Source organism: Rhinopithecus roxellana, chromosome 15, assembly GCF_007565055.1.
Source record: "Rhinopithecus roxellana isolate Shanxi Qingling chromosome 15, ASM756505v1, whole genome shotgun sequence".
Lineage (NCBI taxonomy): Eukaryota > Metazoa > Chordata > Mammalia > Primates > Cercopithecidae > Rhinopithecus > Rhinopithecus roxellana.
This window is the reverse complement of record NC_044563.1, coordinates 123942658-124086836: the sequence shown is the minus strand read 5'-3', so window position 1 is coordinate 124086836 and position 144179 is coordinate 123942658. Positions and strand designations below refer to the sequence as shown.

At 40.1% G+C, this 144179-nt stretch overlaps 2 protein-coding genes and 2 pseudogenes across 4 annotated transcripts in view; 3 read left to right on the top strand and 1 right to left on the bottom strand.

Annotated features, from left to right (window-relative positions):
- Positions 1–342, top strand: part of SLN (sarcolipin) — a 5039-nt gene extending 4697 nt beyond the window's left edge. Inside the window, exon 2 of the mRNA XM_010360855.2 lies at positions 1–342. This exon is cut by the window's left edge and continues 285 nt beyond it. The gene's annotated coding sequence lies outside the window, so the exon portion shown is untranslated.
- Positions 343–42837: 42495 nt separating this feature from the next.
- Positions 42838–120297, bottom strand: ELMOD1 (ELMO domain containing 1). 3 transcript variants are annotated; one of them, XM_010360857.2, is made up of 13 exons: positions 119980–120297; positions 92217–92318; positions 84918–85053; positions 79742–79887; positions 79576–79604; positions 78635–78732; positions 74521–74650; positions 62852–62985; positions 59772–59840; positions 59226–59249; positions 55491–55541; positions 53990–54123; positions 42842–44579 (listed from the first exon to the last, which is right to left on the bottom strand). In XM_010360857.2, exons 4-13 carry the CDS (start codon positions 79884–79886, stop codon positions 44407–44409), a joined length of 987 nt encoding a protein of 328 aa, XP_010359159.1. In that variant the 5' UTR covers position 79887; positions 84918–85053; positions 92217–92318; positions 119980–120297; the 3' UTR covers positions 42842–44406. The 3 variants fall into 3 exon arrangements, with proteins under 3 accessions (XP_010359158.1, XP_010359160.1, XP_010359159.1); XM_010360856.2 differs by lacking the exon at positions 84918–85053 and having other exon boundaries at positions 42838–44579; positions 119980–120242; XM_010360858.2 differs by lacking the exons at positions 59226–59249; positions 84918–85053 and having other exon boundaries at positions 42838–44579.
- On the top strand, positions 66270–67248 carry LOC104660493 (annotated as a pseudogene).
- LOC115893645 lies at positions 103995–110114 on the top strand (annotated as a pseudogene).
- Positions 120298–144179: the final 23882 nt, after the last annotated feature.

The window sequence follows — 144179 nt, the reverse complement described above, 5'->3', positions numbered from 1 at the left end:
TGTGACCTGCACTCACAATGTCTGCTATGGCGTAGTGCTAGGATTGATTATGTGTTCTCTAAAGATGCTGCTCCCAAGGGCTGCCAAGTGTTTGCCCGTGAATGTTAGATTTATTCCCCAGCTCTTAACTGAAAATGTGTTAGACAAGCCACAAGTTAAAATTAAACTGTATTCATGATGATGTAGGATTGTTACAAGCCTCTGATCTGTCTCACCACACATCCCTTCAACCCACATGGTCTGCAACCAAACTCTAATTCAACCTGCCAGAAGGAATGTTAGAGCAAGTCTTTGTCAGCCCTTACAGCTATCATGTGAATAAAGTTAAGTCAACTTCAAAAACAACTTCTAGAATTTATTTTAGCTTCCATGTGTGATAGAGCATTTGACCCTTGGCTGGGATTGGAATGACAAGTGCTACCGTATTTCTAGCATTTGAGGTAAGCCAAGATGCTCCAACTGCTGAAGATTTGAAACCAAGTCAACACACTGTGTCATATTTCAAGTAATTCCATTGGTTCAGCGCTCCTCAAACTTTTCCCCTAAACTAGTCTCAAGGGCAGAGGCAGAATAAATCCATTCCACTACAGGGTCTGAAGCATAGCCTGAATTGCCAGCTAAAAGTGCAACATTTCTTTGAAGTCTTGTGTTTTATCTTTAGAATCCACAAGAAATGTATTTTCTACCTTATAATATCTTCATGTTTGTTTTCATATAAATATTTAAAATTATTTACACTAAGTAACACAAGAACATGAGTCATGTACCTAAGAGTAGCATATTCTATTTTGGTTATTGTTATTACACAAATGGAGCTAGTCTTTAATCAGCTACAGTTCTAAAAGGAGGAAAATAGAGAATGCAAACTTATATGTTTATAAAAGACATATAAAATAGACGTTTCTTAAACATGTTGCCAGAACACCCCATGTTAGACAGACCAAATCCGCTATTTGTGCCAATGCTGAGGTAACCACGGAGAAAGGGAATGTTGTTAAACCTCATCTTACAAAGCTGCCTTCGTGAAGGCATTTCTTGCCAAGAATTTGACCTGTCATTGAGGCATTGCCTACATCGCATTATAGTTCTTAACCCTGGCTACATTCAAAGAAAGTCAATTATCCCAGGGGCGATTTTTCAAAATACTGAGGCTGGGTCCTTCTCAGACCAATTAAATAAAAATCCCAGGGGATAGAGTCCAATTAATCTCTAAAAATATTTTCTAGATGATTACATTGTGTAGCCAGAGTTGAGAATCTACTGATACCAACCCTTGCTTCTCAAAATTCAATGTGATTGTGAATTACTGGGAAGTCTCATTTAAATGCAGATTCTAATTCCATTCTGATTCTGATACTGATTCAGTCTGGAGTGGGGCCTGAGAGCCTACATTTTGGACAAGATCCTAAGTGATGCCCGTGCTGCCCTTCCAGACTGCCACCCTTGGATTAACATATTAGAATCGCTTGGAGGACCTTTAGCAAAACCACGCAAGCTTGAGCCCAATTCCTAGTTGTTTCTAATTTTTCAGCCTTGGGTGAACCTGAGTGTTATTCTTTTTTAGAAGAACTCCAGGTGACTCTAATGTGCAGTCAGGATTAAGAATCTTCAAATAGCAAAAGAAAAAAATGTTATATTTTGAGAGGTTCCTCTCCAAATTGGGAAATAGCAGTGTATAGTCCTCAGTGCCTTGTTCCTAATTTCAGTTAGATTCCACATATGGATGTGCAACTGCTAATGATTTAGTAGGCAGCACATGTACTCATAGACTGGTGGCTCTAGGGCCCTTAGTAGATGGTTAGCGGTCTTTCCCCTATTTGCAGAAAACCTGCTGTTTGTGTATGTGTTTGAGAAAGTGTGTGTGTGTGTTGGGGAGAGCCACAACATTCCCTTCAGATGTTGGACCATCTGGCCTCTCACTGAAGTCTGAGTGATGGTGCCAACACTGACAACAGGTACCATTTATTGAGTCTACCATATATGAAACCCTGTTCTGGGCACTTTTCATAACTCATGCCATTTAGCAGATTTGGGAACTGAGGATCAGAGACTTCACTAAATAGATGTAAGTGGGGAAGCCGCAATGAGAAAAAGATCGTGTTAACCTCTATGCGGAACTGTGTACACATGCTTTGTTATAGATCTCCAAACCATTGGATTATGGTTTAGGTTTTACCCTCACATTCTTTAGCATTCTAAAATATCAGCCTGTTTAGATCAAGGTAACAATTGCAGTTCTCTGTGTCATTTCTTTTTGCTTGTTAATCCTCACTCCTTTCTTTCTCTAACTTCCTGTGACTGAATCTACTGAGAAGGCCCATTTTTAGACCACACTGTGAGCAACCTTTGCAGGGATAGGACATCTATTAACAACTTCAGTGGTGGGGCTAGGAGTTATGTAATGTCTTTCACATTCAGGAGTCCTAGTTATGGCTAAATCCCAGTCTGACTCATAAATCTCCTTTATGTACAACCTTCCCTATGACCTCAAGTACCCTGACTCATCACAGAACTCTGCGTCCCTCAATGTTGGCCCCATTCACTGAAATGCTGCCTGATTATCCCAAACAAGATGCTACTTCTCCTCTAGAACCAGAGCACTGAATCCTAGTTAATAACTGAAGTTCCAGCTCATAGACTTGATCCTACTCTGGCTTTTTTCTCTTGTGTTCATTCATTCATTCAACAAGTACTTATTATGCAACTAAGTGTTGGACGTTTACTAGACATTGGAGATAAAATGGCGAGACAGCCAAGCCCCATTCTCATGGAGCATACCATTTAGTGGGGGAGACAGATACGTAAATAGGTAGTTACAATGGTGTGAAAAGTTCTTTGACGAGATAAGGATAAGGTGCTGTTGGAGGAGATTCCAGGCAGAAGGAATAGCATGAATGAAAAATCAAAGGCTAGAGAGGATGACGAATTTAGGTGTAGCTGAAGCACACAGTATCTCTCCAGCCACTGGCAGTAGTCATGCCACATAAGAGCAGATTTCACAATTCTCACCACGTTGCTCTGACTTCCAAGTTGAATCCCTTCTGCGATTCTTGCTGGCATGCCTCATGCACTGGAGGGGGACCTTTGCCACCAACAATTGTTTGAGTCGTGTCTGTGCTTACATATAACTTAGACATTGGTCTAGGGCCATCCTATCACTTGTATCCACAGCAGCCAGACTGGCTCTTCCCATTTACCATCTCACCCCATTGAGCAGTTCTCTGTTGGGTGATGTTCTCCTCTTCTTGCCATAAGTCCTGGGATGCCAAGATCCCAGCATGTATTGGTATTGAGCTGCCTACCTTACCATACCAACCAACCAACCATCTGAATTTTTAAAAAAATATATCCTTCAGTGCTGACTTAAACTTCCAGTCTTCTCTAAACTCACTACTAAGGTGTACATCCTTTGGAACTTCTCGTTTTTATCTAACTATTCTCCTACATTGAAATACACACACTTTTGCTTCATTTCTGGCAGTCTCAACACCATATCTGGTCCCTAACTCCTCTTCCTGGGGCTGCCACATAGTTGGCTCTGTAAGGCGTAAGAAATTATCCAGGTAATTCATGTCCCAAGCCATGGCTCTAAGAAAAGAGACTCAAGATACTCCAACCTGATCAGCATCCATAATCACATTTCCATCTTTGCTTCATGGACCCACATGGGGTGTGTGAAATGGTCACAAAATGGTAGTGCTTCCATTGTTCTCTAATTTAATTTAAGGCATCTCAAGGGGACGGCACTTCCTTTACTTTTACTATTCCTTTATCATTTTGCTGTCCCTTTTGTTTCACTGGAACACAGTCTACCATTCTTGCCTGCCCCACAGGCATTTTGGTGCATAATCAATGCCACTTCTAGATGGCATCCCTGGACCTTTCCTTAGCAGGGTGGGCATGTCTGTTACCACCTTGAAATCTCATTACCCAGAATCCTGTCCTGAATGTCTAGAGTACCCCCAGAAAGTAGTTAGTGACAAATTAAACTGGTTCTGTTCCCTTTTCCTCTGAATATGTGATCTATCATTCTTTCAGTAGATCTATTTTATCATTTCCTGGTTTCAGAATGTTTTTTAAAACTTTGGCACAGAAGACCCTTCTTAGCGGACCCAGGTCTACCTGTGGCCTCTCTTCTGTTTACCTGTGCCCCACGCCCCACCTCCACTCTCATTTCCAACCATTTCCTACTATTTGTCGTTTTCAGTCATGCTATGCTGTCTTCTACTGCGGTGTTCTTGCATAGCTATTCTCTTTGCCATTAAGTGTTATTACTTCTTGAAAGTTATCCTCAGATAATTTCCTTCTCTGGGCCTCATGCCTAAAAACTCATGGCATTTATCACATTGTATTGGTTTGTTTGTGTGTCTCTCCCATGTGAAATTCTTGTTTATGGGGACTGTCTTCAATGTTTAATTTTAGTTTCTAGCTGGTGCATCATAATCACTAGATAAGTATCTGTTGAACACGTCAGTGATTACTTGGCTAGATGTAAAAACTTTTGGAATAGACATGTACCTATTTCTATGACTAGGTGCATGATCTGTGTTCACCACAGTATAATAAAAAGGAGGCATAAAAAGTTCTAGTTCTAAAAGTTCTATGAGGTTAATGAGCAAAGCAAACTTCTTTTTAAACTTCAGGCAGTTGAAACAGGTTTTCCAAAGGCAGTTTGTTTCTTTGTGAAATATTCATGATGCTTGCTTCTTTTGATCTGTCTCTATCACCGCCCTGAACAAGTTGACAATGTTTATGAATTACTCATCAAAGCCCGATGTGTCGAGCATGTTTTTAAGTTCATCTACAAACAGGGTGAAACCAGAGAAATTTCCACTTTTCAAACTGTAGAAAGTTAAAGTCAAACTTCATGTACACACAGCATATTTAAACTAACTTTACTGCATGCCTCCTATATGTGAGGAACTTTTATGTGTTCTATTTTACTCAATTCCCTTTTATATTGTGAAGTATTTATCTTCATTTGTACCTTAAAAGTGAGAAGCCTGAGGCTCAGAAGGGACAAGTGGCCAGGCTTAAAACACAGAGCTGAGAAGCAAACCCAGTTCTCTCCAATTCTGAGAGCTGGCTCTTCCCAGTCACCACGGTTGCCCTTCTGGGCTCTTCCTGGTCACCACGGTTGCCCTTCTGCATCACTCTAGGGCACAAGCATGTTTCCTTATTCTGGGCTGAAAGAGCCAAAAGCATGTGTATGTCAGAAGCCTCCGGGTAAATGCCTCATTCACTGCAGCTCCATCATACAGGGTTTGCAATTTACACAATTCTGTGTTTCCTAGGACTTTGTAACAAGCCCTGAAATCACCTTGTCTTTGTCAGTCAACTGAGCAGCAGATAATAAGAGAGGAGAGTAATTGATGGTTGATTAGCTGTTTTCAGTGTGTCAGTTTTATACGTGGGGATTAAGTGGAAATGACAGCTCCATCTACAGCATTAGCTGATTACACACACTTGCAGGAATGTGTCACATGGTAATTTTCATCTCCCACCCATTAGATCATTTTAAAATAAAGTACTGGAAAAAAGCATGGTCTTTGGATTCACTGGCTATATTTTGCTTACTAATACGTGATCCCAGATAAGTTACTGAACTTTTGTGAACCTCAATTTCCCTAGCTATAAAAGTAGAAGATAACAGTAAGTATGAACAACTATGTATCAATTTAAAAAATAGAGAATAATACCGTTTTTGCAGGATCACTGTGTTAAGTTAGGTGATATTTTTCAAAGTGCTTAACACAATGCCTAGCATTAGTAAATGCTCAATAAATGATATTTAATCTTGTTATAACATAAGTAAAGCACGATATTTGATACACAGCCTCACTTTTTAAAAAGAAGTGTTAGATTTTAGTACTTTTTTTTTTTTGAGACACAGTCTCACTCTGTCGCCCAGGCTAGAGTGCACTGGCACGATCTCAGCTCACTGCAACCTCTGCCTCCTGTGTTAAAGCGATTCTCCTACTTCAGCCTCCTGAGTAGCTGGGATTACAGGCATTTCCATGACACTGGCTAATTTTTGTATTTTTAGTAGGGACGGGGTTTTACCATGTTGGTCTTGAACTCCTGACCTCAAGGGATCCTCCTGCCTTGGCCTCCCAAAGTGCTGGGATTACAGGTGTGAGCCACCGTGCCCAGCCAAAGATTTTAGTACACTTTTAAAGAAAGCATCAAGGATTGGTGGTGGGATGGTGGTTGCTGCTGCTGCTATTTCAACACTATTTCTTTTAAGAGGGCAACAAAACACTTTAAGAAAATTGTGGCTTCTTTTTTTTTTCTTCAGCAGGGGAAAGGGATAGGGATACTGAATTGTAGACTCCCTTTGCTCATGAAGAATACAGTGTATTTCTCAAAACGAAAGAACTGCTTGAATTACAATACTCAAAATACTTTTTCAATTGCAGATTCCTGCACCAACCCCAGAACAACTGAAAGGGAACTTCTGAGAGTGGGATCTGGCTTGCTATGTTCTTAAGCCATCTCCCCAGACGATTGTTATAGTCACTAAAGTTTGAGAATCCCAGATCTACAACATCCTACCACACCAGCACCCAAGATTTGCATTTCTGCTTTTTTTTTTTTTTTTTTTTTCCCCACACAGGAGTCTTACTTTGTTTCCCAGGCTGGAGTGCAGTGGTGAGATCATGGCCCATTGCTGCCTTCACCTCCTGGGCCCAGGCGATCTTCCCACTTCAGCCTCCCCAGTAGCTGGGACCACAGACGTGCACCACCACACCTGGCTAATTTTTTTTTTTTTTTTTGTAGAGATGGGGTCTCCCTGTGTTTTCCAGGCTGGTCTCAAATTCCTGGGCCCAAGTGATTCTCCTGCCTCAGCCTCCCAAAGTGCTGGGATCATAGGAGCAAGCCGTAGTTTCCAGCCCTGCATTTCTACTGTTTTCAAGAACTTGGGCTGTGGTTGGACGGAGAAGTTCACACAATTCCACTTTTCCAGAGAGGTCACAAAATTCTTACCCCCATCCCTTTGAACTGCAAAGGTACATTCTGTATCTTCCCATCTCTCCAGGAAAAGCTTTCCTTGCACCCTTTACCCCCATTCCTAGTCTGTTCCCACACCGGGTCTATATTCTCTCCCAAACAAGTTTGCCCTGTTGTACTTGGAGATTCAAACCCTGTCTACAACGCCACTTAATAAAAGGTATTTTTTAAACCTGAAGTTATATAGTGTGTTAACTTGTATGCAAGAGTTCTATTTTGACATATTTTCAATGAAGATGCTGGAACTGTCACTCCAATTTCAACGACTTTAGAGACTCTAAACATCAACAAGTGTTTCCAAATTAAGTCTCCTTTTGACTTTCATTTTTCCGGGCAGTCAGACTACACCCAAGGATTAAAAATCAGCATAAAACAGTCTTTACTTAGACCTCAGATTTAAAAATTTCAGAACTTTGTTGCTTTCTCTCTGGGGAAGTAAATAAAAAATGAGTTTTCTCAGCAGCAGCAGTTCCAGCCAGGGTCTGCATGAAGAGATATCAGTCTCAGGGCAGTGTTCTCAGGTTCCAGCCAATACTGCCTGACCCAGACCCAACTGTGAGCTGCCTCTCTTCCAACAACATACTCATTTTATATTCCTCTGACACTGCTTCGAAAGGACATGGAGAAAGAACTCTATTTTCAACACACGCTGTGTCTACAATGATGACGTGCATGGTGATACCCACCACCCACATCACAAACACCCTGCCAAGTCCTAAGCTAATTTGACTTCACAATGGCAAGCTTTTCAGATGCCCAGAGGTTGTATGGTGATTATTTGATGATTCAACATGAAAGCAGCTCCCGTTGTTTGCCACATCCACACTGAGCTTTCCATTCATTCAGAATGACAAGGTATTCATAGTGTCTTGCAATCGATTTTGAGATGTCTCTGCCAAAGAGCTCCATTGGCAACATTGCAAGGCCCTTTTTGTAAGTCACCATTTCCATCCCCACTCCATCCTGTCAGAAGGACTGGGGTCACATTCATACTGCAGACCAACAGAATCAGCGGGAAGCTGAACTTGGAAGATTGGATTTGATCACATGCATCATACCATCTTAATTTTGGAAATGAGAGACAGCCATATGCAGTTTGAGAGATGCCAACCTGAGATACATTTTGCATTATACCATATGTCACTGACTTTAAAGACGGGTTTAGACCAGTTCATTTTGAACAACACTTATGAAACATCACAGGCCAGGTATGGGGGTTCACGCCTGTAATCCTAGCACTTTGGAAGGCCCAGCTGGGAGGATTGCTTGAGCTCAGGAGTTCAAGACCAGCCTGGGTAACATAGTGAGACCTCATCTCTATTTTTTTTAATTAAAAAAATTCTTAAAAAAGAAAGGGCACATCTCAGACATGTAATATGACTGATGATTAGTCTCTGAGTCATACAACATTCTGCTCCTGAGAAAGATGTATATAGTAAAATAAATATATTTCCCTTGAAGACCTCTGTATGTGGTTTCATCTTGTCTTTTTCATCTTTTCCTGGTATTTTCAGTGTCATAGATATGTTTATTCTGATGCCACAATGATTGATGTGAACTTTCAGCTGAGGTTGTATTTAATCTGCAATTAATTCTCTGAAATAAAAGGACATCCTTTTTATCTGCAGTGAAAAGGTAAAGCAAGCCCAATTCTTCAGACCTAGCTGTACAAACCACATGGCCACTTATCTGTGGAGATAAGAATGAAGGTATATCTCTGCCAGAAGAAAATGACGTATTATTACCTGAGAGCAGGACATATATTTGGATAAACATCATTTTTGATTTGCACTTCAAAGCTGGCAAGTGTTCTTTTGAATATTATTTATGATGATTTGAAAAAGAGATACCAAAAGGTTTTTTGTTGTTGTTGTTGTTAATCTGAGTGTCAATCAAAAAGGAACTCAGACAGCCAGGCGCGGTGGCTCATGCGTGTAATCCCAGCACTTTGGGAGGCCGAGGTGGGCGGATCACGAGGTCAGGAGATCAAGACCATCCTGTCCAACATGGTGAAACCCTGTCTCTACTAAAATACAAAAAAATTCAGCCAGGCATGGTGGTGCGCATCTGTAGTTCTAGTTACTCGGGAGGCTGAAGCAAGGGAATTGCTTGAACCCGTGGGAGGCGGAGGTTGCAGTGAGCTGAGATTGCGCCACTGCACTCCAGCTTGGCGACAGAGCGAGGCTTCGTCTCTAAAACCAAACCAAACAAAACAAAACAAAAAACAAAAAAAGCTCAGCCTTGAAATATGAGTTGTTCTAAGTTACACACTATTTAATTGTAAATTATTATAACCGTTTGTTATAATGTCTTATATTTTCTGGGAAGAGACAAATTTATTCAGATTTTGTTTGGCTGGAGTTTCCTTGAAGCTATCAGGCCTCTTTGGCTAAGTGATATTAGATTCTAGCCATGTTTATGAAATCAATCTTTCATCATCAACACCGACCTCTTTCATTAACTAAAACTTCTTGGTCATAGTTCATAACTTTTTAGTTTTAAGATACTGGTTTTGCTATGTTAGCTAGGCTGGATTCAAACTCCTGGGCTCGAGCTACTTCTCCTGTCTCAGCCTCCTGAGTAGCTGGGACTATAGGTGCACACCACCACACCTAGCTATTTCATAGCTTTTAGTGTTTTTTTTTTTTTTTTTTTTTTTTTTTTTTAGACAGGGTCACTTTGTCACCCAGGTTGGAGTGCGGTGGCATGATCATGGCTCACTGCAACCTTGACCTCCTGGGCTCAAGCGGTCCTTCCACCTCAGCCTGCAGAGTAGCTGGGACAACAAACATGTGCCCCCAGACTCAGATAATTTTTGTAATTTTTGTAGAGATGGGGTTTTGCCATGTTTCCCAGGCTGATCTCATATTCCTGAACTCAAGTGATCTGCCCTCCTTGGCATTCCAAAGTGCTGGGATTACAGGCATGAGCCACAGTGCCCAGCCTAATCTTACTGGTTCTATGACTATAAAATACTTGAGATCAAGGTCTCTGCAGCCATATTTGTGTTACTGAGGTTGATGAAGAAATCAAGGGGAAAAGAAGAGAAAGAGTGAGGTCTATTGTTGCCTCTTTTAATGTGGTAGAACTTTTTGACTTACAGAAAGCGTGGAGCCCTTTTAAATGAATGCTTCTTCACATTGGACATCACCCAGTGGTACTTAAACTAGACTACATGATGTAGGCACAAGTTTCAATACAGAGTAGGAGAGATACCCCCACAATATGTGGGCTTAATTTCAAGCACAGGGAGTAACTGTCTCCTACCAGACCTCCAATAAGGTTTCCAGACTGTTCCAGCTAGAGGAGATTTCAAAGATACTAGGTTCAACAGTGAGATTTTATAGAGAGGGGGGACAGGCTTAGAGAAGTTACACAAGTACCCATGTTTTGTTCGTGGCAATGCTGGGGTGACAAGCCAGATCCCCTGATGTTTAGACTAATATTTTTCCAAGTGGCAACTCTATTAAATTGGATTTCTTTATGGAATCTGTCTTCACAGCTCTCAGGTGGGGGAAAAAAACAGCAAAATATGGTTCCTTTTGTCTGTGGCCCAAAGAGTGTATCCCATTCCACACATATATAACTGAAAGTGTTTCATTGTGTGGCTACCCATGACCAGGTTTCTCTTTTATGGGCTGGAAAATATATTGACACTTGTCCTGGCTGGATATCCAGGTATTTCTACTGAATATTCAGCTTCTAGTAGTGTGTTACTTGAAAAAGGGTGGGCTCAGGGGTGCTGGAATCAGAAGCCTCCTGAATCTCTCAGAATCTTTCTAATGCCTATTTAGTGATAGACACTTTAGCCATCATTAAGGCTGGAAGTGGAAAGGAAGTATCAGCAAGGGTTGAAATTTTAGCTGTGGAGAGGAATAAGTGCTTCTATGACCTCTAAGATTCCCTACAATGTAATATCATTGGATGGTTTTCTTAAGAACTTTATTTACAGCTCTCAGATGCTAAAACCAGCTGCTTACAGATATCTTTCCTATCCTTCCCTACTCTCAAGGAACATGATCTAAACATGAGTCATCACAGGCACCAAGATCTTGGCTAGAAAATCTTCCTAGTGACACCGTATCCTATTCCCTGAGAGCTGCCAAAGGAATTCTTTCCATAGCTTTTTCCTCAGAACAGAGGCAATTAGGCATAGTGGAAAGAGATGGACTTTGGCAACAATTAGTTAATCCTGAGTAAGCCACGTATTAATGTTTGACTTAAGACTAGTAAATTAAAGTCCATGAGCCCCACTTTTCTCATCTAAATATAGAAATAATGCTACCTATCTCAGAAAGTAATAGAAGAAGTAGAAATAGTGAATATAAAAATACATAAAAAGTACAAAACATAGTAGAATCTAGGTAAATAACTTTTAAACATAATTTTTAGGTTATATTGGGCTAATACTATGGAACCCCAACTTCTGTATAAGATAAGCTTTTGAGAGTTTATTGCCCCACCAAGTCCTACACACTGACCAGCACATGTGTGTGTGTGTTGGGAGTAGAGGGTTGGATGAGAGAAGACAAAACAAGACAATGATTCTCATTTTGTAACTAAAATTTTAGTATTCTTTTTCATCTTTCTCTTTCTCATTCATTGCTTTCTCATCTCATTTTAAAAAAATACTTTTAAAACAAAAAATATATATCAAGACATTCTTGTTAAAAAATGTGAACAGAAGCATCTTTGTCATTCCTTTTTTCTGACTAGGGGAGAGTCAAAATAGCTGCTGCTATAGAGATGAAATGCTAGCAAGTAAACAAGGCTGGCTCTTCCTGTTAGAAGTCAAAATTGTCTTAAGTACTCTTGCATATTAACTTTTACAAATGAAGTTTAGAATAAGTTTTTCAAATTTTGTAAAAAGCCCTTTGGGATTTTGATTTGAATTACATTGAATTTTAAGTTAGTTTTAAGAGAATTATCACCATTAAAAGATCAAATATTTCCAGTAAGGAATGTGAAGTATTTTTCTAAATTTTCTAGTCTATTAAAAAAAATGTGCTTCAGCAAAATGTTTAGTTTTATTTAAAAAGTCTTTGATATCTCTTATTAAATTTATTCCTATAGATTTTATAGCTTCTTGCCATTATAAATGAAATGTTTTTCTATTAATTTAAAATAGATATCTAAAAATAACTAAAAACTAACATTACTATTAATTTAATAACAATAATATGTTTATAATAATGTATTTATTTTATATCCAGCCACATTGCTAAACTTTTTGTCAGTTCCAGTAGTTTGGCAGTTGTTGCTTTGGAATTTTCAGGTGGACAATCACATATTAGGCAAAGACAGTTTCCCCACTAGGTATGATATTTGACATAAATTTCTGGTGGATAGTTTTTATTGGGTAAAGAAAGTTTTCCTTCTATTCTGAATTCATTAATTTAAAAAATTAGGGTATGGTTTTCTTTTTCTTTATCAAACACTTTCCAAGCATCTATTGAGATCCTCACAAAGTTTTTTTCTCATTTGACCTGGTAATTAATTAAACTATGTATATTCCTGGAGTATAACCTACTTGATCACAACATATTCTTTCATTCTAGTATCAGAGTCAGTTTACTATCTTATTTAGAATGTTTGTATCTATATTCATAAGTGGAATTGTTTTTTAATTTTCTATTTTTGTGCTGTCCTTGTTCAGTCTAGATTTTGTAATAGGATCATGCATCATGCTGGTCTTGTGAATTGGATTGTGTAGCTTTCAATTTTCCCTTATAGTTTATAATATTTATGTAACATTATATCATATTTTATGTAATATTGGAATTATCTTTTCTTGAGGATTTGGTAGAACTCATTGGTAAAATTGTCTTCGTGGACTACAGTGATTAGGGATAGATCTTAGATAATTCAGTTTCTTACATGGTTGATAAATTATTTAGATTTTCTACTCACGAATCAATTTGAATAATTTATATTTTCTCTTAAAATCTTTCATTTCTTCTAGGATTTTAAATGTATAGAAAGTGGATAACCCAGCCAACCTTGATTCTGAAAAAAGCAAAAAAAAAAAAAACTGGACAAAAGATTTTTTAAAAATCTGTTTGAAGGCTTCAGGAGCTAAGAAGGGAGTAAATAATTACAGAGATAGAATCATGGAGAAAAAGGAATCATAAGAAGTCAACTCAGCATTTGGGACTGTTTTTTCCCATTAGACTCTAGATTCTGAAGAAGTCACTCAGAGGGTGAGCAGTGGTTTAGATCACCGTTAGGAACTAAGGGAATAAATATTTGAATTCAGAGTCCCCTACGAAGGGAAATCATGGCAAGCTCCATAGCCTTTGGGATCCTCAAAAGTTTACCCTAAGAAAAAAGGTAAGCCAGAAGTAAACCAGACTTCATCCAATCTTTTATTCATGTTGACAATCTCTCTTTAGACCATTTATATTTAATTTAACTATTAATATGGCTATATTTAGTATTATCATTTTATTATTTGTTTTCTGTTGTTCCTTCTGGGTGTTTTTGTTTGTTTGTTTCCACTCTCTTGTGTATTCCCTATAAATTTGTGTAGTTTTTGGCTATATATCTTTGAATAATTGTTTTAGTAGTTGCTCTGGGAATTGCAATATGCACTTTTCACAATCTACTTAGAGTTAATATTTTACCACTTTGAGTTAAATGTAAAGGGAATCCCTTTACTTTCCTATCTTTACATTAAAGTTGTCATATGTTTACATCTATATAAACTGAACCCCCCCCCCCAGAAAACATAATGTTATAATTTTACGTTCAATAGTCAGTTATATTTTAAGGAACTTAGGAGAAAAATCGTCCATTTATTCAGATATTTACCATTTCTGTTGCTTTTTCTTCATTCCAATTATTCCTCTGGTATCTTTCCTCTTCCACCTGAAGAACTTCCTTTATCTTCCCTTTTAGGGTAGGTCTGCTGCCAACAAATTCCCTTAGCTTTCCTTCATCTCAAAATGTCTTTATTTGATCTCGTCCTTGAAGAATATTTTCACTAAATATAGAATTGTGGTTGGCCATTATTCTCTCTCAGCACTTTAAAAATGTTCCACTGTCTTCTGACCATCATAGTTTATTTTTATTTTTTAAATTTATTATTATTATTTTTTGAGACAGAGTCTTGCCATCACCCAGGCTAGAGTGCAGTGGCTCGATCTTGGCTCACTGCAACCTCTTCCTCCCAGGTTCAAGTGATTCTCCTACAGCCTCCTGAGTAGCTGGGACTACAGGTGCATGCCACTACACCTGGCTAATTTTTGTATTTTTGTAGAGATGGGGTTTTACCATGTTGGCCAGGATAGTCTCGATCACCTGACCTCGTGATTCGTCTGCTTTGGCCTCCCAAAGTGCTGGGATTACAGGCGTGAGCCACTGCGCCCAGCCATCATGGTTTCTTAAAAGAGATCTACAACCATTCATTTTGCCGTGTCCTATATGTAGTGTTTTATTTGTCTCTAGATGCTTGCAAGATTTTTCTTTTATTTTTGGTTTTCAGCAGTTTTAAGTCATGATGTGTCTGACTGCGGTTTTCTTTCTTCCTCACACGCCCTGCCCCCACAACCCATCTGACTGTGGTTTTCTTTGAGTTACTGTTTGAGGTCCACTGAGCTTTTAAATCTGCAAATCCATGTCCTTCAACAAATTTGGGATATTTTGGGCCATTACTTTTTCAACTTTTTTTCTGCATTAATTTATTTCTCCTCTTCTTTCTGGACCTTAGTGATATGGACTATTAGACCTTTGATGTTGTCCTGCAGTTTCCCAAGACTCTGTTCAGTTTTTAATAAATGGTTTTTGTCTTTGTTTTTCAGATTTAGTGATTTCTACTGATCTGTCTTTAAGTTCACCCACTCTTTTCTCTGCCATCTCCTTTCTGCTATTGAGCCCACTAGTGAATATTTTCATTTTATGTTTCAGTTCTAAATTTTAGGTTTGATTCTTTTTTTAGCCTCTATTTCTTTGCTGAGAGCTTCTCTCTTTATTCATTTCAAGAGTATTGCTTTTACTTCATGGAACATAATTAGAATGGATGCTTTAAAGTTTTTGTCTGATAATTTTAACTTCTGGTCATCTCTGAGCTAAATGTTGATTTTCTTTTCTATTGAGAATTGTTAAGAATGTCCTTATTCTTTACATGTCAAGGAATTTTGAATGGTTTCCTGGACATTTTGAATATTATGTTATGAGACTCTGGGTTCTGTTAAGATCCTCTGGATACTTTGATCTTTAGTTTTAGCAGGTAATCAGTCTTTGTAGTTTAAGATTACAAATCCCAATCTACCTTCTCTGTTCTATGGTTCCAAAGTCAGTTTAGTTTTGAAAACCTTTGCAGTGCTATTTTGGTTCACTTTATTTATGTCCCACCCAAAGTCTAGGCTGGCTCATGGGCAGTGGCCTACACTATGGTTTGGTTCTCAAAACCTTTGCGGTGCTGCTTAATATCAGTTCCACCCACAAGTAGCTCAGAAGTGACTTCATACAAAGATTTAAGGAATCCATTTCCCCAGCTCTCTCTTCTCCATGACTTCCCCAACACTTTCTAGTTCTCAAGGGCTTCTTTTCATGGTCTTCTGGCTAAAAAGCTGGGGTTTCAGCCTCTCCATGTTGTTGTATACTTCTCACAAGGGGGTCTGCCTCAGGAGCAGAAAGTAGAGAGAAAAAGGAGGAAAACAATTAATAGAGAGTCCCCCAACATTCTCCATATCACAGGGACATCTTTTTCCAGTTCCTCTGGTAATAAAAAAGGATTTTCTTTGAGTTCAAGGTGCTTGCAAGCCAACCACTGCTGCTGCTGTTGCAAAAGGGCAGCTTCATGACTTGCCACAGGGCAGGGCCAGGAGATTACTAAGAGAAAGAAAATGAGGATTCCCTTCACACTCACAATCCTACAGGGCCCCCATACTTTGTCCACTGACTAGACAAAGAGGATTTGTCTTAGTCCTTTTCTGCTCACCTTTGCTGTGTAGTTCCAAGATTTGGGCTGCTGTAGAGTGTAAGTTAGGATATATGGGTGGGAAAAAAAAAACAAAAACAAAAGAAATAAGAAACTTACTGTTGTAATGGCTGTTCTATGAGTTTTGAGAAAGATATAGAGTGGAACCAGTTTACTCATTTTAACTAACACCAGAAGTCTCTGACATCTAGCCATGAATCATCTAAATCTTTGAGTAGACAATAGTGATACAAGATTGCTAGTGCCACAGCAGCCTGCCAAAGCAAATGAAAACTCCCTCAGGAGAGATAGCATAATCCTAGGCATCAACTTATCTTTACCATTTTTCATATACAATGTCTGGTACTCAATAAAAAAGAACCAGGCACAGTGCCAGTGTCTACGGAGTGCTGTAATGTAAGTTATTCAGAGCAACTTTCTTTGAATATGTTTTCTTTAAAGTAAAAATAGAAACCTCTTTACAGAAATGAAAAGTCATCACCCCACTTACATCTCCCTTCTCACCACGGTGCACAACAGTGTCTGCTAATATATAAATTAGATGTGTATTTTCAGGCAAATATATTATTTTAAGTACTTTGTCACAAGATTAATTGCAATTTTAAAAATCTCTCCTGTTTAAATATTTTCTTTACGATAACATGATTAAGTCATCATGGCATATGATCTGGCATTTACTCTGTGAGTTGAGATACATTTGGATGCCGTCAGCTAGAATCTCAAGTGATGGATATGTCCCCTGTGTGTAGTTGCTTCTTCTCTCTCTTCTCAAAAGGATTCCAAATGTGGCAGGGAACAGAGTAGGGTGATCAAAAAAAATTTTTTTTCTTTTTTTTTTTTTGGTCACACAGGCTGGACTGCAGTGGTGCAATCTCGCTCACTGCAACCTCCGCCTCCCCAGTTCAAGCGATTCTCCTGCTTCAGCCTCTTGAGTAGCTGAGACTACAGGTGCGTGCCACCACATGCGGCTAATTTTTGCATTTTTTTTTTTTAGTAGAAGTGGTGTTTCACCATATTGGCCAGGCTGGTCTTGCACTCCTGACCTCACGATCCACCCGCCTCGGCCTCCCAAAGTGCCGGGATTACACATGTGAGCCACCACAGCCGGCCTCTAAATATTTTTTTAAAAAATTAACTGGGTGTGGTGGCATGCACCTGTAGTACCAGCTACTCAGAAATCTGAGGCAAGAGGATCACTTGAGCCCAGGAGTTCAAAGCCACAGTGAACTGTGACTGGGTCACTGCACTCCAGCCTGGGCGACAGCAAGACCCTGAAAAAAGAAAAGAAAAGAAAGAAAACAAAGACAAAGAAAACCCCGTAAATAACATAGGTGGTTTCAGCAATAAAATAAACTGACCCCAGGTGTAGAACTGGGGCAAGGGGTAGTACCCCTCGAGTTGAGAAACCTTTGCTCAGAATGAGCCTTTCTGGACACTTTCCCGTGGGCTTCCTTAAAAATTTCACTTTATACCCAACACACACACAGCAGAGGGCGCCCCAGTATAATCCAAGAGCCCCAGGGCCACTTAACAGCTCTGCGATTATTGGGCCTTTGCTCAATTCTTACACTTCTGGTGATGTTTGCTCAACAAACATCTAATGAGTGTTTATTATGTGCCAGGCACATATTCTCTTTAGGTACTTCAGACACAAAGCCGAATTTGAGTCATTTCCTGTTCTCAAGAAGCTTATATGCAGTCAGGCAGGGGAGATGAACGTGTGTGTTAACTAACTAAAAATATCAACAGCTAACATTTATTTTCCACTTACTGTGTTTCCGGCAGCATGCTAAAGGCTGTGCCTCTATAATCTCATCTACTCTCCATAAGAGCTTTCCAAGTTAGTTATTGTTATTATGGCTGGCATCGCGCTGTGAGAAGTGCTATAATCGAGGAATGAAAGTGCGTGGAGGCCGGGCACGGTGGCTCAAGCCTGTAATCCCAGCACTTTGGGAGGCCGAGACGGGCGGATCACGAGGTCAGGAGATCGAGACCATCCTGGCTAACACGGTGAAACCCGGTCTCTACTAAAAACTACAAAATCTAGCCGGGCGACGTGGCGGCGCCTGTAGTCCCAGCTACCCGGGAGGCTGAGACAGGAGAATGGCGTAAACCCGGGAGCGGAGCTGGCAGTGAGCTGAGATCCGGCCACAGCACTCCAGCCTGGGTGACAAAGCGAGACTCCGTCTCAAAAAAAAAAAAAAAAAAAAGAAAAAGAAAAAGAAAGTGCGTGGGAAGGAATAAGAAAGACTTAAGTCTACCTAAAGGAGTTAGAGAAAGAAAGAAGTGACATTGACTATTTACTCGTTTACCTCTTCCTCAACTGTGAGCTGGCTAAGTGCACAGGCTGTTTTGCTCAGTTGTGAGACCTCAGTGCCTTGTCTCAATACGTATCTGATGAATGAATGAATGATGTTTCAGTTGGATATTGAATGACAAGCAGATTTTCACAAGAAAGGAAAGAGAAAAGGGCCTCCTAGGCAGAGGATGCAGCACAATAAAGTCATTGAGATACCATTGTGAGATATTCAGGGAATACCAAGTGATTTGGGGTAAGAATCAGAGTACAAAGTGGGAAGTGGGAGGAGAAGCTGGAAGGTCGGTTGGTGTCTTATTTAGCTACTACTGTGTGACAAATCACCCTAAATCAAGCGGAGTAAACAATAAGTATGTATTACTGTTTATACAAGCCCTCTGGGGGTTTCTGCCGGACTTGGTTGAAACTATCTGGGCTTGGTCATAAATAAGCAGAGACCTGGGGGATAGGCTAGGGGCTGGCTTGCCTAGGATGGCCTCACCCACACATGTGGTGATTGGCTGGCTGTTGTCTGAGACATGAGTCTCTGATCATTTAGCAGTCTAGCATGGGCTTGTTTACGTGGCAGTGGCAGAGTTCCACAAACGTGAGTGGACATGGACAAGGCCTTTTTAGAACTAGGTTTGGAATTGGTACTCTATCATTTCTACCATATTCTATTGACCAAAGAAAGTCACAAGAACAGCCTAAATTCAAAGATTGGGGAAATAGACTCTACCCCTTAATGGGAGGAGCTACAAAGTAAAATTACAAAGGGTGGAGATACAGAGAGGGGCCATGAACTACAGACATGTTTGCACTCCAGCTATTTCCACTGAGACTAGATACCAAGGGGTTTTCACCATCTGAATGCCAAGTAGGGACTTTGTTTTGCAAGAATGGGAAGCTCTCAAAGGCATGACGTAAGTTTAGGCCTGAGAAATATATCTGTGGTAGTGTGACATGATACAAAGTTTGAAGGGAGGAGAGATTGAAAGCAAAGTACCTTTGAGGAAGCAAATGCAGCAGTACAAGATGATGTGGGTTTGAACAAAACCTATGATGTTAGTCTAGTCTATCTAGTCTCTCGAGTTAAATCAAGACCACCTCCTCTATTCTCTGTCCCCACCAATTCATTCTGCATAGAGCTTTAAAAATGTGAGTTTAAACATGTGGGTAAGAAATCAATCTAGATGACCTCTAAATTTCTTCTGTGTGTTAAGTTTCCCTCATTCTAAGAAGAGCCTTGTCTACAGTTGTTTCAAATGCCTTAAGGATGAAATACCATCTAAAGGCGATTTTTCTTACATAAAGCTTGTGGGGAATCAAGGAGGGTTTTTCAGCCAAAAAAGAAAATGTGATCAGAGCTGCTTATGGGAAGCTAAATTTCACAAATAAGAGTAGAACAGATTAATGGGGGAAGTTGTAGTGGGAGAACTATTTGGAGTCCATAAACATAGTTCATATACAAATTTATGAAGACGCAGATGAGCCAGGGAGTGGGCAGTTGGGGGTGAGCCATGGACCCTGGGGGTGGGAGAGGAGGAATGGATCTGCAAGGTGGTTCTATTAAGATTAGAAAGAGGCTGGGCGTGGTGGCTCACACCTGTAATCCCAGCACTTTGGAAGGCTGAGGTGGTTGGATCACCTGAGGTCAGGAGTTTGAGACCAGCCTGGCCAACATGGCGAAACCCTGTCTCTACTAAAAATACAGAAATTAGCCAGACATGGTGGTGGGCATCTGTAATCCCAGCTACTCAGGTGGCTGAGGCAGAAGAGTCTCTTGAACCCGGAGGGCAGAGGTTGCAGTGAACCGAGATCATGCCACTGCACTGCAACCTGGGTGATAGAGTTGAAACTCTGTCTCTCTGTTTGTTGTTTGTTTAGAAGCATTTTGATGACTAAATAAACATACATTTATTTTTATTTGAGGACTAAATAAACATGCTTTTCTCACATGAATTATAGTGTAAGTATTTTTTTTTCCCATATTAGTACCTATTATTTATTACTGTCTCTTCTTGGCTATATGAACCCAGGCAACATCTGTGCCTCAATTTCCTCATCATAAAAAAGGTATAATGGGGCTGGGCACAGTGGCTCACATTTGTAATCCCAGCACTTTGGGATACCAGGGTGGGAGGATCACTTGAGCTCAGGAATTCGAGACCAGTCTGGGCAACATGCAGAAACCCTGTCTCTACTAAAAATACAAAAAATTAGCTGGATGTGGTGGTGCAGGCCTGTAGTCTAAGCTACCAAGGAGGCTGAAGAGGGAGAATCACCTGAGACTGGAACACGGAGGCTGCAGTGAGCCGAGATCGTGCCATTGCACTCCAGCCTGAGCAAGAGCGAGACCCTGTCTCAGAGGAGGTAGGGCAGGATAATGGTAGTATTTTTCTTACAGCACTGTTTTGAGGGTTGAGTTAATACATTTAAAGTGCCTTGAATACTGTACATTGTAGTGTAAGCATGCAATAAATTTAGCTTTGAACCCTATCATTTTTTATTATTAATATTATGAAACAACATTATTTACCACTATGCTATTGTTTTTACTTTTTTTTTGAGATGGAGTTTCGCTCGTTGCCTAGGCTAGAGTGCAGTGGTGCAATCTCGGCTCACTGCAACCTCCGCCTCCCGGGTTCTGACGATTCTTCTGCCTCAGCCTCCTAAGTAACTGGGATTACAGGCTTGCGCCACCATGCCCGGCTAATTTTTTGTATTTTTAGTAGACATGGGGTTTCGCCATGTTGGCCAGGCTGGTCTTGAACTTCTGACCTCAAGTGATCCACCAGCCTCGGCCTCCCAAAGTGCTGGGATTACAGGTGTGAGCCACCATGCCCGACATGAGCATCTCTTTATATAAAATCTTTTTTCCTCTATCTCAGATTACATCCCAGGGACTGAATCCCACGAGGTGAATTACATGGTTAAAAAAATCACACTCTTTTGGGCTCCATGGCCTTGTGATTTGACTTTTAAGTCTCTGTATTACTCTGTGTGGTTGGAATCAGGGAGATTCAGGCCTAGCTCCAGGCAAAACAGAGGTGAAGGTGAATGTTACCTAGGTTCCTCCATCCTCCCCTTTCATGCCCTCCTTTTCATTCATTCCTCAATTATTCCGCAGAGAACTTGCTGTGTAGCAGGTGTTGTGCTGCGCAGTGCTTGAGCAAAGAAAGCCCAGTCCCTGACTTGAAGGAGCTTCAAGTCCAGAGGCACGATTACAATTTGACATTGCTGTTTTGCCGGGAGAGGACTTGAGCTGAGCTTAGGGAGCAGCAGAGAGCTTCCCCAACTAAAATTCTAACACTTAGGGGTTCAGGGCTTTCTGGGGGAGATAAAACTTGAGATAAGTCAGGCAGTAGAAGATAGCAAGATACCAACATGAATTTGACTCTGCCATTGTTATTTCCTAGATATGGGGCCTAAGGCAGGTTTTAAACTTCTCTGGGCCTCAGTTTTCTTATACATACAATGGGGATGATTGTGCCTACTCCAAAAATTGTTGTGAAAAACAGAGAGTTGTTTGTAAAGCACTTGGTATACAATAGCCAGTAATGATGCAGCACTTTCCAGGTGCCAAGTATTATACTCATTCAATATATTAGCGAATTTTACTCTCAGGCAATGTAACTCATTGAGTCCTCATAACAACCCTATGATGTGGATGCTTCTATTATCCTCATTTTACAAATGAAGAAACTTAAGCCAAAGGTGTTGTGTTAGTGTGTTCTCACACTGCTATAAAGAACTACCTGAGACTGGGTAATTTATAAAGAGAAGAGGCTTAATCCACTCACAGGCTGTACAGCAGGCATGGCTGGCGAAGCTTCAGAGAACTTACGATCATGGCGAAGGGCAAAGCGGAAGCAAGCACCTTCTTCACATGGCAGAGCAGGAGGAGAGAGCAAAGGCGGAAGTGCTGCACACTTTTAAACAACAAGATCTCGTGAGAACTCACTCACTATCACGAGAACAGCAAGGGGGGAAATCCACTCCTATGATCCAGTCACCTCCCACCAGGCCCTTCCTTCAACAATGATCATAATTCAACAAGAGATTTGGGTGGGGACACAGAGTCAAAACAACTAACTTGTTACATCATTCCTAAGTGGATAAACTGGGACTTTAACCCATGCTTTTAACTGCTACACTACAGAATCGCCATAAAACGTACCCCCAAATTGTAAATTATTTATTTATTTTTTAAGAGTGTATTTTTAATTTTCTGTTAAATTTCAACGTTTATTTTAGATACAGGAGGTACATGTGCAGATTTGTTACATGGGAATATCACATGATGCTAGGGGTTGAAGTACGGATCCTGTCACCCTAGTAGTGAGCATAATACCCAACAGGTAGTATTTTTTTTTTATTTTTTGAGAAGGAGTCTCGCTCTGTCGCCCAGGCTGGAGTGCAGTGGTGCAATCTCGGCTCACTGCAAGCTCCGCCTCCTGGGTTCATGCCATTCTGCTGCCTCAGCCTCCCAAGTAGCTAGAACTACAGGTGCCCACCACCATGCCTGGCTAATTTTTTTGTATTTTTAGTAGAGACGGGGTTCCAAAGTGCTAGGATTACAGGTGTGAGCCACTGCGCCTGGCCCCCAATAGCTAGTTTTTAAAAACCCGCTCCCTTCCCTTTACCCTCTAGTACTCCACAGTGTCTATTGTCCCCATATTTATGTCCATGTGCACTGCTCCCACTTGTAAGTGAGAACATGTGGCATTTGGTTTTCTGTTCCTGCATTAATTTGCTTAGGATTATGGCTTCCAGCTCCCTCCATGTTGCTGCAAAGGACACAATTTCATTCTTTGCCTTTTTTTTTTTTTTTTTTTTTTTTTTGAGATAGAGTCTCACTTTGTCACCTAGGCTAAAGTGCAGTGGTGTCATCTAGGCTCACTGTAAACTCCGCCTCCCGGGTTCAAGAGATTCTCCTGCCTCAGCCTCCTGAGTAGCTGGGATTACAGGCAACTGCCACCATGCCCAGCTAATTTTTCTATTTTTAGTAGAGACAGGGTTTCACCATGTTGGCCAGGCTGGTCTCGAACTCCTGACCTCGTGATCCACCCACCTTGGCCTCCCAAAGTGCTGGGATTACAGGCATGAGCCACCGTGCCCAGCCTCATTCTTTTTTATGGCTATGTGTATTCTATGGTGTATGGGTACCACATCTCTCTATCCAGTCTACCGTTGATGAGCACCTGAGTGGATCCCATGTCTTTGCCATTGTGAATCATTATTCAAAGAGGAAGAGCACACAATGTAGAGGAATCAGCATGTTAGGGTCTGGGACATAAGAGACAGTATAGTACTGTGAACTTAGGCACATGACTGGTTCTGGTGGAATATCATGAATCAGGCAGGATTTTTAACTACTAGAAATGAATTCAAAATAGTGTAAGCTAACGGGAATTTGTTGATAACATCACGGGGCCCGCACAATAAACATAAGCCTGAAGGTCCAGGCTTCAGAAACATGTAGAAGTCCTTGGAAATCTCAACAGGCATTGTGGGGAAAAAAATCATCTGGTGAGCAACACCTAGAAAGAATGACATCCAATCCTAGCCCCAGCTGGCTCACATTCCAAGTCCTCATAGGAAGTGTCCTATTGGCCAACCTTAGTATTGCATGCTAAGACCAGAGGAAAGAAGATCCTAATTCTTCATCTTCTAGTGTGAGAAATGTTTTTCAAGAATTATCCTCTCTCCATGACTACCTAGAGGAGGATAATTATTCCCCTGCCAGCAAATTGAGATGCTAATAGAATGGGGATGGATGTTGAAAGCTCAGTAACGACCTAGGCGACTGTATGTATTGAGAGTAATGACAGTTAATGTTGAAGTACCATTCCCTAAGTCATTAAACAGGTATTTAGTTGAACTCTGAGACTTTGTGTTCCAAGGAGAGAGAGAGATGTTTGATCATTTTTCACACTGTCAAAAAATGTAGACATAGGCCTCATTACTCTTGGGAGATTTGAAAGGTTTTTGGAAAAAGATAATAGCTGAAAGATTATTCTTTTTCATCATGCATTCGAAGTCTAACGTGGATAGCTCCCTCATCCTTGGCTTTGAAATGACAGTTTGCCGCCTTTTTCTCTCTCCTTACAGCTCCTTGATGAAGAGCTGATTCTTGCACCAAAATTAAGGTAGACAACATATCCCCCAAATTACATTTTCTGTTTTATGGCTGGCTTCTTCTTTCATATAGAGAGTCGGAGAATTTCAGAAGTGGAGAAACATTAAAGATTACCTCATGTCTTCCTTTTCTCAATGAGGAAACTAAGATCAAAAGACATTCTGCGGCCAGCCCAAGGTCAGCCAGAAGTAAAACTCAGATCTGATCTTAACTCTGTTTTTTCCATCCTGTCACATAGCCAATGAAATAATTTTTTTTCAGATTTTTTTTTTTTTTTTTTTTTTTTTTTAGAGTTTACAGCACGATTCAGATACTTCAGGAAACTGAGCTTCCAAATTTCTAGGGACTATATTCTCCCCATTCCATAGGAAAATGTGAGTTAGTTTCTCTCCTTCAGTTTTCCTGTACCCCAGTGCTGTTCCCCTTCTCAAGTTTCTGTGGCACTCAGCCCCCGTATCTTGCCAGTGTGCATTCGACCATAGTACAAGGATTGTTATGCTCTGCTCATTTCATGAATATTGTCTGCTCTTCTTGGCTCCTTTAGCTTTGCCTAGATACATTGTACCACCTAACAGTATTTCAATCAATGTATGAATGAGAACTTGCAGGTCGATTAGTTTGTCAATTGTCTTTGTTTTGCAACTTAACTTCTGCTTTCAGCACTTCTTGATCCTGCTCTCCATGGCCTCGGGCTGCCTGCCTGTCCACTGTAGCAACCTGCTTAGGCTAGAGTCAGGTGTCATTCTCCTTCCAGCTATCTTCCCAACCATCAGAGTTAGTTCATTATTAGTCTCTTAGGCTTAGTTGCTTTGTAAACTTTGATGATCATATTATTAGATATACATGGAGAGTGTCTGTTTCAGACACTTATTGCTGCATTATGAATCACCACAAAACGCAGTGACTTAAAACCACAGGCTTTTATTGTTTCTCGTGAGTCTGTGACTGAGTGGCCCTTCTGATCTGGGCTGAGCATGGTTCATCTTGGCTGGGCTTGCTCATGCATCTGTAGTTAGCTGGCAGATCAGCTGCAGACTCGTTGGTCTAGGATAACTTTGCCAAAGACAGCTTGACTTGCCTCCACATGGTCTTTGGTTCTCCAGCAAGCTAGCCCGAGCTTGTTCCCATGATGATGAACACGCTCAAATAGAGGAACAGGAAACTCAAAGGTTCTTTTTCTTTCTTTCTTTCTTTCTTTTTTTTTTTTTTAGATGGAATCTCACTCTGTCACCCACGCTAGAGTGCAGTGGTGCAATCTCGACTCACTGCAACCTCCGCCTCCTGGGTTCAAGCGATTCTCCTGCCTCAGCCTCCAGAATAGCTGGGACTAGAGGCACGTGCCACCACGCCCAACTAATTTTTGTATTTTTAGTAGAGACAGGGTTTCACCACGTTGGGCAGGATAGTCTCAATCTCTTGACCTTGTGATCCTCTTGCCTTGCCTCTCAAAGCAAAGGTTCTTTTTCTAGCCTCTGCCTGCATCAAGTGTGATACTGTCTATTGGTGAAAAGCAAGGCAGAAGCCCACAATCAGTGGAGAGAGTGGAGAAATCAGATTCAGGGAGGTGTGAAAATTGAGGCTTCTAGTGCAGTCAATCTAGTACAACATCCATATTAAAATAATTTAAAACTATCCAAGGCCAGGCACAGTGGCTCACTGTGGGGAAAAGAAAGAGAGATCAGCCTGTTACTGTGTCTATATAGAAAGAAGTAGACGTAAGAGACTCCATTTGAGATGCTGTTAATCTGTGACCCTACCCCCAACCTTGTCCTTGCAAGAGACATGTGCTGTGGTGACTCAAGGTTTAATGGATATTGGGCTGTGCAGGATGTGCTTTGTTAAACAAGTGCCTAAAGGCTGCTTGCTGGTTAAAAGTCATCACCATTCTCTTAATCTCAAGTAAGAGAAAAGCATTTGTCTCCTGCCCGTCCCTGGGCAATGGAACATCTCCGTGTAAAACCCGATTGCATACTTTGTTTACTGAGCAAGGAGAAAACCGCCTTTAGGAATAAGGTGGGACTTGCTGGAGCAATGCTGCTAAAAGGTTTATGGAGAGTTTGCATATGCATCTCAAGGCACAGCATTTTCCTTTAAACTTATTCATGTCACAGGGATTTTTGTTCATATGTCTTATTGCTAATTTTCTACCTACAATGATCCTATTATCCTGCTACTTCCTTTTCTTTAAGATGGTAAAGATAATTATCAATAAATACTAAGGGAACTCAAGAGACCGGTGCCGGCGTGGGTCCTCTGTAAGCTGAGTGCCGGTCCCCTGGGCCCCGCTTTTCTTTCTCTATACTTTGTCTCTGTGTCTTATTTCTTTTCTCAAGTCTCTCATTCCACCTAATGAGAAACACCCACAGGTGTGGAGGGGCAGGCCACCCCTTCAGCTCACACTTGTAATCCTAGCACTTTGGGAGGCTGAGGTGAGTGGATCACCTGAAGTCAAGAGTTCGAGACCAGCCTGACCAACATGGTGAAACCCTGTCTCTACTCAAAATACAAAAATTAGCCAGGTGTGCTGGTGGGTGCCTGTAGTTCCAGCTAATCAGGAGGTCGAGACATGAGATTGCTTGAACCCTGGAGGCAGAGGTTGCAGTGAGCTGAGATCACGCCACTGCACTCCAGCCTGGGCAATGGATCGAGACTCTGTCTCAAAAACAAACGAATAAAAAACAAAACAACTATCCAAACTGGTTGGTTGTCATATATATGCATATATGTAAGAATGCATCTGTAGATAAATAGATGATAGAGAATGTCTATGTGTGTGCAATTTTAATCCAAGATAAAAATAATAACCAATGGAGTACTAATCAACAGAGTAGACATTAGTTGTTTTTTATCGCCCTTCTCCAGTATTCATTTGTCCCACTTCTTCTAAAAGTACCTGATTTATTTAGAGGTGAGTGACTCCTCCTTCTCTCTTCATGTCTGTAGTTTTGGTGGAGTGACACATGACCACAATTAGTCAAAGCACCGCTTTCCTCTAGCAACTGTCATTGTTCAAGAGATGAGTGCATGTCTCAAATTAGGCTACTAAGAGACTCAATTCCAGGTCTTTATTTAACACAGGCTGCCCTTCCAAACTTCTTGCAAGGACCTGAACTTAAAAGTAAATAGCACGGGAGCGGCTTCAGTCACTTTGCCACTGTGGAGCCAAGAGATGGAGACAAACTCAATTCTGGGGACATTTTTTGAGCTGCTAGATTCATCTATGTCTGAAGCCAGATGTATGATTCATTTATTGATATTTATTGATGATAATCAGTAAGTCTTTTTATTTTATTTAAATGTTAAAAGATTAATACATATAAAGTACTTAGATCCATTTCTATCAATAATAAGCACTCAATATGTGCTATCACTTGTTTATAGCAATTTGAGTTGGATTTTCTGTTATTTGCAATCAAAGGAATTCTAACTTATGTAACCAATGAGAGAACAAGACATTAAAAACAGCCCATTTGTTGGGATCTAATTAAACTAAGGAGCTTCTGCACAGCAAAAGAAACTACCATCAGAGTGAACAGGCAACCTACAGAATGGGAGAACATTTTTGCAATCTACTTATCTGACAAAGGGCTAATATCCAGAATCTACAAAGAACTCAAACAAATTTACAAGAAAAAAACAAACAACCCCATCAAAAAGTGGGCAAAGGATATGAACAGACATTTCTCAAAAGAAGACATTCATACAGCCAACAGACACATGAAAAAATGCTCATCATCACTCGCCATCAGAGAAATGCAAATCAAAACCACAATGAGATACCATCTCACACCAGTTAGAATGGCAATCATTAAAAAGTCAGGAAACAACAGGTGCTGGAGAGGATGTGGAGAAATAGGAACTCTTTTACACTGTTGGTGGGATTGTAAACTAGTTCAACCATTATGGAAAACAGTATGGCAATTCCTCAAGGATCTAGAACTAGATGTACCATATGACCCAGCCATCCCACTACTGGGTATATACCCAAAGGATTATAAATCATGCTGCTATAAAGACACATGCACACGTATGTTTATTGCAGCACTATTCACAATAGCAAAGACTTGGAATCAACCCAAATGTCCATCTGTGATAGACTGGATTAAGAAAATGTGGCACATATACACCATGGAATACTATGCAGCCATAAAAAAGGATGAGTTTGCGTCCTTTGTAGGGACATGGATGCAGCTGGAAACCATCATTCTTAGCAAACTATCACAAGAACAGAAAACCAAACACCACATGTTCTCACTCATAGGTGGGAACTGAACAATGAGATCACTTGGACTCGGGAAGGGGAACATCACACACCGGGGCCTGTTGTGGGGGGGGGAGGGATTGCATTGGGAGTTATACCTGATATAAATGATGAATTGAGGGGTGCTGACGAGTTGATGGGTGCAGCACACCAACATGGCACAAGTATACATATGTAACAAACCTGCATGTTATGCACATGTACCCTAGAACTTAAAGTATAATAATAAAAAAAAATTATAAAAAAAACACAGCCCATTTGTAATAGTAATGGGGAAATTACAAAAAAAAAAAAAAAAAAAAAAAACCCACTAAATCCATAGGCATTAACCTAGCAAGAAATAAGGCCTATATAAGAAAGTGACAAAGCTTTATTGAGAGACCAGAAGAAGATCTGAATATTTGAAAGGAAATAATAACCTAGATGGGAAGATCCCATATTTTAAATGGGTCAAATATCCATAAGAAAATCTATAACTTTGTCTACTGATTGGTTCCTTTTTCTCCATGTTCCACACTATGATACACCTACCCCACTCTTTCAGATGCACACTTTTCTTTCTCCTGTAATCGTGTATTCCTGATTTAACCTTCTCAATATTCTCCGAATCTGTTTCTTCATCTATATACTCACTTCCACAATTCCAGTTTGGGCCCCTATAATGTGCCACCTGGACTGCACTACCAGTCTCCCAACAAGCTTGCTGTTTCTTTCTGATGCTTCAAATTCAGCCTCAAGTTCCAGCTTTTTTTTTTTTTTTGAGACAGTGTCTAGCTCTGTTGCTTAGGCTGGAGTGTGGTGATGCAATCAATAGCTCACTGTAGCTTCAAACTCCTGGGGCTCAAGCAATCCTCATGCCTCAGCCTCCCTAGTAGCTAGGTCTACAGGTGTGTACCACCATGCCTGGCTGATTTTCTTTTTTTGTGGAGACAGGGTCTTGCTTTGTTGCCCAGGCTGGCCTCGAACTCCTGAACTTAAGGGATCCTCCTGCCTTGGCCTCCCAAAGTGTTGAGATTACAGGCATAAGCCGCCATGCTTAGCCAAGTTCCAGCTCTTTAAGCCATCATCCAAGATTTAGTTGCCATGATATATGATAATGATTTGTGATCCTAATGTCTGAAAATGGAGTCACTCACATCAAGTGACATTGAGCCCACAGTGAAGTTGTTTACATCTCAAAGTGATAAACATATATGTAATGGACTGAGAGTAAGATAATACCTGCTGTGGTCTAGAACCACTGAGACATGAAACGAACCAATAAAAAGTGAATTCAGAATGGTGGCTGAGATACTGAGAATGGACACACCTCTGGAGGACCATAAGTGTAGCAAGAACCTGACCTTGGACAGGACACCTTTTGACCCTCTGACACTGAGGCCTCCTCCCAACTTGGCTTTTGCCCCTTCCCCACCCACTCCCAAGGCTCTGCCTAAGAGAAGTGGTGACTTCATGGCTGATTGAAGTCAAGGACTTCGGACCCACTCAACCATGTGTTGGTCTCCCAACCCATTGCTGTGGTTTGTTACCTCCAATTACTGCTTCTGTGGATGTTATACAGGATATTATTGCCTCATTAATCGTATGTGACTCTCTTGCAACAAACTGTGAATTTGAGCACATTTAATAGGTTATTGAGTCATTGTGAAAGTCAGAGTTAGCACACCTAGACTGCACGAACCTAAGTAACACAACACCATTTTTATCCTATGCTCCCTGCTCTCTGACAACACTGAAGAGCTTGTAATGTTCTGTGCTTTTTCTCACCTTAGTGCCTTTATTCATGTTGTTTCCATGCGTGGCCTCTCCCATAACACCTAGGACTTGGTACCAACCATTGCCCTCAGCTCACTCTAGCATAATGAACTGTTTATATGTCTGTCTCTCAACTCCTGGACCTGCAAGTGAGGAGTGGGTCTTATTAATCTTGTATCCAGGTACCTAGCAGAATGCCTGGCATGTAATAGGCCTTTGACGAAGATTCGTCGAAGCCTGGAAAAAAGAATGCAGGGTTCCCCAGCCCTCTGATTATGCCAGGACAGGAAAAATGAACATGTCTTTGAGGGATATTCCTCGCATGTAACAGGACCATAAGCAAGTCGGCCCCAGAGTGCGTGAAGCTGATGAGCAGGAAAAAATGAAGACACAATATTCACGGGTGAGCAGTGAGATGGAAAATGAATATGGTCACTTGTGCTAAAACTGTCATTCCTTGCAGCAGTGATAATAGCAAGACATAAATATTCATGATGTCATTATTTAGAGAGTTATGAAGTGTCAGCAGAGGATGTACTGTCTGGAATTTTTTTTTTTCAGTGCCTAAATTTATTAACGGTAAAATTAAGCAAAACAAAACAAAACATAAATAAAAGCCAGTGGTCTCTGAGAGCCAGCGAGACGATGACAAACTCTCAAGGTCATGGCTAAGCAAAAGAAGGACCCTGGTCGGTGCCAGCCCAGGGGGTTCCTCTCTGATGAGGCTTTTATCAGGAATATTGCTAGGGTTGTCTATCATTGCTAATGGCAACCTGGCCTGAATACTTAAGAGGGTGTCCTCTTCCCTGCCAAAGAACATGCATAAATTCACTCTCCTGAAGCTATTCTTTCTTTCTCAGAAGGTTATTTGTGTTATTTAAATAAAAACATTTATTATTTTCTCCAAATTACAGATAGCATACATATGGAAGAAAATGTGGTAAACATAAATTATATGTATAAAATAAAAATAACTTCTAATCCTATCACCCAAAGATAACCATTTTAGTATATTTTCTTTCAGTTCCATTTCTAACAGAATTTAAGTGCTGAACTGGTAGGATATAGCATATGTTGTGTAATAAAGAACCAAGCTGAGCCAGAAAAGCTGGGTTTGCAGCACATCTGTGCTAGTTTCTTAAAGCTGGGAAGCTGTAAGCGTGGCACTCAGTTTTCTTATTTGTAAAGAATGGATAATGACAATATACCATAGAATTAGTTTGAGGGTTAAAAGAGAAAATGGGCTGAGCTCAGTGGCTCATACTTATAATCCCAGCACTTTGGGAGGCCAAGGCAGGTGGATCACCTGAGGTCAGGAGTTCAAGACCAGCCTGGCCAACATAGTGAAACCCCGTCTCTACTAAAAATACAAAAATCAGCTGGGTATGGTGGCACGTGCCTATAATCCCAGCTACTCAGGAGACTGAGGCAAGAGAATGGCTTGAACCCGGGAGGTGGAGGTTGCAGTGAGCCGAGATCACATCACTGCACTCCATCCTGGGCGACAGAGTGAGACTCTGTCTCAAAAATAAAGAGAAAATGAATTGGTCCTAGTATAATAGGACCATAGCAAGTCTGCCCCATGGGGTGTGAAGCTGAAGCTGATGAGTGGGAGAAAACAAAGCCAGAATACACTTGACTCAATGAATAGCATGCACTAGATGGTCAGTCATTGGGGGCTATCGCTATTATTATTATTACTTTTTTTTTTTTTTTTTGAGACGGAGCCTCGCTCTGTCACCCAGGCCACAGTGCAGGGGCGTGATCTTGGCTCACTGCAAGCTCCACCTCCCAGGTTCACGCTATCCTCCTGCCTCAGCCTCCCAAGTAGCGGGGACTACAGGTGCCAGCCACCACGCCCAGCTAATTTTTTGTATTTTTTTTGTAGAGACGGGGTTTCCCCATGTTAGCCAGGATGGTCTCGATCTCCTGACCTCGTGATCTGCCCACCTCGGCTTCCCAAAGTGCTGAGATTACAGGCATGAGCCACTGCACCTGGCCACTATTATTATTATTAATAACTTACGTCATCTAGTCTCAGAAATCATCTTATACCTCCTCTCTATACCTCACCCCTACATCTCGCCAGTTACCAAATCCTGCTGATTTTACTTATTTTGTGCTACGCAAATATCTCTGAGGGGATGGGATACTCAAATATATCCCCTCAGTCTCTGCTTCGGTTCAGGCCCTCGGAATTTCTTCCCTGGGCAACCGCAGTTCTCTTTGTTTCTTTTTCTGCTGCCTTCCAACCATTCTTCAAGAGGCAGGCAGACAGAATTTCTTAGATGCAAATGTGACCATATCAAGCCTCTGTGATAGTCACAGGGCTGCCTTATATACGCGTGTATATATGCGTATTTGCGTGAATATATATGTGTGTGCGTGCATGTGTGTGCGTGTGTGTGTGTGTTTGTGTGTGTGTGTGTATGTGTGTGTTTGGGAATTCTGAAGCTGAAGGAAGGAGTTTTGTACTTCGGCCCCAGGAGAAGGATGGAGGGTGTGGAATTGTGTCTAAAATCCCATCTGGGCTTGGGTTCCCCCTAATGGAGGAGCGGAGTTTCTGTGAGCCTGAAGACACTGTTTTTTAGACATCTTTGGTGAGGTTATTGCTGCAGGGACCTAGGGACCAAGGGGGCTTGGAATGATTTGTCATAACATCTGCATGACCCACAGCTGCAGTGTCAGCTGCTGCAGCAGCAAGGAAGCCAGGAGGCGGCAGGCCTACTGAGGGCTCTGGCATAGCACAAAAGCCAAGGCCAATGCTCGCTCTCGTGCTCAGCTCTCATGCTCTCTCTCTCTCTCTCTCTCAATCATTTGTAGAAGAGCACATCTGGATGTATGGGTATTCCCGAATCTTCCTCCAGGAAAGATTTCGAAGAGAGGATCTGTGTTCCTGAATACAAGGAGACCTGGTATACCACACCCTTCACGACCTGGCTTCTGCCTTTGTCTCTGGCTCCTGCCTCATTGCTAATTAGGTACCAGCAACACCCGTGCTCCAGCCATTCTGCGCTAACGTTGTTCTCTGGATGTGTATGTATATCTTCACGTGTTTGCACCTGGTCTGTTAGTCAACATCAGGTCAGGCTGTAAATAACAGAGATGTAAATAAAAGCTAGCAGCTTAAACAAGATGGCTTATTTCACTTTCACATTCAAGTCTAGAGGAGGACAGACCAAAGCTGGTAGATCTGCTGAGGTTCTCAGGGATCTAGGCTATGTCCAACTCACCACTCTGACATCCCTAGGATGTGGCTCTTGTATTTATGGTCCAAGAAGGCAAATATCGTGTCCAGTTTATAGCAGCAAGAAGAACCTAGAAACAAAGGAGCAGAGAGTAAGTTCCACATATCTTTTAAAAAATTTATTTTTATTTATTTTTTATTATTTTGTTTTTTTAATGAGACAGGGTCTCACTCTGTTGCCCAGGTTGGAGTGCAGTGGCATGATCTCGGCTCACTGCAGACCTCCACTTCCTGGCTCAAGTGATCTTTCGGCAGCCTCCCAAGTAGCTGGGACCACAGGTGTGTGCCACCGTGCCCGGCTAATTTTTGTATCTTTTTTTTTTTTTTTTTAATAGAGATGGGGTTTCACCATGTTGCCCAGGCTGGTCTCGAACCCTTGAGCTCAAGGCAATCCACCTCTCTTGGTCTCCCAAAGTGCCAGGATTACAGGCATGAGCCACTATACCTGGCCTCAGTTCCACATATCTTTAATGGAATAATTTCAGAAGCTTCCAACAATGCTCCCATCTACATGCTATTAATCAGAATTAGTCAAACACCTAGCTGGAAGTAAAGTGAGGAAACGTTAAGTCTTTGTTCTGGAGAACCATGTGCTCCAGTTTAAAGTTAAGAGTTTCTGTTACTATGAGAGGAGGTTCCATCAGATATTGGAGAACAACTTATAGACTCTGCTTACCTGGAGATTCCTACTCTTTACTTTAAAGACTTGGGTTAAGCAACAGTCTTCCTGGCGAGATCTTTAACCCTTACCCTCAGCCAAGATTGGTGCTCTCAGAGCTCTCTGAGATCAATCATAACCCTTGTTCCATCATGATGTGCTTGCTTAGATGTTTACTCACTTCCAAGACTGATAATAATTTAAGGGCAGCTGTAGTGTGCCTGGCACACGGTCTGCCTCATAGCAGATTAATAAATATTTTCTGAATGAATTGTTATTATCCAGACAAGAAACTGAAGAGCAGAGACATTCAATGATCTTTTAAAATAGCTACACACCCACAGAAATACATCTAAGTGATTTTTGACAAAGGTGCAAAAACAATTCAATGGAGGAAGGATAGCCTTTCCAACAAATGTGGCAGAGCAATTAAATATCTATAGGCTAAAAAAATGAACCTCAATCTAAACCTTCTACTTCATACAACAGTTAACTCAAGATGGATCAGAGACTTAAGTGTAAAATATGAAACTCTAAAGCCTTTAGAAAAAAATCATAGAAAATCTACAGGGCCTAGGACTGAGTGATGAGTTCTTAGACTTGACACCAAAAGTGTCACGATCCACAAGAGGAAAACTGATAAATTGGACCTCATCAAAATTAAAATCTTAGTTTTGTGAAAGACTCTATTAAGGGGATAAAAAGACAAACTAAAGACTGGTAAAAAATATTTGCAAGCCACATATGTGAGAAAGGACTAGTATCCCATATTTATAAAGAACTCTCAAAACTAAACAAACAATTCAACTAGAACATGAGCAAAAGATATGAACAGAAATTTCACTGCAGAGGTTACAAAATAGTAAAAAAAAAAAAAAAAAAAAAAAAAGAACCAACAACATGAAAAGATGTACAACATTTTAGTTGTTAGGGACATACCAAATGTAAACCACAATGAGATATCACCATATACCTATGTGAAAGGAAAATATCTTGGTACCCCCAAATCACTAAGCTAAAGGGAAAATTCAAGCTGGAAATTGCTTAGGGTAAACCTGCTAAACAAACTGTGGTATGTTCACTCCATGGAATACTACTCAGCAGTAAAAAGGAGTGAATTACTGATGCACATAAAAACTTGGATGAATCTCAAGGGAATTATGCTGAGTGAAAAAGCCAATCCAAAAAAAGGTTACCAACTGTATGATTCTATTTATAACATTCTTGAAATGATCAAATGATAGAGATGAACAGATTAGTGGTTGCCAGGGCTTACGGGGGCTTGAGGGAGGGAGGTGGCATATTTACGGTGATGGAACTGTTCCAGATATTGATTATGGTGATGATTTCATGAATCCACCAACATGATAAAGTTGCATGGAAACACACACACACACATAAAACTAATGAAATCTGAGTAAGTGGGTAAATGGTATCAATGGCAATTTCCTGACTGTAATTTTGTATTATAGTTATGCAAGATGTTACCATTGGGGGAAACTGAGTGAAGGGTAGATGGAATCTCTTCATATTATTTCTTACAACTTCATGTTGTAAAGAAATACAATTATCTTAAGAAGTTTAATAAAAGATGCTTTTGAAAGCTGGAAAAAAGTTCTCCAAATAAATATACTTAAAACGTATTAATTTATAAAAACAAGTAAACCCATAGCTAGTTAATGGTATTTTAGATAGATCCTGTTTAGATGATCCATGTGTCCTTACGTGAAATAGTAATAATTTTTAAAAAGAGAACTTTTCACATTTGTATAGCATGTTCATCCATGTTAATTCATTTTTTTTTTTTCTTTTGAGACAGAATCTCGCTCTGGCACCAGGCTGAAGTGCAATGGCGCAATCTCAGCTCACTGCAACCTCCGCCTCCTGGGTTCAAGTGATTCTCTTGCCTCAGCCTCCTGAGTAGCCGGGACTATAGGCGCCTGCCACCACGCCCAGCTAATTTTTGTATTTTTGGTAGAGACCGGGTTTTACAATGTTGACCAAGATGGATCTCGATTTCTTGACCTCATGATTGGCCTGCCTCAGCCTCCCAAAGTGCTGGGATTACAGGCATGAGCCACTGCGCCTGGCCCTCATTTCTTACATAGGGTCAGGAATATAAGTCGGGAATATAAGTTTAAGCAAGGAAAAGGCCTGAAGTCAGAAAATTAGCTATGTGGCTTACAGGAAGAATGCATATAACCCCAAACCTACATTTTCATAGAAACATGTTAATAGCTTTCTTATAATTGGTTAGCATTTTTAATGATTTAAATTCCTCATCTTTATTCTAGATCATTCAAAAATATTCAGATGTGTGAGATTCTTTGGTTTATTTAAGAATGGATTCTATCTTGCTCTGCAAAGGTTTTGGTACTCTTAAAATAGGATTAGAACAGTTGGGCAGCAGAATTGTACGATTTTGATTGTATTGGTGCCTTCAAGCTCCTAGGTTCATTCTAGGAAGCACAAAGCTCAGACTTCAAATAACTTCTAGAAAGAGTTGGTGCTATGGACTGAATTGTGCCCGCCCCGCCCTACCCCCAGACTGTTTTATATGTTGAAGCTCCAACCCTCAATGTGACTCTACTTGGAGATGAGCATTGGAGGTAATTAAGGTTAAATGAGGTCATAAGGGTAGAGCCCTAATCTAATAAAACTGGTGACTTTATAAGAAGGGTAAAAGAGGCCAGGTGTGGTAGCTCATCTTGTAATCCCAACACTTTGGGATGCTAAAGCGAGAGGATCGCTTGAGACAAGGAGTTTAAAACTAGCTTGGGCAACATACTGAGACCCCATCTGTAAAAAAGAAAAGAAAAAAGAAAGTTAGTGAGGTGTGGTGGCGAATGCCTGTGGTCCCAGCTGCTCGGAAGGCTGAGGTGGGAAGATTGCTTGAGCCCAGGAGTTCGAGGCTGCAGTGAGTCCTGATGGCACTGACTGCACTCCAGCCTGGATGACAGTGAGACTTTGTCTCCAAAAAAAAAAAAAAAAAGTAAAAGATTCTCGGCCAGGTATGGTGGCTCATGCCTGTAATCCCAGCACTTTGGGAGCCCGAGGCAGGTGGATCACCTGACGTCAAGAGTTCGAGACCAGCCTGACCAACATGATGAAACCCCACCTCTACTAAACAGACAAAATTAGCCAGGCATGGTGGCGCATACCTGTAATCCCAGCTACTCGGGAGGCTGAGGCAGGAGAATCGCTTGAACCTGAGAGGCGGAGGTTGCAGTGAGCTGAGATTGTGCCATTGTACTCTAGCCTGGACAACAACAGCAAAACTCTGTCTTAAAAAAAAAGATTCTCTCTCTCCCTTTCTCTTTGCACATGCATGGGAGAAAGGCCATGGGGCACACAGTGAGAAGGGGGCCATCTGCAGGCCAGGAAGAAGACCCTCACCAGAACCCGACCATGCTGGCACACTGACCTGGGACTTGTAGCCTCCAGAACTGTGAGACTGTTGTTTAAGCCGCTGAGTCTATGGAATTCTGTTAACGGCAGTCAGAACGGACAAATACCGTCACCGAGCAGCATCCAGGTGGTTCTGGTTAGTGAGGAGACGACGAACAAGCTAACAAGCGAAGACTCGACTCATTTGTTTTCTCCAGCATCTAGGAGATTGGCCATCCTGACAGACACCTTGAAAGAAGGACCCTCTGAGAAAGGTCATCCGTGGGAGTCCACATGGGGGTAGGACCAGCTTTGGCTACTGCAGGAAGTGTCTCAAGCAGCATGGGGTGGGGGTAGGCCACCCTCTGAGGCCCGTGTCCAGGATGAGGCCCTCCTCCTCTCCATGCCAGCTCCTGTTTGCACCTCTGGGTGATGACAACAGAACATGAAGTCCTTTGTAAGAGGTGGGAGCAGGGTCAAGTTATAGTGACTGCATAAATTGAGGGAAAACAAAGGGAATGTTTGATTGATTTCTAAACCATCAACAACTGAGACTAAATCTTGTCAGGTTTCAGTGAAGAACCAGATCAATAATCCCTAGAGAAGTGCTTCTCAGCTCAATGTGCACACACATCACCTGGGGGAATGTTAAAATGAAGACTATCATTCAGTAGGTCTGGGGACGGGGCTGAGATGATTCATTTCTAACAGTGCTCATCATGGCGGTCCAAAGACTGGGCTTTGAGAAGCCAGGCACTAGATTCAGACTGTGAGGTCCCTGAGACCAAGGCCACACTGTCTTGTCTCCCATTTGGTCCCCAGACTTGGCCCGATGCCTGGGACTAAAATAAGTTTTCAATAAATATTTGCTGAATTGAATTAGTGAGGAACACTGGCTCCAAGGACAAATTTTGTAGCTGAATTCTTTGTTAGAGGAAGTTCATAGCCAAAACCAGAGGGATGAAAATTGAACCATGATTAAACCTGTGTTTAACTAGCACTTTGGAGTTTCCCAAACACTTATAGCTAATAATTATTAGCTTATTTGAATTTTACTCCTACAATAATCCTCTGAAGAAGAGCTGTCATTATTATTTTTATGTTACAAATCGTAAAAGCAAAGTCAGAAGGATGAAATCATTGACCTAAGGAAGGAAGCAGCACTGTGCACTAGAACGCGGGTCTTTGGATTGCAAGTTTTTCCTGCTGTGCTCCGCAGAAAGAGTAAAATCGTCACCCAAAGTGGATGATGTAACTCTTAGTACCATATAGCTTGAGGCTGTTGATGTCCCTATTCCTCTATAATTGCTATACACTTGGTACAGAGAGCTATTATGTCAAAAATGTAAGTATATGGGTGTAATATGAAGAGATTTCTCAAAAAATAATTCATGAGCTTGCTCTGGGCTGCCTGGACAAACCAGCTACAACTGAAAGCTCTTCTCTCTTCTAGCAAAGAGGTTGCATCCCAGCTTAGCTTCCCTTAGAACCAGAGATTTCCTCCCCCAGGGCAACATCCCACAGACCTCAGGGCCTCCAGGTGCAGGGAGCTGGTGCTCCCACTCAGCTTGCAACTGGCTGGCAGCCAAGCCAGACTGCCTGCTGCAATGTGTTCTGATCAGATCTTCACCCCTTGGCCAAGGTTGCTTTCATGCTTTCCCTAAAAGAAAGAACGACAGCGGGTAGGACCCTCTCCAGCTGAACTCAGACCTACAACACCAGGCCTTGGTGTGCATTGTGAGCATGGGAGGTACTTGAACCTTTTTCTCTTGCTGACCCTTGCTTTAGAAAATTTCCTAGTAAAGCTGATTCCAAAACTTATGCCTTGTGATGCTGTGGAAATCCTCTGAGCCTTTGTAGGGTAGGTGCAATCACAAAGGGGCCATTTAACTTGTATTACAGAGGGGGTTTACCTGCGGTTTTTCAAGATTGATCTCAGCTATCTCTTCTCTTTGCCACTCTTTTCTAGTGGCCATAAACCCTTTATTTTTATTTTTATTTTTTTTGAGATGGAGTTTTGCTCTTCTTGCCCAGGCTGGAGTGCAGTGGCACAATCTCAGTTCACTATAACCTCTGTCTCCCGGTTTCAAGCGATTCTCCTGCTTCAGCCTCCCAAGTAGGTGGAATTACAGGTGCCCACCACCACGCCCGGCTAATTTTTGTATTTTTAGTAGAGATGCATTTTCACCATGTTGGCAAGATGGTCTCGAACTCCTGACCTCATGATCCACCAACCACGGCCTCCCCAAGTGTTGGGATTACAGGTGTGAGTCACCTCCCCCGGCCCATAAACTCTTCTTCTATGGTCTTTCCCAAAGCATTGCACAGTGCTATGATTAAGGAAAAGAAAAGAAAAAAAAGTAGTCAAGAGTTTGATCTTTGTAACCATGTCCTGACCCTGTCCTGACCATCTCTGTGGGGTTTCCATGAAGCATCCCAGCGATGTTAGCGGACAACATAATTCCTGTTAGTGTCTATGAGTGGCAGCATTCTGAAGGCTATGTCAGGTCAATGAGACACAAGAACCTCAGCTGCGAAAGGAATGTTTTATTTATGAAGCACACACATGCCCAAAGCCCTGCGTGTTTCTCCTTCCACAGAGATAAATGCCATGTAGCTTCCGACCTGAGCTTGCCATCGCACAGGTCCTGCAAACCCACCTTGCTGAGATTTCCCCTGCAAGGGAGCAGGAAGGAGGTTTGCAGCCCTCCTCTCCTGGGGGAGACAGGGATCAGGAGAAAGAGCTTACGGTCCTAGAATTGTTCTTTGAGTAGCAAGGGGAAAAAAATCTGACCAAAACTGTGGGCAGTCCTGAGGGACAGTATGGCAGCATTTGAATTCACCCTACAGACATCTGAGTGAGAAATATTTATGAACACATCTGCTATCACTTGGGGGTGGAGTGTGTGTGCAATCACCAGTCCTCTGGGATGGTAGAGGATTCCAGTTAGGTAGACAGCAGCATAATGATTGAATGTCTGGGGTTAAGGTCTTGGGTTCAAGTCTAGCTATGCCATTTATTAGGCTGGTGCAAAATCAACTGCAGTTTTTTTGCCATTACTTGTGCACCAACCTAATACTTCTCTTGAGACCTTTGGCAATGTATTAACTTATCTAAGCCTGTCTAGAAAAACAAGTGCGCAGGCAAATAAAAACCCATCTGATCCTGTGTGTTGTTAAGGAAATGAAATAATGCAAGGTAAGGACTAGCACAGTCCTGGCACATGGCATAAAACCCGGCTAAATGTGAGCTCTTCAAACAGAATCTGTACCAGAATCTCTTTCATCTTCTAGGACTTGATGTTATATTTGGTTCTGCTTTTCCACCATTTTGTCTCTAGATTAGAGCAGCTACCATTTCTGAGCTCCTTGAAGAGTTAGAGGCATTGCTTTATAGAGTCTGTGTCAGGAGGCTCAGTGGCTATGGGCCTAGCTGATATTTTCCTTTTTCTCTGCCCCCTTCCTCTTCTCTCCATCATCTCCCATCTCCTGTCCTCATATTCCACCAACTCTGGTCCCCTCCTCACTCCCCTTCAATTTGGATCTGGCACCATATGTTTATGGATCAAGACAATTTGTTGCCATGGAGTTTGATTGTCAGGTTTTATGTCCCCATTGCCAACTTAGGCCCCATCTATGCAGCTGAATTTCTCAGCTCAAACCAAGCCCATGCCTGTGATGGGTCTCTAAGATTTTGGGTAGTGTCCTGTATATCAAAATGTCTATATCTCTATGATGTACTTCTCCTGCCAGAGGCTTGAAAGTAAAGAAATTGGGCTATATTTGATTAATTACGTTGTGGGTGGACAATCCTTATGTCTGTCTCTTGGTCTCTCTTGGCCACCTAACATCTCAATTTTCTTAAAGTGTCCCAGTTTACTCTGTTGTTCTAAAGAAACTGTTAACAACATCCTCTTTCTCTCTCAACAGTGTTCTGTTTTGGAAGATACATTGTAAGGTCACCCTGTCTTTTGGGATTGGTATATATTTAAGGCTCTTTTCAAATATGGAAAAGATGGTATGTTACCAGGCAGAATTTTTTTCAGTACAGTAACAAGAACTGTGAGAAGGAAGGTCATAGTCAAGTTTCAGAAACAGTGCTTCAAAAGGTTTTCTTTCTCTAGTGCAAACAGGAATGTGTTTTTATCATAGCAAGTAGTGTTTTGGAAGACTTGGAAGAGGCTTGCCGCACAATTTACATTTTATGTGGTCAACCCTTATTCAATGGAATAAGTATAAGCTGCAAATACTCGAGGGACACACACACACACATACACACACACACACACACACTCCACAGGTTGTTGATGCTTTTGAAACCTCTCCTCTTCTTTTTCTCACCTCACTTTGTGTGACTGGGTGGAATGCATCTTCCACAAAGTGGTGTGAATGAGAAATCTAATAATACTCAGAGCTCAAAGGAGCTGTCAGAGCTTGTTCATCCTAAGATTGTGCAGCCATGCTCAAATACAACAGAAAGAAAGCATCCTAGGAGCCGAGAGGGGAAACTCTTAGCTTTGTTGGCATCAACTATCTCTATCTGAACAGAAGAGACGCAAGCTGGTGTTAAGTGCCGCATGCTGTCAAGCCGTGACAGTGACATGGGATCGCAGTGGATAAAAAGAGACAATGAGCACATGTGGCTGGCAAAGGCTGGACTGCATGTGGAATAACACCTTCATCGACAGCAGCTGCAGCTACGGTGGAAATTCAGGGCTCCTCAGGCAGGCCTGAGGAACTAGGTTGACAAGTTCTCGGGAGAGGAATATACATTCTTGTCATTACTCATGGTATCCACCATGTGCTAACCAACTCTTTTCCTTCCTCATTCTAAGAAGGGACACAGGGCCATAAGAAAGGCAATGCAAAATGCTGCCACTTGGTACATGGCTGAAAGGGAAAGGATAATGCAATGCTAGAAGGGAGAGAAAGGACAAGAAAACAATGGGTAGTTAATGTTTCTGCTTTATCTAGCAACAGCCAAGCCAGGTTTCCTAGGAAGTTATGAACCTGCTGACTCTGAATGACGGCGTGATTTATAGTCAGCTCCAGGTTGTCTGTTTTTGACATTCTATTCACTCACATATTTGCATATTCAGAAGCTGTACGAGCACGAAACCATTAATATGAAATCCACTATACGTTACAGTAGAATGACATGTAATTTATTCATATTACTGACAATTAGGCAGTACTCAAAATTCATTTAAATAAGCAAGTGGTTACACAAACATCTAATAATACTAAAATTGATAGTCAGAAGGTATAAAATACCATGGGTATGAAATGCCATGGTAAATACTATTCAACAGACTACAATCATAATTCCAAACTAAATCACGGTTTTTAAAATGATTTTTAGCAGTTCTGGAATGATTTGACTTTTCCCTTTCTAAGCAATTTACATCTTCCACTGATACAAGACAAGGTTGTTATTTTCAAGAAATATTGCAGAGTGACTTAGCTTAGGTTGCTCTCTTGAAACACATTTTCTTGCAAATTGTTTAATATTGCCCCTTGACATAGAAAACAAACTAGTCAGCACTTAGTTCCCCAAGCAAATATGCTTGGATCAGAACAGTGCCAGGGTGTAACCCTGGTTCCGCAAGAGGCAGGCAGTGAAAAACCTTTTGCAGTTTTTGAAATATGCTTATTTCTTTTCTGAGGCTTCAAGCATCATAAACTTAGGCATCCAAGCCAGTGGAGTTATGGGAATAAAATAGTTTGATATACAGATGACTATGACACAATTGCAACTGGGGTGAGGGGAAGTTACAATATAATTCTGCAGTACTTCAAACAAAAACAGCTCCTACCTAAAGTTACTTCTTGTAAGCCTCATTACATTTTCATGAAGCGTAGCTATGTTTGCAGGAACAGTTTGGCTTATCATGTGTCTGTCTGTATTATTTTATTTATTTATTTATTTATTTATTTATTTATTTTTGAGATGGAGTCTTGCTCTGTCACCAGGTTGGAGTGCAGTGGTATGATCTCGGCTCCCTGCAACCTCCGCCTCCCGGGTTCAAGCGATTCTCCTGCCTCAGCCTCCCGAGTAGCTGGGATTACAGCCATCCGCCACTGCACCCAGCTAATTTTTGTTATTTTTAGTAGAGACGGGGTTTCACCGTGTTGGCCAGGATGTCTTGATCTCTTGACCTTGTGATCCGCCCGCCTCAGCTTCCCAAAGTGCTGGGATTACAGGTGGGAGCCACTGCACCCGGCCCTGTTTGTATTATTTTAAAGTCTTATACTTTATCAGAATGAGGTCCAAGCATGAACCTGGCTTGAAAAGCTAGCAGCAGTAGTCATGAAACATATCAATAAATTAAAAGGCTTTCACAGAACAAGATTCGGCTAAACCTCTTACATACAAAATACAGCGAGAGAAATACAATTCTTTAATGCTGAACTATGAGGGAGAGGAAAAAAAGTCTAAAAAAATAGAAAACTCTCTCCATACTTGGGTGTCAAGGCAAGATGTAACACTGCATAATGCCACAATATGAGCAGTCACTGGGTGACAGATACTCCAGAAACAGTGGTCTCTGGGGATCTCGGAATTATGACCAAGAGATGAAAATACTGTACCAAAAGGCATGCATACAATCACTGTGTGCATTCAATGCGTGAGCTGCAACCTAAGCAGAGATCTAACAAGACAATGAGGCAGTGTTCCAGGGTATCCATTAAAACTGGCGTGGGCAACTACATGTTGATTAAACCTTCCGAGGCAGCAAAATGTGGGCACAGCGCCATGTCTGGGTTCTGCAGCTGTTTTATGATCCTCTTGCGGAATTTCTCCCTCACACGATTAAATTCCATTATGTCCATGGGGTCCTCTTCGATCCAAAACTTATGAAATTCGTGCATCAAATAGCCTGTTGGAGACAATACAACGATAAAAATGCAGGAGAAAAAAAATTCTTAATCACATTCAAAACCATTCTGAATGCTGAGGGAGATGCTGAACCAAGCCACAGCAACCATGGAGCTCAAAGAAGATGTCAAAATCTAGAAAATACCACTGTTTAAGATTATTCTTTAAAATCAGTGCAGTTGAAGACTACCAATCTGCAAGCTTGTTGCAATTGGCCCTGGAATCGTTCTCATTCTTCCCAAGCAGGAAGACAAATCAGTTCTGTCATCTCTTGAATATGAATCGCATCGGGAACATTGTCTGCAAGGCTGACAGTGACTACTTCATCCTTCTCCTCCTAATTAAATTAACGTAACGGTCCAATTTTTCCAAATCACCCCACTCAGCCTTTATTCTCTTGATATTTGATATAACTAAAGTTTTAAATTACCCCAACAAATCAAACAAATGCATTCTGACACTCTATTATGAGACAATAAAAATTGTAAATCAACCCTGAACAACACAGCCTGGTCATAAAACCACATGAAATTGTTAATAAGACTTCCTTGCTCTGAAGCAATAATTTCATATTCAAATCCTTCGGTGTCTCAAAAATGCTACCCACGAGTGATCGGGATTGAAACAATTTGGGTAATAAATGTGAAGTATTTGATATAAGAACCTATTCATTGTGCTTTGTTCCCCATTATGCCCCCTCCCATTACCACATTTGTTTAATTATTTTTATCTACCACATTTAGTATTGAAATGTGCATAGGCTGGGCGCGGTGGCTCACGCCTATAATCCCAGCACTTTGGGAGGCCGAGGCAGGCGGATCATGAGGTCAGGAGATCGAGACCTGGCACGGTGAAACCCTGTCTCTACTAAAAATACAAAAAAATTAGCCGGGCCTGGTGGCGGGTACCTGTAGTCCCAGCTACTCGGGAGGCTGACGCAGGAGAATGGCGTGAACCCGGGAGGCAGTGCTTGCAGTGAGCCGAGATCGCGCCACTGCACTCCAGCCTGGATGACAGAGCGAGGCTCTAGCTCAAAAAAAAAAAAAAAAAAAAGAAATGTGCATAGTGTTTTTGTTTTTTATAATGCTAGATACTTGTAGGTAGTAAACTACCACAAGCTCAGGTGTCTCTATATATTAGAAAGAAAAGTACTTAAGGAAGTAATCCTAGTTTAAAAAAAAGAAAAATAGCCAGGCATGGTGGTGCAAGCCTGTCGTCCCAGTTGTTTGGGAGGCTGAGGTGGATCACCTGAGCTCAGGAGGTCCAGGCTGCAGTGAGCTGTGATTGCGCCACTGCACTCCAGACTCAGCGACAGAGTGATACCTGTCTCAAAAAAAGAAAAAGAAAAAGAAGACAAAAGAAAAACAAATATTACGCAAAATTTTCTTTGTCTTAACATTAGAAGGAGGTAGAAAATAGAAGACAGGATTCTGGAGCCAGAAACCTGGTTTGAATTCTTGCTTTTCCACCTGCATGCATAAATGAAAATGGGGAAGGGGAGGATGAGAAGAGAATTTGGAATAAACATACTCAATACTAACAGTACAAAAAAAAATCAATACTTTTTGTTTTTCTGGTAACTAGCTATGTATGGAAAAATGCTTCAACATAATTTCATACATTTTAAAAAACCTTTACTCATGTTTTATTTTAATACAAGATTAGGAGTGACCTTCACTGCCCCCAACACACATGGCCGGCTGCTGGTCCACTTCCACAGACCCTTCCCACTGGTTACTTGTCTCATTACATTGTTAAGTATGCTTATACTTGTTTAAGTATGTGGTCTGTTTGTAAACATAGGAGGAGGGTTGGGTTGACTGTTCCATTTCTTTTTTTTTTAAGTTTATTATTATTATTATTATTTTTTTTTTTTGAGACGGAGTCTCGCTCTGTCGCCTGGGCTGGAGTGCAGTGGCCGGATCTCAGCTCACTGCAAGCTCCGCCTCCCGGGTTTACGCCATTCTCCTGCCTCAGCCTCCCGAGTAGCTGGGACTACAGGCGCCCGCCACCTCGCCCGGCGAGGTTTTTTTTTGTATTTTTTAGCAGAGACGGGGTTTCACCGTGTTAGCCAGGATGGTCTCGATCTCCTGACCTCGTGATCTGCCCGTCTCGGCCTCCCAAAGTGCTGGGATTACAGGCTTGAGCCACCGCGCCCGGCCTATTATTTTTTTTTAAAGGCAAGATCATGCGATGTTGTTCAGGCTGTCCTTGAACTCCTGGCCTCATGTGATCCTGCTGCCTCAGCCGCCCAAATAGCTGGGACTACAGGCACATGCCACTGTGCCTGGCTTATACCATTTCTTTTAGGACTAGCCTGCCTTTGGGCCCTTCATACACTCGAACTGACTGTTTTCAACATTTCTGATGACGGCACACACCAACCCATCACTCTACTGGCCTTGAGGCTACACAAGCCAGCGCTCCACTATCACTGTCATGTGAACCTGACCACATCAGAAAAGGCCCAAATCAGAAGGATCAGTCGCCCCAGAAGCCACCTCCTCTGTCTCTCTTCATCTGATGCTTGGATTCCCAGAGGCAGCATTCAGGCTTGAACTTCTCTGGTGACAACACTATTTGTTCCTTGGATGAGGAACCTGATTCTTAAAAGCTTCTTTCTTGCCAGGGACTGTGGCTCACACCTGTAATCCCAACACTTTAGAAAGCCAAGTCAGGAGGATCACTTGAGGCCAGGGGTTTGAGGCCAGCCTGGGCAACACAGGAAGACCCCATTTCTACAAAAAAATATTTTTTTTGAGACAGGGTTTTGCTCTGTTGCCCAGGCTAGAGCACATGGCGAATCTCAGCTTACTGCAACCTCCATCTCCCAAGTTCAAGCAATTCTCATGCCTTAGCCTCCTAAGTAGCTGGGACTACAGGTGTGTATCACCATGCCTGGCTCATTCTTGTATTTTTGGTAGAGATGGGGTTTCACCATGTTGGCCAGGATGGTCTTGAACTCCTAACCCCAAGTGATCCACCTGCCTTGGCCACCCAAAGTGCTGGGATTACAGGTGTGAGCCACCACACCTGGCTTACAAAAAGTTTTTTTTTTTTTTTCTTTTTTTGAGACAGAGTTTCACTCTTGTTGCCCAGGCTGGAGTGCAATGGCACGATCTTGGCTCACCACAATCTCTGCCTCCTGGGTTCAAGCGATTCTCCTGCCTCAGCCTCCCGAGTAGATGGGATTACAGGCATGCACCACCACACCTGGCTAATTTTGTATTTTTAGTAGAGACTGGGTTTCTCCGTGTTGGTCAGGCTGGTCTCGAACTCCCAACCTCAGGTGATCCGCCCACCTTGGCCTCCCAAAATGGTGGGATTACAGGTGTAAGCCACTGCGCCTGGCCAGAAAAAGTTTTTTAGAATAAGCTGGCTATGGTGGCTTGCACCTGTAGTCTCAGCTACTCGGGAGGCTAAGGTGGGAGGATCATTTGAGCCCAGGAGTTTGAGGCTGCAGTGAGCTAGGATGGTGCCACTTCACTCCAGCCTCAGCAAGAGAGAGAGAGAGACTCTGTTTCTAAAAAACAAACAAACAAATAAAGGTTATTCCTCATTCTGGGCCTAAATCTGTTGCCCTGTATTTCACAGAACAACTTCAATCCTTCTCCAACTCAAGTGTTTGATGTGTGCTTTATGCCTCGAGCTTTTCTCTTTCCCTGCTTCTCCTCACCATTTCTCATATGCCATGATTTGGAGCCTGTTTGTCATCTGGTTGTTTTAGCGCACATGAACAGAAACTTGTTTCCTCTGATCTCAATATCTTATTCAACCAACCAAAAGAATTCAATCACCTGTCCATTTCAGTGACTGGGCAAACTCCTAAAATATTCCACGAATGATCTGGGGTACTTGTTAAAAATGCAGATCCTCCTAGATTTAACCAGACTTGTAATTCAATAAGATGAAACTCGTGTCACTAAAGTTGAGAACCTGTGGTCAAGAAGATTCTCTTTCTAAAAAGAAAGTTTCCTTGGCTTCCTTCTATATAATTTTTATAGTTCTAAAATAAATCTATGATAATTTATAATTTCTTCTTTCCTTATATAAAATACATACATAAATTTTCCTGACTGGTCTCTGAGCTCAAATAAACGCAGCTATTTTGTATGTAGAGTCAGGTTTCCAATACTATGAATTAAAATCATTGATAATGCATCTCATTAGTATTTCATGAGTGACAGCATCTTTTCTCCTGTTGACAATGATAAACAGGCAATATGAAAAATCATCTTTTCTACAATGTGCAGGAATGTTGGCAGCTCACTCTAAAGGAGATGTAGTGTGGCACAGTTATAGAAGAATATGGATTTATTTAGTTTCCCCATTTTCCTACCTTACACACAATTATAGAAAAACATCATGAAAGGTTTAAAGGGCTTGGGTAAAGGTAGAGAAGTGGGTGGCTCCTAATCTGACACCATGCTCAGGATTCTTCCTCTGAAGATTGAAGACTGAGTCCTTGGGACTCTCTTTCTCTGTCCCATCAGGAAAATAATTAGAGACCGTGTAACATGATCTTAATCAGAATGCAGAAACGGTGGTCTGGCTTCCAAGGTGCGTATTATAATCATAAAACTCCACTCACTTATACAAATCACAGTGTTCAAAAATTCATTTGGTCTGATCTGTCAGTTAACTCATCTGCCGATGAACAAATACGAAACAGTCACAGTACTAGGTATTGGGATGAAGAAAAAGGCAGACTTCCTGTGGTCCCTAACGCTGGGTTTGTTGGAGGGAGGCAAACAGGAGTACAGTTGCAGCTGATGATTTGTTCACTATGGAAGCTAACAAAGTGGCATGGAAAGGAGAGGGAGAAAACAGAGGCCAGGCTATTTTTCTACCATCTCATTGCATTCTTACAACAGCTTTGTAGAGCAGGTAACACAGATATTACATCTCCATCTTTCAGATGCAGACATTGGGCTTAGATGAGTTCCTCCAATGGTCTACAAGAACAGGTACAGCTGGAAGCTGGAAACCAGGGCCTGAAACCAGCTGACTTTTCGCCACGGCAATAGGCTGCCTTTTCCAGTGCATTCTGTTCTTCTGGTTCTTATTCCTATGGAATAGTCCCTTCTTTCGGAGGTCAAAGAAAAAGTGGTTTCCTCTTCCTCTTCTGGCCTTCATACTTTCCCTTCTGCTCATTACACCTAACCTCACTCCATTTCAATGGGGCTGTGTGTTCAGTGGAGCTTTAGACTGAATGCAATTTTTGTAACATAGTGCCTTGGCAGCTCAGTGTTCACCGAATAATACTGTGAAGTCAGAAGGATGGAACTGTTATATTCTTACATTTTTCTGCCTAGATGGAAGACTTGTTTTGAATATTAAATTTGGCTCTCTGATTCCAGCCTGCAGCATATTTGTTGCTGCTTGAATGTCTTGGTTTTGCTTCACTGCATTCAGTTAGTAGAGAGCAGAGACATATGCAAGGACACAGGTAATTGCAAGAATATTACAGAAGAGACATGTAGAACTGATCATGTCTGATTGAGGAACAGTGAATCTAGGGCACAGTTTGTTTCCCTTAGAGAGGCCTCAGTCCCTTTGCTTACATACACCACAGTCCATAGGGGGGTTGCTGCTACTTCTAAAACCTGATGAAGGCCTAAGGAAATATGTAATCCTATTGCATACTTGCTCATCTGGGCTAGGATTCTCTTGGAAGCATATTAATCCAGGCCAAGACTAATATTGCTTTTCTTTTGTAGAGATGGGGTTTCACCACGTTACCCAGGTTGGTCTCAAACTCCTGGGCTCAAGTGATCATCCTGTCTTAGCCTCCCAAAGTGCTGGGATTACAGGTGTGAGCCACTGTGCCTGGCCTAGGCTAAAATTTCCCACAGAAACTAGACTCTCCTTTCTCCTGCAAAAAACATCAGCCAATATTTTAGCCTTCCATCCATCTATGCATCCATCCATCCATCCACCCATCCATCCACCCACCCACCCGTTACTATGCACCTCTACCCTGTACCAGGCTTTGTGCTGAGGATACAGCAGTGAAACCTGACCTTAAATGCCAATTCTTTATGATTCTAACTTTGACTCTTTCCTGGGAATGCTCCCCAACTGTGTGGTCCCAGGTGCTCACAAATCACAAATCTGTAGCTTGAGCCTTTCTAATCTTTCAGCACTCCAGAGCCCTACATTATGAGAATGCCCACTCTGCAGCTCCACATGGATTTCCCAAGAGCAGCTCACCCTCAGTATGCCTAAAACTAAAATCACTCTACCTTCCCTCAAAACTACTTCCCTGACTTCCCTAATGAGCATGGTAAATATAGAATAGGGCAAGTATAAGGGGCCAGGGAAACATGGCAAGAGGCTTTCTTTATCTGCATGTTGATGCACTTTGATGAGGCTTACTGAGCTCTTCAGGATTGCCCTTCATCCTGCTCTTAGGCTTCCAGTGCCATCTCTAGTCACCGGCAAACCCTATGCTCTACTTCTTAAATCCACATACTCTTTTGCTTTATGGCCTTCACCGGACCACTCAGCCACCATTGCCTTATTTCCTGCCACTCATCCTTTGGGTCTCTTCAAAAGTGGCATTTGCTTTGCAGAAACTTCCCTGACTTCCAGGCTGAGTGAGTTAAGGCAGCCACAGACTTTTTCAATATATATATATATGAGATGGAGTCTCACTCTGTCGCCCCGGCTGGAGTACAGTGGTGCAATCTTGGCTCACTTCAACTTCCACCTCCTGGTTTCAAGAGATTCTTGTGCCTCAGCCTCCCGAGTAGCTGGGATTACAGGCGTGTGCCATCACACCTGGCTAATTTTTCTATTTTTTTCATAGAGACAAGGTTTTACCCTGTTGATCAGGCTGGTCTTGAACTCCTGAACTCAAGTGCTCTGCCCTCCTTGGCCTCCCAAAATGTTGGGATTACAGGTGTGAGCCACTGCGTCAGCGACTTCCAGTTTTTAGAAGCAGTGTCTTTACTTCCTCAATCACTAAATTCCTCCCACTACAGTTTATTTTTTGTAAAGACTTTTTTGTTTCCCTGAAGCTAATGCTGGACCCACTACATTTTAAGTATTTGTTTAAATGCCTGTCTTCCTCAGCATAGAACCTAATCCATAGTAAAATCTCAATCACATTTGTTGGAGATGCTCACTCAGAATTTTTATAGGAGTGAGTATAATCATCCAATTATCAAAGCAGGAGCTGTGATAATGCATGTAAGGGACTTACATTTTCCATTAACAAGTTGTAAAGTATACGTGTTTTATAATTTACTTTTCATTTTTATCTAAGTTATACATGCACGTTGTTCAGAGTCAAAATAACAAGTCTTGTTACAAAAACAAACAAAAAAACCCCAAAAACAAAAAGAAAAAGCAGTCTCCTGCCCTAATTCCTGCTTTCCTAAAGCAACATTTCAATTCTTTTACCTGATTATTTTGGTTATCGATCTTCATAGCTCTAATCAACATGCTTTCCATTACTTGATTTAAAAAAATTTTTTTCTTTATAGAAGATAAAGATTTAGCTCCCACTCACTCACCCCAGCCACATAGTCACTTATTTTCTCACCCTTTTCTTTACTTTGTATTAATAACTGCCTTCTTTGTTTATTTGCCTGGCTTCCCCCTTAATTTAAGCCTAAACTATCTCCGAAATAAGCCAATGTCCTCGCAGTGTGTTCAAACATGGTAATATTCTGTCAATTTCAGGTTCTTCAAAGAGTCTCTCCCACAGCCTTCTGACCTTCTAGAATCTAGATTTATTATTTGCAGCCAATTGCACAGATATCTTGGGCTTTCCCTTCACTGCTCTCCTGGGATAGATTTCCTATTTTCTAGACTCCATTTATTCCTTTAGGATTACTCTCTTATTTTGTGGAAATAAGCTTCCCAATAAAGGTACAGGCAAGTAAAATGCTTAAGACCTTGCATTAAGAAACTGTCTTTATTCTATTCCCGTATTTGATTGGTAAGGTAGTAAGTTATACCGGGTGTAAAATTCTAAACTAGAAATCATATTCCCTTAGTTTTAAAAAATATTCTCTTAACTTTGACTTATTGATTGAGATGGGGTCTTGCTCTGTCACCCAGGCTGGAGTGCAGTGGTGCAGCAGCCTTGACCTCCTTGGGCTCAAACGATCTTCTCACCTCAGCCTCTTGAGTGGCTGGGATTACAGCTGGCTAATTTTTTATTTTTTTTTGTAGAGACAGGGTCTTGCTATGTTGCCTGGGCTGGTATCAAACTCCTGGGCTCAAGCAATCCTCCCGCCTCAGCCTCCCAAACTGCTGGGATTACAGGTGTGATGTGCGGTGCCCAGTCTCTCTTAACTTTTGAAGACAATATTCTACTTTTTAGAATACAATGTAGTGTTGAGAAGTCCAACGTCATCTTGATTCCCAATTCATTATGTGATAGCTTTGAAGTTTTCGGGGTCATCTCTTTCCAATGTCATTAAATTTCACAATGATTAGGTCCTTGGTGTGGGTCTACATTAATCCATTGTGTAGGTACTTATTTCTTTAAGTATGAAAACTCATACTTCAGTTCTGAAAATTTTTCTTTCTTTATTTATTTGATTCCCCTTCCTTAGTTTTCACCACTATTTTTCTGGCACTTCTATTATTCAGCTATAAGACCTCATAGAATGATCCATTAATTTGACAACCTTTTTTATTTTCTATTTTTCATCTATGCCTTTTTGCTCTACTTTCTAGGAGAGTTTCGACTTTATCTTCTAATCCTTCTTGGAGATTTCACTTTTGCTAAAACATAGATCTGAGAATTAACTCAGGCTGTCTTCAGAACCTGCACTCTTGAGTGCTATGCCATGAGGATCAGAGGGAGAGAAACACCCATGATGTCTTTAAGTCACACCAGAAGGGGATACACTGGAGATTATGCAAGAGCCAGGAAAGAGAAGAATTTACCATGCCTGAAAATGTAAGTGTAGATTTTTGAATGAGAAAACAAAAAAATCAGAACCAAAAGAGGAAGTTCAAAGGCTCCAAAGCAGCCAAATCACAAAGATCTCTCAGCTTCGATCCTTGTCGGGAGTGTTCTATAGAAACCTATATATATATATATATATATATATATGATTTATATTTTTTGAGATGGAGTCTCACTCTGTCATCCGGGATGGAGTGCAGTGGCATGATCTCAGTTCACTGCAAACTCCACCTCCTGGGTTCAAGTAATTATCCTCCCTCAGCCTCCCAAGTAGCTGGGATTACAGGTGCATATCACCATGCCTGGCTAGTTTTTTCATTTTCAGTACAGATGGGGTTTTACCATGTTGGCCAGGCTGGTCTTGAACTCCTGAGCTCAGGCAATTCACCTGCCTTGGCCTCCCAAAGTGCTGGGATTACAGGGGTGAGCCACCATGCCCAGCATAGAAACCTGTATTGACAATTATACAACGGGATACTTACAGAATGTTTGCTGAAAGTGAGACAATGTTGGAGCTTCTGGGGCGATATTGTAGAAATGGGTTTTTAGAGCTCCGCTGATCAGTAGATTATATGCCAGGTCAGTTATATTGATGCCCACAATTGCAAATGAGTACCTATAAAGTATAAACCACAAAACCAACTGTGTGTCACATATAAGAAATAAGCATTTCCCATTAGCATGCTAAAAGACACTACTACCAGTGCCATGACAGTGTACAAATGCCATGGTAATGTCAGGAAGTTACCCTATGGTCTAAAAGGGGAAGAACCCTCAGTTCTGGGAATTGCCCACCCCTTTCCCAGAAAACTCAAGAATAATCAAGAATATTTCTTGTTCAGCAAATAATCAAGAAATAACCATAAAAATAGCCAACCAGCAGCCCTTGGGGCTGCTCTACCATGGAGTAGCCATTCTTTTCTTTTATTCCTTTACTTTCTTAGTAAACGTGCTTTCACTTGACATAAAAAAAAAGCATTTCAGTAATTGATAATCTGATATTTAACTTACTATTAAATTATCAGAGTAGCAGGTCACCCTTCCATCTCTACCCTATCAAAACCTTGACTTCTGTAATTTAGCAGAAAATTTCAGTAATGTGTATCAAGAGAACTGGTAGTTCATATACTTTGACCTTTCCATTTCCAAATATATGACAGAAAAAAAATCCGAAGTAGACAAAGCTTTATAGATATAATTCATTATAGCATTTTTAATAATGGAAACGACATGGAAACTATTCAAATTCCTAAAGAAGACAGATAGCAAAATAAATTATGGTAATCTCATATATTACAGTTGATTAAAATTATCTTCTTAAAGATGATTTAAGCAGGATATAAAACATTACAGATAGAGCAAGCCATTTTATTATATACACACAGATGTGCAAGGAAAAAAACTAAAATAAAATGCCACAAAAGTTAACAAGATTGGGGTGATTTTTTGTTTACTTTTCTATAATAAATTGTATATTACTTTTAAGATGAGAAAAATTTAAATAAGTACCTTAACACAGTGTGTATTTTCTAGTTCCTTATTTACATGTTTATCAAAAATTAATGGAACCCGAGTTCTTAAATCTTCTCTGCTAATATAAATCCAGCACAGAAAAAAATTCTCTGTTCAGAAATATTTTTGGATAATATGGGGCATTATAAAAAAACTAAAGTAAATTTTTATCAAATAGCCCAATATTTGATAAAATCCTTAAAAGAAAACTACTGAATACAATTCTAAGTGATTTCTGAAAATCATTTCCTTGTAATTACAACTTTCTACCTTGTCAGTTGTTCACAGGCAAAGTAATATCATATAACCATACAGATGAATCAACAAACATATAAAAGGGCGCTTTAAACATTTTAACTAGATTGTATATTTCTATCAGGACAAGTAGAGTTTCACCCTTGTCTTTCATGATACTCTAGTTCTGGTTCTGGTTCAGACGGACCATCTTTCCATGTGAGATCCCATACTCACCCAATTGCCTTATCCATCCTTTTCTTCTCCCATTCTGCTTTGCTGAATTTGCTGAATGGATGAATGAATAAGTAAGTAAATCAGATTTAATCTCTAATTGGTACTTGTTCTCTTTTAATGCTTATGTTAAAACTGTTAACTATATGCAGAGATGTCTGCAGCTCAGTTATCCAACACTTATCAATTTAAATATTATCAATTTTAAAAGCCACAATACAATTTATGTGGAGCTCAGAAATGGAATTATTTAAGGCCATGCTATTTACCTCCTATTCACTTTAGTACAGCCATGGGAGACAGCCCTAAAGGCCAAACATTAAGATATTCTTTTGCACTATCATTCATGATCAAACCCCTCCTTCCTGAAACATTTAGTGAGGTAACTAGATGTCATCTCACTCTCTCATGATTCCCCACCGCATTTTGTTTGGTTTTACCTAGTGGTGTTTATCCTATTCAGTCTTATTTGTGATGCCTGATACATGGTAGATGCCAAATAAATGTTCATCGATAAGTAAATGATTGAGTTAGTAAAAGAAAGAAAAGAAGAAAGGAAGCAGGGAGGGAAGGAAGGTAAGGAAAGGAGGAGAGGAAGGAGAGACAGAGGGAGGGAGGGAGCGGGGAAGCAAGGAAAGAAGAAAAAAGGAAGCAAGGGAGGGAGAGAGAGAGGGAGGGAGGGAGGGGGGAGGGAGCATTTATAGGTTTTAAAAACTCTGTCCCAATAAGTGCTATGGTATTTCTTCTGACTAAGTCAGTAAGCCACAGCAGCTCCATTTTCATCTGTTTTTGTAATTTGAGCTTCTGAATAAGACTATTTGAAAAAAGATTTCTATCATAGAAGCATTCTGAAAATGCTTGCTTGCTTGCTTGCTCTCTCTCTCTCTTTCTTGGCCTCGCTCTGTCATCCAGGCTGGAGTGTGGTGGTGCAATCTTGGCTTACTGTGCCCTACATTCTATTACTCTGTGTGCATCTGCCCCACTCCCATGCCCTTCCGTACAGCCAACAGGAGGAGGCAGGACTCATGTTCCATTCTTTCCTGTGACTGATGTAACCTTTATTCAGTATTTTACACTGAGGTCATTTGGCCTTTTCTTATATTTCCAATGCAGATAGATATGTAATTTAACAAATAAGGAGGCACCGTTTATTTATAAAGCTTTGTTGAAGAGAAAAGGGGTGCTTATAAATTCTTATATATAAAGTTTGTATAAATTGTATAAACTGCAGTTGGCATTTGAACTCAATACAGTGTAAAAACTAGTTATTATGAATATTTAATTTCTCTCTAACTAGAAGAAAGGAGAGTTCTCCAGAACACACAGCAAAGATTTTCTTATAAGACGCTCATATAATACACACAACACACAACTACAAAACATTACACAAAATTGATGTTTAACTATGTATTTTCGGCCGGGCGCGGTGGCTCACGCCTGTAATCCCAGCACTTTGGGAGGCCGAGGCGGGCGGATCACAAGGTCAGGAGATCGAGACCACGGTGAAACCCCGTCTCTACTAAAAATACAAAAAAAAAAAAAAGTTAGCCGGGCGCCGTGGCGGGCGCCTGTAGTCCCAGCTACTCGGGAGGCTGAGGCAGGAGAATGCGGGAACCCGGGAGGCGGAGCTTGCAGTGAGCCGAGATAGCGCCACCGCACTCCAGCCTGGTAGACAGAGCGAGACTCCATCTCAAAAAAAAAAAAAAAAAAAGAAGTAAAATCAGAACTATGTGTATTTTCTATTCCACAAACGGCTATAATTCAAAATAACTGCTTTTAATTCATATTAAAATGTGCCACCTGTTTTTAAAGTGTAATTTCTGGCTAACAAACCAAACAGCTGAAGAGGAATCAGGAGATCAGGAGATTTTTTTTATCTTAAAGATTCATATCCAAACTAAAATAAGGTACGTGTGCAATTTAAGAAATTTTATATATAAGAATTTATAAGCACCTATTTTCTCTTCAGCAAGGCTTTATAACTACACAGTATCTCCATATTTATTAAATCATATATCTATCTGCATTGGAAATAAAAGAAGAGGCCAAGTGATCTCTACTTATTTGATACTTATAGGATATCCTGACCCAAACAGATTGCATTCCCCTTGTAGGGAGAAAACAAACACACACACAAACTAACAGTCAAAATTTTCTTCTTAAACTTGAATCCGCTTTTCTCCCTCAAGTAACTTTAATACTCAACCAATGGATGTTTACAAAAGCAGTAATGTGTCATGCTTGCTAAAGGATAGACAGGAAAGAGCTTTTGAACTTTATTGATTCAATTTTATTGTAGTTTGAGGGATAAAGCATGGTAATTTTATATACGTGACTACACATATATGCATGCACACACAAATGCTAGTCTCTTTTTAAGAGTAGTCACCCCAAACCTCAAATACTTTCTCTTGGATGGCTGACACAGGAGATACAACTATAAAGTGGTTTTTTTTTGTTTTTGATAAGGAGTCTCGCTCTGTCGCCCAGGCTGGAGTGCAGTGGTGTGATCTCGGTTCACTGCAAGCTCCGCCTCCCAGGTCCATGCAATCGAGTAGCTGGGACTACATGCGCCCACCACCACGACCGGCTAATTTTTGTATTTTTGGTAGAGACGGGGGTTTCACCGTGTTAGCCAGGATGGTCTCGATCTCCTGACCTCGTGATCTGCCTGCCTTGGCCTCCCAAAGTGCTGGGATTACAGGCATGAGCCACCGCGCCTGGCCAAGCTTTTCTTTAAGAAAGACTCATAGACAAAGTCAGTTCCCCTCCAATGGTTAATCAGAAATATTGTGAGCTTATTGTCACTTTCCAAGGACCGTGGAGGACTCGTGTCTTCTGACTGATGTTCCTTCAGGAGATGCCACCTGAGAGCATGGACAGACTCCCCAGCCAATTTTAACTAGAGGGAGTTTAGAGTCTCTACATTACAGAAATATGCAATTCAGAAGATGCAGTTAAAAAATTAAAATAGCTTGATTTTAACCATATAACAAGAAAAAGCTAAACAATTGTAGTGTTTTTCTTAAAGGAATGCATTTTTAATCTTATAAAATATTACAAATGTAAATTCGGGAAGTGTAATATGACTTAATGAATCTTAGCCAAATGAAGCTAGAATGAGTAAAATAGGAAGGTGGCGGGGGGGGGGGGGAGGGGGAGCCCAACTCAACCTATCCCTGAATTTTAAGAAGGTTTTGATAAAATTTTGGATTTACTTAGCCAACATGAATACTAACAACTAATCTACCATCATGCTGAGGAGAAAAAAAAGCGATATAAAACTATGATTGCAAAATAATGGAACTCCTTCTAAGAAGAGTGACTAACACACACACACAAAAACTACCATTTATAATAATTAAATTAGATATATTGATAGAGAGTAAGGTTGTTCTGTGCAACAAAATTCCCAAATAAAATGCCCCTCTCTGGGGTAAATAGAGTCAGAACAGGTGTGGTGAGGTGTTCAGCCTTTAGGTGAGTGTTCAAAATGTTTCTCCAACCAGATTTCGTCATGGCTGTAGAAATCCTGTTTGACATTTTCCAAGTGGTCAGTCTCATCTGGTTTTCAGTTTGTTAAAACATAGCCCAGCTATAATTAACTATATTAGATTAAAAGTTTGAAAATATTGGCTTTTTGAAACAAATAAATTCAGAGTTCCTTAAAAAAATTCTTACCCATACTTATTCTAAACAAAATAAAAGCAATAAAACACAAAAACAAAGAAAAAATACCTTATTTCTTCTTTAGTGATATCCCTTCATGTAATCAAAGAAAAAAAAGTAGAAACGCAAATGAAAATGCAAATAATTTAGCATCTAGAATTTTACAAGAAAGAAAGAAAGAAAAAAGCCTCAGCAATTCCAGATGTTCTCACTTGGTCCCTGACTTCGTAACTTCCATTCATCCTTCTGTTGCCCCGTCATCTTTCTTGTCTCTGGACTCTTTCCCCCAGACCCTGCCCTTCTTCCATGCCCACCTCCTCAGTCTTCCTGGACACTAGTGACACTATCAGTCCCTTTAAATATAAATACATATCTCACCTGAATAAAATAAAATAAAAATGCATATCTCACCTGAATGGTGCCACTTGATATCCTAAATCTTGGAATGAGTACCTGAAGTTTTAACCCTCCAATTCAGCATTTATAATGAGGGCTTGTTTGAAAAAGCCTTGAGTCTCACTCTCCTGAGAATCTCATCAACAGATACATGTAGGAGATGAAGTTCATGTGATCTAACCCATAAAACCTAATTCATCTTTTACTTTCAACAATTACCTGCATTTCGGATGAAGAGAGTCAGACAGGACCTGCTGAGCTGCTGTGGCATCCCTTTCTGCGAAATACCTGCAGCGGGGGAGGGAAAGAAAACTGTAACTCTGTACTTGCTTACTTGCTGAACATATTCGTTTTAATCCAATTCGAGGTCATTTTGAATTCAGAGATGGATACTGGCATAAGGTTATTACTTGTTTCAGCTCCTCCAGGGAACAAACAGTTTTTCACAACAGAATTTTCGAAATGTAATGACATGGTAGAGTAGCTGTGAAACCCGCATAGATTTAGGAATGTATCCAGTAGATTTTGAAAATTTAATTAAGAGCTTTGCCATTACCCAGAGAACCAAAGATTTTATTATAAAGAGGGGTTATAGAAGAGGGGGTCAAATAGTTCGATTTTTGGAGGCCTTCAGAAGGCAGAAGCCTCGGTTAAGGGACATGACGAGAGAAAGACTGAAGGAGATGAGAAAGGATATGCTTCGAATATCCACTAGGAATTTGAATTCTGGATGAATGGAAAATATCTTTTTGAGTTTAGATATGTTAAAAACAATAACATTTTATTCTAAAGGGAAAAGGGTGGTTAGGTTTCCTAATAAACACAAAAAGCTGCACACCCTCAAAAATGATCCGTTAAAAAGTACTTCATAGAGACAATGATAAAACAATAGCATATATTATTTAATGTGATGTGTGTATATTTCCTGCATAAATCCAAAGGGTAAAAGAAGTTCTTGAATTTCCTCTGAGGAAATTTCAAACCCAAGTCAGCAATTGTAATGCACACATTCACAGTTGTTAATGAAACGGAGTTTCTTTCCATACTTTCGTTGGTTATCTGAGTTTCCTCTTTTATGTCTCATCTGTTCATATTTTTTGGCTCAGTGAGTCTAAAAATGACCTCAAATAAAAAAGACAAATAACCTTATAGACAATAATACACTGAACATAGATCCTTTATCATTTATGTGTCAGTCTTATCTCTTTTTACTTTGTTTATGGGGCTTATCTTACTGCAGTTTTCAATTTTAATGTGTGAAATTTATTGATTCTTCTTTTCCAGTTGATGCTTTTTTTGCTCATGTCTTTAAGAGATCTCTCCTTAGTCAGATATCTTGATTTTCTTCTAAAAGTAGGAAAGACTTGTTTTGGACTTTCAGCTTGTGAACTGAGGTGACGTAGTGATTTAATTTAATTTAATTTTTCTCAGTGGAAGGCCAATTGCCCCAGTTATTCAAAAGCTGACTTTATCCACTTATCTGTAACATTGTCTTCATCATTAATGTTTACTTTCCGTTCATTAACATTACATTAAAACGTTTCATAAAAGAATGGGTGATTATTAAACTTCTTAAATTTAAAATAAAGGGAAAGATCTAGGGGAAAATGGGATGCCACCAAAATGACTGAGTAAGGCTTAACTTCTTTTAAAAATACATCACTGCCCTAATAGGGTAGCGTCAAAGGACACAAGAATCAACTTGAAAGGACTCTTTGGCTCAAAAAATAATGACTACACATGACTGAATTAAAGCATGAAAAAAATACCAACTGCAATTAGTTGAGTTACAATAAACATATAGAAACACAGGAGTTAACAAATGGTGTTTTAAAAATAGAGAGAAGGGGCCAGGCGCGGTGGCTCAAGCCTGTAATCCCAGCACTTTGGGAGGCCGAGACGGGCGGATCATGAGGTCAGGAGATCAAGACCATCCTGGCTAACCCGGTGAAACCCCGTCTCTACTAAAAAATACAAAAAACTAGCTGGGCAAGGTGGCGGGCGCCTGTAGTCCCAGCTACTCGGGAGGCTGAGGCAGGAGAATGGCATAAACTCGGGAGGCAGAGCTTGCAGTGAGCTGAGATCCGGCCACTGCACTCCAGCCTGGGTGACAGAGTGAGACTCCGTCTCAAAAAAAAAAAATAAATAAAAATAGAGAGAGCAAAAAAAAAAAAAAAAAAAAAAATTGATCACTAACAGGGGAATGAGGCTACCAACTCCTGACTCTGAGAACTGGCAACAAAATGCAAAAATTGAATATCTGTCCTGCCTATATTTCAGAGAAACCAAATAACTATACTCTACAAGGAAACCAAGTCTTTAAAAATTCTAGCCAAAAACTATAGGAAAAATAACAAAAATAGAAAAGCACTCTTTACACAAGTAATTAATTGGTTCAGTAAAGATCATAGAAGGAGGACTTTACACTGGAGGCATCAGAATGGGACCCCTCTGATTTGTTGCAGCACAGGGCTGAGAGTGGAGGGACACTGAAGGCCTCCCGCTGTGATGTCAACCTGAATCTCTTCAGGCCTGTCTGTATACCTCCAATTTTCAGGAAATACAGGGGATGGATACAAGTGCAAACAGGCAAATCCAGACCCTGGGACATATTACAGGACAACTGATCTGAAATCCTGACATGGAGAAAGGGACAAAAGGAAGGGACAGAGCAAGAGAGGCCCATCTAATTTAAGAACACCAAACGGCATAGTTGGAAGTGCACTAGGACAAACCAGTCGTAAAAAGTATTTTCGAGAGAACTGGGAAATTTGAATATGGACTGGATAAAGATGACACCAAGGAATCACTGTTAATTTTGTTTGATGTGATAATGGCATTGTGGTTAATGTGAGGTAATATTGATATTTTTTAGAACTACATATTAAAATATGAAGGGTGAAATGATGGTGTAGAGTATTCTTTAACACCCTTCTGCCAAACAAATAATGTTATGAATATTTCAAAACCTCAACAATTACTGAATCTGTATGATCAATACAAGGGTGTTCTTTACAATCTTCTCTGTTTTTACATATGTGTGAAAATTTTAAATAATAAAACAATTTTTAAATATATTTGAGATTTGCTTTAAAAATCCATGAAATTTGCTGAAATACAAGGAAGGCTACTAGCAGACACTTTTAACATTTTATGCATCTGACCTCTCAGGGAATTTGAATGTTTTCTTAGAGTCTTATGGGAAGCAGCTTTTGAAGCTAATTACTCAGCTTTTGCCATTTCGATATGAGGAGACCAAAACATCACTCGATCAGTCAGCTGTCCTTCATTTTACTTACTGCAAATTGTACAGTCCCAGAAGTCCCATTCCTCGAAAATCTGTTTTAGGATCATCACCTTGGAAACCAATTTCACACCACTGCTTAGAAATCCGAGATTCCAGTGGAGTATTGGGCTTCAAGAATTTCCATAACTGTAGGGAAAAAAAAGAGAATTACCCTGTTGATATACACTCACAAATACCCTTTCCTATTGGTTCAGATTTTGTAAACTACATCATTAGGAGGAGCTTTGCAAAGCTGAATGTATGCAAATACATTACAATCAAAGATGTGATCATCTTTCAATTATTTATGACAGCATTTCTCAAAGTATGATCTGAAGCCTCCCTGGAGGTTCCCAGGACCTTTTCAGAGGGTCTGAGAGATAAAAACAAAACCAAAAAACTACTATTTTATAATAAAAGAAGAGGTTATTTGCCTTTTCGTTCTCATTGTCTCATGAGTACATAGTGGAATTTTCCAAAGGATGCATGATGTGCTGTGATATCTTTGCTCTGAAGGCAATGGATTGAGTACTTACATATTTTAATGTTTAAAATCTTTCTATTTTAATTTTGAATAGGAAATTAGATAGCAGATAGGTAGGTAGATAGATAGATAGATTAGATAGATAATCTCCCACAAAAAAGCTCTTTGGTGCTCTCAAAAATATTTAAGAGTATAAAGAAAAGAGAGAAGAGGAAACATCTCAAGGCCACCTATTATTCAGATTCTCGGAAAATGCTTTAATATTATCTCAAAACTTTTAGCAGCATTATTAACCAAAAAAAAAAAAAAAAGTGAACTGACATGAGTTTCTTTTTGCTTTTTTATTTTGGAGACAGAGTCTCACTCTGTTGCCCAGGCTGTGCTCTCAAAAATATTTAAGAGTATAAAGGAGTGCTGTGGTGTGATTTCGGGTCACTGCAACCTCTGCCTCCTGGGTTCAAGTGATTCTCCTGCCTCCATCTCCAGAGTAGCTGGGATTACAGGCGTGCACCACCACACCTGGCTGAGTTTTGTATTTTTGGTAGAGACGGGGTTTTACCACATTGGCCAGGCTGGTCTCAAACTCCTGACCTCAAGTGATGCGCCTGCCTCGGCCTCCCAAAGTGCTGGGATTACAGGCATGAGCCACCACGCCTGGCCGAGTTTCATTTTTTTAGATCTCACCTATAACAGGAGTGAGAGTAAACATTATCATGTTGTTAGAGGAAGCAATATTAGTAATGCTCATGAATAAACCTCAAAATGTATTATTATCTTTAAGAGTTACCAAAAGTAATTTCAGTTAAAATCAATTTTATTAATATATTACTGGACAATTGTAAATTTTAAGCATTATACTCTTTACTGCTTAATAAGCTGGTTCTATTTTTTAAAGTTTTCTGTAGAAATCAGCACATATCATTACTTGAGAGAGTTCCTGAGACCCACAGTCGTATAAATACGTAATGCTGAAACTCTTAGTTTTTTCTAATAGAGATGGGCATGTAAGCAAGTTTACTTTTTAGACTTACATCTTCATTACCAACAGGGTAAAGCACAAATGTAAAATTTCCTACTATTTCAGCAATGATTCAATTTCTAAATTGCTTATTCTACATTACGAAGCTTAAATGAAACAGTAAGACACAAAATACCTTGCTAAATCAAGTTGTCACATACCTGACACAGTGTAAAACATAATATTCAATGACAGAAAATACTAATAAAAGCTGTTATTCATTTTACTAATGTTATTTTACACATTAATCTACTAATACTTATTATTCACATTATACAACATTTTATGTTAGTGACACAACAGGTAAATTCAATTTGTCTAAAGGGCGAGAGAAAAAGGGTAAAAAGAAGGTAAATCTCTCATGCTTGAAAGCAAAATATCAAGCATGAGTATACAAAATCTCTTTTTAAAGAATTCACATAAGAATGTGCCAGTGCTCTGCATTCATCAAAACAGAAACTAGCAGGGTATGGTGGCTCGGGCCTGTAATCCAGCACTTTGGGAAGCCGAGGAAGGTGGATAAATTCAGGTCAGGAGTTCGAGACCAGCCTGGCCAACATGGTGAAACCCCATCCCTACTAAAAATACAAAAAATTAGCCAGGTGTGGTGGCGGGCACCTGTAATCCCAGCTACTCTGGAGGGTGAGGCAGGAGAATGGCACGAACCCGGGAGGCGGAGCTTGCAGTGAGCCGAGATGGCACCACTGCACTCCAGCCTGGGCACAAGAGCAAAATTCTGTCTCAAAAAAACAGAAAACAAAAACCAGAAACTGAGATCATCAGAAAAGACTAAAATGAGACCAGGAAATCGTCACTGGGGAAAGGTTTATTTTTAAAAATCCTTTAGAGGACCGGGCACGGTGGTTCACGCCTGTAATCTCAGCACTTTGGGAGGTAGAGGTAGGCGGATCACGAGGTCAGGAGATCGAGACCATCCCGGTTAACATGGTGAAACCCTGTCTCTACTAAAAAGGCCAAAAAAAAAATTAGCCGGGCATGGTGGCAGGCGCCTGTAGTCCCAGCTATTTAGGAGGCTGAAGAAGGAGAATGGCATGAACCCGGGAGGTGGAGCTTGCAGCGAGCCTAGATCGTGCCACTACACTCCAGCCTGGGTGACAGAGTGAGACTCTGTCTCAAAAAAACAAAACAAAACAAAACAAACAACAACAACAACAAAAAAAAACCCTTTAGGAACTGATTTGGTGACTGACACGAGGGGAAAAAAGGAAAAAAAAATGTAAAACTTGTCACATTCATTTGAATAATAATGTGAAGTCATCTCAGGGCCCTGCACAATTAAAAAATATCTTATTTTATAGAATGAGTGCAGCAAGATGGCAAAAGCAGGTGCTTCATTTCCATAGGTGGGTGATAAACCTCACTCATTAGGTGAATGCTTAGTGTGGGATGCTTAGTAAATGCTTAGTAAAACATTTGAATAATAAAATGCTTTGGTTTTTCTTTTGTTTTGTTTTGTTTTGTTTTTTACAGAGACCGGGTCTCACTCCTGTCGTCTAGGCTGGAATGTAGTGGCATGTTCTCAGCTCACTGCAACCTCTGCTTCCTGGGTACAAGAGATTCTTGTGCCTCAGCCTCCCAAGTAGCTGAGACTACAGGTGTGTACCACCACGCCCAGTCAATTTTCATGTTTTTTTTTTTTTTTTTTTTTTTTTTTTTTTTTTGGTAGAGACAGTGTTTCACCATGTTGGCCAGGCTGGTGTGTCAAACTCCTAACCTCAAGTGATCTACCTGCCTCGGCCTCCAAAAGTTCTAGGATTACAGATATGAGCCACCATGCCCAGCCTGAATAATAAAATGCTTTAAAAAGAAATTTCATTTTAGTAATTTTATGGATCATGAAAGACTAGAATAATGGCTAAAAAGTGTTGTTAATCTTCAGATGATAGCAGTGTGGTCACGGCAGAGGACATGGCAATGCTGAGGTGGACCAGGCTGGGCACCTGGCCTGATGATTCTTTTGATGAAATGACAGTATGCTAGCTGTTCAGCAGTATATGCAACAGAACATAAGATTGCTCCAATACTGACAAAAATCTTGAACCACCTGAAGGCCAAGATGCAGGTATATGGAAGTATGAACATTTAAGGCAATTCTTCCTTGAGCTAAATGGACTTGCTGTCAAACTTCAGACTGAATGCCATCCAGTTACTTGTATTCAAATGACAGCAACTGAACAATGGATTTTTCTTTGTGCAGCTCATAAAAATCCAAGTGTTCTACTACAGACTATACTAGACACAGACTTGATGGTGCTGTGTCTTCTGAAAAGCAATAACTATTTCCCTAGCAGGGTTAGTATAAAGGAATCATCTGTAGCAAAACTTGGACCAGCATACTTTAAGATTCCCAGAATATTTTCACGTTTTTTTTTTTTTCTTCCCTAGATGGAGTCTCATTCTGTCGCCCAGACTGGAGTGCACTGGTGTGATCTCAGCTCACTGCAACTTCTGCCTCCTGGGTTAGAGCGATTCTCCTTCCTTAGCCTCCTGAGTAGCCGGGATTACAGGTTTCAGCCACAATGCCCAGCTAATTTTTGTGTTTTTAGTGGAGATGGGGTTTCACCATGTTGGCCAGGATGGGGTTTCACCATGTTGACCAGGCTGGTCTTGAACTCCTGACCTCAAGTGATCTGCTGGTCTCGGCCTCCCAAAGTGCTGGGAATACAGGTGTGAGCCACTGTGCCTGGCCACATGCTTCTTTTTATTACTCTAGATATTGGTTGAATACGAAAATGAAACATTTTGTGTCACTAAGTCTGTGATAAAAGAAAATTTGATGTCCAAGGACAACCTGATTGTACCAATTTTAGAAGAGGAAGTTCAGAATTCAGTTTCTGAAGAAAGCAGCATGAAGGGGAATCACAAAGAAAATATACCGATCACATGATTAACATTAATTATGTATGGTATGTATCATTTCAGATCCATCAATCATGTATCCATATTCTAGCTTCTTTGTTTAGTATAGTTGTCTGCTGTGTTTGCCTTTTAAAATGGGAAAATTTTTTAAAGTTATTCATAAGCTGTATATTCACCAGTGTGGCACTCATTATTTTTAAATAAGATTAGTATTATCTGTTTATAATGTCTGTTAGTAAAAGAACTTACAGTTTGGTAAAATTGCTGCTAACCAATCATTGGATTACAATCCTCATCAGACAAACCCATGTATTAAAAAATGGGTGAGGAGCCATGTGCGGTGGCTCAGGCCTGTAATCCCAGCATTTTGGGCGGCCAAAGCAGGTGGATCATGAGGTCAGGAGTTCAAGACTAGCCTGGGTAAGATGGTGAAACCCCATCTCTACTCAAAATACAAAAATTAGCCAGGCATGGTGGTAGGAGCCTGTAATCCCAGCTACTTGGGAGGCTGAGGCAGAGAATTGCTTGAACCCAGGAGGCAGAGGCTGCCTGTGAGCCGAGGTGGCGCCACCGCACTCCAGCCTGGATGACACAGTGAGACTCCATCTAAAAAAAAAAAAAAGAAGAGTAAGCTCATACAATCCATTTACTAAAAAGGTAGTAATGTTTTTCTTTGATTTTACCTCTTAGTTTAGATATTCTAAATTCTATAGTACATAGTTCCATCTTCCCTGAAACCCTTTAACTCATTTAGGGAAATGAGTTTTTAATATGCATATAGGATTATGTATAATCTAAATATAAGTGCAAATGAAGCATTAGTAATACTTAAATAATCTTACTATGCTACATAAAGTATATTCTAGGCTATCACACTTGAACAGGATTTACCTTCCTGCACCAGTGGATTGTTACATATAAGAGGGTGATGATAAGGCATGTAAATGATGCTCCCACTGGAAACCTGCCCTGTCCGCCCTTTCTCATTTCCCTTAACTCTCTTCTCCAACTAGCTTAGCTGAAAAGCTTTTCACCAGACTATGATTTCAGTGGTAGCTTATGCCTGTTTATATTTGTATTAATTGCTTACCGATTATACCTCATATTAGCAATTACATTACACTATAGGAAAAATGTATTGGCATAGGCTCTGCATATCTTGGTTTTACTAAATTGTGGTAACTACTTAGAAGACAAGTTATTAAACTAGTTTGATTCTTCCTGTTAGATATATATATATATATATTTCTTTTTTGAGACAGAGTCTTTCTCTGTCGCCCAGATAGGAGTACAGTGGTACCATTGTGGTTCACTGCAACCTCTGCCTCCCAGGCTCAAGCAATTCTAGTGCCTCAGACTCCCGAGTAGCTGGGACCACAGGTGTGTGCCACCATGCCTGGCTAATTTTTGTAATTTTAGTAGAGACAGTGTTTCACCATGTTGGCCAGGCTGGTCTTGGATGCCTGGCCTCAGGTGATCCACCTGCCTCGGCTTCCCAAAGTGCCTGTTAGTAATATTAACCTTTTCACCTAACCATCTAGGCAGCATTAAATAGGACTGAAGAAATATTGTAGTATTTATTTTATATCCCCTCTCCACAAAGTTTATGTTTGAATTATATGCACACATGAGATTAATTGTAATAATTCACAGGTTTTAAGGGTGTTGATGAATGGTTATACATTTGCCGGACTTTGTTATAATTCAGTGTCCTAATAATGATTCAAATGCAGATTGAATAATTTTATAATCTATTGAATGCTGTTTTTGATAAAGCATAGAAGGTTTTATTGCTAAACTGATTTTAATGAGGCACTGAGGGTCAAAAAATTGTACATGTTGTGAACAAAGTATTTAAATCCTTCTTTTTTTTTTTAATTTTAACACATTTTATTAATTTGATTTAATATAATTATTTAAATTTAGTAACATTATATTTAAAATTCTAATTTGATTTAATTTAAATGTGCTCAAGATACATTTTCCAAGTAGTAGAAGTTTTTATTTTTATTTTTTGTATATCTTTATTTTCATTTTTACAATTTTCTCCAGTGACTAACTCTAACTATAGGCTAGGCCAAAGAAGATACTAAAAGAAAAGTAGTAATAGCTGGGAGGCAATGGAGGGACATAACGCCCCTGAAAAATAAACAACAGAAAAATCTTTAGTCAACAGAAGAAAAAAAAAGCCCATGAGGTATAATGAGACCAGAAATTCACAGAGATGGAATCCAGACAATGTAAAAACCAAATATAGAAAGCCTGTCTTTCTAGTACACTTTTATAGTTGATATGGGTGCCATAACAAAAGTAGTAGCTTGGAACCAGGAGGTCAATAGCTGGGTGATGCGTGGAGTTCCAAATCCAAACGTCTGTTTTCTATGATTTCCACATGGGCCCCTTTTATGGAACTTCTTTTTCATTAAAAAGGTTATTTTGAAATTCAGATGAAAATGTATTCATCTTGTCTTTTTTTTTCAGACTTAGGGAATAATTTGTACCATATTATGAGACAAGAATGTACAGCAAAAATGTGGGACTAGTAGTATACTGAGAGTATGTATAAATAGTTTATGCCCTTCTGAGCCTGCCAGTCCTTTTGGCTTTTAACAGTACCCAGCAGCCACAGTCATTATTGTAACCCTTAAGAATTCTTATGTCCACAGTGAAAGCAACGTTGACTTCGAAGTTACGCATTTATATGAATGGTACTGTAGACAAATGGGAATAGTAATTTTTAAAATAAACTTGCTAAATATTGAGAGGCTAAACCAGTAGATTAATAAATATATGTAGCAAATAAAATAGTCAAACTTATTTTGGAAGATGAAAGCCCATTATGCTAAAATGCTTACATGAAGTACAATTATCTGTATATTTCCTATTTTAAAAAAACCTTGAGCCAGGCGCCGTGGCTCATGCCTATAATCCCAGCTACTCAGGAGGCTAAGGTTGGAGAACTGCTTGAACCCGCGAGGTGGAGGTTGTGGTGAGCCAAGATTGCACCACTGCACTCCAGCCTGCATGACAGAGTGAGATCCTGTCTCAAAATAAATACATATAAAATAAAATAACCTTGAGCTATTTCGATTCTCTTCCAATAGGTAAGCTCTTCCCTGAAAAAATAAGAGTAGGGGATGGGGTGCTCCTGAAGGATGAGGTCATGCACTAGGAAGCCAACTTCAGATCTGAGAAACGGTGGTAGGCTTATGGTGGGGACTCTGAGGAATCCACTCATCTAGGACTGTGCTACTGGGAGTAGTTATGACAAAGCCACCTGCCAAGCGGAGGAGACTAGGGGCTAGGAAAAGTGATTCCTATAGCGGAAGACAAGAAACAGATGTTGAGTCAGACTGTTATCCCTCACAGACTGCTCTCTCTACTGAACTCTCTTCACTTCGAACTGAAGCTTTACACAAGTTTATTTGAACACTTCTGCCTGGTCTTGAACCCTCTGCAGAACAGAAAGGGAAGGTGATTCGTCTACCCTTGAGCTACAGCATTCAAGGAGAAGCAGCTTCTCACCAAGGTCACCATGGGATTGCCTCTTTCCATCAGGAGAGGGTCTTTAATTCTGGACTTTATGTTTTTCATTAAATGCATGAATCCACCTAGAATTTTGTCTTCATTATTAATTTGGTTGGAACACTTTTAATAGAAATGTCCATATAAGTGATTCATATGGACAGTGATATTCAACTTCATCCCAGGCTATGTTCAAATGATCATAAAATCTGGACTTGGAAAATAATTTAGAACTCTAGTAACACTGATAATGCTCTCCTATGCTTAAAAAGCCAAGCACTTAAACATGTAGCAATACTTTATATGACCTGTGCTTAGAAACTAGGGGTCAGCAAACATGTTTTTACATTTAACTTAATTTAATTATTATTATTATTATTTTCAGAGCTAGGGTCATACTCTGTTGCCCAGGCTAAGTGCAGTGGTACAACCACAGCTCACTGTAGGTTTGACCACCTGGGCACAAGTGATCCTCCTGCCTCAGCCTCCCAAGTAACTGGTACTACAGATGCACATCACCATGCCCAGCTATTTATTAATTTTTTTTTTTGTGGAGATGGTGTCTTGCTATGTTGCTCAGGCTGGTCTTCAACTCCTGGGCTGAAGTGACCCTCCTGCCTCAGCTTCCCAGAGTGCTGGGATTACAGGTGTGAGCCACTGTGCCTGGGCACAAACTTTGTAAAAGACTAGTTGACAAATATTTTAGGCTTTATGAGCTGTATGGTCTCTGTTGTAACTACTTAACTTTGCCTTTAAACTAGGACAGCAGCCATAGCAGCTATAAACGCCACACACAAATGCATGTGGCTGTACTGCAAATATTACTTGTAAAATGGGTGGTATGCCAAATTTGGTTTGCAGGTCTTGGTTTGCTGACTTTTGCTCTAAACAGTTCTGTGAAGTAGCTAACAAGGGTATTATTACCCATTTTAAAGATGAAGAAGCTTAAGCTCAGGCAGTGAAACACAAACCATGGGTCAGCCCTGGAAAGACAAATGTGAACAAGATGTGGTTTGTCTCTCAAGACCTAGTGCAGTGTGGTAGCTCAGAGCCCTTAGCTACCACCCTATGTGAGCTTGCATAGCCACTTCACTGCTCAGCTTCAGTTTCCTCATCTGAAAAATGAAGATAAGAGCAGTGTATCACCACAAGGCTACTGTGATAATGAAATGAAATAATGCCAGAAAACACTGACTGTAACAATTGGCACACACTGAACACTCAATTAATGTTTTATTATTTCTGATTTTATTATCATACTTGAAACTTGAACAAACTGAAGAAGAGAACAAAGATTCTCACTCCTAAGTTTGCTTGGGGAGCTAGTGAAGATTTCAAAATTCAGTGAGTAAGGATTTAAAAAACAAGCTGGCTTCTGCAGTGACAGTAATAGGTAACAGAGGGAACAGCATGAACAAATTCCTGGGCATATGGTATGGCACGGCTTATTCTGGGTCATGGTGAATGGCAGAGCATGGCAGAAATGTACTATATGTGATGAGGATACAGGAGCTGTAGCTTCAAGAAATACATTGGAAAGCCTCCAAAATGACATGCTAAGATGCGTGGGCTTTCTACTATAGGACACAGCCTGAAGTTTCTAGTCTAGGGAATAACAATGAATATATCTGTGTTTTGAGAAAAAAAAAAATCCTTCCAACAGTATTTCGGATGATGTGAGGGAAGAATCTAATGGTTACTGGCATAATTAAAAGGCTGTTACAGCCCAAGTTGGAGATGATGGCTAGAATAAGGCACTGGGCATGGAAAACATTTCAAAGATACCTTAGGGTGCTGTATGGATAAGATTTAGTGATTTTTGTTTGTTTGTTTGTTTTTTGAGATGGAGTCTTGGTCTGTCACCCAAGCTGGAGTGCAGTGGTGCGATCTGGACTCATTGCAACCTCTGCCTCCTGGGTTCAAGCAATTCTCCTGCCTTAGCCCCCTGAGTAGCTGGATTACAGGCATCTACTACTGTGCCCAGCTAATTTTCATATTTTTAGTAGAGACAGGGTTTCATCATGATGGCCAGGCTGGTCTCAAACTCCTGACCTCAAGTGATCCAGCCACCTCAGCCTCCCAAAGTGCTGGGATTACAGGCGTGAGCCACCACACCTGGCCAGATTTAGTGATTTTTTTTTGAAGATGTAGAATATGCCCCAATTGGATTGTAAGCCACTTGAGGGCAGAAATGATGCCTTTCCCCAAAGTACCTAATGCAGTAACGAACAGCCCTGACTTTATAATTTACTAGACGTGTGAATGAGAACCTGAGCTAAAATGCTTACAGTTTTCTCATCTCTAAAATAAAGATAGCCATCATTTCCTTGCCTACCTCATATAGCTGACAGTTTAAATAACACATAATCTAATCATAACCACAGATGAAAGTCATATACAAGTTCTTGAGATGTAGCTAATGAACTATAATAATTCATGCATTCACTCATATTTGTTGAAAACCTACTATGTGCCTGCCCACATACAAGAGATCAGCTAAAGATGGTGCCCAGCAGGCACCTGGATGTCACTCATTCTGAGGGAACCTCAGCTATTCTAATAAATTGTTCAGGCTCTTGTGACTATCTGTTAATTACAACACCTCTTTTCTCTGTCACCTCTTATTTCCTATGTTTGGATAATTCTGTTGAACTACCTCCATCAGAAAATGGTCAAAAAAAAAAAAGGCAATACAAAGAAATAAAACTCAGTCAGCAGGTTAGCTAAACTTCAGCAGGGAGAAAAGGAAGAAGAAAAACTATTGCCAAGAATGAGGCATCTTTAATTTTTAATGATTTACATCAGATCCAGCACTAATTAACAGAGACAAATGAGTCATTTGCTTAAGTACTTACATACATAAAAACACACTCCTTCACACAAAAACACAACAGGATACATTTTTGAAATTACATCTTCTGTTGACATTTTTCAATAAAATAAAGGCACCTAAACAAATGTTTTCTTACAGTTTTGTTACTGCCTTTTTGAATTCTAGGAAAAGGCAAGGAAGTACCCTAACTCACTCTAATTCTAAAGAAGCATCTGTTTTCAGAAATGCATTTATAAAACATTTCTGGTAAGCATGTAGTTCTAAAGGGTAGTCTTAATTATTGGGGGGTCTTAATTTCTTTAGCCCCAAACTCAGTGTTTTGAGAGAAAGTATTACTGATGTTTCTTAATACACCATCAGATCCTATAAGATTTTTAAGGTTTTGCTTTGACAGCCAGGAGTATTCATAACTTCATATTATTTCTCCTGAAGTTCTAGTGTGCCAAATATAAACCTTTACCTCTTCTAATACTCTCTAAGTTGCATGCATAAATAATCAGCATTAAGATCTTGGGTAATTTCCCAAGAGGGCCATTGCTGAAGCAGAAACCGACTTTATCTTCTCTGATGTATATTAAAAGTCATAAATGGGAATCCCAAGTCACTCTTTGACAAATGCTATTTCTCCTGTTGGCTTTCAACACATGTTAAACAATCTAAACTGAAGCCAAATGTGAGAGCCCACAGAAATCACCTCTGATGCTTTCTCAGATTACAGAAGAAAATTGGCTTTGGACTTAACTTCTCACAGGAATTTTCTGATGAAAAATTTACTTCCAACACCTGAACCAGCAAGAAAATTTGACCTTACTAACCAGTTAGGGGCCCGTGTCTTATCCATCTTTGTACCCCTGATGTATAGAGCAGTGCCTAGCACATAGCAGGTGCCTGGCAAATGTCAGCTGACTTAGATGAAGAACTGAAATGTGTTCAAGCACTAACCTTCAAAAGCATTTCTTCATGTTGGGGATTATCAGAATCATAGGGCTCTCTTCGCAGTTTTTCCACATCTGCAATAAGGTTCCTGTACCCAACGATTTGCAGAAGGCAAGCTTGAAGAGAGATTCCCAGCCTAGGATGTTCAAAAACAGAGGAGACACACAAGGAAGAACAGGGCATCACTTTGGCATTTGTTCACTTGATGTATGCATGATAGAACTTTTCATATTAATGTAATATGCAGGGAAAATTGCTCAAAGATGATCTATTTAATAGAAGCACAATTCTTATTAAATCTCCACATGGACAACTGTAGAACCTGGCTAAAATTTGCCTCAAAGTCTGACCTTTTCTAAGGCTAAATTGCAATGCTATGGCTTAAAAATAAGGGATTTCTGAGGCCAAGATGCGAGGATTGCTTGAAGCCAGGAGTTCAAAACCAGCCCAGGCAACAAAGCAACATCCTATCTCTACCAAAACCAAACCAAACCAAACAAAACAAAAACCCACAAGGGATTTCTTTATGCAGGTTACTTGAAATTATAGGTAATATTGGGCTCTTAGGGATTATATAGCACCCCCCTAGGTGGTCATATCAGAATTACTTTAGAAAGATGTGTGGAAGAGAACAAGGGTGAGGACAACAGAAAAAACCCTTAGGGGCTTCAAGGAAAAAAATCAAAACAAAATGAAGTGAAACAAAGTAACAATAACACCACCACCTCCACTTGGGAATGTCCTCCTCAGGGGAGACAGTGCTAAGAGGGTAGTTACAACTTTACAAGATGTTCTATTACATTCTGACCGCTGTAGTTGTCTGAACACGTTTTCTTATGCTGAAACAAAATCTGCTTTGCTTATGACCAAACGGTTCAAATTCTTTTCTCTGAGCAAATTTATTTCCACCTTTCCCCTGCCATGACTATTTAAGACAGTGATTCTTCTAATCTCTAGGGAAAAGAGAAATCGTATTTCTTCAATTGCCTCTCATGGGACATGGTTTTCAGATGTTTTATTTTATTTTTATTTTTTATATTTTGAGACAGAGTCTCACTCTGTCGCCCAGGCTGGAGTGCAGTGGTACAATCTTGGCTCACTGCAACCTCTGCCTCCTGAGTTCTAGCGATTCTCCTGCCCTAGCCTCCTGAGTAGCTGGGATTATAGGTGCCCACCACTACACCCAGTTAATTTTTATATTTTTTAATAAAGATGGGGTTTCGCCATGTGTGGTCAGGCTGGTCTCAAACTCCTGACCTCAGGTGACCTCCCTCTGCCTCTCAAAGTGCTGGGATTACAGGCATGAGCCACCGCGCCCAGCCGGTTTTCAGATGTTTTATGATCGCTCTCAGTCCTCTCTGAATGTACACTATTTGAATAATAGCACCGTTAAAGCATATCACTAGAACAGAAAACAATCTGGCAACTATAACACACAGAGGATCATTACTTTCTGTGATCAGAATGCTGTTTTCCCTTTCTACAGCCTCTAAAGTAAGGTAGAATCTGAAGGTCTAAAAGTAGTACTTCATGTTTATCTTTTCCTCCTAAATTCTTTACAGTCATGTATTTTCTGTGGCTCAAAAATGGCTGAACATTGGCAATTGCATATGATACTCTCCAATCTAGTCTTTTGTCTTGTTCACTCATGGACTTTGAGCATGTTGCTGTGGTGTGGTGGTGGTCATTATAATCACTGTACATCATCATATTTTTTTTTTCAGGGGTACATGACATGCACAGATGTTAAATCTCAAGTTGAAGGCAACAGAACTTAGAACTGTGTACCTGCTCTAAACGTACAGGACAGTCAGACAGCCTAGGAATACTGAACTTTAATAAAGTCGTATTCAATGAATGGCTTTCATCATTACTTGTTACCATAGCACCAAACAACTAGGTCAGATATTAAAATTTAGGAAAGGGCACCATAGCACTAGTCACCCAGAAAGTCTATGTAGGATGGAGAAGAGAGTTAATTTTGAGGGGAAGAGGAGAATGGAAGGAATATAAGAGACAGGAATAAGGAAAGTCAATTAAATTTTCTCAGGCCGGGCGCAGTGTCTCTCGCCTGTAATCCCAGCACTTTGGGAGGCAGAGGCAGGTGGATCACAAGGTCTGGGGTTTGAGACAAGCCTGGCCAACATGGTAAAACCCCATCTTTACTAAAAATACAAAAATTGGCCAGACGTGATGGCACGTGCCTCTAGTCCCAGCCACTTGGGAGGCTGAGGCAGGAGAATCACTTGAACCCAGGAGACAGAGGTTGCAGTGAGCCTAAACTGCACCATTGCACTCCAGCCTGGGCGACAGAGCAAGACTCTTGTCTCAAAAAAAAAAAAAATAAAATAAAATAAAATAAAATAAATAAACAAATTTTCTCTTTCATAATTTTTAGTGCCACCATAAGCAGCACTTAAAAAAATGTAATTAAAACAAGTGAGGTTAACAGTAGTAACAGTTTGGTAAGTTATAAAGTGTTTCCCCATGTCTAAGCTATTTCTTTGTTTTCTCAGAAAAGTATTTAATTTTTTTTATATCAAGCTTATCAATGTTACCCTGGAAAAAAAGGCATTAGAATCCACATGGAGATTTAAAAAAAATACGACAGGTTGAGTAACCCTTATCTGACATGCTTGGGACCAGACGTGTTTCAGATTTTGGAGTATTTGCATATACATAATGAGATATCTCGGGGATGGGACACAAGTCTAAGCATGAAATTCATTTGTGTTTCATATACACCTTATACACATAGCCTGAAGGTAATTTTATACAACATTTTTAATAACAGATGCAATCTGTCACACGAGGTCAGCTATGGAATCTTCCACTTGGGGCATCCTGTCAATGCCCAAAAGTTTCAGATTTTGGATTTTCAGATTAGGGATCCTCAACCTGAACCTAAAAGGGTCTTTTAAAAAAATGAGAACAAGAGAATGGATGGCAAAGAAATGCTCTTGAATGCACCTTATATAACTTTCATAGAAAAGATTTGCTATTAAATCTAATCCAATCTCTAAACATGATTATTACAGGACTCATATGTCCCTCTTGCCCAGTTGTAGTCTTAAATTTTCGTTCAATCTTATTTATAATGAATGGCCTTTTTATCACCTTCCCAGAGGAACAACATGTATGTTAGAAGGTTTCAAGAAGACATTTACTATATAAGTGAATCAACCTTTGGTAGTGGAATAGGCAAAAGGCAGCTCATGAACTGAAGTGGCTGCCGAAGAACGTTATGGAGACCAGGTGAAAATGGAGTTTTTGTGACGAGCCCCTGGATAGCTAGTATCTAAAATCCTTCCAAAACGGAGACCTTGCAAGTGTGCTCTGAAATTCCTTTCAGCGACAGTTCCTGTAATTATTAATAAAAGCCTTTCTCAAAGGTAACATCTGAAGTTCTCAGACACGAACATCTAAAAGACAGTTTGATTATTACCAACTGAAAACCTCTAAATATATCTGCGTTTGGAATTTATTCTACTCAGTGTCTTTAGTGTAAAATTTTACTGAAAAATTGCTGTACCCAGTGGAAAATATGAAGCTAATTTTAAATGTCACGAACATTGCCAAATGCATTTTAATACTTCCAAGATGAGAGGAATAAATTAGGAAGCTCTAAAGTCTTCATATAAAAACCATTTCTCCCTCCCACACATGCCTGTCTTCTTGACAAGCAGGTAGAAATGGTCTCCAAGATTCTCAGTCTGTCATAAAGTAATATTCATGAAGGAAGTGAAGGACTATTCTAGATGAAACAGAATCAGCTTAAGCACATTTACAATTTGAACATTTACTGTTAGTGTAAAACACAGGCATCAGATGGAGTGATGGCTGATGAATGGACTCATCTTTCTCTATTGGGGCACCCATCACATTTCTTACATTCATTGCATCTGAGAAGCATAAGCCACAAAGGAAGTATAAAGTTGCTGCCATTTACAAACATGAAAAAGGTACTTTTTTTCTTTATTCTTCATCTGAAAGTCAAAATATGGCAGATGATTATTTTAGGGAGAGAGGGAGGAAAAACAAGAGAGGAGACAGAGAAACACTAAATTTGTGGCCATGTGACTTGTGTTCTGTACTTCTGACATAAGAAACATATTCTTACTGTGGATTTATGTCAGGATCAATTTTTTTCAGTTCCATGATATCTTCTATAGTTTTTTCAATAGCATCAGGGTGAACACTCACAGAAGTCTGCAACAGCTGGAAAACATGTTTCAATCAGTTTTCTTTTCATTAACACCAGAGGCTGAATCAGTATCTACTGGGATATAGGCTTCACGCGTTCGCTTAAGCTTCTATATGAAGATTTAAGTTAAAAGCAAAAATTGATTTAGTGTACTTGAATTCTAATAAATTTGACGTTTTCACAATGGGGGGGCAGTGCAATTTTCCTGATTACTTTAATCAGGGAAACACATGCAATTTTTTTGGTTTTGTTCTTACCATTTTCCTGTTTCAAGCTACCTGTATTGAAATGTAATATTTTCATTTCCTCGCTCAACATAGTTTCTATTTTAATGGGCATTAGGTTTATGACTAAAGAGTGAGGCACATGGGGGAGATAGTCTTCAGGATGTCAAAATTAATAAGATAAAATCATCAAGAACCTTGAAAAAGAAAACAGGTTTTCTTTCTTATGTGGATGCTCCACTATGCTATAAAAGCTAGCGTAGTGGCTTCTTTGATATTATTGAAAAATCTTGAGTATAATGTTAAATGATTTGAATATTGAGGAAATAGTAGGGAGTTAATACTGTTCCTATGTTCAAGGAATATTTATTTTATGATGTGGGAAGAGGTATAAGAAAGGGTTCATTTGATAATGAAGTAATAAGTACTTCACAAACCTGCCTAGAAATTCACATACAGTGGCTGTTCTCATGTAAATAGTACAGTGGTTTGTAATGGACAAATGATTATTTCTTCTCAGTTGGCAGTTTTCCTAGCCAACGCTATATTTTGGTTCCTTAGAATTTTTACTTCTTAGGATAGAGGTAAGCCTCCAAGTGAAAATAAAAGCTGCTGAAAAATAATTTTACTTACCTTACTTTTAGAATCCCTCAGTGATGTTTCTGTGAAAGCAGTAACAAAAACAGTCATTCAAAGATTATCCTTTACACATGGTTTAGAATTACTTCACTGAAAGATAACATCGTATCCTCCATCCTACCAACTCTACCTTTTGCTTACTTCTTTGTCTCAGGCTTACCGATTTTCATGGTTCTAGAAGCTCCTGGCTTGGTATTGTAACAGATCCGCTGTAGTTCACATCTTCCAGTTAGCTTCCTCATTACAAATTTCAGGCAGCGCCACAGAAATTTACAGTAAAAATACAGGCATACCTGGATCAACATTCTGTGAAAAACAAAAGACAGCACCCTTCCAATAGAACTCTGGAAGAGAAGAGAAAGCAGCCACCACCAGCAAGAAAAGCAGCCCAGGAGAAAATCGGGGTTAGAAAAATCACCTTATACTTAACATATGTTTCTAGTCCTATGCTACTTTATTTTGCAGTAGCTACACTTACTATGGTTGTAAGAAACGCCAGAATTTTCTATTCTAGTAAATTTGATATTCCAACAAACGGAGGATGAAGCATTAGAATCTTTTCTTTTCCCTCCTTTGCCTAAAAACATCTTGGAAATAAATGAGTGCCTTGAAAACAGAATCCTTTAATACTGCTTGTGTTTTAGGAGTCGCCCCTCCCTTGACGGGGGGGAAGAACATGCTTTACTCTTTTGCCTCCATGAACAGGCTCTCAGCTTGCCCTTGTCCATTTCCAGCGCCTTTCTAGTGCCCTCCTTACCCTCCACCAAACCCACTATTTGATTCCTTCCCTTGCTGTCTCCCTCTGCTTTCCCTTAGGCATTGCAGACCTCCTTGAGGACTTGGTTGTGGCCACCTGCCTTTTCTGCCAACCTATCCTAACATTCCCTGACCTTGTCAGAAGCCCTTCTCATCAATTCACTGAACAAGCACCATTGACCTTTGATTTTCCTAGAGTTGACAACTTTCTGTGATTTAAATGTTTCAAAAACTCCTCTTGAGAAGTTTGTTCTTGGCTCTTGCTGAAGAAAGTTTTCTTTACTGTACACCGTACCTCACTCCAGCAATACCTTAACAAATGACGAACTATATTGTCACCAGTTATGTGCTTATTCACACATCTATGACCCATGTAAATCCATCTTTTATGATGACTTTTAATTTTAAAAATATGAGTGCCTACTATTTCATGGTACGGTTCAGAATTTCAAAAATGACTCAAGCTTTAGTGGTAAAGAGGACTTATTATCTGGGAACTTATATATTCAACCTATCTTCTCTTTGTACTGTACATTCCCAGGAGGCAGAATTATTTATATTACTTTCTTTTGGTGTCATTTGGAAACTATTTTTCTTTATTATCAAAAGTTCACTAATTCCTTCCAGTTCTAAAATAAGGTGATGCATGGTCACCCAGATATACCCAGTTAACTAGTAGCCTCCACAATGTGATCCACCCCTGAAAAAGAATGAAAACCTTGGCTGTGTTCCTTTCCTCAAATTGCTCTGGTTCCAATATCTTCAACAGCCTTGTGTTAAAAATAAAAACTCGAACAATCTGATTTGCACAAAGGCATGGGGTTTATATCTTATAAAGAAACGGAAAGAAACAGTACGAAACAACCAAGCTGCTACGCTGAGATAACATAATGGAATATTTTGCAGGCAACAAGATTATGTCCTAGAATATCTAATAACATGAAAATGTCCATGATATGTTTATCAAGTAGAAAAAAGTTAAAAAGAAATATGTATGGGATAATCTGCTTTTCCTTTAAAAAATAAAACAAAAAATTTTAATAGTATCATATAAAGCAGGATATACAACAAAAATGTTAACAGTGGTATTCATTGGTAATAAAATAATCAGCAATTTTTATTTTCTTTTTTAAGAACATTTTTGTAATAAATATGTATTATTTTATTTAAAAAATGAAAATTATAACTAAAATTATGATACATAAAATGATCACCAAAAGCCATTACAAAAGCGCATATAAAATTTCCATGTATAGTCAGTACAAAGTCAACCAGATTCTGCTGAAAGACAAAAATGGATTTACCATATTGTAAAGCCTAGCATTCAACTGTTCTAGTCAAATATATTCTAAGATTGGTTAGGATTTAGTTTAATAGCTTCCAAAAAAAAAAAAAAAAACCACCCCAAACAACAACAACAACAACAAAACCCAGTAGCCCTAAAAATAAATTTAGTGGGATATTTTAATGAGACAAATGAGAAGATTTGTAAAACCTCAGGGCTGGGCGTGGTGGCTCACGCCTGTAATCCCAGCACTTTGGGAGGCTGAGGTGGGTGGATCACGAGGTCACGAGGTCAAGACCATTCCGGCCAACATGGTAAAATCTCGTCTCTACTAAAAATTCAAAAATTAGCTGGGCAGGTGGCGCATGCCTGTAATCCCAGCTACCCAGGAGGCTGAGGCAGGAGAATTGCTTGAACCCAGGAGGTGGAGGTTGCAGTGAGCTCAGATCGTGCCACTGCACTCCAGCCTGGAGACAGAGAGAGTCTCTGTCTCAAAAACAAACAAACAAAAAAACCTCAGCTTGCTCTCTTGGAAAATGTTTTTCATTTTCTAACTACTGGATAACTATGCCAAAAAAAAAAAAAAATTGAGCAATACCTTGTTAACTGGTCCCCAGCCAAATGGTAATGATATTAATTACTGGGATATATATGTATATACATTCACATATTAATATATACTATTAATTACTAAGTCAAAGATAAAAGCTTTCCCTAAAATCTGTTCCATGTGCAATTTTCAGGGAAGTCCACCCCATCTGTGGGCTTGCAGCTCAACAGAAGCTACCTTTTAAGTCCGTGTGGCAGAACTCTAGCACAAGTGAAACTATGTGATAATCCAGTTCTGTTTGTACTAAATCTTCCTAGAGAAGAGGACCCTTATGATTGTTCCTGGAGTGTCTCCGTATTCTTCCTATTTAGGTTCCAAGGCATCAAATAGAGCTTAAATTAAGCTACAAAATGTTTTCCCTGTGACCTCTGTATCAGGTCTACACAAAAAGGAGGCTTGAGACCTAGAAGTGTCATCCTAAGTGGCAGGAAGTGTCCATATATAGAGTTACCTACAGCCCAACTCTAATTTCTCCCTCTGGCCTCCTTGTACATGAGGAAAATGGCTGTGTTACTGTTTTGCATCAAGACAGTATTACATCAAAAGGAAGAAAAGACATCACATTCGGTTTGCTTTTATCTTTTTAAAAAACTTCCTTGACGATGCTCATACTGTCAAAGACATGAAAGCCAGGAGAAATCCACAGTGGGGGTTAGGGATGAAGCATCATTTCTTAGGGTTCACCACTCTGTGAAGTAAATCACATCTCTCTCACATAGTCATAAACAATTTCAAGTATGCACAGTTCAATTATGAAATGATATCTATATGCTGCTTGCTCTTTCATAATTCCTAGGCCAACAGGACCTGATAATGCTACTTATTATCCAAGAAATATTCTATTTTCTCCCCTTATTTTTCTGATAGACCAATATGCCCACAAATATTTAATTAAAACCTCAGCTTGCTATGCTAGGTACCATATTTTCTTGCTATGCTAGTTACTATATTTTTTTAATCCAGATCATCAGATCAAATTATGTTTTGACAGGTGTGATTTATTTCGTGTTTAGGTTATAAACCTGGCCCAGGCACATCATGGTCAGAGATGGAAACACCAGGGTGATCCCTTACTCTGGAAACAATATACAACTTGCTTCCTTATAAAAGGATCAACTCCTCAAAACTTCCGCTTGAGCAACTCAGGCTGCCATCAAATACTGCCAGGAGCTCACTTCTTAAATTATGTGGACCTATTTAAGCCCCTAAATCACAAAATTTATGGAAAAAAACTGCTAAGCATCAAAAGCAGAACAATAAAAATGATTAACTATTTTGAGAGAATGTTATTTTGGCTTGACATGTTTACCTTTAAAAGGAAGCAATTAAGAAATAGATCTGTAAATGCTCTTGAGCTAATCCGTGGTTGTTTAGGAAAGAAAGAAAGAAAGAAAGAAAGAAAGAGAGAGAGAGAGAGAGAGAGAGAGAGAGAGAAGAAAGAAAGAAAGAAAGAAAGAAAGAAAGAAAGAAAGAAAGAAAGAAAGAAAGAAAGAAAGAAAGAAAGAAGGAGGGAGGGAGGGAGGGAGGGAGGGAGGGAGGGAGGGAGGGAGGGAAGGAAGGAAGGAAGGAAGGAAGGAAGGAAGGAAGGAAGGAAGGAAGGAAGAAAGGAAAGGAAGGAAGGAAGGAAAAAGCGGAAGGGGAAGGGGAGAGGGAAGGGAAGGGAGAGACAAGAGGGAAGGGAAGGACAGGAGGGAGGAACAGGAGGGAGAGAGGAATGAAGATAACAAGGAAGGGAGAAAGAAAAGGTGTATCTGTTTCTTATTTGAGTTTAAGGATTTGGGGATTCATTGTACCCTTTCTTCCTTTTAATTTCATTTGTTTTATGTCTTTTTTTTTTTTTTCCATGACTGCATGCTTTGGGAGGAGGCATTTCAAATGTACCTGTGAGACAGAACCCACTTACTCTCTCTTGCACCAGCACTAATCTCAACCTCCTGTTTCACACCCTCTTCACCTTCTGAACCCTCTGCTCAGGGGGTTTATGATTCTGCTCCTTTTCCTCCCAGGCTGAATCAGGAAACCAATGAGATTAGTTTTAATTGGGCAATATTCGCTTTTCTTCTTCATAATGTTAGACTTAGTTTTCTTCATTTTGATAGAAGATTTTTGACTCATTACTAAAAAAATCTGTTAGATTTTGTAGGAACAACAATTAAATCCTCAAGACTACATGGAGAAAATACTGATCACCACCTCCTCTTTCTAACAACTACATGCATAGGCAGCAGTTTTTTGTTTATTTCTGTTTTTTAATCTCAGCTTTTTGATAGTGTTCCAAAAAAGAGTTACTGTAGCTTCCTAAGACAAATGCCTTGCTTCAACACTGGGAGAATCTGATTCAATAATAAGAGCTACTATACATGCTCCATTTCCAATCTTTTCTGTTACTTCCTTTTATTAATATGCTGCAGAGTGATGTTTATGGCTGAGTTCACAGCAGTGTTCTTCCATAAAGCAATTATGATCATGTTTATTATTTAACATTCATTCTCTAGTTTGAACCAGAATAGCCACCCAATGTAAATTATTCCAAATGGATCATATCTCTGCTACCAAATAAAAGCAACCTCCTGTCTTGTGGCACTTTGTTAGAGGAATCCATTCAGGAGGGATGGGGCCTCCAAAACAGGAAATGCACCTAAAACCATGTAGCCCCTTGCCTGTGGGGTGAGGGGGTGTGGGTACCTGTAATGCAACACTACTCCATCATCTTAAATTTGTGACTCTGACGTCTTCTTTTGGAACAGTAAGAGAAAAGTGGCTTATTTTGAACAGTTTCAATGATTGAGATAATGAAAGTTAATTCTTGCTTGAAGAAATCCTGTAATAAATAAAAAGTACACTATTGTTGATGAAAGATATGTACAAAAATAATCACGGTTCTTGGTTCAAACCACACTTTCCCAAATGAAACACTTTTCATCTAAACGCCATAGAGAAGAGCAAGTGGCTCAATGTCCCCAGCAGTTCATTTAGTTGCTCCGTTGAAGTTCCTAAGCAGGGGCACTGACAATCAGCTGAGAATTAACTTATCAGTAGGTACTCTGCCTAGTAAATGGGACCATCTCTCTAAGAGCTCTCTACTAGGAAGAGAGGCAGCAGAGGACTTGGTACATGAACTGGAAATGTGAAATCACACAAACCAACCATCCGTGGGTCTCTAGGAAAACAAAAGTGTTTCCTTCCTATAGAGCAGGTGAGAGGTTCCAAGATCCCATGCCCAGATAGCGTGGGGCCCTATGGTTTTTTTCCGTTATTCTTTTTCTGAAGAGATCACACTAACTTCCGAACAGTAAAAATGAAGGGGATTGGGGGGTATATATCTATCATGGATCAATGTTATTCAAAACTATACTGCTGTAGCAAAGGGCGCTCTTTTTATAATACATTCCAGGGAAATTGTATCTGAGGCCTTAGAGAGCACTAGCTGATTGTGTAATAATTAAAATAAATAAATTATAGTGTAACCCTTTCCTTTCAAAGAAAAGGAGGTACAGGTTTCTCTTAATGTATTAACGACATCATTAGTCAACTAAAATTTTGATGCATAAATATACTTTATAAGATTTATTTCTATTTATTTATTTTTCAAGACACAGTCTTACTCTGTTGCCTAGGCTGAAGCAGTCTTGACCTCTCTGGGCTCAGGTGGTCCTCCTACCTCAGCCTCCCGAGTAGCTGGGACTACAGGTGTGCGCCACCATGTTCGGCTAATTTTTGTATTTTCTATAAAGACAGGGTCTTGCTGTGTTGCCCAAGCTGGTCTTGAACTCATGGGCTCAAGCAATCTGCCCACTTCAGCCTCCCAAAGTGCCGGGATTACAGGCATGAGCCACTGTGCCTGGCTACAAGATTTATTTGTTAAAATCAGGTTTTTTTTACTCTTTGGAGAATACTTTTATTGACTTATTTATAAGGAGAAGCAATGAACACATTATAACACATTATACTTTGACATTTTAAAAGTATTTAAATGCAACCTCAAATATAAACTTTTATTGGTAATTATTTTTAAGGCAACCCAAATTAAGTAAATATATAAATAAAGGAAAGTCATCAAAGGTATTACTCATGCTCCATCATCCATTATAGGGTTCAAAATATTCTATAGGGGATAAGAAATAAGCCTGTTATTATTATAAATTTGCTACATAATATAATTCAAAAAAATTTAAACAACCCAGTTAGAGGACATGCTCAGTATTGTAAACAAATTCATTTTGTTAAAGATCTAAAGCAGCTGAAAGAAAGAGATTTGAAATGAGTTGGGGGAAAATGAAAAATGATAATTGAAAGGTATTTCGATTTATTTTATTTATTCCTTCATAGAACCAAACACAAAATGAGACTGACTGTGCAGTACAGAAGAAACGAGAGTGGGAAATATGGCGGTGGGAAAAGTGAACATGAGTCAAGAACTTATTTTCGCAGCAAGCCATATGACCTCCCTGTCCACAAGGAGCTTATAGTCTAGCAAGGAAAAGGACAATAAAAACAAAAAATTGAAAAACAGTGTGACGGTTCCATAAAAGAAAAACACCCAGGGTGTTGGAGAGGCAGAGGAGACAGAGAGAGTACATTCCTCTGAGGCTGGACAGGAAAGCCAACTCCACCATCCCACAAGGACAGCCAGAAACAGCCTGGAAAATCAGCGTGCCTTCCTTGCTTCAGAACAAAAGTGAAAATTCCAGTGAGTATGTTCTCACTCATAGGTGGGAACTGAACAATGAGATCACTTGGACGCAGGAAGGGGAACATCACACACCGGGGCGTGTTGTGGGGTGGGGGGAGGGGGAGGGATAGCACTAGGAGATATACCTAATGTAAACGACAAGTTAACGGGTGCAGCACACCAACACGGCACATGTATACATATGTAACAAACCTGCATATTGTGCATATGTACCCTAGAACATAAAGTTAAAAAAAAAAAATTCCAATGAGTAAATGAATGAAATTCAAACTAACATTTATTGAGTGCCCATGACTTTCGGTTATATTGCTCATGCTCTGTGGGAAGAGCTTAACAAACAGTGAAGTGGCCAAAGAGTGGGCCCTGAAAAGCTGAGAGAAAGCCAAGGGGTGGGAGAGCTGGAATGTACGTGATCCAGCTCCCAGAAGATCTTGGACAACAGCTTGAGGGCAACGTGCAGGCTTTGGGAAGGTTACCTACAGCAGATTGCCTAGAAAAAGATGCAGGTTAACATATTTCAGTGAGAGTGTGGACACAGCTTTTGTTTGTTTTAATGTAGGGAGCAAAATAATGTAAAATATATGTGTGTATATATATGTACGTATTTGTGTGTGTTTATATATACGTATGTGTCATATATAAGCACACATACATGTACAAATATACATGCATACATGTATGTACCATAAAAAAGAGAACACTACAGCTGAAAGTACCAGTCTACAGTGAGAGAGGTATTTGGATGCATAGGCCATAAGCTTTCCCCTTTTTAGGACTTAGCTTCTGTATCTTATAAGCTCAGTCAATGCCTCAAGCAATGCTAATCAAATTCTGGAACAACTACACGTTCCCGCACCTTCTGCTCTTCAAAAACAATGGAAAGTGGGTCATGCTGAATAAAAAGTTTGACTAACTTGTCTGGAAGTCAGACTTGGAGTCTAGTCCCAATTTGCCTCTATGAACTATGCGACTTTGGAGAGGTTACTTTGCTTCTCTGGGTTTCTTCTTTCTCACACATAAGGTGAAGGGATTGGACTAGATTTCTGGTTCTAAGAGAAGGCCAGACGTATTACAAGGGGAAAAGATTTTTTTTATCCGATTTTCCTTTCTCTTTGAGGTGCTCTTTAAGTCAGGGTGAAAACGTTGCCATGCTCTGGGCTGCTTTATGCTGTGCTTGCAAAGGTGACCAAGAACTGCTCCTAACTTGATTTTTGCAACTCGTCTTCTACTCACCCCAAACAGGGTCTACATCTAACAAACTTGGACCTAGTGCTTATGGCATCAGTCATGCCTTCTCGGCCTTGTTTATAGCATCCCACATCTTCCATCCTTATTTTAAAATATTAAAATCCTAGTCCTTCCTTTCTCTTAACATAGTCTCAAGGAAGTGTTTCGTGAATATTCCTTCACAAAATGTCTGTAACCTGTCACTGATCGCATTCCTTTATATATCTTAGTTTTGTATGCATATGCCTCGGCTCTTACCAGGTGGTGTGTTACTTTGGAACAGAGACATCTCACATTCGTTTATTTTTGAGATGGAGTTTTGCTCTGGTCACCCAGGCTGGAGTACAGTGGCGTGATCTCGGCTCATGACAACCTCCGCCTCCCGTGTTCAAGAGATTCTCCTGCCTCAGCACCCCTAGTAGCTAGGATTACAGGCACCTGCCACTATGACCAACCAATTTTTGTAATTTTAGTAGAGACAGGGTTTCACCTTGTTGGCCAGGCTGGTCTTGAACTCCTGACCTCAGGTGATCCGCCTGCCTCAGCCTCCCAAAGTGCCGGGATTACAGGCTTGAGCCACCATGCCTGGCCCTCACATTCATTTTTGAATCACCCACAATACCTCACAGTGGGCTCACAGTAATGGGGTAATGTGATACAAACATGAGAAACAGCTTGGAAGTCAGACAGGCCTGCATTCAAACATCTGTGTGCCTTTGTTTAAGTCACTTAACTTTACTAAGCCTCCTTGTCCTCCTTTGTAAAATGGGATATTATGTCTTACTAATTACATTTGCTATGAAGGGAGAATAAAAGTGGCATAAATACTTGCATTATTAGCTACGAATGCACACTAAATGAATTAGTGGACCAAGATATTAATCAAGTATGAATGACTTAAAAATCCAATTTGTAGTTATTTTTGCTGATTGTAAGCCTTTATTTACCTAATCATACTAGAAAAATAGTTTTTTCCCTTGATTGCCTCAAAGCTGGGACATGGGATAAGTCTGCTGTATTGCTCAGTTCCTCCCACAGAGGTTTGAGCTTGGCAGATATTTTCCTTTCCTCTTTTCTGCTGGAGGAAGGAAAATATGAGGTGAGATCCAGGGCCAAGAAACAGATTCTGAGACTGGAACAGTTGGAAGCAATGATTTATACGGGTGACTTTAAAATTTTCCTTTATTAATGTCCAAAATTAATCATGTTCTGATAACTTTAAAAAAATATAACCTCAATAACTAAATCCCAATGAGGGAAAAGATCTTCAGCACAAGTCTTCAGACTTCTCTGTTATACACATTAACTGAATTAAAGTTAGTAAAATATATTACAAAAATGAAACCCTAAGCTTTTGTTCTAGCTGGGACTTAAAAAATGTTCCTTCTTTTTCTGATCACATGTAGGTATGTTTTGTTATCCATGTTATTCCACGTTTTCTTTTTCTTTTCTTTTTTTTTTGTTTTTGTTTTTGAGACGGAGTTTCACTCTCTCTCCAGGCTGGAATGCAATGGCGCGATGTTTGCCCACTGCAACTTCTGCCTCCCTGGTTCAAGTGATTCTCTACACCCAGTTAATTTCTGTATTTTTAGTAGAGACGGTTTCACTATGTTGGCCAGGATGGTCTTGATCTCTTGACCTTGTGATCCACCTGCCTAGGCCTCTCAAAATGCTGGGATTACAGGCATGAGCCACCACGCCCAGCTTCATGTTTTCTTTTCATGCACATCATGGCTAAAGTCAGATTGGATGATTTGGGGATACATATCCAATATCCCATTTCTATCCTCAATTTAAAATACACACTTTAGCCAGGTGTACTACTCAAATAGCATTTACTCCTTATATTTCATGTAATTTTTGACATAGATTGAATATTTTCTCTATTCCTTTATGCTCTGAATATTTATACCATTAATATATCTGATGGTAACAATTGGGTATCATGTATCTTAAATGTGGATCAAAATCCATTTTTTCCCACAACCTGGTTTCTCTAAGGTTAACCTAATTTCTTCTGGGACTATGCATGGAGCATTTCATTCTAGAGCATCATCTCAGAAGTTGACAGATTAATCACTGCGTGGGCTTTTAAACAATGCTGAATTCTTCCCAGTGAAAATCAGCTCCTCATTCTCCATAATACATTTGCTGAGCTCAGGAATTAACACCTGATTCATTCAGGCTTTGCTTACATAACCTTCTCTTTGGTTCAAATGAAAAGATCGCCAAAATCGTCCAACATCTGTGGAAATGGACTACAGAAAATAAATCAACTAAAGAAGGGAAATGATCAAGTTTCCTCTTATTATTTCAAAACCAATGGTCAATGAAAAACCTCAGGTTTCTGTTCTGTTATCCTAGCTTTAGTTTCACATAGATAATCAATGTCATATAATATTTATAAAATATACACTCCAAGTTACATGAAAAAAATGTTTATCAGAACATGTAACCAATAGGGATGTGTTGGTTCTGTAACCCTTGGTGCTAGTCTATGCAAAATTAGATTTTCACTGTACCAGTTCCAAATCATCATACACAAATTAATTTAAAAATATACTTTCTACTAAACATGTTGCACCTATTCAGTTTAACAATAAAACTAACAGAACCAAAGGCTACTAGTTTTCCTAAAATGACTGGTTTTGAGGTGGCTCAAGTTTTTCTAAAACAAATGAGACATTGAGGAAGAAACTGAGTAGCGCAAGGCTTGGCAACCTTACACCATCATCACCACTTTTACAAAGGAAGCTCCTAAATTCTAAGCTTCATCTCACACTAAAGCTTTCTGTTAACACAATTCCACAGCTGAAAGACACCATGTTTACATTCAGGAGGTGTGCACAAATGCCAAATTTTCATGAATATAGAGACAGGTCAGTTAATTACCATGACAACCAAGAACATATTAGGTCAAATACTTGGCTGGCAAATGTCCTCGTGATTTTCAAATACTATATTTTTACACAACTGAGATCAATACTATTCTGTACAATAAAACAAATGCTGATGCCTGTAAATTGTTTCACAGTAACCTCCTGAGAGGTTTTCACAATTCTAAGATCCAGTAAACTACCAGTAGCTGCATCAAAACCAGTAAATCCCACACAAGCTGATCTGGGTGCTCCAGAAACAACAATGGAACCAAAACCACTGGGGGCGGGGCGGGGGGGGGATCTTAAATTATGGCCATTGAAGGAGTCAAATCATTTCTTAAAAGATGCAAGTCTATTAATTTGCTTAGAAAAAACAAGCCTGAGCGAAAGACAAGAACATGTAACAGAGGAAGGTCACCATCTTGAGGAAAAGAAGCCCGATCTTCTGGAAAGTGGGTTGTATTTTCTCACATTCAGTACCTAAGTTTATTTTGCCATATTTTAATACTATGCAAAATTTATCTGGGAATTCCATTAATAGACAACTGAACGGCAGTCAATATTCTTGAAAATAATTATAACTTTAGGTCCAGCCAAATGGTTTTCAAAACTAAAAAAGATCACCCCAAACATACCAATGTATGGCAAACTCTGTCCAGCACAGTCTTCAGGGAACCAACCATTGATACAAATTTCAGAGACATCACTGAGGTAAGAAGAGTGGAAGCTTAGAACATATAGTTTGACCCCCACAAAATTTTAAAATGCCCGTGTGGATTGGCCAGCCACCCAAAATCTAAATTAAAGGATATTTAAAAGGACACTTATTTCCAGAAAATGATTTTGCACAAATTGTATCAAGTGATTCATTGACAGTTATTTCCTTAAACCTTTCAGGCCAGCGGTGTACCATTGTGCAGAGACACAGGGCTGTCTCAAGTGCCCAAGCTTTTGTGCCCACACTCTGTCACTATCTACAAGTGCTCCGTCTTGTCATCAACACGTATATAGAGTTAGCAGAGGAATTTTGTGGCCAAGTTATTCTTGGCAAAAATGCAATGCTATTTCACAGAATTTTAGGAGACCTGGTCACAGGATCACAAACGATGACTGGTAATACTACCCTAACCAGTGAGGAGGCTTCTCCACTGCAGAGGGCCCGGCCAGGGAACCGCAAACACATACCTCAGGAAGTGCTTCATGGTGCCCGTGTTGACAGTCCAGATGCTATACGAACTATCCTCAAGTAATTGCTTCCAAATTTGCCTTTGTCAAAGTAGGTGTCAACTGTGGGAAGAAATTAGATATTAGGTATATTTACTAATAAGGCTGGAAGCTGCAAACCAAAAATTTCTGCTTACTGAGGTAAGCAGGTAACATGCCAGCCACCCAGAACATTATCAGTGGAACTGTCCACAGAGCAATGCAATTCAATGGATGGAGATTACAGTTATAGACTTTCACTTTATAATTATATTAATACAATTAGCCTTTCATTTTAAGTCACTTGCTGGAAAAATTATGAATTTCATGAGCAATCTCTGCAATATTAAGCTTTTCCTTTATTTTGGGTATTGTTCCTATATCTTTAGGAATAGTATTCATAAGAAAAATAAAAATGAAGAACAATAAAATTAACTATCTGGATTTCCAGATATCCAATAGTCCAAAATCTGGCGGCCCCAACTTTGTAGAAGTACAACTCAAAAATAACTGGAACCAACTAACTTTAAGATAAAAGATAACTGTTAAAGAGCTCAAGCTCAAGAATAACTTAAAGAGCAAGATACTACAAAGAAATGAATGATGCCCCAGGCCGTTGTCTTTTGGCACGGTGAACAGAGCAGTGAGATTTGATATTTGCATGGCACTTTTCAGTTTATGATTTGCTTTCACAAAGTGTACATCAGGTTATCAGCCTTCTTCCGTTTGATAAAGAAGACACTAGGAGCAGCCTACAAAGCAGCAAGTTAGGATGAGGGGGATAAAACAGACTATAGAAGAGAGAGTGTCTGCAAGTGGAGAGAAGTTATCTCATGAGAAAAGAGACAAATGGAACATCCACTGCAGCAGCAATGCAAGGAAACGAATCTACATTCGAAAAAGAGCTGCAGGCAGAGACACATTGCCAACTAGAACAGCCCAGAGTGTGGGAACTCATACTTAGCTCGAATAAAAGCTGGTCTCTTATTTAACACATTTATTTCTGTAAATATTCCATACATGCTTGAAAAAACTGTCTATACACCAATTTAAGACTGTGGTTGCTTTTGGGAAGAGAGGTGGGGTTTAGGATTGGAAGGAGAAAAAACGATCTTCTCAATTTTGTGTGTTTTATTTCTTAAAATACACCTGAGGCAAAATAAAAGGAAAAATAACATTTATTCATTTTGAGTGGTGGGAACATATATTATCCTTTGTACTTTTGTGGCTTTTATAAATGAATCCAAATTTTAATTTAATTTGGTTAGTTCCCACCAATACTCAAATCATAGTTTCTAATACATGCAACAATAACAGCATCTAGGGGACATTACGGAAATGGTTGATTCTAAAGCTGGGTCAGGGCAAGGTGAACCCGAAGCATCTTGTAGCACAAGAAAGTCAAGAAGTGCTCAAGGTAAACAAAATAGGCGTGTGTCAAATAAACACAGCAGCCAACTGAAAGAACTCCCAGTGGTCAAATAATTGATGTAGCTACTCTGCCCTCAAGTAAGTTGAGCAGGCCAGGTGCCCTGGCTCATGCCTGTAATCCTAGCACTTTGGGAAACAGAGGCGGGCAGATCACTTGAGGTCAGGAGTTCGAGACCAGCCTGGCCAACATGGAGAAACCTCATCTCTACTAAAAATACAAACATTAGCTGGGTGTGGTAGTGCATGCCTGTAGTCCCAGTTACTCGGGAGGCTGAGGCAGGTGAATCACTTGAACTGGGAGGTGGAGTTTACAGTGACTTGAGATGTGCCACTGCACTCCAGTCTGGGTGAAGGAGTGAGACTCTGTCTCAAAAACAAACAAAACAAAAACCCTCCCTATCCCTTAAATATAAACTGGACATATGGTTTTCTGAATATAGTGTGGAAAGGGGAAAAAAGAATAACTACAGTAGGGCTGCGAGCAGTGGCTCATGCCTGTAATCTTAGCACTTTGGAAGGTGGAGGCAGGCAGATCACTTGAGGCCAGCAGTTTGGGACCACCCTGGTCAACATGGTAAAACCCCATCTCTACTAAAAATACAAAAATTAGCCGGGTGTGGCGGTGGGCACCTGTAATCCCAGCTACTTGGGAGGCTGAGGCAGGAGAATTGCTTGAACCTGGGAGGCGCAGGTTGCAGTGAGCCAAGATGGCACCACTGCACTCCAGCCTGGGTGACAAAGTGAGACTCTGTCTCAAAAAAAAAGGAAAGAAAGAGAAGAAAAACCTGACACACACTGCCTCAGCCAGGTGATCAAGGCTAAGATCACCAGTGATAAGTCATGTTGATAGCATGTAACCTTGACCTGATATGACGAAAATGGCACTTTACCCCCCGAAACCTATAACCCCAGTCTAATCATGAGAAGAACATTCAACAAACCCCAATTCAAGGGCATGCCACAAAATATCTAATCAGTACCCCTCAAAACTCTCAAAAGCTTAAAAAACAAGGAAAGTCTGAGAAACCGTCACAGCCAAGAGGTGCAGGCCAAAGGAGCTATGACTATTACACGTCATGTGGTATCCTGATTGGATCCTGGAATAGAAAAAAGGACGTCAGGTAAAAACTAAGAAAAAGTGAATGAAGCAAGGACTTTAGTTAATAATATGGTATCAGTATTGGTCTATTAGTTGTGACAAATGTATCAGATTAATGTAAGATGCTGACAACAGGGGAAGTATAAGGGAACTCTCTGTACTATCTTTGTAACTTTTCTGTAAATCTAAAACTGTTTTTAAAATAAAAAGTTTATAAAATATGTTAATGCCTGCTATGCTCTAGACATAGTGAGGTACTAGGGATACTACAGGGTAAACAAAAGGGGCATGGCTCTACCCTGTAGATGCAACAATCTTTGGGGAGGAGAGGAGAGAAGATGACACAAATAAACAGGGACTCAAACACAGTATTACAAGTGGAAGTAGGTGCTGTGGCAGTGAGTAGGAGAGATGCTTAGCCTAGATGTAGGGGTTGGGGGTTCTCCAGATAGCACATGCAAAGCCCTAAAGGCAAAAGAATGCACAATATCTATAAGAGATAAAGTTCCAATATGACTTAGTGTGGTGCTCAGTGAGAGGGACGGGAAAAATAGTGATGGCAAGATACGGAAAAGCAAGTAGGGTCAGATCAAGAAGGCTTAGTAAGTAACGCTGAAGTTTGAACCTTATCTCAAGAGCAATAAGGAACCATTGAAAGTGTTCAAGCTGAGATGTGACAAGATCAGATCTCTAGTTTAAAAAATATACTCTGGGCCAGGCATGGTGGTTCATGCCTGTAATCCCAGCATTTTGGGAGGCCGAGGCAGGTGGATCACGAGGTCAGGAGATCGAGACCATCCTGGCCAACATGGTGAAACCCCATCTCTACTAAAAATATTTTTAAAAAAATAGCCGAGCGTGGTGGTGGGCGCCTGTAGCCCCAGCAACTCAGGAGGCTGAGGCAGGAGAATTGCTTGAACCCAGGAGGCGGAGGTTGCAGTGAGCCGAGATCGCATCATTGCACTCCAGCCTGGGAGACAGAGACTCCGACTCAAAACAAAACAAAACAAAACAAAATACTCTGACTGTAATATGAAGAATAAATTGTAATATGAGGAATAAATCCTATACCTAAAATTATGGGCATAGGATACCATCTACAAACTTGTTGCAATAACCCAGGCAAAGGTAATAATGGCAGGATAAGGCAATGGACAGACAGAGGTGTGAAAGGTATTAGAGACAGTTAAAAGGTAGACTTGATAGGACCTTTGTTAATTGATTGATTGGGGGGATGGTTGATAAAGGAAAAGGGGCAGTTGAACATTATGCCCATGTTTGTGGCCAGCAACTGGATAGACAGCAGAATTATTCATTAAGATATGATATTTTGGAGAAGCATATTTGGGGATTTGGGTGTACAAAAGGTCTTTGGAACATTTTTAGTTTTCAGGACAAAGTGGTAGAGTAAAGATTCATGGATCTGAAGGTCAGGAAGACAGGTTGGAAACAAAGATTTGGGCTTTCTCAGCATGTAGATGGTAATTAAAACCATAGTTCAGAAGGAATTACTAAATAAGTAGCATATACGACACTTGTTCATAACAAAAGCTCTTTGTCATTAGAATACTGATTGAAAAAGAATTCTCATGCAACTAAGGTAGTAAAGAATGGATTGCATTTTAAAAATAGTTTTTCTAAATTTTTAAGAAGTCTGTACCCTTAAGTGGTTTGATTTCAGTTAGCTATAAAATTGGTTTACCTAAAAAAAAATTTATTTCTTAATGATGTGAGATAAGTGAAATAATACTTCAACTCCCCACTCTTTGCATAATAGTTCTTAAATTTATCCCTTGTAAAAACTTCTTGAATGCTTATGTGTCCAACATTGTGCTGAGTAATGCAGCACAGTTTAATACAGTAAAAGAGCCTTACAATTAAGAGGAAATTTGGCAAATATGGCAGGGAGTGTGCATGGTGGTTAAGAGCACAAGTTTTGGAGACAAAGTTCTGGTCTGGGATCTACCACTAGCCAAGCGGCAGCCTTAGACAAGTTGCTTGACCTCTCTAGGATTAAATGGGGTAAGTAATTAAATGAGCTTGTAGGATTGTTCTAAGGATTAAATGAACCAAAGCATGTAAGGCACTCAGCATAGTTACAGGTATTTAATATATATTCAGTGAGTAGCATTTATTATTAGTATTATTATTTTGTCATTCTTATTGTGTTCTCCTCTAAAGTAAAAGATCATTTTGTCAAGTGAAGAATCACTTAGGAGAACAGTTAAAATAAATTATCGCAAGTTGATGTGACCTGAACTGGGATGATGACTGTTGGGAGAGACAGAATTGAACAGAAGTAAAAAATATTTAGATGGTAGAATCAATTGGACCTACTGATTGAATGAGAAAAGTGAAGGGAAGGAAAATAACCATTAGTTCTAATTGTCTGTCCCCCAAACAGGAAACAAAGATAACAATTAGATCTCATTATCTGTCCCCCAAAGAGGAAACACTAAAAATGGCTTTGGGTGGCAGAAGAAGCCTGTGCAAATGCTATTTAACTCATTATTCACAGGATATTCATTAAATAATTATGCTAAATGTTTTATATAGAAAACAAAAACTTCCTGTTCATTTTTTTTTTATTTTTTATTTTTTATTTATTTATTTATTTTTTTTTGAGACGGAGTCTCGCTCTGTCACCCGGACTGGAGTGCAGTGGCCGGATCTCAGCTCACTGCAAGCTCCGCCTCCAGGGTTTACGCCATCCTCCTGCCTCAGCCTCCCGAGTAGCTGGGACTATAGGCGCCAGCCACCTCGCCCGGCTAGCTTTTTGTATTTTTTTAGTAGAGACGGGGTTTCACCGGGTTAGCCAGGATGGTCTCGAACTCCTGATCTCGTGATCCCCCGGTCTCGGCCTCCCAAAGTGCTGGGATTACAGGCTTGAGCCACCGCGCCCGGCCTGTTCATTTTTAAAGTCAAATAGCTTTGTTTTAAAGGAGACCCACTTGTTAATGGTCTATTTACTGTTAATTGGACAATCTGTGTTTAGCAGATCATGGCTGTGTGTGTGATATTCTGAGCCCACAATTGATAAGAAACGCCCTTCGAATTATTTTTCCATCAGTGGTACTGAGTTCATCTATTACTTTCTACTAAGCCTCCACTATAGCCAAACCAGCATTTCTCAAGTGGTTCAGTAGGACCTAAGTATGGGGAGAATTTTTTCAAAATAATTTCAACTTTTATTTTAAATTCAGGGAGTTTATTTGCAAGTTTGTTATATGTGTATGTTGCGTGATGCTGAGGTTTAGGTACCATCAATCCTGTCACCCAGGTAGTGAGCATAGTAGCCAATAGTTTTTCAACCTTTGCCCCCCTCCTCCCTCCCAACTCTAGTAGTCCCCAGTGTCTATTGTTGCCATCTTTATGTCCGTAAGTACCCAGTGTTTAGCTCCCAACTATAAGCCAGAACATCTGGTATTTTGTTTTCTGTTTGTGTGTTAATTTGCTTAGGATAATGGCATCCAGCTACATCCATGTTGTTTCAAAGGACATGATTTCATTCCATTTTATGGCTATGTAGTATTCTACAGTATATACATAACACATATTCTTTATCCAGTTCCCTGTTAATGGGCACCTTGGTTGATCCCATGTCTTTGTTATTGTGAACAGTGCTGTGATGAACACATGCATGTGTGTTTTTAGTCAAATGATTTATTTTCTTTTGGATATATACCCAACAGTGGGATTGCTGGGTCAAATGGTAGATCGTTTTAAGGTCTTTGAGATATTGCCAAACTGCTTTCCACAGTGGCTGAACTAATGTACTTTCCCACCAGCAGTGTATAACATTCCCTTTTCTCCTAGCCTTGCCAGCATCTGCTGTTTTTGGACTTCTTAATAATAGCCATTCTTGTTAATGTGAGATGGTATCTCACTGTGGTTTTGATTTGCATTTTCTTCATGTCTGTTGGCTGCTTGTATGTCTTCTGTTGAGAAGTATCTGTTCATGTCTTTTGCCCACTTTTCTTTCTTTTTTTTTTTTTTTTTGAGATGGAATCTTGCTCCGTTGCCGAGGCTGGAGTGCAGTGGCTTGATCTCCGCTCACTGCAAGCTCTGCCTCCTGGGTTCACGTCATTCTCCTGCCTAAGCCTCCCGAGTAGCTGGGACTACAGGTGCCCGCCACCACGCCCGGCTATTTTTTTAAAAATATTTTTAGTAGAGATGGGGTTTCACTGTTTAGCCAGGATGGTCTCGATCTCCTGACCTTGTGATCTGTCCACCTTGGCCTCCCAAAGTGCTGGGATTACAGGCGTGAGCCACTGCTCCTGGCCTTGCCCACTTTTTAACGAGGTGATTTGGTTTTTGGATGTTGAATTGTTTAAGTGCCTTATAGACTCTGGGTTTAGACCCTTGTCAGATGCATAGTTCGTGACTATTTTCTCCCATTCTGTCTGTTGTCTGTTTCCTTTGTCAATAATTTCTTTTGCCATGCAGAAGTTCTTTACTTTAATTAAGTCTGGTTTTAGACCCTTGTCAGATGCAGTTTGTGAATATTTTCTCCCATTCTGTCAGTTGTCTGTTTACTCTGTTGATAGTTTCTTTTGCTGTGTAGAAGCTCTTTAGTTTAATTAAGTCACACATATCGATTTTTGTTTTTTGTTGCAATTGCTTTTGAAGAGTTAGTCATAAATTATTTCCCAAGGCTGATATCCAGAATGGTGTTCCCTAGGTTTTCTTTTTTGTTTTTTTGTTTTGGATTCTTATAGTTTGAGGTTTAACATTTAAATCTTTAATCCATCTTGAGTTAATTTTTGTAGATAGTGACAGGTTGGGTTCCAATTCCATTCTTCTGCATATGGCTAGCATGCTATCCCAGCATCATTTATGGAATAGGGAGCCCTTTCAGGATAGGGAGAATTTAAGTTCACTCTTCATCTGCATAGAGTTCTAACAATGAGGCGGTCATGATACACTTCTCCTGTGTTTTTATACATCAGCCTATTGACTTTAATACAGTTACATGTAAGCTTGGTAAGCTTGGTTTATATCTGTTTAATTGGTTATATCTGTTTAATTGAAAAATACAGATATTTATTTATTTATTTAGACAGGGTCTCACCCTGTCACCCAGGCTGGAGTGCAGTGGCCCGATCTTGGCTCACGGCAACTTCCACCTCCTGGGTTCAAGCAATTCTTGTGTCTCAGCCTCCTGAGTAGCTTGGATTACAGGCATACACCACCACATACAGCTAATTTTTGTATTTTTAGTACAGACGGGGTTTTGACATGTTGGCCATGCTGGTCTCAAACTCCTGGCCTCAAGTGATCTGCCCACCTTGGCCTCCCAAAGTACTGTGATCACTTTACCACCAGGCCTGGCCCAGATATTGACATTTTGTTTGTTTAATTCAGCTTTACTCAGTTATTAGTTACATATAGAAAAATTCACCCTTTTTGTTCATACAGAAACTTTAATGCCACCTGTTTCACAAAAATCAAGATGAACATAAAAATCACTCTCTGTGCTATACCTTCCCAAAGACTTCCTCTCTAGAGGTGTTTTTCACCTAAGGGGGACATTAGAATTACCTGCTCTGTGTTACTAATGAATCGCTAATATTGTTCCAAAATGATCTGTTTCATGTCTCTTTCCGCTCTGGACTGTATGCTTTTCTAGGACACCCGTGGATGGGTATATTGCCTGACACACTGCTTGTTTAATATATACTTGTCAAAATGAACTTTGTACTCTTTTAGAAAAGTAGTTTTTTTTTAACCAGCATTATTCAATCACAGTACTAATAAAACAAACTGAAAATCTCCCAACTGGAAGAAAACAAATCTGTAGATTTATTTTTAACTAAAATAAAGAATATGATTATAATCCTGGGTTCACTAACGTGTTCCCCTGATCTGTAGTAATTTCTCTCAGTGTGTACAGGGACATTGCCCTGAACTCATCCAAAGGGAAGGATCAAATGATTGTGCTTTTCATATCAAACGCCCCTAGAGATCAGTTGACACTTCAGTGCTATGCTATGAGGTTATCTGCCTCTTGTCTTTTTTTTTTTTTTCCAGCTGGGAGAAAAGGGGCAGTAATGAGTGTGGTCTGCTACTTCTGAAAACTCATCCTCTCACCTGGCATCAAGAAACCTGCCTTGCTTCCTTTGAGCAAGAAGCCCCCTGAGGCTCTTTGTAAAGTGCTACGGGGTAACCCTAACTCTTAGAAGTCGATCTCTCTATTAAGCACCCCAGGGAATGAATTAGAGACTCAACGAGAAGGGATGGAACTCCTTTCTTTAAAATCTTGAAATCCCTACATGAGATAAAGAAAGTTGCTTTCTGTGTAGCCCTTCACATTCTAAGTTTATCCCCTGTAACAACCAAAAGACTTGTGGACTCATACTGTTTATACATAAAATAAAAGGTAATCTACAAAGTAAATACTATTTCATTTTAATCTTCCTAATTTGAGATTACCCGAGTTTAATAAAAAGTTGTAGAGAGCACATTTATAAACAAAATTTAATTTTAAAAATTACGTCTTAGCTTAGTTTTGTAAAATTAAGAATAATAGCTAATATTCACAAAGTGCTTATTACGTGCCAGGCAATATGCTATCAGCTTTACTCATATTAACTCACTTAATCTTAACTGTCATCTTATGAAGTGAATAATAACAATTATCTCCATTTTGCAGCTGAAGAAATTGAAACACAGAGAGGGTAAGGAAACTTCCAAGGTGACACAGCTAGGATGTGGTGCAGATTCAAACCCTTTCAGCTTGGCTCCCGCGGTAGTGCTATTAACCACTTTCCTGTGCTGCCTCTGGAAACCAAAGGTAAACTTCTGGACTGACATGAGAATGAAGAGAATACATAATATATTCATTTCAAACTAAACTGCAAAGCTGGGGATAATCAAAGCCAGGATGTACATACGCATCTGAATAACAGTGTTCCTCTGGGAGCTACCTGCAGGACTCCCAAATAAAAACAGTTACCCTGCCACTGAAAACTAACCTCTTCCTTTCCTGGAGCAAATGTATTACAGATCTAAAGTTTCTAAACCAGAAAATTTTATGGGAAGAAATTATGCAACGGAGCGAAAATACATGAGTTTTATATTATTCTTTATTGAGGCTGCATTTCCAAGGCAATAAAAACTGTTGGCAGTATAATTCTGAAATAACTAAAAGTAAAAATATCCCCCACCCAAAATGTAAATCAAGGCTTTCTAAACCTTGGGTTTAGAAAATTCGACGAAATTCAAGCTTCCGGTCCACACTGTAATTTATGTGGTGATTTCGGTCTCCAGTCTTCAGCTTTTTTCTTCATTTCAGTCTACTCTGCATGCTTTAGTCTTCATAATATATCACACCTTTCCCTTTATAGGTGAAAATATGTTTTTTTTTACGATACCTAAAATATATCTAGTGGCTGGTAAAATATTTCCAATCACCTAGGAGATATAAACTAACTTGAATGAGTTCTTGAATTCATTGGAAAGCAGAAGTTCTATGGTCCTTTAGGTTTCTCTAATTGCTTCTTCTTGTTTTCTTTTCATGCTATAACACCAGTAGGAGAAAAAAATCAATCACAAGGGTCACCCTCAAAACGCAATTACTGTAATTAGTAATAACTAGAAGATGAAAACATGTTCCATGTTCCACTCTCCTAGATTTAGATAAAAAAGAGAAAGTTTAGGCAAAGTTTTTTTTTTGTTTGTTTTGTTTTGGTTGTTTTTTTTTCAGCAGTAACGAAAAACAAAAACAAAAAACATTCCATTTAACAATAAGGTTGTGGGGAGGCTGGGAGTTCACACACAATTTGACTTTGCCAATGATACATTCAAGATCAGCAATATCTAAATTATTTGCCACTGATTAATTTCCAAAGCTTCGGCTATTCTCATTTCAGGTGAAAGAAGAAAGAAAACAATGACATGTAGAACCACAGCCTCATAAATAATAATGTTTGTAGTTTTCTCTCCTAAAAATAAGATTGATCCAAAGCTGATCTGGGTATCAGAAGGAAGCCCGTAGCTAGTTTGGTTCAATACCATTTGTCCTGTATCTTTTTTGTTTGTTTGTTTGTTTGTTTTTTTGAGGCAGGGTCTCAGTCTGTCGCCCAGGCTGGAGTGCAGTGGTGCAATCGCGGCTCACTGTAACCTAGACCCCAAGGCTCAAGCGATCCTCCCACCTCAGGCTCCCAAGTAGCTGGGACCACAAGTGCATGCCACCATGCCTGGCTAATTTTTGTATTTTTCGTAGAGACAGGGGTCTCACAATGTTGCCCAGGCTGGTCTTGAACTCCTGAGCTAAAGTGATCGGCCTGCCTCAGCCTCCCAAAGTGCTGGGATTACAGACATGAGTCACTGCACCTGGCCTGCCCTATTTCTTTATTATACTGTGTCACTTTAAAGATTTTCTAAAAGTAATTGAGAAAGTTTCAATGACAATTAAAAACTACTAGTAAATTCTCTTTAATCTATGTGAAAATTTTTAGTTTCTCTCTTGAATGGTCTGACAGTATGTACATGTGGCCCATCTAGAGTCTGATGAAATCAAAATAGTGACATCCCTCAATCAGCCCATCAAGTGGAGATTTTGGAATCAAATAGAAATAGATACAGGCTTCTCTTTTTCCACTCCTTCTTCAGTGATGGCTATGTCTGGGTGAGGTAAAAGGACGCTATTCTGTATTTATATGATTTTTAATGGACAAACCATAATTGTATCACACTATGATTAGTATGTATATATATAGAAAGTAGAGAGATTAAATCAAGCTAATTAACATATCTATCATCTCATTACATTCTTTATGGTGAGACACTTGAAATGTACACTGTTAGAAAGGCAACTGAAAAAGTTGAAAAAGGTCAAAACTAACAGATAACTGAGCCAATGTAGGTTTTTTTGTTGTTATTTTTTTGAGACAGAGTCTTGCTTTAACGCCCAGGCTGGCTGTGCAGTGGTGCAATCTCCGCCTCCCAGGATCAAGCAATTTTTCTGCCTCAGCCTCCCGAGTAGCTGGGATTACAGGCGCATGCCACCACACCCGGCTAATTTTTGTATTTTTAGTAGAGATGGGGTTTCACCATGCTGGCCAGGCTGATCTCAAACTCCTGACCTCAAACGATCCACCTACTTTGGCCTCCCAAAATGCTGGGATTACAGGCGTGAACCACCGCGCCCTGCCACCAATGTAGTTTTAAGATGTAATTAATTCCTGTCACGGCTCCCATTACTTCTTTATTATGTTCTGCACGTATGCATGTCTGTGGATGGTTTTCAAGAAATCAGAGAAAGTTCTCCAAAACAAGCCTGCCCTCCTAGCAGAAGCACGTCTCTGAGGGAACATCAGGCAAGAGCACAGATGGTTTGTAGATGAGTAGATGGTAAGCCACCTGCCATGTGAGGGCTGGGCTCTCGCTGAGCCAACCCACAAACACAAGGGGTCAGTCTTCTGAAATCAGACGGGCCAAGTATCAGATTCACTTAGGTCTGAATTAGTAAATTCAGATAATGGCTAAGTTTGCATCTTGCTTCATATGTTGTCAGATCCTAAGAGGCACTATGTCTGTGCAAGGAAGACCTAGACAGGTGAGGGACTCATAGATTTCAAAGGATATAATTCAGTAAGACTCTACTACGTGAAACAAAATGAGAGAGAAGAGAAGGAATGGGCAAGGAAAGGAAGAGAAGAGAAGGAAAGAAAAGAAAAATAAAATTTTCTTAGGTTATTTGTGAGCATTTGAAGCATGAATAAAATGCAATTTTTGACTTTATACAGCTATGCACATGATGAGAGAAAGAAGCAATATGAAAAATTACCATCACATACAAATGAAAAATCTTTCAAATTACCCATTTACATTTCACACAGGCTATGCAGCATCTCATATTAGAGGTACTATACTCATGCATAAAGATCTCCCTGAGGCCACATTCCAGAATTTTCCTTTCCTCCTCCAGTGACTAGCCTGAAAAACACTGCTGATACTCATTAAAATGACAACAAAGAAGGTTTTTTCCCCTTCATGAATAAAACACTCACCTAGAGTTAATTTCTGTGATTTATAGCAAGGGAGGTCCATGCCAGCCGCAGAATTCAGGGTTGCCTGCAAATGTATTTATGATCTGTTTTAAAGTCAGTAACTTTCAGGATTTCGCTGTGGTTGCCTACATCTTATGTACTGTTTTCATGGAGGCAGTAAAGTAGGAGGATGCAGGATTGATGAAATTCATTCTCAAGGCTGGGCACCCTGGCTCATACCCATAATCCTAGCACTTTTGAAGGCCGAGGTGGGTGGATCACTTGAGGTCATGAATTCAAGACCAGCCTGGGCAACATGGTGAATGACCATCTCTACTAAAAGTACAAAAACTTAGCCAGGCATGGTGGCATGCACGTGTAGTCTCAGCTACTAGGGAGGCTGAGGTGGGAGAATCACCTGAGCCCAGGACGTCAAGTCTGCAGTGGGTCGAGATCACGCCACTGTACTCCAGCCTAGGACACTGGAGGGAGATCCTGTCTCAAAAAGAAAAAAAAAAAAGGAAATTTCATCTCTCAGCTAAAAAAGAATAAGGAGATTTCAGAATATATATATTAATCTGTTTTGCCCCCCAAATCATCTGAATTTTGTAAATTCTCAATTTTATATTTTAGTTTTAAAATTAAATTTCTCAATAAAATCATGATAAAAGAATGATAAACTTATGTTTGCATGAAAATTAAATGGATATAACTTTGCCAATATAATCTAATGCTTTTGGCAACATTTTTGCTTTCATACAATCAGAACATAGTGAAAGCATTTATCTAGAAACATTTGACAGGAAAGTTCAAGCAAATTGGGGCATTTCTAGCAGCTTTGAGGCAAGCAGGGTACTCTGCTCTTAAGGCAATGCTAACCCTAATCATGCAGAAGAGGTAATAGCATTCACTAAAGGAATTCGACCATTTAGACTGGGCTTCTGCAATAATTCATAAAGTAAAACAAAAAAGTAGCTTTTAACACACTTTAGAGCTATGATTATGCATGGCTTGACAAATGTTTGCTGCGTGAATATTATTTTATTCTTTCCAATGGTATTTTATCAGTGCCATCAATGGTAGAATTCACCATTATTTTATGTGCCCTTAACAAAAAATAAAATGCTAATTAAACTACAATGCATCTAATTTTAGTGATGTGGGGAAAAAAAGTATCTTAGAATCAATGTAACATAGTAAGACTGAAGCCTACTTACTTCCAAATTCTGGGCTGTGATGCGTCTACATAAGAATTTATCAGTTGGTGACAAAGAGTACTAATGACCTGCAGCAAATCACACTATAGGACTCTCATTTCCTGACTCTGACATTTTTATTCAGGTTAAGCCACATTAAGTAATTCCAGAATATGTTATATGTTGTTGATAGAGCAACTCTTATCCTTCTTAGCCTCACTGGAGAGCCTCCCAACGCTCTTACTCCACAGTCTCTGAGCCCTGGTTCCCTTGCCCTATCACAATCCCTCCAGTGTATGTAGCCATGCATACACTTCTCACACATACACAGTGCTCAAGACAACTTCCTTTTGACACACAGACAGTTCAGATCATAAACATCTCTGGAGTGATTAGCACTCCTTACACCTCAACACAAAGGGTGAGTGAGTAAGTATGTGCTTGGTTGAAGGCAGTGTATGTTCTACTCCAAGCTCCATTTTCCTGTCCTGTCTCATTCAGCTTCTAACACATGTGAAGCTGCTTCTTAAAAGGCCTTTTTTGTGGCTTCTGTGATCTCATGTTCTCCTGGTTCTCCAGCTATCTCACAATCATCATTGCTGATGTATTTAACACTGTTTTTTTTTTTTTTTTTTTAATCTTTAATTCCTTTTTTTTTTTCTTTAGACAAGGTCTCGCTTTGTCGCCCAGGCTGGAGTGTAGTGGTGCAATCTTGGTTCACTGCAACCTCTGCCTCCCAGGTTCAAGTGATTCTCCTGCCTCAGCCTCCCGAGTCACTGGGATCACAAGGTGTGTGCTACCATGCCCAGCTAATTTTTGTATTTTTAGTAGAGACAGGATTTTGCCATGTTGGCCAGGCTGGTCTCGAACTCCTGAGTGAGAACCTCAGCCATATTCAAGAGTTAGAGGTGCCCAGTTCCTCTAAAAGTGGACGTGTAAGAAGAAGCCCAAAATAGAGGCTTGGTTGAAAGGTTTTTTGTTGTTGTTTGTTTTGTTTTTTAAATATAGGGTCTCACTCTATCGCCCAGGCTGGAGTGCAGTGGCATGATCTTGGCTCACTGCAACCTCTACTGCCTGGGTTTAAGCAATCCTCCCGCTTCAGCCTCCCAGGTAACTGGGACTGCAGGTATGCGCCACCACGCCCAGCTATTTTTTGTATTTTTAGTAGAGATTTGGTTTTGCCATGTTGGCCAGGCTGGTCTCGAACTCCTAAGCCCAAGCGATGTGCCCACCTTGGCCTCCCAAAGTGTTGGGATCACAGACATGAGCCATTATGCCCAGCCTGGTTGAAAGTTTTCATAGGAGCAGTTAGGACCTACGGCTCCTTCTCCAGCTTTTGAAATTAGGCATAACCCTTCTCCATTCTATCAGCAGAGATGAAATTTACTTGTAAAGAGGTTGAGCTAGAGAGGCTCTGAACTTGGTGATGCAGGAAAATGAGATTGAGTTGACATATGAAACACAAGGAGTTTGCATGAAAATCTACTTGGTAAAGGTGAGATCCCTGCCATCCTTCTTCTCCCACTCAACTCCTAGAACAGAGGCAGCCAGCATAATACTTCTCGGGTAGGATATTAGAGGAGTTATCTCTCAGGAAATTAACCAGAGACACATAAAGCTCTCCCCTAAAGAAGCATTAGCCCCCAACTGGGCTACTGTGAAACAGATGGTCAACAAGGCCCACCTGTGCACAGAGAGCATTTTAGCGCCTCAATCTTAAATATGAACAGATAGCCAAAGATTATCAATTAAGGGACATTTCTGACATGAATTACAGAGCCCCAAAGCAAAGAAAGAGGAAAAAAAGGGAATCTGAAAGCAAAAGAAACAATGCAATTGTTTATTAAAATTAAAACATCATAATTTTCATAGATAAAAGAAAAATATTATACTCATTAAATAGGAACAGGAATCAATAAAAGGGAACTTTAAGAGAATTAGAAAATGTTCTTGGAAATTTTATAAAAGAGAAATGAAAGACAAAGTTGAAAATATCTATCAAATTTGAGGGAATCTGCCAGAAGAATTTAACAAAAAGATGAAAAATGGTGAGAAAAAGGTTCAACATCCAAGTAATAGATATTCTAGAGAGAAAGAAAAGCGAGAATGTTGGTGAAGAAATCATCAAAGAAATAATACAGGAAACTCTCCAAGAGCTGAAGACCCACAGGGTACCCAGCTCCTTGAATAACAAAAGATCCTCACTGAAGCACATTATGATGAAATTTTACAACACAGAAGTTTCCAGAGGGGGAACAAAAACAAACAGTTCACATAGAAAGCACCAAGTCTTCAGGAGCATTCAATTTGTCAATAGGAACACAGAAGCAAAAAGAAAAATTCCAAGAAAAAATTCTTTCTAATCTAGATTTCTACACTGAGCCAAAATATTCAGCATGAGGAGAAAATGAAGACAATTTCAGATATACAAGACCTTCTATGTATCTTTCAAGTATGTCTTTTCTGGAAGTTTCTGAAGAAAGCATTCCACCAAAATGAAGATGCAGAATGAGAAAGACATTGGACCCAGGAATCAGAAAATCCCATATTGGAGAAAAGTGAAAGGATTTCTTAGAATGATGGTGAATGTAAGGCCCTTAACAACAATCTAACCAGTTCAGAGTGCATTAGAGCTTAAGGAAAGAGGTCTTTATAAAAAAACTGGAACTGACAGATTATTTGACATGTATGAATGTATGCAGAAAATATTCACAGCTCTGTTGGTTTGGGGATAAATTTGGGATATGCATTAACAGATAACAAGAACATTAATAGAAAATAAGATTAATAGGCTGGGCTTGATAGCTCACACCTGTAATCCCAGCAGTTTGGGAGGCTGAGGCAGGTGGATCGTTTGAGCCCAGGAGTTCAAGACTAGATTGGGCAACGTGGCGAAACCCCGTCTCTACTAAAAATACAAAAATTAGCTGGGCATGGTGGCATGCACCTGTAATCCCAGCTACTCAGGGGGCGGAGGCAGGAGAATTGTTTGAACTTAGGTGACAGAAGTTGCAGTAAGCCAAGATCACGCCACTGCACTCCAGCGTGGGCAACAAAACAAGACTCTGTCTCAAAAAAAAAAAAAAAAAAAGTTTAATAGACACCAATAAAAAATAAGAAAAACAAAATTAGAATTAGTAATTCTTGAGAAAACAGAAAGTTGTGCAAAAAAAAAACAAGCTATAAATAAAATTTACATTGTCAAAATAAACACTGAATATTTAATCAAAAATAGTGACATTGGGAGAATTGAGAAAGGAGAAACATATGTGTATAAGAGAGCGGGATTAGATATGAAAGTTAAATTTTCACTTCTGTAGTGGAAAATCAATAGATCTGATACTTTTAATACACTGAGAAACAGCAGTATAAACAGTCAAAATAATTAAAATGGCATTCCTGAGAAACACAAATCTGGAGTAGAGATGGATTAGGGAATGAGTTTTTCCATTAAAAGTCTTGTAGCAATACAATGTTTTAAATGATGTGTAAGTGCTCCTTTGATATACACAAAAACTTACATTTTAGGAAGATTCCATAGGGCTGTGATTTCAGCCCAGATGGAGGCACCAGTCACCTCTTGAGATCCAGTGCCATTGAACCTTGACTTAAACCACACTTAAAAAAAAAGAAGAAGAAACTAAGGCTTGAGGAATCAGAGCATTGCCTGCAACAAGTGGAGGAATTCCCAAAACCTAAACCACTTCTAGCACAGGCCACACATTACAGATGTGTGTATTGGTTTTGACATTAGATGAAGATGTGTGGGAAATATTTAATAGGAATGTGGAAGAGCCTGAGTAAACAAATGTTGACATGGTTCAACGTGATGTATGCTCATTAGCTAACTGATTGTCCAAATCATTTGATGTGGTATTATGAATCCTTCGTTTAGGACCAAAAATAATCAAGGGACAGATATGGCTTTTCTGAACACTGCATTGGAAATGGCAAGAATATTTTTATACACAAATCCTCAGCTAGAGCATATATTCAAAAGAAAGCTGCAGGATGAAAAATCAGAAGAGATATTGTTGCAGAACTGTGATGTGATGTGTTAGCATCATACAAATTTCATAAAAAGAATTCAGTGGACATTGAAGTGGACCTAATTTGTTGTTTAATGTTTTTTAAAAAACCTTCAAAGACAAAAGTAGCTTAAAACTTAAATTAAGTAAAAAAAAAAAAAAATGTATTTACTAAAAAAAAAAAAAGATGCCACAAATTATAGATTTTTTTTCCAGGGGTATATTTTTGAAAAGTCATTTTCTTTTAGAGATACTTACTGAAGTATTTATAAATGAAATCATATGGTATCTGGGATTTGCTTCAAAATAATATGGATGGATATAGAGTAGGGTTAGAGATCAAATAGCATTGGTCATGATTTGATGATTTTTAATTACTGGGATTCATACTATCCTATGTACTTCTGGATGTATATGAAATTTTTTAAAAAAGGTGCCATCCGGCCGGGCGCGGTGGCTCAAGTCTGTAATCCCAGCACTTTGGGAGGCCGAGACGGGCGGATCACGAGGTCAGGAGATCGAGACCATCCTGGCTAATATGGTGAAACCCCGTCTCTACTAAAAAATACAAAAAACCAGCCGGGCGACGAGACGGGCGCCTGTAGTCCCAGCTACTCGGGAGGCTGAGACAGGAGAATGGCGTCAACCCGGGAGGCGGAGCTTGCAGTGAGCTGAGAGCCGGCCACTGCACTCCAGCCTGGGGGGCAGAGCAAGACTCCGTCTCAAAAAAAAAAAAAAAAAAAAAAGGTGCCATCCACATAATTGAGAATCATCACAGGTATGCTAGGTATTTTTTTTACAGCCAAGCAAGGCTATAATAATTAGCACCTGAATTGGTTTATAACAGAAGTTAGAGGTAAATCCATTACTCTTTAACAGTTTTGGAACACTATGAAACAACAATGAAAAGGACTTTGGTATCTAACCCATATCATTTCCATAACTGACTTAGTTCTCTTAGGGTCTCTTTGAATCCTCTAGTCTGGAGAGTCCCCAGTATGCTGTTAGGATATAGCCTTTTTTTTTTTCGGAGACAGGTCTCGTTCTGTCACCCAGGCTGGAGTGCAGGAGCACAATCTCGGTTCATTGCAACCTCTGCCTCCTGGGTTCAAGTGATTCTCCCACCTCAGCCTCTTGAGTAGCTTGGATTACAAGCACATGCCACCATACCAGGCTAATTTTTGTATTTTTAGTAGAGATTGGGTTTCACCATGTTGGCCAGGCGGGTCTTAAACTCCTGGCCTCAAGTGATCCACCCGCCTCAGCCTTCCAAAGTGCAGGGATTACAGGTATGAGCCACCGCGGCTGGCAGAAGCATTTTAAAAATAATTATTTATTGAGCTTTTTTCTTAAAGGTATAAAATATAATAGTATATGTCAATGACATCTTAGATTCAGTAAAATATGGTAGATGAGTTGAGCAGAAAAAAGTAACAATTAAAACATGGCACACTCTAACAATGCTTCCTAATTTCATAAATGTTAAAATGAAGGAAAAAAATTTTCTCTTGGAATGGATGAAATGCAGTATTTATTTTCCTGAAAAGTATCCTTTCTTATCCCAACACTTCCTCTCTGTACTAAATCAATTTTTAAAATTAGCATAGCCATGGAATTACATCTACCCTCCCTTTAAGTTTGCCAGTAGTATCCCCACCTCCTCCTACTTGTCCTCATAGCACTAGTTTGAAAATACCAGCTTTGTATGTCTTTCCTTCTGGCCAATGCCAAGCAAGATGCCTTATTCCATAAATACTCAGAGAATGAAGAAGCATTTCCTTTTGTGCCTTTCACAGTGCTGTGTGTTCAATAGGTCCCATGTAAACATGGACTCACACCCTGTTTATCACTGCAAGAAACGAATCCAGCTCTGCCAACTGAAGCAGAAATGGAATTTGTTCTGAAGGCAACTCACAGAATCTCCAGGTGGGCTAGAGAACTGGGTATGGAGGCTATGTAGCAAAAAATAACACTTGAAATGCTGACACAGAACTGGCTCAGTAAAGACACCTCTACTGTCACCACCAGGCACAGACTGGCGTGGCCCCACTGACCCTCCAGCACTGGTCAAGGGGCACTGCCGACTGGAAAATCTGCCACTGGGGCAGAGTTTGGATCACAGGCCCAGGCCCAGATGCAAGGAGGTTTGGGGAAAGGAAGCATCTGGCACTTTCAGCTCCTAGACGGGGAGTGGGCTCTGCCTCATCATGCAAAAGAGCCCCTGTGATAGTGAATTCTGTGTGTCTACTTGACTGGTCAAAGACTGCCGAGATTAAACATTATTTCTGAGCGCACCTATGAAGGTGTTTCTGAATGAGATAAGCATGTGAATTGGTGGCCTCAGTAAGTTATTTCCCCTTCCCAGTGTGGGTGGGCACTGTCAATCCATCCAGGGCCTGAATAGAACAAAAAGGCAGAAGAAAGAAGAATTCACCCGCTTTTGCCTCCTGATTGCCTGCTAAGCTGGGACATTAGTCTTTTCTTTCCCTTGGACTGGAATTACACCACCAGCTTTCCTGGGTCTCTAGTTTGCAGACAGCAGATTGCAGGACTTCTCAGCCTCCATAGTCAAGTAGGCCAATTCCTCATAATAAGTCTCTTAATATAAATATATCTCCTTTTCTCTGGAGAGCCTTCACTAATACAACCCTCGACATGGCCAAGAGATTCAGATGGCGTTGTTGAAAAAGAATGACAGTTGTCCACTGTATGCTATAAACAAATACTTTCAAAAGTCAAAACACAATGCAGAGTAATGAAAGTATACATAGAGTACACTCAGAACAAACACATGTTCATCTTCCATCATTGTCTAATTTGATTAGGTGTGCTGTGCAATTTTATTTTAGGACTTGGACACTTTTATGGCTACTCAAAATACATATCATTTTGAACTAGAATTTCTTTCAAATATGATCTTAGATAATTAAAGAATACCTGGAAACAGGCTGTTTAATTTAACCTAGTGCTAGTTACAGAGCAGATGCACCTATTTTTAGATTGATTAATTACCTAGGGAATAACTAACACATGGAAAAGAATAAGATCATATATTCATTATAAGTCAAAGCAATGATGTACAACAGTTATCTATCACATACATGCTGCTAAGTTGAATTAGACATTGACAGATTCGTGGATAAGTGCCTGGGAGCTCAATTTAAACTGCAGGATAAGATTTAGGAGGTGTTTTTAAGGTCATCAGAATCAACGCCCTACCCAATAAAAGCATTTCTCTCTCTGATAGGTGGCCCAAAATGCATCACTTTCAGTACAGTATGTTATACTTTCTGTTTCTGACCTTCTTAGATCTGGGCTCTATTTATCTGTGAATCCAACCAAAGTATAGCATTAATTTCTTCTGTACTGTTTGCTAATGCTCAAGTGAACTAAAACTGTTTTTTGAAAACCAAACTGTTGGTAAACTAGGACTTCTATACTATGTCCGTAGCAAGTGATTTTAGAACCTACATGAACTTCACATCCATCCTTTTAAAATATAATCTTAGTTCCACTGCTTGTTCTGGGCTAAGAGATTTCAAATTTAATCCTGATTGTCATTCAAATTCTCTATTGCTTTGAGCTTTGCATTATGATCTATGTACATCTGAGTCCTTGAGAACATTGTAGAAATGTCACGGTCAGATAAAGACCTGTAAGGTAGACCAACAGAAACCAGCTTCTATGTTGGCTTACAGACCTATGAACATTCTTTGGATGTAGCTGATCAACCCAGCCATGACACTACATTTCAGACCTGATTTCTGCCTGTCACCCATAAAGACTACTCAATATTCTAGTTGATAAATGTGTGCTAGAGGGATTGTGTATATATAAAAATTTGATAACTCTGCCTCTATTTTAAATACTCCAGGTTATCTACAGTTTAAAGGAATAGTAGAGGAAATTTTTGGTATGGCACAAAACTCTTTAGCAAAGCAAAAACTATAACTCAACCCATCTGTTTCATAAGTCTTGATTTTAATATATTGGATTCACATAGTGGGCTACATATACATTATCCATGAGACAGAATATGAAAGTCAAAATTCTATGTAAAGTATTTCAATAAAGGCTTTCAAAATTATGACTAATGATGTACATAATAGGCATCTTAATTTAAATAGCCTTGATAAATGTTTACCATTTTAAGAGAATGTACAATTGAACTTCTCAACTAAAAGCAATTATTTAAGTTTTTGCTCATTTAGGTGGACCATAAAGCAAAGGAAATCTGAAATTAATATGTCAGTGTTTATGGAATATGGAACCTTCAGAAAATCTGGCTTCCAAGTTCTGAAGAGTGGAATATTCCTATTCTTTTAAAGGAAGAAGTAAGAAATGTACAGTAAATTCATTCCAAAGATTGATTCACATTTTAAATATTTATAATGCCAAGTGGTAAAGTAAAAAAGATTTAGGGAACAGAGTTTCTGATGTCACTGATGATATCTGTTAAGCCAAAAAACAGCTGTGAGATAAATAAATTATTAGTTTCATTATGAATGAAATCCTTCAAAACATATGGTAGCCTTTCACCAACTACCTGCACAAAAAAATAGAGAGTTATAACAGCTGAAATGAGCTCTTATAACCAGCATGCTAATTACCCAAGTCCTAATCCCAATAATTAAAATGGAAACATTTAAAAGTTATATAAAGACTTTTGAATCTGCAGTTATTGACTTTCATGAGACTGATTTTTTAAAGAGGCTTAATGAGCTCTCCTTAGGCATTTGCCACAATTATTTTGCTTTGCAACAAAAAAGCAAAAAAAATCAAATTGTGAATTATTTTGATGGCATCTGAAATATCACATAGAGTATCCAGACATTGTACAAATCATCTTCTTTCATTGAGAATAAAGTTATTCATCCCTTGGAACCATAGCAACACTCAGAGTTTATTTTCTAGATACTGAGATTAGGGTTGGCACAATATTATTTTTTTAATGTGCATATCTTCCATTTTACAGCATATAAACTGATATAAAATATGACTTGCTCGTGGTCAACATAAGTGAGTTGGAAGGTTAAAAGCTCCCAGGATGAAAGAACATACTGTCTTCATAATCTTTAAATTCAGAGTATCCACTGAGGACTTAGAATATAAAATGTAAATTGGGCACACAATTTCAGTTAAGGCTCTCTCTGGGTGATATTCCACATAAACTGTCATTGAGGATTACTGCAGTAAGCCTTTCTTTAATAAGCCATGTTCATGCGAAGTCTTGCTGAAAACAAAACCTATGGTCTAATTGCCTTGAAATTTTAGCAGCATCAACACGTTCTTGATCATATATTTTTTTCTCATATACTATCAGAATTACAAGGCAGAATGTGTTTGGCAAACATTGCAAAGAGGAACAGTAGAAAAACCTGAAGTAGGACTGTTTTCTGCTCTGTTGAAAAGATAATCATTTGATAAGAAAGACCCTAATGAGCTACTTAGTTATAAGTTTTAGTGTAGGGTAATTTTTATAATTTTAAGATCTTTTTATAAAAGTTGAAGTGGAAATTTAACCACACATATGGACACTCAAACACATGAGGCTCTTCTGAAGGATGGTTCCAAAAAAAAAAAAAAAAAAAAAAAAAAAAAACAGATTTGTTGACAGAAGGGCAATCTAGAATGGCATTCTATTATCAGTTGCTGGAGTTTGCAAACTGGAATCTTCAAGAAATGAGTAACTATTCTCTACCTGGACTGCAGTGGTTTGATCATCAACTTTCCTGGAAATTTACCATGTTATTCAATAATGAAAGTAGCTTCTGGGTCTTCAAAGACACACATGTATGTGCTGTGCCAGTTTTTTTGGAATTAACTGCATTTGGAACATTCTGACTAGGTCCTCTGTGGTACTACAAGCATATAGTCATTTCACATAGTGCTATTTCTGTAAAATGTACACTCTTTCCATCATCAGAATCTAGTTTTTTAAAGATAGCTGGATCAAATCAGAAATGATCTCAATTTAATTTCTTTTCCTACTTGAAGCAACAGATTTGCTAAAACCAAGACATCTGCTTATCTTATTTCAGAAATTTGTGCCAAGAAGCAACTGACTATTGGATCTAGAACTAGAAATACCATTTGACCCAGCCATCCCATTACTGGGTGTATACCTAAAGGATTATAAATCATGCTGCTATAAAGACACATGCACACGTATGTTTATTGTGGCACTATTCACAATAGCAAAGACTTGGAACCAACCCAAATGTCCATCAATGACAGACTGGATTAAGAAAATGTGGCACATGTACACCATGGAATACTATGCAGCCATAAAAAAGGATGAGTTCATGTTCTTTGTAGGGACATGGATGCAGCTGGAAACCATCATTCTCAGCAAACTATCACAAGAACAGAAAACCAAACACCACATGTTCTCACTCATAGGTGGGAATTGAACAATGAGAACACTTGGACACAGGAAGGGGAACATCACACACCGGGGCCTGTTGTGAGGTGGGGGGAGGGGAGAGGGATAGCATTAGGAGATATACCTAACGTAAATGACAAGTTAATGGCTGCAGCACACCAACATGGCACATATATACATATGTAACAAACCTATACGTTGTGCACATGTACACTAGAACTTAAAGTATAATAAAAGAGAGTAAAAAAGAAAAGAAAGAAATAAAACATTACAAATTGAAAATAAAAAAAGAAGCAACTGACTATTGATCGGCATCTCAAATATTATATTTAATTACCTACTTTCATATAAATGTAATAAAACATTTAAATGATATGTTCCAGTATTGTGTGATGATGACTTTTTACCTGAGACCAGGATGGTAATAGAATAGTAAACTAGCACTTAGGGTATGAGTCAAGAGCAGATCCATTGCTATTTTAAATGCATTGAGGTCCATTCACCGAAGTACCATTTGCCAATTCCTGCCCTTGTCCCTTTTCAGCTCTCTTTTCCATTCCCATTGGCGACTATTTAAAATCTTTCTTTCAGAATCCCCCTCCCTTCCCTCATTCTCAGCAGGCCACTCTGTCCTCTCACTGAGGCTATCAGATCAAATCCTTCAACTTCCAGCACTACTCTACTATCTATTAACACAAAGATTTTTTTTTCCTCATTTTCTCCCAGGATAAGATCATGCTCTTTTATTCAAGGCCAGTCCTGTCAAAACTGCTAGGCATCTCACTCCCTGACTACAGCTGCCCAGCATAGTTCAGTGCCTCTCCTAGGCTCCTACAGTAGACACGCCCCTCCACCACCATCATAAACACACACTCCTGACACAACAAGTCCTAGAAATTATGATGCAGATCCCTCCCCCTGCCCCATTTCCCCTTGTCATCTTTGCATCCTTGGCACCTTCCACTAAGTCTAGCAAGCAGAGATACCCAACCAATATGTGTTGAAGTGAAACTGTTCACTTTTAAGCATGAGTTATTTTCAAAAGCTTGAACCAGAACTGAGCTTGTCCCAGATTGTCTGCAAAGAGCATATGATTTCTGCTCCACTTTATTTTTTCAACCCATAAATGACCCAAAAAGGAGGAATGAAACATTTCCAGTAACTAGGGCTGCCAGAAAAATACAGGCTGCCCAGTCAAAACTGAATTTGGGATAAACAACTAATAATGTTTTGTAGTATAAGTACGTACCAAATATTACATGGGACATAGGTAAAAACAATAATTCACTGTTTATCTGAAATTCAAATTTAACTGGGCAGCCCACATTTGTATGTGCTAAATCTGGACACCCTAACAGTGATTTGTTAAAAATTCTCAGAGGCCTCGGAGAACACTTCGTTTAAAGCACCTGGAGATTTGTATGCAAGCTCCGCAAACTTCTCAATCATCCAGATTTCATATCTGTTAATGCAACTGGGTTTCTTTCTGAACCTCTCAGTAACATGCTTTAAGAAATGCTGCTTGATTAATTATATGACATTTTCACTTATTTTGCCAGTTTCATAGAATTTTTATTCTAATGCAATTTATCGAAGATTTTACAAAGAATACTGTAATTTTGCTTAAGATCTCTTGGAAAGCTAACATTTATAGAGTTATTATCACACCTCAGTTAAGTCCTGGCTGCAAGTATTAATTTTTGAAATTTTCATATTTTCCATTAAATCAGCAGAACGCAAAAAGAGAAATAAATAAATCTTTGATTTGGAGATTTCTTTTCTTCATTAATCAAGCACAGCAATACATAGTATCCTCACTAACAGGCTTGCAGAAGCAGCCTGGCAGGCGGAGGTGGAGCCTGTGATGTAACTGCAGTAGGTCTTTGTTGGAAAAGCCTTCCTAAATGTAAAACATCTGTAAATTGAAGCACTTCAGCTTCACTATGTATGGGCTGGCAAGATTAAAGCGTTGCTTCTTTTAGCATCCTGCACTGGAAGCTTAAAATTTTGTTCCACAGAGGAATTCCTTATAGGTCCTTATGAAGATTACATATCTATCTCACCAAAGCTGGGAGAAAAGCAGGCTTTTTCTGCAAAAGAGGACCATTTCGAGTACTGATTGCTGTGTGTGCTGGTTTACTGGTAAATGGTGGTGATGCAATGGAAGTTATAACCTGAAGTGTAGGAAAGATGCCCTACAGCCTGTTCCGGTTCTCAACGTTCCCTACATTAATGGGTTCTTCTTTCAGTGTTCTTGACAGTGATGTCTTAGAGAGAAGACATTTATTTCTTCTTCCTATGAAAAAGATTAAGATGAGAGAAACACCTCCCAATGTAGATAGATACAAGAGTGTGCCTTTGGCAAAATACCAACTAAACTGACCTCAGAGAAAACTTCTGGGGGAGGGAATGACTAAGTCTGCTGTAACTACGTGTTGTCATAATATGTTAATGAATTAAGACATTTATCCCAATACACGCATACTACCTGCTTTCCACCATATTGGCACCACCAGTTAAGGACGGTTGTCAGGCTACCGGCACAACACGTATACACTGCAGAGATGCAGAACAATGCCTGGATGCCTGCCCAAAATTGGTCTCTCCAAACGACAGACTCAAATTATAGTACCAATCTACCGCCCACTGGGGGTTAGCAGCATCTTTTTCCTAGTTGGTGAGGGAAAGGGATGAAATAATGTGGAATGCTCAGAACACTGGTTGGGGCTTCCACCTGCCTGTGCACAGCAGAAAGGCTGAGAAACATATTCATTAAACTTGATCTGAAGCAAGTGAGCCCGTGAGGTCGTTCCTGAAATATTCATAAGGTGTGTTACCGGACTCGCCACTTAGAGGTTGAGCAGAAACACTGAGTCAGAGCAGTCCGTACCCACTCTTGGAAAAAAAAAAAAAAAAAAAAAGCACCCACAACAGCTCACCCCACCACCACACTCCACTGCTCTGCTTTCAACAGCCCTGTCAGCAGTCAGCTGTCACTCTCCACTCGGCTGTCCAATTCTACCTGCCCAGGAAAGAGATGCTCTAATACTGAAGTGCGGAGTTTCCCAGTAGTTGGAGGAGGCGCAGCGCAACAGCCCAGCCGACCGCTCCTCCCGTCTCTCTGCCAGGAGGACCCCACAGTCCGGCGGCCCCGCAGCCCGGCTGCCTTTCTCCTTCCTGGAGACCGAAGCCCACAGGGCAAGGGGTCCCCAGGGACCGAGACCAGCCCCTCGCCCCAGCCAGGCCGCCCTTGTCCCGCCTTCCATTTTGGCTCTGCCTGGGATCCCTTCCCCAAGCCCTCGGCGTTAGGTCGCTAGGCGACCTACGTCCGGGCCGAGATGCAAACAGCCTCTCGCGCCGACCTGCAGTCTCTCGGGTGTTAATTGGGAGGACAGGATAGGAGGGGAAATCACTGTCCTGGGTGACCCCGGAGCCCCTGCACCGAGGCAGAGTGCACTTTCATTCACGTTCCCTCTCTGCCCCCGATGCTTAGCATTTCTGCTGCGTCCCAAGCACCGCGCAGCTTGCGTGATGCCTCGCGTCCTCGCCGCACCTCTCTCCTCCCCAAGGGCATTCGCCCCTCGTCCCTAGGCTCCTCTGGGGTCGCCAGTCACCTGGACTCTGGCGGCGGCAGGCTCAGCAGCTCCCGTCGCGCGGCGGCGTGGTCTTCATCTCCGCCTTCCCCAGGCGCTCCGGCTACGCGCTCCGCGGCGGCGATCGACGCGCTTGGTCCCGGGCGCCGAGGCTGGACAGGGGCGGCCGCGGCTGCAGCACTGGCTGCGGGCGCGAAAGGGGCGGGGGCGGGGCAGGAATCTGGGTCGCGTGGAGCGGAGCAAGCCGGGATGCACCCGGGGTGGCTGGCGGCGGGGAGGCGACCGAGAGCAGCTGGGGAGGGCATGCAGAAGCTTCCCTGAGAGCACGAAGCGGCGGCTACTGAGCATGCCCAGTCCGGGAGCCGGGGGCGCGGGCGCAGTGCTGGGGGAGGGAGCGCGGCCCCCAGCGCCGGAGTCTGCGGGGAAAGGATTAAATCTGCGGACCCCCGCTGCTGTGGGAGGTGGCTGGTGTGGCCCAGTTTAATTGCTCCCGGGTGGACTCCCCGGAGGAGCCCACGACGGGAAGATGGTGAACCTGAGATGACCTGTCAATGGGATTCCCAGACAGTCCCGGAAAAGGTGTGTTCCCCGCCCTCTTCCTGGATAAATGTCCAGAAGTCAAACTTTGTTTTAGTTCAGCTCCAACCTCCCGCATCTCACCGAGCACCCAGTGACTCTCCCAATCCCGATCCCCACCCCTCATCTGCCCTTCTGGGCCTGCAGAACCCTACCCCTCACCCCCACCAGCAGCCCCCGCCTTTCCCACTCCTGGCCCAGTCGGGTCAGATTCTCAAAGAGCCAGCTCTTTAATTAGGTGTAATTGAGAGATCGTGTCAATCCTGCCAGGTCCATATCTGCATTTCAACAAGGGCTTCAGAAACAATACCGTAACCCCGGGGTTAATTATAACAGGATGAATTATAGACACCCTGGTCTGGGGCTATTTGGGGGAACATTGCTTCGTGGGGCCCCAGAAGCCACTTCATACACACACACACGCACACACACAGAGAGAGGGAGAGAGAGGGAGAGAGAGGGAGAGAGAGAGAGAGAGAGAGAGAGAGAGAGAGAGAGAGAGAGAGAGAGAGAGAGAGAGAGAGAGAGAGAGACCTGTGCCTTCAGGATTGCATTTCATGTTTGATGAAGAATGTTTTCTCCATAGCTAATCAAACAAGTCTCTTCAATGAGGCCGCATGGGGTTGGGGAAGGACCAAATGAGCTTCGAGGTCGGCGCTTAGTTTAGTTTCATTTATCACTCCAAGCCGGTTACCTGGCCGTCCTGCGCCTGTGTTTCCTCACCTGTAAAACAAAGGGTGGTTACACCTACCTCTGTGGGCTGTTGTGAGGCTTACTCCGGCAGCCGGCAGCGCAGAGCAGCCTGGATACCAAAGCATCTGCCTGTCCCGCAGTGGATGTTCCCTGAATAAAGTCTCTGCAGGTTCCACCTCCACTATTCTGTGTTTATGAAAAGTTGGGTTAGTGATAATCCTTCAATGCTGAACATTTATCTTATTTCCTCTTCACATTAAATGACATTAAAGCCTTGACCTTTCTGATTTTTTTATCATTGTTAAAAGCATTAGCCACTATTTACTTTTCTTTCTTTTCAGGGAGATATGAAGGATACCTCCCCGAATAAATAAATGTCTTGGAAAAAGCTAGACCTTTGGAGGGAAAAGCTTCTCAGGAGATATTCATTAGGAATAGATTTATCCACCTGACAAAAGAAATTTACTCCCTAGTCTTTTAAAAGTAATTTACTTGCATCTCCCTGTGGTCCTTGTTTCACAACTATTGCATGAAGTATGCCTGTATGGAAGGAAATTTGCTTCACACACATGCTGTTGACTGCTTAAGTATCAGTGTTCAAAAGATAAACTTTTTATTATCTCCCAAACATACTGTTTTTTTCATAACACATTGCTTTATTCATGATGTTCCACCCTTTCTGAAATACCATTCTCTCTCATTCTGTTTTGTGAAGTGCTACTCACTCTTCAAGCTCAAATGTCACCTTCTCTCTGAAGCCTACCCTGAACCTCAAGGCAGAGTGAATGCTCTGCTGTCATAGCACCAGTGCATATTGCTATCACAGCACTCATCTCAGCCTATCGCTGTGGTTCAAGCAATGTAAAACTATTTACTGAGCAACTGTTATGTGCCATTCTACATGTTAGGAAAATAAGAACAAACAAGACAAGGTTCCTGCCCTCATGGAACTTACAGTCTAGTTGAAAAAGACAGAAAATAAACACCTAAACTATAAATAATCAGTAAGGACAGAAATCTAGTAATTCTGGTAATTTTTGTCTTTTGTGTTATTCATCAAATTACATTATAGAGTCTTGACTCATCCTTCCAAAAAACATCAGTAAAAATATTAATATTGGCTCTAGGCCAAACAAATGACATGGACATGGATCTCTGCCAGTTTGTTGCTGAACCAATGACTTTTACTCCTTTCAGTTGATTCCCTCAGCTAAAACTTTCCTAAACTCAAACCATTCAAGGTAGGTAGCTGCAATCCCGTATGATGAATGGAAAATGGCCGGGGAGGGCCAGAGAGTTTACCCTCCACAACAAATTATATCCTTTATCTAACCTTTAGGAATGGCATTTCTAAAATGTCCAGAATCAACCTGGATCCCCAGATCTCCTGCATCCCAAACATCTCTTCCAGGGTCTTGCATACCACTCCCAACCTCTCACCTTTTCACCATCTTTGGCCTCTATGTCAATAGTTATTCTCTGTCATACATCATCTGTTTGAATCTACCTACTGTCTGAATGACAAGCTTTTCTCTCTGATTCTCTTGCTGTCTGAGTGTGAGGCAGCCTTGGTATCACTTAGAACTGACTTCTTCAAAGTGCGTTTGTACACATGTATTCCATAGCAATTAGAGACAATCTTGCCACTGTTTAATGCGAGCAATTCAAGGGGAGGGTCTCATTCAGCTTTGTATTACAGAACTTAGCAGATGACCAATATGTAATAGATCCTCAAAGAAAAGTGTGAAAGGAATGAATGAATGTAAGCAGGTTCTTAACTCTATGTGCCTCCTTAGACTATAGTCCTTTTCTAATTGGTTATACTGCTAACCCTAGACTTGCTTCACCAGGATTTGGCCCAGTTTTTCTTTTCATAATTTCTCTTCCATTACAAATCCACAGATTTCTCCACTTCTGGCTCCTGCATTATTTTGGGATAAAAATACCTCTTGAGCATATTAACCTGCAGTCAACAGAGAGGGTATTTGAAGAAACTGAGATCATGTGATGTAGCATTTACAGGTAATGAGTGAATGAATCCAGAGAGGAGAAAGTTGTGCCTCTACAGCCTGCCCAGATTTACAGCAGGAGAGCTGAAGAGGAAGGGGAAGAGCTAGGAGATGCTTTGTTATGGACTTAGACTCCACACTGGCCCATTACAAGTGACACAGAATTTGAGTCTTTTCCAGACAGATGGATATACTTCCTTGCTCAGAAGATCTCTTACTGAACATTATCATTTGGAATTTATTTGACTATAAATGTCTTCACCTAGAAATGTCTTCCTTTAGCAAGGGTACACTGAGCAATGGACAAGCAAGTAGGAATTTCCAGCCTGGGTCATTTTGCGGGTGGGGTGGAAGTCATGGCCCATTTATTTATTTGTAATCTAGCACTGGTCTTAAACATTGTGGGAGGAAAGTGTTCTTCGATGTATTGTCTTCATAATAAAACTAGAAAGGAAATCTCTGTACTTAAAAAGCATGAAGTCTTGTCTAATTTTGCCTAATTGTGTAAAGTTTAGAAATTAATGTAAGGCCACTCTGCTTTCCAATGGAATGGATTTTATGGGCTTATGGTATTCTGGACATAAAACCAAAGCAGCAGCTGGACTCAACATGCTCATTAATATCTATAGTCATAAAATTGTGACTGAGATTACATGAGGGTTAATCATCATGTTAAGAGAATGCTTTAGACTGAACAAACTAAGACTCTCAGACATGCTGCTATGGCAGTCCTCTAAATGTGATCTGGAGAGGGTTTCCAGTGTCACAAGGACTCATCCAAACTGTAATTCATGTAATAACCATTTATTAAGCACTTAGTATATATAAGGCACTATACTAGATACTGGGGATACAAAGCTGGATAAGACACCATGATTTTCAGGAACTCAGATCTGGACAGAAGTGTGCACGCGTGCATACACACACACACACACACACACACACAATGTGGGCTTTTTCTCAAGGTTGGTTTCCAATATAGAATTAAATCTGTATGAAGTACCCTTCTTGCTGGGCATGGTGGCTGGTTCCTATAGTCCCGGTTACTTGGGAGGCTGAGGTGGGAGATCATTTGAGCCCAGGCATTTGAGACCAGCTTGGGCAACATAGTGAGATCCATCTCAATAAAATGAAGAAAAAAGGCCCCTTCTTCTCTCATCTCAGTTACCTAGTCAGATTCCTCTGTGCCTGGTTTTTGTTGAAGGTGTCATTCGCCTGTGACAATGCAGGTCAAAAAGTTTTTTGAGTGCTGGTGCTCAGGCCCCACTCCTTTCAGACAAGTCCAAGGGAGTTGAATTAATCTCTAAAAGATGGCTGATCCTACGGGGTATCTAAGAACAAGAAACTGATGTCAGACAACAGGGTAAAAGTTAGAATATTTTGTGACTGGCACTGGGTATGATGTTCCCACTCGGAAGTTTTAACGGACTAATTCTGCAATGGCCTTTACCGATGGCAACCTCCAGGAGAGGCGTTAACAGTCATAGGTGGCAGCTTATTACCTGAATTTATTTTTAAGGAGGTAATTTACATTTTGAGGGCATAGAGAACAGTCAAGTTTAGTAAATGGGAGAAAATTTAGGCTTCTACAGGTCTACAAAAATCAGGCTTAACCAGCTGTTTTACTGCTTCCTGAAAGTATATGCTACTTAGCTTGAAGTGAAACACTTTGGTGAAACTCTGGAATGATAGGTTGTCTATTTTGATGCGAAGATAAACCTTGAGGACAATGCAGAATGCCCACAAAAAACATATTAGGCATGGACAACAAATTAAAAATGTGTCTATCGAAAATGAAGTAACCAGATATGACCTAAAATTAAAACCAGATGGGAATCCTTACTAAGTGATGCTGGGCTATATATGGCTCTCTGAGACATTATTACCCTTAATGATCAAAGCCCAGCCAACTTCTTAGATATTAGCAGTAGTGTAGAGGAAGCTCAGGTGTACTAAACATTTAAATTGCTCATTGCTGATCCTAAGTTTGAAAACACCCTCAACATTGTTTTAGGTGTGATAGTGAATTTTGCTTTCGTTGCCAATAGCATCATCAAACACTGCTGAGAACTAGAACTCATGGCCCCTCTGGCGGTCAAGTATGAAGGATTCAATGTCTAGAAGCCTTAAAATATAGTCAATAGCATCTAACTAACTCCCCATTTCTTATGGCATTGACTTGGAGGATATAGCTAAGAAGGCTGTGGTCAGCATGGAAAAGAAATAGCCCCTGCTTCTTCTTTCTAATCCACTGAGGGGAGAAATCTCCATCCTAAAAAAAGGGGAGAATATAATCACTGAGAAAAAAATATCTATCCACTTGGGGAAAAAAGGAAGGGTGTAGAAGAGGGTCAGTAATCAGTAATAAAAAATCTTAAATCTGTTCTTTATTTTCAGGGATAAATATCCAGATAGCCTAAATAATTCTGTTTTCACACACAATCATCATTAAAATAATGGTCTGTTTTTGCACGTTGTATTCTTTATCATGGTAAAGCTGTCAGTAGACAGTAAGTACTTGGCAAACAATGTGGATACAGTGAAAACTTTGAATCAGGCCCTAGTTATTTAAGAGAATTCTGCTGGACATTTAGTTAGAATAATTAAAACACTAGAGATCAAAATCTCAGGCAAAATTACATTTAAAACAGATGTCTTGGTCATGTTAAACTATCGAAAGGATACAACTAATACATTCTAACAATAGTTATTAGGCATTACAACATTTTAACGAGTTTCTTATTCTGGTATGTGTGGCAAATTTGTGAGGTTGTTTTATTCCAAAATATTTTCTAATGAAAAAATCTACGTTTATACCCCACATGAGTATTGTACGATTTGACTTAATCTTTTGGCTTTTTGTCTCACAATAAACATAAACACTAAGGCTTATTTGTGTCTGTGAAACAGAAGTTTCTTTTTATTTCAAAACTGAAGAATTCTGTCACTTTGTCACCCAGGCTGCCATTGCAATGGCACAATCTCGGCTCACTGCAACTTTTGCCTCCCGGGTTCAAGTGATTCTTGTGCCTCGGTCTCCCAAGTAGCTGGGATTACAGGCATGCACCACCACGCCCAGCTGATTTTGTATTTTTTAGTAGAGATGGTTTTGCCATGTTGTCCAAGCTGGTCTTGAACTACTGACCTCAAATGATCTACCCACCCACCTTGCCCTCCCAAAGTGCTGGGATTGCAGACCTGAGCCACTGTGGCCAGCCCTCTTTAGAATCTGCCAGCTTGTGTTAAAAATATTTTAAAAAGTAATAAAATGTGTTCTTTTCCTTGACAGTTATGCAGTAGAGAAGAATTTGATTTAGGTTTTTGTTTAAATTTTGAGAAAAGGTTTAAAATATTTTTACAACTTTTTATAAAATCCTATATTATATGAGCTGTTAGCAACACATTCTGTACTAAAGCAAAGAAAGGTAATCTTGCCACTTTGCAGTTACTTTAGTAAGTCTAAAGCAACACATTTCCTCCCTATTTTTGAAAATGTGAGTTGGTAGTGTCCTTTAAATAAGTCATGGATGAATGGATGGATGGATGGATGATAAGGGACAGATAGGCGAGTGAATGGCTGGATAGATGGAGAGAGAAAGGGAAGAATAAATGAATAATGTAACTCGCACATGGACAGGGCATTCATCTGCTCAGAATTTTCTGAGACCATCTAGATTTCAAATATTTTCTCTCACTGTCAGATTGTGTTTCAGATGATGGGTCTTAATTTTTGGTTTGTAAAATATAATATACAAAATATACATGGAGACATTTCTCCTGCTTATTTACTATGGAAACTGAAAAAGATGAAGATTACTGTGACATCCTGTCTTCAAAAATGAACATTTGTTGAGTGCTATGTGCTAGGTTCTGGTGAGCACTGGAGATATGAGGATAAATAATGTGAAGACTACCCTCAAGAAGCTCACAGCTTGACAGTAGAAGAAAGTGATGGAAGGAGATAAACAATGCAAAGGACTACACGGTGGACTAGAGATATGAACAGCTTTCTGACAGGAACCCATTGGAAGGAGTGTTTATGATCTATTTTTCTTTAGTATGTCCCAGAATTTCCTACGCACAATAAAAATATTCCACCAAGGAGCATGCCTACTCTTAGCTCGGTGACACATCATGACAGTGCCCTGTTACTCATGCAGTACAGGTATGTAGGTCACATAAAAGTCTGTGGCTTTACATTTCATGGCATCATGTATTGAAGTGTGTTAATCACAATAGAGAGCAGGCTGGAGCGATGTGCCCATGAAAGTTTTGACTTTTCAGCTCTTGAAATTCCACATAACAGCTGTGCTTAGAGCACCTGTTCTTTCTTTTGTTACTCTCAAAAGGACATTTCTTCTATGAAGCATCTCTGAAACTCGAAAATGTTATTTATGTATTCACCAGGATCATTTTCCTTTACTTCAATAAGATTTCTTGAGTGCCTACTATAAATAAGACACATATCTAGAGAGATTCCACATGTTTAGGTCCTAAAAATTGGTTGTAGCCCAAATATAATAATAAAATTACCTGAAGGTAATAAAAAGGGATAAAAATAACTAACACACATGCGCTTACTATGTATCAGGCACCATCCTAAGCACTTTACCTATTAACTCAATGAAAATGACATAGGGGGCTCCCACAAACCTCTGACTTGATTGTTCTTGATGGTCCCAGGAATAAAGGAGATGAGAGATTATGTTGAATGTACAGAGAAATAAAGTCCCCTTTTAAAATCCCTTTTTTACTTGTCAGATCACTTTACTTGATATTTCCTTAGAGCCAGTATAGAAGGGACTACTGTAGATGGTAGAATTATCAATAATTTTTAAAGGCAGAGAAGCAGCCAGTGATAATAGGGAGAAGTTTGGAGGCTCAGGAGGCACCAGTAGGTGAACAAATATACCTTTTTTTTTTTTTTTTTTTTTTTTTACTTATAATGTCTATCCTTTTATGAAAATAAGAAGCATTCTTTAGTTAAATAGAATTCAATTATATTTTTCCTGTTCTCTATTTCACTCTTATCTCTAGATCAAAGTTCTGAGTTACCTGAATCTCTCATATGTGAAAGTAGACAGGTATCCTAAAATAAGAAAGTAGGGGGATGAACACCCAAGAGAAAAACAGAAATTGCAACAGCAATGCCATCATACTCTCAATATCCCAGTGCAGAGTCAGCTTCAGGTTAGAGAAGTTGCAAAATTATCTACAAAGGCTTTTGTTGTTGTTGTTGTCATAAAAATGGCAGAAAAACTCACTGAACAGTGTCTAGTAGCTCAATCTTAATGAAACATAATTCATAATTCCATGGAATATTAGGGACATGAACTAAAAATATTTTCTTCTGTGAGTGGAGAATTTGGTAGAAAATTTCTAGCACACCTCGTTATGTGAGTGCTGTCAAACCTGTAGATAGTCTTTACATTCTGGTTGAAGCTGGTTTTTGCTGAATGGGAAGAAAAGGGCCAGAAATACTTGGAACAGTAATTCTGTCTCAGAATCCCTTGGGTGAATGTTTCCCAAATAAACATGCCAGAACATCACCTAGACCTTGTGAATCAGAATCCCTGGGGAATGGGGCCCACATCTGTATGGGGGGGGAGGTGAAGACTTCCCCAGGTGATTCTAATGCACAGAGCTGATTAAGAACCACACACTTAGCAGATGAGCCAAGTAAAAGCAACAATTGGAGTTCATTTGTTTTTTCCTATTTTATTATAGTCTGCAATAAAATAATAAAACATATATGTTGCTCCAGGCTGAATCTTCTCAACAGGCCTGTTGTGAATAGACTACAATGTGGTTAGTTCCTTTCTTTGACTAACTGAAATTACTGCATTACTAGCACAATAGAGCATTTAATAGGCTCTCCACAGAGAGAAGCAAGAGCATTGAGTGCCCCAAAGCTTGCCATCCTTTACCATCAACATTTATTAGGCTGTGACAGGTATGGTAAGGCCAAACGGGACTGGGCCAGTTCATTTGCAAGGGAACATAATGTTGCACTCAAGGATGGAGGAAGAGACTTAAAGCAAACCATTTTTTTTTTTTTTTTTTTTTTTTTTAGAATAACAGCCAACATGTATAGTGCCGAGTGCCTTACTTTGTACCAGGTCTTATTCAGAACACTGTACCCATATAATCTAATTTCATCCTCATAATGACCTTAAAATATTATTACCCCGACTTTTCCTACAGATGAAGAACCTGAGGCATAACAAGGTCAAGGTCACAAAGCTAGCAATGACGGTGGCTGCCAAGATTCCAGGCAGTCTAACCAAGAGCCCACACTTTAACTTCATGTGATATTATCTTGCAAAATCATACTAGTTGACTGCTATTTGATGAGAAGCAATGGAGAGTACAAGTTTTATTCTGTTTTTGTTCTTTACTAGATTGTTAATCATAAGCAGCCTCACACATAGCGGAAATTGGGATATATTTTGGAGAAGGAGTGAGGAAGAGTGCATATCACCCATGCCAAGAGACACACACCTTCTTTCATTCCTCTTGCCTTCCTTATCTCCTTTTATCTTTTCTTTTTTTGTCTTCTTCTCTTCTCCATTGGTTAGGCTGTTAGTCTATAGACATCACCTACAAATTTTTTTTAGTGTTCATGGGAATCCTTTTCAGTGATTACGGGCCAGGGCTGGAGTTTGGGTTGGGGAAGCCAAATACTATGCCAGGCAAAAGAGAAATACTAAGAAGCACAAGGTAAGAATGTAATGGAAAGCAAATGCGGAAAGAACAAGGAATGCAATCAAGTTGAGTGAAGGGAGGGAGGTGTCCCAGGTGGCTCTCCCAACAATTAGGACACCAATTAAGTTCACACGAAGGTTGGAGGGAAGGGAGGAGGTTACACGTTTGAGATGACTAAGATTAGGAGCACAAAAGAGGAATGCAGTTAGACACAAACAACATCCATGCAAAAGTGGGAGATGTCCCCAGAGGAAGGTGAGGGTATGGGGAAGCACAGTTCTTAGATTGGGATGGACCAATACCGGATAAGACAACTATCATTTAAATGTCAATGAAACAACAAAATCAAAGGTTACAGTCAAAGGGACCTTTGAAATTATCAATTCGGGTTAAGATTTTACAATTTTAGCAACTGAACCCTTTCAGTTTCAGACTTTCTAGTGTGAACCCCAAAATGTTAAACTGACAAAAGCAGATCCACTCTCAATAAAGTTGGGGTGGACCAGTGCCCCAGTCCTCTGTGCTTGGTGACTACTGAGGCATCTCTAAGAAGCCCTAATAAGGCTCAAAGGAGCACAGTTTGAAAATCAGTGGTTTCGTCCAACTACCCCATTTTACAGAGACGCAACTGAGATGTGGGAAGGTGACAGGACTTCCACCCCCATGCAGTGTGCTCTGTCCTATGACTCTGCTTTTAAACCAGCACACAAATACATATTGAGCACCACCTGTGTGGAGCACTGGGTCCTGGATGCTACAGTAGGATACAAAGGTCAACAATGGCCTTCAAAGAAGGCCATTGTTCCTAGCTAGGTGCGGTGGCTCACGCCTGTAATCCCAGCACTTTGGGAGGCTGAGGCAGGCAGATCATGAGGTCAGGAGTTCGAGACCAGCCTGACCAATATGGTGAAACCCTGTCTCTACTAAAAATACAAAAATTAGCTGGGTGTGGTGGCGTGCACCTTGCGCCTGTAATCCCAGCTCCTCGGGAAGCTGAGGCAGAGGAATTGCTTGAACTTGGGAGGCGGAGGTTGCAGTGAGCCGAGATCATGCCACTGCACTCCAGCCTGGGTAACAGAGCGGGACTCCATTGCAAAAAAATAAAAATAAAAAATTAGGCCGGGCGCGGTGGCTCAAGCCTGTAATCCTAGCACTTTGGGAGGCCGAGATGGGCGGATCACGAGGTCAGGAGATCGAGACCATCCTGGCTAACACGGTGAAACCCCGTCTCTACTAAAAATACAAAAACTAGCCAGGCGAGGTGGCGGGCACCTGTAGTCCCAGCTACTCGGGAGGATGAGGCAGGAGAATGGCGTAAACCCGGGAGGTGGAGCTTGCAGTGAGCTGAGATCTGGCCACTGCACTCCAGTCCGGGTGACAGAGCGAGACTCCGCCTCAAAAAAATAAATAAATAAATAAATAAAAATTAAAAAAAAATAAAAAAATAAAAATAAAAGAATTTCTAGCCTAATTAGGGAAAACTGAATAATAATGTCAAAGTTAAATGGTTGTGAATAATAACGTAAAAGTTAAATGGTTGAAAGAGCCCAGCTGGGTGCCAGAACTCATCCTATAATCTCAGCACTGTGGAAGGCTGAGGTGGGAGGATCTCGAGCAGAGTTCGAGGCCAGCCTGGGCAACACAGGGAGACCCTGTGTCTACAAAAAAATAAAAGATTAGCTGGGCATGGTGGTGCGCACCTATAGTCCCAGCTACTCGGGAGGCTGAGGTGGGAGGATTTTTTTTTTTAATTTTTAATTTTTGTGGGTACATAGTAAGTGCATGTATTTATGGGTTACACGAGATATTTTGACACAAGCATGCAATGAGAAATAATCACATCATGGTAAATAGGGTGCCTATCACATCAAACATTTATGTTTTTATGTTTCAAACCATCCAATTATATGCTCTTTTATTTTAACATGAACATTTAATTTTTTTTTTTTTCACTATAGTCACCCTGTTGTGCTAGCAAATACTAGGTCTTATTTATTCCTTCTAATTATTTTTTGTGCCCATTAACCACCTGCTCCCTACTACCCTTCCCTCTACTCTCTAACTCCATGAATTCAATTGTTTTAATTTTTAACTCCCACAAATAAGTGAGAACAGGTGATGTTTGTCTGTCTGTGCCTGACTTATTTCACTTAATATAATGACCTCCAGTTCCATCTATGTTGTTGCAAATGACAGAATCTCACTCTTTTTTATGGCTGCATAGTACTCCATTGTGTATATGTACCACATTTTCTTTGTTCCTTCATGTCTTGATGACACTTAGGTTGCTTCCAAATCTTGGCTATTGTAAACGGTACTGTAACAAACACGGGAGTGCAGATATCTCTTCGATATACTGATTGGAGTTTTGGAGTTTCAGTTTCCAGGTCTGCATAGGAACCTCGCCTGTAGGCACTTGCTTCTTGAATGTGCACACCTCTCTTAGTACTTCTTATTTGGTTTGGCATAGCCCAACTCTAATCTGGTACACCTGAGAGTTGGGCCTTCCTTTGAAGCCTGTCACTTCCATGGACTGTGGCTTTTCTATGTCCTTTGAAGGCTATTACTTCTATGGCTTTCAGTTTGGAGATTCGTCCTCGCTTCAGTGTTTTGAGAGCAAAAGGTGTTCTCATCATGTATTCCATGGCTTTAGGGCCTTCTGGGTGATCAAAGTCTGAAGCCCAAATCCTTCAGGAATTTCCATATATCAGACTTCCTTGGAGGCTTTCTTGTCCCATTTGTATAAGAAACAGAACTGGAGTACTCTGGTGTTGCTTGCCTATCATCTTCTACCTCAGGACCATCTCTGCTAAGCATTTGTTGCAAATCTGACCTGAACAGGAGAGTATGAGCTTGGATCCTGATACAAAAGAGGACTGTCTGGACCTAGCAGGGCTGCCCTGAGGCACTGCTGTGTATCTCATGCTCACCACCATCTCCCATAACTTAAAAGAAGGATGACTGAGTCTCACTTGATCCTGGACTCTGGCCTAGATGGACAACCCAATACATTTTGGTCTTAACCCTGCTTATGAAATCCACAAAGTACAGCTAATGGAAGTAATGCTCCTGGAGCATATTTCCCCTCAGGAAATGCAAATAGATCTCTCAAATCTAAGTGTTTTTGTTTAGAAATGCAAACAAAAGTTCTCAGCTTTTTCTTCCATGAGTACAGTTTGACCTCATTTCTCCACTTTCACTGTTCCTAGGTACTTAGGGCTCCAACCCCCATCCCTGGTATAGATTTGTCTAGAAGAACTACAGGCAGTTCTAGATAGTCTTGAGATTAAGCCATGTTTTGTTTTGTTTTTTTAAAAAAGAAACACAACCAAGAGTGTAAGGCATCGTATTAGAAGTGAATTTCTTACTGCAGTATCTCTCCCTCTTGTGGTGATGGTCTTTCCCACCTCTTCAAGATACTGGGAAGATCATACTTGGGCCTAACTGACACCCCTGTTTCAGTCCTCATTACTATTTACTTAAACAGCTAATTGGCAAGGAAGGGGACATTTGCGAACAATAGCATTAGATTTAAACTACTCCACAGACACCTTCGTATGGCCCAGGAAAGTAGACTACCCTCCAAATACCTGATGGTTTTCCATTGCTAGACCACTGGCACTATCCATTGTATCAACACCTTTGGTTCCCAGTTAGATTTGCTTTTTTATCTGTTCTGTGACTTGTGGCTTAAATCCTAGTTCGTCTTTCAGTTGTTATTATGGTGGTTCAGTGTCTCTGTTAGTTCTTGTTGATTTTTTTTTGGTATCAACTGGGCTGACTTTTGAGAGATTCTTTGTTACTAAGGCTTAGTAACATCTGCTTAAAACTCCTAACCTTTGATTTTGGTACTTGGACTCCTCTTTTTGATGCTGAATGGGAGGAGCCTGGCATCACTTCAGGGAAGTGGCACCTTCTAAAGGCCTCCTTATCAGCCAGAAGCCTTTGGTGATTCAGGAGCTTTTGAGACAGTGTAACTATCCAATGGGTTCACCTCTCCCTCTGCCTAGGCAGAGCCGATTTATCAAGATAGGGGAATTGCAATGGAGAAAGAGTAATTCACCAGAGCCGGCTGTGCCGGAGACCGGAGTTTTATTACTACTCAAATCAGTCTCCATGAGCATTCAGGGATCAGAGTTTTTAAAGATAATTTGGTGGGTAAGGGCTTGGGAAGTGGGGAGTGCTGATTGGTCAAGGTGGAGATAGAATCACAGGGGGTTGGAGTAAGTTTTTCTTGCTTTCTTCTGCTCCTGGGTGTGAGGGGAGAACTGGTTGAGACAGATTACCAGTCTGGGTGGTGTCAGCTGATCCATCGAGTGCAGGGTCTGCAAAATGTCTCAAGCACTGAACTTAGGTTTTATAATAGTGATGTTACCCCAAGGAGCAATTTGGGGAGGTTCAGACTCTTGGAACCAGAGATTGTATGACCCCTAAACTGCAATTTCTAATCTTGTAGCTAAGTTAGTCCAGCAAAGGCCGACTGGTCCGCAGGCAAGAAGGTGGTCTTTTTGGGAAACGGCTGTTATAAATTTTGTTTTGGAGTCAAACCATGAACTGAAATCCTTCTCAAAGTTAGTTTGGCTTGTGCCCAGGAATGAATAAGGACAGCTTAAATGTTAGAAGCAAGATAGAGACAGTTAGGTCTGATTTCTTTCACTGTCATCATTTCCTCAGTTACAATTTTGCGAAGGTGGTTTCAGCAGTGTTGTTACTTGCCCCAAGATACTTTGTTTCTAGAAGTTCTTGCTTCCACTGCTGCCACCTCCTGGTCAAAGGTGCCTGCTACACTGAAAAGAACTTGTATTTATTTTGGGTCCTAGATTTTTGTCTTTAACAATTTGTCCCTAATTTTTGGTTTCCTGAATTCTTTGCCACGGCTTGTCTAACCACCTCACCTCATCTCACCCCAATTTCCTTGGGTTAAATTAAAACCAATTAATGTGAAGTCACCGCTAACCACCTCACTTCACCTCATAATGTTTATTTATATTCATTTGCCTGAAAGACCATCTAAAACTATGGAGGAATGGGTAACATGAGGGATAACATAAGAAATAAGTCATAAACTCACAAGCCCCAAATAATAATGACAGGCATGAAAAACATTTGTTAATATGAGATCATGGTCCACCTATATTACCAGGTCAAACAGTTAACTTCACTAAACTTTTTGTTTCAAGTAATTTTTTCAAAGCTTTTCTCGATGTGATGTGTTTCTTAGTCCATTCCTGCTATTATGTCAAAATGCCTTATAAATTACCTAGTCTAAGCAACAGAAATGTATTTGAAACAGTTCTGGAGACTGGGAAGTCCTAGATCAGGGCAGAAGCAGATTCAGCATCTGGTAAAATCTGTTCCTCATAGATGGCACCTTCTTGCTATATCTTTGCATGGCAGAAGGACAGAAGGAGCAAATGCATTTCTTTCTCTCCTTTATAAGGGTACTAGTCCCATTTATGAGGGTGGAGACCTCGTGACTTAATCACTTTCAAAAGACCAACCTCCTTTTTTATTTTTTTTTGAGACAAAGTATCTCTCTCGTCCCTCAGGCTAGAGTGCGATGGCACGATCTTGGCTTACTGCAACCTTTCCTCCCAGGTTCAAGCGATTCTCCTGCCTCAGCCTCCCGAGTAGTTGGAACTACAGGCACCTGCCACCAAGCCCGGCTGATTTGTGTACTTTTAGTAGAGACGGAGTTTCACCGTGTTGGCCAGGCTGGTCTCGAACTTCTGACCTCAGGTGATCCACCCTCCTTGACCTCCCAAAGTGTTGGGATTATAGGCCGTGAGCCACCAAGTCCGGTCAGACCCACCTCTTAATACTATTGCACTGGGGACTAAATTTAAGCTTATGAATTTTGTGGGGGAGTAGAAGACTCCAACATTCAGGCTATAGCAATGTGTTGTTTTGTGAAGAGGGCCATAATCAATGCTAATTAATTATTAATTCATCATCCTGATTATGTCAACAGGCCTCCTAGAGATATTGAAAAGTAAATTCTAGATCTGGTTAACTTTCCGTTGACCACAGGGTCCCCTAAGCCATATTTTAAATAGGTGAGAAAATAATGATACTCAATCTTATTTCTGACTTTGAAAGCAGGGGCAAGAGAAGAAAACAAGACAATTAATGCTGTTTGTCCTTTAGAAATATTATCACATCTAAACTTTCAATTAAGACTCTGTATACACTATCATTCTTAAAGATTTTAAAAGTTATACTATGTAAACTACCCTGTATGTGTTTGCGTAACAGATGCACCCACTTTAACAAAACATTTTTCACCTTTTTATGTGTCTATTTTTGTCTCATTATACTTGGAATACTTCAAAATATAAAAAAGGACACGTCCTGTCTGCAATGGTGTCCCTCAGCAATAATGCATGCAGTTGGTAAGAAGAAACCTTTGGGTTAGACTCCTGGCTTCATCACTAACTGTGTCATCTTGGGAAAGTTGCTTAAACTCTCTGAGCCTCAGAGCTCATTTGTAAAATTGGGAGAATAAAACTTGTTATTGAAGAATTCAGGAATAGTGTATGCTTAAGCACTTTGTGCTTGTAAGTGTGCTTGTAATAAAAGGTGGATGTAAAGAGGTACATGTTTTAACATATAAAAGTTGGCCCTAGGCTGTGCGTGGTGGCTCACACCTGTAATCCCAGCACTTTGGGAAGCCAAAGCGGGAGGATCACTTGAGGCCAGGAGTTAGAGACCAGCTTGGTCAACATGGTGAAACTCTGTCTCTACTAAAAATACAAAAATTAGCCTGGTATGGTGGCCGGCACCTGTAATCACAACTGCTTGGGAGATTGAGGCAGGAGAATTTCTTGAACCTGGGAGGCTGAGGTTGCAGTGAACTGAGATTGCACCACTGCACTCTAGCCTGGTTGACAGAATGAGACTCTGTCTCAAAAAATAAAAAATAAAATAATAGCTAGCTCTTTTACTCATGTGATAACAGACATGGATGTAAATCGCTCTTTAAAATATTTTATATTTAAATCCCAGCACTTCGGGAGGCCGAGGCAGGTGGATCATGAGATCAGGAGATCAAGACTACCCTGGCCAATATGGTGAAACCCCGTCTCTACTAAAAATTACAAAAAAATTAGTTGGGTGTGGTGGCGCATGCCTGTAGTCCCAGCTACTCGGGAGGCTGAGGTAGGAGAATCACTTGAACATGGGAGGCAGAGGTTGCAGTGAGCCGAGATCACATCACTGCACTCCAGCCTGGCGACAGAGCAAGACTCCATCTCAAAAAAGAAAAATAAAATAAAAAATTTATATTTAAACAGCTCATAAATTTTGTCTTTAAGTCTCAGTTGTTACATTTGTAAAATGGGATATAAGAGATGCCAATCATTAGAGTTGTTTTTATTTTTTATTAAAAAACTTTTTAAAAACTTTTGTCACATTATAAAACATAATCTATTATTCTTTAATATTTAATAATCTGAACTTTGAATCATCTGCTTCTTAGTCCTTTGTACCTTATAAAATTAAAATACTTCCTTGAAATGAGAATTGCAAATATACTAGAAATCTGGCAGCTTCTCACTCTGGGGATGATTTTTAAAGAGGTCTATGTTGACAAATAAATACAATCTTTTTCCTTATTGGTTGAACTCTTGCAAAAGTAGCAAAATTGCTTGTTAAACATGCAGGTTACTGGGTCCTGGCCCCAGAGATTTTGGAGCACACACTGTAACCCACTGGGGTTCAGAGAATTAAAATTTATATTTGCTTTTAGTTGACTCGTTATGTCTAGCGGGGTTGGAGACCACTTAACTAAGCACTTCAGTGATTCTGATGCAAGTAGTCTAAGAACCAGCCTTTGAGAAACATGCCCTGGTGCATGTGTATGTGTACACATGTGTATGGCTTGCGGGATTTAGAGGAATATTCTAGAAATTCTATTTATATATTTATCTAAAACAAATTAGTCTCTATTCACATTTAATATCCTGGAAGCTTCACTAGGTGTGAATGTTTGATGTTACATGTCATAGACTTTATGAGAGGTGCTTTAGAAGAGGAGAGGAGTGAGAGCTCACAGGCAGGGGAGCTGCCTCTGGCATCTTCCCTCTTTTAATTTAAGCGAGACATTGCTTTTTGGATTATATAATCCAAAAACTATTTTTTGCAAAATGGACAAGTGGGTTAGAAAACGAAATTTCCTACAGGGAAGATGAATAAAGACAATAATTCAAGCACAAATAACCAACAGAAAATAGCAACATTAAGGCTTCTAGTATGAGATCTCGGTCCCAACCTAACAGCTAAGACCATCTAACCAGATCTGACAAGAAGACTACTCCCCAAATTAAAAGCAATCACAAATATAGTTAATAATGAAGCTTGCCCTCTCTGGGCAAATATATTTGAGTCTTTGAGAAATTAATGGTAGAATGAAGCCATCAAACTGGCAAGACATTTTTAAATGAAATGTTTACACATTTTTAAAAGATTTTTTTCTTGTAGATTTAAGGAAAACATTTTTAAAAGATTGTGTTTTATTTTATCATAACCTTTTAAAATCCACAAATCCCACACCTCTTAGCTACCCCAAGATTTTCCTGCACCCTGAGTTGCCTGCTAGTTCTTTATTCTCATCTATTTAAAAAATCTATGTGGAAAAGAAAATTATTCTGCAAAGTAAGCAGGCCTTTAGCCTCAAGAATAAATAGACCATTTGGGGGAGGTTAATGCTTCACAGCTAAAATCGTATGCTTTGCAAATGACCAAATAATAATAATAATAATAAATGAATTCTCCAAATTGAGTTTTACGTTTTGTATTATTAATTAAACGCTGACCCTTTTCCTTCTCCTCTGTTTTTTTTTTCTTGGTTACCTTTTGCCTCTAATTATTGTACAGGGAATACTTTCACCATATGACTCATAAAACTGCAAACTTTTCATTGAATTTTTATCATCATAGCATGAATAATTTATTCAGTCCTGAAATGTCACAGTGAACATCAAATGGTTTTACATAATGCATTCTTGCTGAAGTTTCAAGAAGCCAGCAACCAGGGAAGCAGCAGAGAAGACACAAGTTTGGAAAGAAAACTTGATACAAATTTGTCATTTTTCCAAGAGGGATAAAATAAGTAGCAGAAGAGTAAATGAGAGGAAAGACTGAGAAATAAAAGTTGTTTTTTTTTAAAAAAAACATAAATAGAAAAACAAGCAAAACTAGTAGTTGCCACTGGGGACAAGTGGAAGAAAAACTAGAAAGTAGCCAGAAACAGATGGTGGGGAAAGGGGGTGTAGGGAGAACGGGGAGGTTAGAAACCTCATAACCATAGGAACTGAGTTTGAAACTACAGTAAAACAGTATCATGGTTTGGAACTACAGTAAAAATGTAACAATTTTCAAGGACTGTTGGGGCCACTTTCAATTTTCTTCTGATTGAAGACTCTTGAAGTAGAATACAATAGCTATAAGAATTCTACTTTCAGATGCTTTATTAGCTGGTGAGATTGCTCATTACTGTGTCTCCCAGGCTGGAGTTCAGTGGTGTAATCATAGCTCACTGTCACCTTGAACTCCTGGGCTCAAATGATCCTCCTGTGTTAGCCTGTTGAGTAGCTAGGACTGTAGGTGCAGGTCACCATGCCTGGCTAATTGAAGAGTGGCCATTCTTTTAGCATCTTTTTCTCCTAGATTTGGGGAGAGCTCGTAATGTGACAATCTGGCCCAAAATAAGTGCTCCATCCCTTATGGAACACACTGTTTGTGGTCTACCCAATGAATGTCTCCCCTTTCTCTTGCTAATAGAAACATATTCCTCCCATTCCCTGCCCATAGTCTCTCAAGGTCTCTTGATCTCAGGGAGGACACACTCCATCCAAACCCCACAGAGTGAATCATGATTTGCCTTATAGCAGTCATGGTAATTCTACTTCTCGTAGCTACTGGTTAGTGTGGGGGTAAGCGTCTGTAGTAGGTTTCTATTGCTGCTGTAACAAATCACCACAAATTCAGCAGTTCACAACAATGCAAATTTATTATTTCACAGTTCTGTAGGTCATAAGTTTGGGTTGGTTCAGTTGACTTCTCTGTTCTGAGCTTCGTAAAGACAAAATCCCAAGAAACCAACTGGCTGGGCTCTTATCAAGATACCCGTGGAAGGATCTGCTTCCAAACTTATTCAGGTTGTTGGCAGAAGCCAGTTCCTTGTGGTTGCCGGATGAAGTCCCCACTTCCTTGTTGGTTATCAGTTGGGATGGTCCCTATCTCATTAGAGGCCTCTCTCCATGTCCTTGCACATAGACCCTTACATCTCAGAGCCTGCTAGTGTTGGAGTCCACACTTGGAACCATTCTGACTTCCCCAGTTGGAATAGCTAGAGTAAATGCTTAGCCTTTAAGGAATTGTGTGAGTAGACTGGGCCCTTGGCAAATCTAGGATTATCTATTTTAAAGTCTGCAAACTTAACTACACCCATATATTCATAAATTCCAGGGATTAGAGTGTGAATGTTCATGGGGGTCCATTATTCTGCCTACCATAGTATGAAACCCATGTGTGCTCAAAACAAAAACAAAAACAAAAACAAAGAGAAGTCCATTGGAAGCTGTACTTCCTGGAAGAAAATACAGAGAAACTTTTTTTTTTTTTTTTTTTTTTTTTTACCAATTAGAGATGCCAGTATGGGGACAAGATGTCTGGAACTATGGCAGCTTCTTTGTAACAAGGAAACATCAGGAATGAGGATAACAAGTCAATACATCAAGGATGGCAGAGCAGAAGAACAGAAGGCACCTGAGTTCTTTATAACATTTTTCAGCAGCAGAAACAGTACCAGTGATTGCCTTGTCTGGCTGGCTTGTCATTTGAGGATAGATAACTATTTGTTTAAGGAACGAGCTCAGTTTTCTGTTACTGGCAACTAAAAGCAATTCTAAATGACACTGATATGGAAGGGAGGCAGGGAAATGCTGGTAGGTGAAGGGCGGGTCCCTGGCGAGGGCTCCACCCCCAGGCCTGTGCCCAGGGAATCCACTCCTGCTTTCGCATCCAAATGTTGCATTTCCCAAGACCACCCTGGCCTGCCATCCTGTGTCTATAAAAAACCCGAGACTCTAGCGGGCAGACACACAAGCGACCGGACGTCCAGAGGACATCGAGGAGAGCACGCCAGCAGAAGGGCACACCAACAGACACCGGCAGGTTGTCAGGCCTTCAACGGACAGAACAATGCGGAGTTTGGCCGGGGCGGTTGCAGGAGAGCCTGAGCCACTGAGCGCCTGACTCCAGGGGAATACCATCTCCCTCTGGCTCCCCCATCTGCTGAGAGCTACTTCCACTCAATAAAACCTTGCACTCATTCTCCAAGCTCAGTGTGATCTGATTCTTCTGGTACATACACCAAGGCAAGAAACCCTGGGATGCAGAAAGCCCTCCATCCTCGTAATAAGGAAGGGGGTCTAACTGAGCTGACTAACACAAGCCACCTAATGGCCAGCTAAGCTATAAGAACACCCTGTAACACAAACCCACTGGGGCTTCAGGAGTTGTAAACGTTCACCCCTCGACACGGCCGTGGGGTCAGAGCCCCACAGCCTGCCCGTCTGCATGCTCCCCTAGAGGTTGGAGCAGCAGGGCACCGAAGAAGCGAATCAGTCCCCCATTGCATGCCCTGCGAGGGGGACAAGGGAAGTTTTCCCATTTCAATATGCTACTCCTAGCCTTAATTTCTGGAATTTTATTTTTCAAAGCTTTAAAATGCAGTGTTGGTTAATCGGATTAAATTCACTTGTATTTCATTTCTATTCTATTATAATTCATAATAAATGTCTTAAATGGTGGGCTGATCTCACCTTTACTTTGAGATGGTGCTCTCAATTCAGGGAGGGTCCAGAGGGTGGAAAACTATAGTCCACTGGCCAAATCCTGCCAGCATAAGCAGGGGGAAATGAGAAAGTTTTTTTTTTTTTTTTTTTTTTTTTTTTTTTAAGGATTTTTAAAGATTTGTTAAAAAATGAAAACAGGCTGGACGCGGTGGCTCACGCCTATAATCCCAGCATTTTGGAAGGCCAAGGTGGGTGGATCACTTGAGGTGAGGAGTTCAAGATCCGCCTGGCCAACTTGGTGAAATCCTGTCTCTATTCAAAATACAAAAAATTATCTGGGCATGGTGGCGGGTGCCTGTAATTCCATCTACTCAGGAGGCTGAGTTAGGAGAATCGCTTGAATCCAGGGGGCAGAGGTTGAAGTGAGCTGAGATTGTACCACTGTACTCCAGCCTAGGCAACAGAGACTCCATCCCAAAAAATTAAAAACAAAAAATAAAAAATAAAAACAAGGAATATTTGGCCACAAAGATGAAAATATTTATTATCTGGTCCTTTATAGTAAAATCTTGCTGACCCCAGTACTAGTCACAAAGAGGACTCACCTCTCATGAAGTTGAGACTAAGGTTTTACTAAGGAAACAGGTCAGCACTTTCATACCTTTGAAAAATTATTATAGATCACCATGTAAAGTGTTTGGCACAGGTGAAGATGAATTATATCTTCAAATAAAAATTCCTTTTCAGCTCAACATTTATTAAATTTCTAGTATTACAAGACTATGGAAGACATTATGGTTACATAAATAAAATAAGGTCTCAGTGTACCTGAAAATCTTTTGGGGAATCATCTTCCTTAGAAGAAAAGGTCTATGCAATATTCCAAGAAAAGATAAGGGTCTGTATACAAAGGATGGCACACAAAATTTTATATGTATTCACCTTTTTCTAGAGATATGGAGACAGGGATGGACAGCAGGTAGTGGGAAATGTAGGCTTGTAAATCAGGAGCAAAAGATAAATGAATAACCACTTAACAGCTCATCTCTGTTCGGTGTTTTATTAATTATCACATAAATCTCAACAAAATAAATGCTGTTTTGTTGTTTTGATTTCAGGTCATACTTCAATGCCCCCACATTGTTTTCACTAAACCACTCTGGTTTCTAAAGGGAAGTGTTAATCAAGTTTAGCCTAAAGCTCCCTCCTTACATATTTAAGTTCAGCCTAAAGGTTTTTCTGTACATTGTGAACAAGTGGAGGAGTAAACTGATCATAGCCCACACCTGTGCCAATCACTGAGTTTTGGCCAATCAAATGTAGCCAACTGTTTGAACAGTGTTCAAATAAGTCAAACGCCAACCTGTAACCAATAACAGCTGTTTCTATACCTCACTTCCGATTTCTGTACGTCATTTCCTCTTTTTTTTTTTTTTTTTTTGTCTATAAATCTTCTTCCACCACATGGCTGTGCTGGAGTCTCTCCAAATCTGCTGTGATTCTGGGGGCTGCCCAATTTGCAAATTGTTCATTCCTCAATTAAACTCCTTTAAATTTAATTTGGCTTAAGTTTTTCTTTTAACAGAAGCCAGGGCTGAAGATAAAGATTAGGGAATGATTCACAAATCTCTTTATAACTCTGGGGAGGGCAGACAGGAAGAGACTAGAATAACAGAAAAGAGTCAAACACAGAATCTGAGGGATTGCCTATATTTAATTACGGACAGAGGGAGAGAAGCTAGTGGAAAATTCTGAAAGTAAGTGATCAGATTGTATAAAGAGAATTAAAAGAGAGGCATAGAAAAGAAGTTTTAAAAGCTTCACCACCTTAAGGCACGACGAATACTGAGATGAAGTAATTGAATTTGACCAGTAAGAGATAAGAGGATATTTTACACTGTTATCCAGTTTGGTAAACACCAGCCACTTGTGGCTACTGAAGTTTAATTGAAACTAAAATTTAAACATTCAAAATTCATCTCCTTAGTCATACTAGCCACATTTGAAATGCTCAAAAGCCACATGTTAACTAGTGTCTATTATGTTGGACAGCTCAAACTATAAAATATTTCCATCACTGCAGAAAGCTCTCTGGGGATGTGTTTTTGAAAGCATCCAATAATGCAGAAGCAGAATTGCAATGGGGAGATTTCCTGTGTGTCCTCTAATACCCATGTAGCTTGCAATGTCTGGTGGATTTGACCTCTCCAGCTTGCATTTGCCTCCTCATTTTTACTATTAAGTTTTAGTCTCACCCTTTCTTTCCTAGACTATTGCAATGCTTGCCTATCTGCCTCTTCTATTCTTTCATCCTTGTAACCTATTATCCAACAAATCATTCTGCCACTCAACAACACTCTTTTTTCACTGCCACTTTTCCTGGCCAGCCAGTTATTTCATTGATAGTCCACTGTGGTGCCCTGCAGATAGGAGGCATTGT

Excerpts from the sequence above, each read along its gene's own strand:
- ELMOD1 (XM_010360856.2), bottom strand. Across the intron at positions 55,542-59,225 it reads ATCACTAAAGAAGAAATAAG|CAAATTCAGCAAAGCAGAAT; the intron begins GTATTTTTTCTT and ends TCATCCATTCAG. Across the intron at positions 44,580-53,989 it reads TCACTTTCAGCAAACATTCT|GCTATTTGATGCACGAATTT; the intron begins GTAAGTATCCCG and ends TGTCTCCAACAG.